Source organism: Seriola dumerili, unplaced genomic scaffold, assembly GCF_002260705.1.
Source record: "Seriola dumerili isolate Sdu_G_001 unplaced genomic scaffold, Sdu_1.0 BDQW01000110.1, whole genome shotgun sequence".
NCBI lineage: Eukaryota > Metazoa > Chordata > Actinopteri > Carangiformes > Carangidae > Seriola > Seriola dumerili.
The window spans coordinates 7,235,913-7,357,995 of NW_019174365.1; the positions used below are offsets into that span (position 1 = coordinate 7,235,913).

A 122,083-nucleotide genomic window follows, 5' to 3' on the forward strand; every position below is an offset into this window, starting at 1 on the left:
TAAAATCCACTAAATCTACATTTAGAAATGTAATTCTGGAGCGCAAAGCCTACAGCAAGACAGAGCTGCTTATTCAGCTCAGCACAAATTCCCCAAAAATTATTTACGCCAAGTAAGCAGAAATGATGGCATCAGCTGCTTTACACAACACGGCTGTTGGCTCATACACACACACACGCACGCACGCACGCACGCACGCACACACACACAGGGTAAAGATTTTAGTTAAAATGAGAAAAGTATTTAATCAAACATCAGCTGATACCAGACAATCAACAGTGAGTTAAATTATGATAAAGCTGGTAGTTGTGCAAAAGACTTCAACTAAAAGTAAAAGTCAGCTGTGTAAAAGTGGCAGTTTTCATGGTTTCTGTTTTCAGATGAAGGCAACAAAAATGAAAGCAAACTAGTAGCACTGTTATGAAATCAGCTTTTTACACGTCCCACCCTCCTAACTGACATATTTGACAGTTGAGCAGTGGGGGTTGTGTGTGTGTGGACACATATGCCTAAAAAACATTGAGTCTAGACAGTTTGCAGACAGTCTCCACTAACACCTTGGTGAAGCAAACTGGTGGCAGATGTGTAGAAGTTGTAACTGGACGGGAAATCTTCCAAATGGACCTTTTGGTATTACTACCATCAAGTGTTTTTCCACATGTATTTTAGTGTAACAACTGTATTCCTGCTCACTTTTGACTCACGTTTTTATACTGATCACTAGTGGTCCCCTTTTGAAACACAACTCAAATTTGCACCAAATACAAAAACAGTGCTGAGGTGTAGATATGCCAAACCCCAAACACAACAACTACACATGACACCACTGCAAAGCCAAGGCTCTACCCAGCAAAAAGATGAATGATTTGTCTCTTCATGCATAGGATTCTTGGAGTTGACAACTGTAACTGCTGAGATGAACAACAAAGCCCAGTAACTTGCAAGTGCAATCACACAACAATCAACAGCAAGAGAATTAACCAAAGGAGAGTGGCAGTTTGCCAGAGCTGGACTGTTTGGAGGAATGCAGCAAGAAGCGCTGAAACAAGCTCATGAAAGAGCCATTATTCTAACAGACAGGGTCAGCAGTGTTGATGAAACAAAGCCATGAGAGAGAGAGGGAAGGCTAAAACCATTACTGAATCCAGCAATCACTCAAAACTCAACTAATGGTGCTAACTGAAGGCAGGGCATGCGTGCTACTGAACCAGAACTCTATGAATATATAAATAGCATTCTTTAAAAAAAAAAAAAAAAAAGAAAAAAGAAAAAAAAAGTCCAGCCAGCACCTGTGGCAAAAAATACAGACTGCTGCAAGTGTAGCTGAGCAATACAAGTGCACCGTGTGCACGGTGGTAGTCATGGCCTAAAGGTGCCTGTGCCTAGTGAGCGGAGAAAGTGCAATGTTAACCTCAGTTCAGGCCGCTGTGAGCAAACTGCTGAATCCCTTCCAGCTCCCAACGTATAAGACCCTGACCTGACCCTCACCTTCACTGTCAACGCCATGTGAAAGAGGGAAACCAGAAAAAAATCATTTCTAACTGAAAGAAACCACAGAGATTCGATAATGTATTTGCAGAACCTCATCTGACCTCGAGCTAATGTTTCACCGAGCCGAATACTCAAATTCAGTAGTTTTTGTTCGCTTTGGTTATCCTGTCTTTTTTTTTACCTTTTTATGTTCTTCATTGTTTTACTGTTTTATTATTATGTGCGTTACACTGGCACCGGTTAATTTTTGTAGTCTTGCACTTTCCTTTTTTGGACACGATTCATCATTTAATCCATTTAACTGTAAAGCACTTTGTCATGAAAGTGTTTTACGGTAAATAAAATACGTTATAATGGTGATGATTCAGGCAAATCTCTACTAGTTTTATTCAAAACTCACAATATTTTAATTACAAGTTTTGTTGTATTATATTTACCATCAATGTAGATTTGGGGTTTATGTGTATTAGTATTTGTGAAGGGCAACAAAAATAAACCTGAACTGATTTAAATTTATACACTTTGCTTAATTTAACTCTCACAGATCCACAACATAAATACTTTTTTATTTATGCTATTTATGCTCCTATATTTAGTGATGTGAATATTGAAGTCCCTCTACATCCTATGCCCATCATGTGCTTTGAAAAATGGCAGATACAGTCTGACGACAACAGGCATCATCATTCACTTGCTGCTCACATCTTTCTTGGCTGACTCATTAGGCTGACAGAATAAACAGGTCTATTACTGCTACAAGCTATTTATAACCTGGGCATCGATGCAGAAGCTGGGGTGAACTTCAAAAGGCCAGATTACAGCCTGTGAGTTTCCTTGATGTTGCTGCTTACTGTTATTTTGGGACTTGTCTATTGGTTACATCAGAAGTAGAGAACATCGAGCACATCTTAGGAAACCGAACAAGAGATTCTGAAATGTTAAAAGTTGCAGTCAATGTGGAAATAATCTAAAAAGGCCTGAAACGATTATGGCAGACTGGCTGAGATAAAATTGTCATATGCTTTATTGCTTGCTTTTTATTTGACTGCAAAACCTCTGTGTTATTTGTCCACAAGACTAAAAGCCTTTTTAAAGCATCATGTCACCCTCATCTCCTGGGACTGATTAAGATCAAGAACGCTTTCACCTTGATTCACCTGGTGAGTCATTTTTTTTTTTTTTTAATGGAAAAATGAAGTTTGTCTTGTGTTCTTCACTGATTTGCCTATATAATCCCTCAGATATGTTTCTTACCCGCAGTCTGGGGCAGGACACCAGCGGCAGTCAGGTTCAGCCACCAGCCACCTCCTCAACATGAACTCCTCGTACTTCTCCATGAGGGCTCGGTCTCCCAGGATCATCCGGATGTCGTGGGGATTGAATCGCTCTGAACACTCAGGGCAGCTGATGTTGACACGAGACTCTGAGATCTCGATGCGCAGGTACTGTCGCAGGCAGTCTGCACATGAGCGGTGGTGACAGGTCATGATGTCTGGGAAGCGCTCACGTGCATGGCGCAGTAGGCACAAGGGGCACTCCAGCAGCTCTGATGAAGACCCTGACACTGATGAAGTTGATGCTACACCTGGTAAAGAATGGGCAGAAGTTTTATCATGGAAAGTCTCTGACTGCACAATTTCAGTGCTGACGACCCCGTCCACTCCAGCTCCGGACTGCAGAGTCCTGGACTTGCGCTTGGGGTCGCGGTCAGGCCGGCGCCGTCGACCAAAGAGTGAGTGGAGGGACAGACGGCGCTTCTTGGGGGTCTTTCTAACTGAAGGGAGGCTGACAGAGGAGGCGGCAGAGTGAAGATCTCGCTCTGAGCCTGTGCTGCCATGATGTTGCTGGTGCAGGCTGCTCATCACGCCAGGCGGGGTGCTGCTGGGGCTTCCACCAGAAATCACCACATCAGGAGAGGAGATAAGGGAAGGTGAGAGGGGGAGAAGATGGAGAAAGGGACTGGGGCTTAAGGGACAGGGTGGTCAGGGAAGGGAGCTGGACTGCTGTTAGCTAGGACATAGTGGCAGTGGCTTGAAGTTGGTATAGGAGGACTTGAAGTCAGTGGTGCGGTCTGTCCTGGGTTTAAATCACAGTGATGAAGGGTTTCTGTTGAGGCCGAGATGCAGCTGCTCAGATGTAGGACACTAACCTGAGAGAAACAGAAAAAAAGAAAAGAAAATAAGGTACTAAACCACAGCTGAATGCATTAACTTTTAATGTGCTGCTGCGAAAACAGACACATTTGGAAGCAAGGTGCAGTGATCTGTTCCTCAGGATGCAAAACAACCAATCAACTGGAGATATGACGTCAACAAAATCTATTCCTAGTGAGATGCTTCAATGGTCTGTGTTAAGGCAAGACCATCCTTTTGATAATTAGGCATTTTCTGGCAAACCGCAGACATTTCTTCAGGCGTGTCTTCTGTGTATGTGTGCCTGCATGTTAGTCTACTTACATAAACGACTGCAGGCCTTCCCTGGAGTGTGTATTAGTCAAGTGTAGGCAAAACAATGTGTTTTCCCACCCTAGAACTCAGATGTGGCCACAGCTGTATCAGTGTGCCTCTAGAGCAGCCGCACCTTGCCTCAAGTGCTTCCACATGTTCAGATTTCACACAATGTGAACAACTGAAGGATAACTCATCCTCTGTGAGGCCAGTGTGTAAGTGCACTTGTAGATTCTCACGATTCTGTCCTGGCGGCAGACATCAACACAAAAGACAGACTAGAGACCTTCAAGTAACGAGAAGCAAATTTCCTGCTAAAAAAAAAAACAAAACAACAACACAGTGGGTGTGGTACTGTGTGGGCTTCCACTGAGTTCACAGATCCCAACCCAGCCGATGAATTTGCATGTTTTGGATAAACAACTCTGCTCTGAGGTGATTCCTAAAGAGACCGACTGATGGGAGAAGCAGAATAAAATGACTGCTTATGTCACACTGTTTGCATTTCAGCGAGGGACGCAATGACAGGCGATGCTGTAGCTGCATATATTAAGTTAACCTGTCAGCAGGATAAAAAGCTAGTCTCAGTAACCAGTAGATCAACTGCACTGTGGAAAGGTTCTGTTTTTAAAATTTTTAAATTCTAACAGATGGTGGATAAAAACTGCATCATGCATTTAACATCAAAGCACAGAATCCAGTTGCAAAAAAACCCCCCAAAAAACCCAAAATCAAACAATAAGTTTAGCTGGTCATTATCCATCTTCTTAACTCTTTGCTATGTTTAAACCACAGGAATCTAAACAACTTTCCATATTTGTATGATTCCGTGAGATCTTGCCTTCACTTCCTCAGAACTATAGCTGCAGATTTATCTTTCAAAAACCCTTAAGCATAATACCAAATAAGCACTATGGAGGACCAAGTATGATTTCCCTCTGCTTCTGTGTGCTCCAAACTTGTGTTTGGGTAAGTGTGTTTGTCATTAGGGACTAATTTCAGGAAAATTCCATTGGGAGCCAAAAGGTGACTAATTAATAAGCCCGCTGCAAATCTCAACTGGAGCAGCAATCCCACAAAGCACAAATGTTCAGTCTCATAACCTACAAACCTTAGTCTGACTGACTGCGGTTCTTTCTCCCTTCAGGATGACACGCAGGCAGCAGTTAACTTTTACTACGGCTGCTTCAGTGTTAGAGGAGAATTTAAAAAAAAAAAAAAAAAGAGCTTTTAGCTGCACAGCCAGAGGCCAGATTCAGTCTGGTGCCTAGACTCCATGTGTTTAGATGGTGACTATTATTCCTCTTCTATATCAACCAAATACTATGTTGAATTAATGCTGCATTAATAACTACCACTGAAATGCATTGTGGTTGATTTGATCACAAACTCACAAAAAAAATTTTGTCTGAGATGTGTCCAGCCTCCAACCTGTGCTGTGTAGTGTGAATATATTCATACTCATAGCTCCTAGCTTGTTGACTTGCCCATACCAAACAACTCAGACAAGGTTTCACAGCTGAGCTACCAAAGTGCCACTTCAATCCAACTGTAAGTACAAGCGTAAAAGTTTTTTTTTTCTGTTTAGCAGTGGTCAGTTTCCCCAGAATCCCCTTATCACAAGTGGTCACTTGATGTGCATTTCAGAGGCCTTCTGACGCCAGGTGTAAATTGCAATCCATCTAAACTTGCTCTTGACACATTTGAGATACAAGGTCTAAACATGGCCTGAAGCCTGTAAGGAAGGTCGCTCTATCTGCTATCCCACAGCTGCATAAAAGGTCCTACAGCTAGAAGCTAAATATCCTGTAACACAAATGTGAATATGAGATGAAAGACGTGTGAGACCTGCTGTGTCAAACAGCCACGGTAAGCCAGAAATTATCCCACTTATAACACTATGGCTCCTGTGTATATTTGAGCATGCACACATACAAAATGACAACTCGACAATAGACACAAAGCTGTAGCAGAAAACAACCCCTAGAGCCTGATGATGAGCTCATTGTAAAGGCCTGATCCTTTGAATAAACCCTTATGAACTGGTTGCATACAGTAAAAGTCTGACAACAAAAATATATGTAAAAGGCTGAATTGGACAAATCTGTTACTGACACAGGATCAAGCAATTAATCATTAGATTGACAGCATGACAACAATGACTAAGCGTAAATTGGGGAGAATATACTGCAGACAACACTAGTGGGTGTTTACTTCATTGATGACGGTGTTTGTTTGTTATGTCGTTATGTCATGATTGTTTCCCTTGACCTACTAAAAATTTCTGTTTTCTCTTTTCAGTGCACCTGAAGTTTGGGTACGAATGCACGTTTTTCTCCTCAAGTGTTACCTTTAGGTTTATCTTCTTCACCTTGATCACAACACAATAACAAGAGTGCTATACAATACAGGCATTGTAAAAAATATAGTCTTATTACCTCTTTAAAGGTCACATTCATAGTACCAACAGTGACGACTGTGATATGAGGGTGATAGCAGGACTGTTGGGACGTGAAAACAACGTTTCAATTAGTCTAGTTGCCCGCTTTTCTCAGGCCGCAGTATTAGACAACAAAAACATAAATGCACTTTGACTGACAGGTGAGACATGCTCACAAGAAGACTTCTGAGATGCGGAGAAGGTAGAAGTAGCAGCTACTAACAGACATGAAAAAGTTATAACACTCACACTGTTTGTAGCAATACACATCGGCTTAAAGCAAATATCGTCACAACCAGGAAGACCAAAAAGCCCCTGACCTATCCTTATTCCTGTCAATGCAAAACTGGCAATGAATAAACTGACAGACCTGCGTCAGTAACTGTTGTCATCAGAAAAGACGTTGATGTAATACAAACAGATGACAGCATTTTAGATGAAAGACTTAAAGGATTATTTGTACTATCAGTCACCAACAATGATGACAGCCCTCACTGAGCTCTCCTGAGGGTGAGGTTAGTTACTCCCACGTACTCAGGTGACTGGGGCCAGGGTGGAAGATCTTTTTAATCACCTGACATGGCAACGTACTCCTTTGATTAAATACAGCTCAGGAAACATTATCATCTGCTGAATCTGACAGATCCTCATGTATCTCATCTTATAATGTAGTTTCTGGATGATAGTTAAAACAATATTCTCACTCATTATTTATAGGGCATTTCCCGAGTAAATCAGAATCTTTCAGTTCAGTTTCTTTAAGTTCTCCTTTTAGCAGCGGCGGTCATTAATTCAGAAGGTCAGCAAACCTCTGGTATAAATGGAAGACTAAGTAAAGTATCTGTGAGGTAATATATCAATTATCTAATAGGAATTATGCTGGAAATTTTGAAGCGTCACTCAAAATAGATTTTGATGAGAGAAAAAAATAGGGACTAGATGCTACCAAGCAGCCATATTTAGCTGACTGTACCATATAAGTATATCTAATGTTATTTTAACCTATATATTTAACCATGACCCCAAAGATAAATTAGATGAAGAAAAGGCTGTAAATCATAATTGCATCTCCTCAGGCAATTAGCACTGAAGCCAAGTTGTAAAGAATAATGTGTTTAAATTGGTGGCTCTGAAAGTTTAAAACTCACATTTGAAAACCAAAGCCAGAACATCTGAAATTTAAGCAACACAAATAGTGGGTAAAGCGACAAAAGATGATGTGAAATGATGCATCAGACAGTTTGGTGCTACTTCCTTGAGGTGTGTCATGGTGTAAGTGTCACGTAGGTCCACAATAGGCAAGTTTCCACTGCAGGGACTTTCCCTGGGGAGCAGGAACATTTTAAGAACTCACTTCCTCTACCTGTGTTTCCATCAGAGGAACCAGGGTCTAAATCAAGTCCTTGGGAAACCCAAAATAAATCCTTGCTTGGGGGGCAGTACTTTCTGAAGGTTCAGTTATTTCTGGGGTAGGGCTTACCGAACTAAATGTCAACTGATTAGTAACGTATGCAGTTTTCTCGCCACACTGTTACACACCCAATAATTTCAAAACCCATAACTGCTAACATGTTATTTGCTTGTAGTTTGTGGCCATCAATACTCAGGACGGAGCAGGCCAATGGGCCGACAAAGTCCAAGCTTTGTTGTCCATTATTGCACTGTTGAGCACCCAAATTATGTTAAGGCAACTGTTGTGCTTTTGATACATTAGCCAACTAATTTGCTTAATGTTCCCAGGGCTTTCGCCCTACTCTGGAAACACAAATCACCATGTGCAAGAGGAACTTTTACCCCTGGAAAAAATGATTGGACATTATTTCATGGGAAATTAAACTTCCTGGATCTTTTGGTGGGAAAGCATCTACTGATGTCCAAAGTGATGTCCTAACACAATAATTCCACATCAAAGCTTGATAATATACTGGGTCAACACACCAATCATGTCTCCAAGAGGAAATTTTAACAAGACAGAGGAGCAATTTCAAGCAACCCACAAGTCAATGTGAAATTACACTCCCAAGGCTTAATTAAACTGGAGAAGCCTGCCCCGGCACTATACCAAGAGTGAGTGGGACTTTCCATGTGACTGCGGTCAGTGTGTGTTTGTGTGTGTGTGTGCAGACACATGCATGTATTCAAGTTCTATGGCTCAGGGGCAATCACATGCAACCACAGCTCACACACTGGGATGGTGTCCCAGTTCCTGAGACAACCCCAGGGCAGGAAGCCTACTGCGGCAGAATAAATGGTTTCAACCTTCCATCAACTCTTATATGAAAGAGTTTACATCAGCTGATGCTATATCATGATTACCATTGTAACATGATTTAAATCAGTGGTTTTCTACTCAAGGGATAGGTCAATGCAAGGTCAGTGATTTTTGTTGTCGTTGGTAAGACACACTATAATCTATCAAGATGGAAAGGGAAAAAATAGTAACAAAATGTGTCACTTGGGCCTTCAGCAGTAATGGTTTTACCAAGCATAGCCCTTCAGACCGCAGAGCAATAACATGTTGGCTCCTGCACTGCAATAAACAAAATAAATCCAGGTTTCCATTGCCTGTAATTTTGCAAAGACACAATTAGGTGCATAACCAAATTGCAATGGAACAGTTTATGTTACAGGTCTGCGACTCCACACTGGCATGTCAAACACAGTTTCACAAGTGCCATTTGTAATTTTTTGGTCTATTAATAAGCTATAAACCGAACATGGCCCTCTCCCAAAGAAACATCTTTCCCCAAATATTCACATTAACGTTGTTGTATAGTACTTGTTCTATTGCCAAAGTAAACAGAAGAGCTGTAGCCCAAATAAAACAAGGCAGCAATAAAGATGTCCCCTCTGCAGATGCTATTCCTTTTGCAGAACTACTCAGTAACAAATACATGACCTTAAGCTGACCTGAAAATGTGCCATCTTCTTGAACCATCAGCACACACCAGTGAGATGTGTCCAGAGTCTTGTCAAAATGACATCAGTGGCTTTTACAGTCAAACACAGCAATAGGTTTAATTTCCAAGTAAAATGAAAGTTAAAGTCTGTGTTTGCAACTGTTCAGTTACTCATGTTGTGAAGCTTTAGATTACTTGCGTAACCCTGGTTCTTTATGTTGTGTTGCTTATAAAAAAAAGGGAAGCGTCAATGAGTTGTTTAAAATGAGTTTGTCTCTAGCACTGACTCAATGTGAGCACAATTTACGTCCTTTTGATTACAGCCCGATTGATACTGGATTTTTGAGGCCAATATATATATTAATTATATATTTGAGAGTTACTCAAATTTGATAATGAAATTCTGGTCAATATGAAGTGATAACAAACTATAACATACACAAAAATTTCCCTTAAAATCTTGTTAAACTTTTCAGTTTCTAAATGACCTCAAACATATCTCTGGTAGTTTTGTGCAACAATTTCATGTTATTTATCAGCTGACATGTAAGCTGATCAATGTCTTAGTGATAAGCTAATAACAACCAATGTACTGGTCTGGTCAATTTTTTGGTCAAACTCTATTTTGAAAGTTGGATTAACAGCTGTGCATTAAATTTAACATCTACTCTGACATTTTACTGTAAATATTTAAAATACCAAAATCCTCATTTGTTTTTTCAGTCCCTTTGCAGTAGGAAACGTATACAGACAGATGCCAACTGCACTCTTGTGTGGCAGCGTTAAGTGCAGTATATCAAGACACCAACTGATCGTATCTGAAGTTGATGACACACTGCACAATGGAAAGCAGTCGTGATGACTTAATTTGACATTGTACAGGAATGTAGTTTGAACTCTCTGACTTCCCAACTAAGTGTCACACCTATTACACTGTATAATAATTACTAACTAGTAGCTATATCAAAACACATTTGTTTCACGCCTTTGGAATCTAGGCAAAGGTCAACACAGTCCTGTAATTTAAACAGATGTAATTGTCACCCTGAATCTGGGATTTCTTTCTATGATGACTTGGACTTTGGCTGTAGTTGAGCCACCTCCAGTGTATCACATTCATGACACTGCAACAGTTTCTGGAGGTCCACAACATCCGACCACCATCCCAATCCCACTGTTAACTTTAATTCTTGATTGACAATGTTGATTCAGAATGGTGTGTATTTGAGTCTAGATGAGTTTTAGGTAATCGGAAGTATATTAAGAATGAACCCCTGCCCTGCTGTTTCTAAATACTTAAGTCCAAATCTAGGTAAAGAGGTGATTTTGCAAGTTTGATACAAATGCTTGCCTTCAAAGAAATCATACATACAATGACCAGCTTCCTTGTCTGGAAACGAATAGCTCAAAGTGTTCTTCTGCAAAGTGTTCATCACGTACACTAATATCCGGTGACATTCCAGCTGAAGGACAAACTTCCTGATTATGACAATGCATTCAGTTATTACAACTTTGGACAGAGGAAAGCTCCAGAGACTGGACAACAAACTATAAGAGAGCTTTTTTTTTCCTCTTACGTAATTTTGTTTAGCTAGCACATTGACATTAAATATTTGTGTTTTTTTAAACTTTTATTGTCTCCAGCACCATCCCACTGAAGCACATTCATATTGGAAAAAAGTTATAGTTAGACTGCTCATCAGGTGTAAGCCAAATTTCTGTCAGCTGGGCATCGAAATAACCCAGTAGCTTAATGAATCTCCATTTAGTCTATTATCTGCCAGCCAAAGTATAATAATAATGTCTGACGTTCAACAGAGAGTGGGGACAGGAGGTACTGGAATGAATGCCTCTGAGGCTACTTTCAGCACTATTTACTAAACAGTCTGCCAAGAGGGGAAGGTACTTTTCCATTGTATCTGGTATATTATGATGAGGCAACAGTTTTATTCAAATGTCAGGGTCAGTAAAAGTAAGGATGCAACTGAGAATGCAATGATCAGGTAGCTAAATTTTCTACAATACTAAAAAAAGAGTATATCATGTCAAATAGCAATTTGAACATGAGGTTTAATTCATCTGTATTTTCTCTATTGACACCATGGAGACAGTAAATAAAGAAATAAGCCCTTCTGACTTGTGTTTGAACAAGGGAGAGCAAAAGGAGATACCAGTTCCCTGCTACATAGAGGGATCTATACTGCACAGTGAGGTTCTGACAAGGACGATAAAGGAGATGAACCACATCATGGATTAACTCTATGAATCTAAATGTTGCTGCCTATTCATCTCAAATCAGCTTGATTTCTTAACAAAGAGTTAATCCCACTTCTGCATGCCATTCCTATTTTCAGGACCCCAGCAGCAAGCAGTAATGTATTTGCAATTTATATTTGACCTTATGGTTCAAATAATTATTTTCAAATAGTAATTTTTTGATGTTGCTGTTTCTTTCACAATAGCTGTATATGGCAAAGTATTTCTGGGTCACGTAAACTCAAATCTCGACTGTGGCCACTACACCAGAACTGCCTCATAGTCCACACAGTGGGCTCGAGCTGCAATAGGAGCCACATGTTCAGCTACGGGCCATTACCACCCCTGAGTTCATGTTTTCTCTAGAGAGCAGCTTTAATGAGATGAAAATTTTCCTGGCCAAACCCAGAGGCACCCTCTATGATGGCTTGAGCATCTTAGGCAATGACCACTCTGACTCCTTCTCAACTGCACCTTGTGATGAATGACCTGACAAAAGAGGTGAGGCTGGCCTGGAGAGTTGCTCAGAGGACTTAGTCTCACATTCAAGCATTTAAGTGGTCCACCCTCAATGCAGAGTCAGAGTTGGGCTAACTCTAACGCCTAAACCCTGCAGGTTAACCGTTAAGTCATGGGGAATAATGTCTGCTTTGTGCAAACCTAGCAAGCCAAACTCCTACACAAAAAAAAATTGCCTGAGGCTTGTGCAATGCTTTTTTGTGAAGAGAATTACCTAGAATGAAAATGGTTTAGAGTATTTTTTGTCATCACTTACAACTGCCACTGGTTCCAACCAAATGTTGGATAAAATGCAGTTTCACATAGGGACAGAATGAGTGGTATTGGGTGAATCCACTCCATCAACCCTCTTCATCATGCATGCCCCAATCACTACATACCATGACAGTCTCCTCACTGTCTATCTTCTCTGCTAAAGGCTTTTCACCCCAAACAGCGGGGGAGCAGGAAGCAGATCGGTGGTGTGTGGGAGACAGCCCTGTTCCATTCTGTTCTACAATGAAGGAGGAAAGAGACACCAACAGCTATTCATAATTCGCCAGCAGTGCTGGGGTTCACAGTTTAAGCTAAAGCCAAAGATGCACTGATTTGACTGCCTTTTAATTAATTTAGCTAGAAAATTTGAAGAGATGTATGATCTCAGATGTGGTACTTCCATCACTCACTCACTCAAATTCGGGGATGTAGTGTTAGACCATGGTTGGTCCAGCTAAAAATTTCAAATAACCACAATCTGTGATGAAACTTTTTTGTGTGTCCCACACAGTACAAACATGCAAATTTGAAAGACTAATTGTATTTAGAAAATTCAGCCCTTCTTGAAATCAAAAATTATGTTAAGGTGTTGGCTATCTCTCCCTGGTGCACAAATGTTTGCCAATTCATTCATCAAGCCAAAGTCTGGATAAGTGCCCATGTTTGTAGATAGGAGACAATTTTTAAAAAAAAAAGAAAAAAAGAAGCAAATGTTTGCTTTGATTCACAGCTCATGGGTCTTGTGTGTTTGCGTCACAGACAGCTGTCTGACTGTCAGTCAATGTCACAGTCACATCAATGACACAGGGGTGATGGACGCAGGATTATACAAATACAGCTTAAAATAAAAGGTTTAGATTGGTTACAATACAAAGAACATCTCCATCCACAAAGATGAACATCACAGAGTATGTCTGCTGGTATATGCTTAGACAGGGGGCTCATTCATAGACACAACATGCATAAGACATACATTTCTCCCATTTGGATACTGAATTTCTTTTCTCAAAAGAATAATCAGAACTGTCACCTGACGGATCTAAGACACTGTGGATGGTTATATGAAAAATATTTTTCAAAATACAGTATGGGCACAACATCTGCACAACTGGTCACCAAATTTAGGTCAGTTAACCTTCAACTAGTTCAGACTGGGGGAAGTTTTGACCTAAATTTTAAGTAAATTAGGGGATGGTCTTTGGGTGATGGTGGAGCATCCTTTATAACCTGAAAATTGCATGTGCAAAAGCATTTTTTGTGTGTGTAAAATGAAAAAATCTTGGGTTTAAAAAAAAAAACTATCTTGGGCTAAAATTAAATACAGAAATTGAAAATGCTTAAAAATTACCATATATGTTACTATTTCCATATAACACTGGTAATGATTCATTGTTTGAAAATGTACTGTCTGCCACTAAAATCAAAAAGATTTGGCAAGGTGCTAAGAAATTCCATTGACAAAGCACTGAATTATTGCACTTCAATTACATATGAGCCCCAAAATTTCACCAAACTTGTGAGCATGAAGTTTCATTATAGTTACATTCAGCAAGTGTAAGGCTGAGATTGGTGAAGACAGTAACCAGTCATTAGGAGAAAACAAAGCACTGTGACTCATCAACAGAATTCCACAGTGAGAGTGGCTCAGATTAATTTAGCATGCATGCTATGAAAGTCACACAGTAAATACGGAAGGACTGTGCCCCACAACTGACATGTTATCTATTCAGTAAAACATTATCATGTTGACTATGCTATAATATTAGGATAGAAAACATTGAAGGTGAGTATTTCCATTCACTGAACCACATACGTTTAGTAACAGGACAAATCACAATCAAATGAACTTCAACGTTACATGAAGATCACTTACTTTGAAAATGTGAACCAGCAATAATTAAATGCCAAAAACATGATATCAAATTACCAATACATTGACTGTCCTAGTATATGGTCACTTTTGAATGCTTTAAACATCTTAAAAAGGTGCTACTATAATTCTTGCTTTGTGAAGCACAAAACAGTCACAGAAAACAAAACAGACCAACCTTTGCTCTAATGTTACACTAATCAGTACAAATTGCCTAAATTATTAAATTGAGTACGACATAAAGGGGCTACAATTTACCTAATTTCATAGTCCTCCTTTAAAGCATTTATAACCAACATTTCATATATGGCCTATATCACACTGTAAGGTAGTTGTAAAGCAGCTATAAGGACATTTTAAATGTTAATACAGTATTCGTTAAAAATTATAACTTCTCCTATGAAGATATTATAATTTTTCTATATTGCCATGTCACCAGTAACCAGGCATTTTCCCACACAAGGACTTATAATGGTTGCATTAATAGCCACTTATATCTACATCATAGTATGTCATAAAGCATTTTTCAAAAGTTTGTATACTACTTATAAATGCTAAACTGCGGGAGTAAAGTGTTACCCATAAAGGTAGACAAGAATTTAGTTGCATGGACCTGTTCCAGTGTTTTACAGGGAGTGAGTGAATATGTTCTGCTATTTTAGATATAATAAACTAGTGAACACTTTTTGAGCCCTAAACTGTGAGTGCAAATAAACTAAAGAAATTAGGATACTATGGATAACACTGTATCTCAGCCAAAAACCCTACCATCCCACGGAGGTCTATAAGAAATGGCTTGTTTCACGAGTAACGACAGTAGTAAAATAATTCACAAGAAGACGGAAATCAGACCCCATACTTCATTCGAAGTTCGGCACAGCATAAACCTCATTTTGTTTACACTTTCCACCTGGCTAACCAGTGTTAGCCTGTTAGCTAACGAAATCAGATTTGGCTAGCATGAAGCTAGTGACCAACTTTAATCGCTCTAAGAGTTGCTCACTGGCTGAGCTATGGCGTTTGCTCGCTCACAGGACAGTTAAATCGACAATATGGTCTATCTCAGTTGACCTGAACGGCCATAAAACTTTATTTGGTGTCTTATGTGGAGGATTTCTGTCGTCCCGGAGTTAACGAGGAGAATTTACAAGCTAACAAAGCTAAAAACTGCTAGCCTCTCGTCAGCCCCGTACAGGAAGAAGTTCTGATCTGTGTGATATTTACCACACGTTGACTGCTTCGGGCTATAAAGATCACTGTTATAGTCACTTACCGTTAGATTTCCACTGGTTACTCCTTTTACTTCACAACAGCCGTGTACACCTCAGTCTCCATTTCTCAGTGAACCGTAGTTGGAAATGTGTGGCAGGAAACTTCGCAGGACAGTCAGGCTGCATTCCCCGACTGAGTCTGACTGTTGTTGTCAAGTCAGAGAACAATAATACCAAAACATCCGGACTCCGGTACCAAGTGCTCGCTTTTCACAATAAAACACACATCCATAAGGTTTCTATAGCTACACAGAACGTAGCCAGTGATGGAGGAAGTATTCTTTACCCATGTAAAAATTGCAAAAACACTATAAAGAAAAAATAAAGAAAAAAACATGAATAAAAAACAGAATAATGAATAAAAACCGTCACTTGTTTAGGTATAACCTATGGGTATAACTACTTTATTAAAACCGAGGGAAATTGAGGAGTACCAAGTACAAAAAAGTAGAAGTAGGCCTACCCTTCTTGCAGAAAGGCCTTTTCAGAACAACATATATTATATGGTGTTATGGGAATTATTGATGCATTCATATGTAGATAACTTTAGTATTGTGAATGGCAATAATAAATTAATAGATAAATAAGTTAAGAAAGTAAATATTTTAAAAAATTATTTTTAACTTTACATACTATTATATATACTAATATTATCTTGTGAATTTCCCCCCCTGGATAAATAAAACTATATTCTAAGCTTCATACTAGGAATCAGTATTTATTTGTTAATTGTATTTTGTGTTTTGTATTACTTATCTGCAAAGTAACTTGTCAAGTAAATGTAGTGGAGTAAAAAATACAATATTTCCCTGTGAAATGTAGAGGAGTTGAAATGCAGTGGAAAATATAAGTGCTCAAGTAAAGTATCTCAAAAACTGTACTGTTTAGTACAGCACTTATGTAAATGTATATATAAGCGTATTTACTTTCCACCTCTGCAGCAAAAGTCAAAAGACACAGGCCCCTTTAATGTATTATTTTACTGTACATATTATAATATTTGCTTTAATTTCACAAACAATGTTGGGTCGTTTATTTAGTAACATTGAATATATGATGTTTTACCACCACTACCAATTTCTATTTTAGAGTTAGTTGGCTCAAACCACCTTTCATGGAAAAGATCTCACTCCAAATACTTTACTGCCAAAATGTAAACCATAAAACACATCAATCTGCGTATATATTTATTTTCCCATGGTGAGAAGTTCTCTGCTGTGCATCCACAAGCTCCAGTAATTTTTGTGTATTTATTTGTTAGTCAAATAGTTCAACCGGAACATCTCTTCCTGATAGCAGCCGTTGACTTGACACGTCGGCAGCTCAAGTGTTTAACTGGTAGGGGAAATGCTGCCGCCCTGTGGTCATTGAAGAGTAGTTTCCCTATACGCCCATCATGAAGGCATATTATGATAAACACACACACACACACACACACACACACACACACACACACACACACACACACACACACACACACATATAGGGTATTCCATTTTGAGAAAAGACACTGGACAAAGCAAAACGTCATGCTGTAATGTATGATGTTTGTGTGTTTTTAATGCATGTCAGATCTCCTCAATGTAACTTGATATTTGTCAGTAAGAGAACTTTCCATTTATCTGTGTTTTTCTATCATGTGTAGACGATCAGTGCTCACAACAGGATTTAAATGACAATGTCAAACTAAAGCCCAACTTCCCCTTAAATCCCCCCTTTATTTCAAAGTTGAATAAAGCTGTTTTCCAGACGGTTTGACTTGCATCACTTCTATGTATTTCAGCACCTGTCTTAATGATTATCTGTGATAATCATCACATTACTGTAGGTGTCTTTATGGCTCAGACATGTTCAGACCTGTTCACAATTCAACCAAACAAACAATCTCATGAGGCTTTTCTTCATTTCTGTTTCTTAGTAACCTGGCTAAAAAAGGGAAGTAAATGGAAGAACTATAAAAAAACCAGTCAATTGAACCATTAGCTGAGGTATTAAAGACAAATCTGTCATAGGTGAAAAGGGAAACATGCAAGAGCTCTGTCACGTTAAAAATGATACTGTTGACCTGTTTGCTGTAATCAGTGTCATGAGAGTCAGATTACTAAAGTGTTCTCTGCTCAGTACACTGAGAATCACATTTCTAAGCCTCATGGTGTTGTTTAACAAAGGATATACTACATGAAATGACCCAGATAGTGTTATTGTTGAGTGTTTTTTTCTGTCATTAATATAGAAAGTTGTTAAAACCCTGATGAATTTAGAAATGAATTGTTCCTGTAATAGCTATTATCAAATACATCATAAATGTATGATGCCAGTGATGCTGTAGTTTAATTCAGTTATTCTATTAAATGAATAATCTGGAACTGTGTCAAGGCTGCAACATTGGCCTCTTTGAGAACTATATTAAAAGGTACACACATTGTTTTAAATTGGTTTCAGAATTATTGTTAAAAATATTGCAACAGTCAGTGGATTAATGGAACTACAGTGATTGTTGATAAAGCACGTTATTATGTTTTGTAAACAAAAATATTCCAAATCCATGGGGTGTAGATTCTCAAATGTGAATGTTTTTTCTAGTTCTCTATGATATTTAAATCAAAACCCTTGGTTTTGAACAGTTGGCCAGACAAAAGCTTAAGCTTTGCAAAATTGTGACTGGCATTTTTTTTTAAAATTATTATTATTTTATGATAAATTTTTGAACAAAATGTTTATGAAATAAAAATGATAATTTGATTTAATTTAATTGAAATCATTTATGATTAAAATCTGAACGACTAGGTCTAGGTACCAAGATGTGAAATGAAACATAGCAAATACTGAAAAAATCTATTAATGCACAATAATTCTCTCCAAATGAATTACTCATTCATGAAACGGTGTAAAATAGATATATTGGTAATATAATGAAATGTGTGTAGTGGATTATTACATTATAAACATTTATTCTCAAAATGGGTGCTTTACATGGACTGATCTCGGTTGCTCACTGAAAATCTTTGCTGCGTTTGGTTTGACAGCTCCTGAAGGGACCTCTGTTGGCGCATGCGCCCACATCACCTCCTCGGATTGTCAACTGCAGTAGAGAGATAACGAACAAACAATTAGCCAGAGGTCGCTAGCGCAGGGAAGTGGTAACTCTTTGACTAAAAGTCTCTCTTGGCTGAATAAAGTAATGAGGTAGATAGTCAGACAGCTAATTATACTAAACCTGGTTTGGAACAGACTGGCATTGCCACACTGAAAATGGACAAGGAGTTTGAAGACATAGACTCAGAGGGCCGGTGGCAAAAACTGTACTTAGTAAGTCTGTTAGCATAGCTAGCATGAAGCTAATACAGATAGTACTTGAAGCGCGCATTCAATTTAGCAAGCTAACAGCTCGGTCATCTCATTAAGTGTCCGATATCTAGCCAATTACTCATCGCTACGTGTCTTTGCTTTTTGTTTTATGTCCATTTTATATATTTTTAAGTTTGTCAATGGACACTGCAATACTTTTTGAAATGACTGCGTAAACGCTACCGTAAGCTTAGTCAGTGTCATAAGCTTGTGCATGTGGTTGAAGCTCTCTGATCAGCTACATTATTTAGCTATTCACTTCTTTGACTTTTATACTCCATTGTACATGTTTATTCTCCACAGTAGGATCTTAACGTGAGAGTTTGTGTAATGTTCAGAGCTGAGGTAACTGCTAACACACTGTGATTGTGGACTGGCACATTTTAGATAGGATGTGACCGGTTTCCTGCCTCATTGAGCCCCTGTCAGCGTGTGGCATAAAATCTGGCGAATTCTTGTTTCTAAACAACCTTTCTTTTCTCTTCAGGAAATCAGGAATCAGTCCCACGAGTGCGCCTATAAGGTGGCAAAGTATCCAGAGAATCGCAACCGAAACAGATACAGAGATGTCAGTCCATGTGAGTAAACATTTATGGAAAATTCAAACTGTTTACACATTTGAGATTTCCCCAAGCCTCTTTCTGTATCTGAATTAACTCTGACCCTCACGCTGCCTGTAGTTGATCACAGTCGGGTGAAGCTGGAGAACACAGAAAATGACTACATCAATGCAAGTCTGGTGGTGATGGATGAAGCCCAGAGAAGTTACATATTGTCCCAGGCAAGTCCAAAACTTTTTATTCCGGTAATAACAATCATGCATGCAGGTCTGTTATCTGGGGATTAAACAGTTAATTGGTATCAAAATAGTTGGAAGATTCATTTTCAACTGACTAATCACCCACTAATCATTTTGGCTCTAAAACTGGTCCCTTTAAAATTAACAAAAACTACATAAAAGTTCTTTATGATGTGACTGTAATATAATGTATGAACAGCACACCATGAATTCTCTAACAGAAGTCAATTAGTGAGTGTTATCAGAAAAGTGGTGGCTGACTGATATGCCAGAAAAGCAAATCAGCATGTGTGCTGTCAGAGCAGTTCAGACTTCTGTTCAGACTTAATATTGAATTATGCGTGTATATGTTGTGTCACTCAGCGTGATGGATGATAAAGAATGCTTGTTTGGTTAAGGTAAACCGTTTAGAGATGAGTAAAGTCTGCAGTGTTGTATAGTGTTGACTGTAGGAGTGTGTGTGGTTTGACACATGTTGTCATGTTGTGTAAAGAAGAGTTAGTGAATGTGTGGTAGTTCTGATCTTATATATTCAAAATATTTAGTTATAAGTGAGTAGTAGTAGACGATTACGTTTCAGAACTCAAAGAAATTATCTTTCTTAATATTCTATTTATTCAGAACGATTGTTGAATTTTTTTTTTCACATAATAAATATGTAGAAATGTAAAATAAGCACAGAAAATAATGAAATTATTGTTTTGAGTTCTTTATTTAATAGAAATATTTATGTTGAGGTGAAACTGTATTTTGCACCTATGCTGTTTCATTTTTATAATTACTTACAACTTTAAACTACATACAGTTTTATACACTTTTGAAATTGTAAAGTTGTTACAGTGTGTCAGAGGTCACTAAATTGACGTCTAATGGCAAAAGAAATAAACCTCCAGGGAAGATTCAGTCTCAGGACCACCCTTATTGGATACTTTTTCCATTCAGCTGTTTACCTCATGACCAGAGAGAACCAGGTTGCAGGCTGATCCCAGTCAGCTGCTTGATGATAATGTTGGCTTGTGGGATCATGATTTTTTTGCAGGTGCCTGCCATTTTTTCTAAAAGATAACTGCTATCTAAAAATCGGTTTGCACACACAATACCACCAGTCACATTGGCAATTGAGCTGAAAACTTTTACTTGATTGTAGGTTTGTATGGTGATTGCATTTTTCAGTCTTAACTGGATACTGCTGAAATCAGACATACCACTTGCTTACTGGTTTTATCTAATGGTAATTACACTGACATAGAAACAAGTTGAAATGTAAGGATCACCACAGAAGTTTTGTAGTTTTTTCAAATCTGAATAGAAGATACTTGCTTAACTGTTAAAATAGAAGTTCTACAAATTCCGGACAGCGCTTCATTTATCTGAGGTGACACAATTTTATTTTTTAGCTTCAGTAAAAAATTGGTTTCTTTGTAGAATTAGACTGTGACATAATTTGACTGAGACTTCTCTGAGACATGTAACGTTGACTCATAAGTGTTGTGTTAGGGCAGACCAAGCATCACTTTATTGTAATTTTCTCCGCTTATTACTTCTAGTACTGATATTTTCACGGCTTATCACATACATACATCAGGCTGAAATATTGTGATTAAGAATCAAGAGCCAACATTACAAATGTTATGGTGATAATATGTGACTTGTTTCTTTGAGGTAATTTATAATGCCAAAGTCATCAACATTGGTTTGTAAACAGAAGTCAGTGGTGTTTTCACCCCAATCAAATTTGAATATTCTCACTTCTTCAGCAAATGAAAGGACAAATAACCACTTAACTTTTTCATGTGATTATTTTTTTCTTGCTTGCGTGACCATAGATAACTGAGTGTGGGCTGATAAAAAAGATTCTTGTTCACCAAATGATGTTGCATACCACGCACTGAATACTGTCTCAGTAATTTGAAGCCACAGAAAGATTGCTCAGTTCAACATGATAAGACTTAAGATATCAAATTTCTTACTGGAATTGTGGATTGTAGACATGATGCAGACATGTTTAGGATGTTATCAAGCAAAAATATGTCAACCTTTTGTGAAATAAGCTAGATGATACCATTCATCTGTGGGTTGTTAAGGCATGAAAATGTCTGGTAAACACAGATTACAGACCATCTGAAAATGAATTATCTATCATGGGTCTTGTTCCATGATGAAAAATATAGGAATATAATGCTTTTAAAGCTAAGAAAATTAGATAATGCTTGCTTCTGTCCAATGAATTGTGGGTATCCTTAAATAGTTGAACCATGCACATTTTTTGTGTTTTTATTTCACAGTTCTTTAGTTATTTGCATCCTGATCTGTGTGACATCAAACAGTGTGTTGCTGTATATAATGGTATTTCTTTTAATCCTATTACTGACATATTTTTTTGTATTTACACATGAAACACAAAAACACGACACAAAAAAAGAAAGCAAAGCAAAGATAGCTAAGATAATGTTAACATTATTTTAGCATTGTCTATGCCTTTGTGTGTATGTACTCTCGATTTCTATATTATTTGTCTGGAGGACATTTGACATTTAACATCTACAAACTGTAGGTTTCTCAACTTAACCACATCATAACCTTTAGCATTTTCATTGACCTTTAGGTACTTTCTTATCACTTTGCAAATCTCTGTTGCACATTAATAAATACCAGCCTCTGCTTTTTGCTCAGCTAATGAAGTTATTGCTCGTGCTTGAAAGATCACACACATTTCCTTTTCCATCATACTGGACTTTTTTACTGCCATCATGTAACTGATCAAATGATGTTTGTACATGTGTGTTTGTGTCATCCACAGGGCCCCCTCAGAAACACCTGTGGCCATTTTTGGCTCATGATCTGGGAGCAGAAGACTAAGGCGGTAATCATGCTCAACAGGGTCATAGAGAAAGGCTCAGTAAGTACATGATAAAACACAAACATCTTTTTGTCTGGTTTGACATCTGTCATTTGTCTGGTGTGTACGCACCCACATACAGAGACTGCAGACATTCTAAATATACCACAGATATACAAGTCATGCACTGACCACTTTATCTGCAGTAAAAGACACACTTTGATAAAGTTTGCAGCTTGCTGACAGTGTGAAATCATTTATGTAGCTTTATTAATCCTGCTTGATTTTTGTTTGAATGGTCCATTGTGATGCCTCCCTGTCCTGTCAGCAGGATAACTGGAATTCAGTGTTTTGACTGCAAGCTCTCAGATTTAAGGAACTGTGCTGATCAAACATACACACACACACACTCACTCTGTCAAGTAGAACAGCTGTGATCCCTCTCTCTCTTTCTCAGTAAAGCAGCTGGAGTGGATCTCGCTGAATAACGAGATTCACTGACTGTTTTCTTGGAAATAAAAGCTACAAAACACCTAGTCCACATATTATTAACCACACAAGGATCTTTTATGTAGGTCAGACAGCTCTCAAATCCTGCAGAGGGAAGGTTACATAATAGACTTACCATCAACAGTTCTGGTCATTGTCTGTTTACAAAGAAAACACTGAATGATGAGATGTTGGTTGTAGGCATAACTTCAGAGTATTTGGCCACCCTACTAACAGATGACTTGCTGTTCCCTGAAAACTGTGAAGATTACAGTGCTTTAAGTGTAATACAGGATCAGGAACGGTTTTGGAATTTAGTTTGGCTTCTCATCTTAAAGGGATAGTTCGGGTTATTTGACGCGGGGTTGTATGTGGTAGTCATGCATAGTCAATGAGTTACCTGCAGTAGATTCAGATCAGCGCGCTGCTGGTGTGGAGAGGCAGCAGGAAACATTGGCACACTAGCAGAGAGATGTGCTGCTGTGCAAGGTTTTAGACACTTTGAAAAACACCCACCAAAACAATCCAACATCCGTTTAAATGTCCCCTTTAATTTGTCTGTGCTGGATAGCTAGCAAAAAAAAAACTTTGTAATATTAAAATAACACGTCAAAAGAGGAAGGAAGTAAACAATAAAGTTAGAAAAATTATAGACCTTCATGTTTTGAACCTGTTATTTTGTTCCAAATTTATAAAAATTTTATGTGTTATGTAGTTGTGCAACAAAATACATTCAAAGAGTCTGTGTGTGTATGAAATGGTGTTATGTTCTTAGCTCAATTTAATTTCTCTTACAGTTTTCCTTTCAGTTCAGAGAAACAAACTATCATCGAGTTAGTCATCAGCTGCTTTATCTCATGGTCATCCTGACCTCTCAGCTCACATCTGCTTTTCATCAGCTGTATTTCCTTGCCAGATGTCTCATTTTCTTTGGTGTCTAAGATTTTTTCACTTTTCTTCTTCTGTCACAGGAAAAGTGTGCCCAGTACTGGCCCACATCTGAGGAGAGGGAGATGGCCTTTAGAGACACGCGTTTCTTGGTCAAGCTGTTATCAGAAGACACCAAGTCTTACTACACCACCAGAGTATTGGAGCTGCAGAATATTAATGTAGGCCAGAGGATTATATAGTATAAGGGGAATTTCCAGTGAAAGGAGGCAAAGGAGAACTGAAATGGTTCAAGGGTGTCACAACAAGATGTATCATATGAATCTGTATTGTCCGAAGCTTTTTAAAACTGAAAACATCCTTGTTCATACTTCACCTCACCATCCCACACATCCAAAATTGTGGAGGTGGGGAGAACATGCAAATGAGGGGTAGGCTATGCCGCAGAGCAGTTCAAGTATTTTAAATAGACATGCTTAGGCTACATTGTGTCTGCTGCAAATTGCATTTTTGAAATATAAATTTTTGTGGTCCATCTTTAACTTGTTTGTAAAATTCAAAAGGAACACTTCTTTTTTAAGTAAAATGAAAAATATTAACTGAAAAAAACAAGAATGAGAAATAAGTTCACACATTTGCTGTGTTGGTGTGACAGGTTTTCAGAGCCTTGTTTATTGCATGAATTGAAACTGAAACTGTTGTGAATGTTTGATAAGTTCAACTGTTCAACACTTGTGAAATAACTTCCAGTCACTTCAGCCAGTACTGATAAAAAAACAGGACAGACTGGCTCACTGCCAATAAGTGAAAGTTTTATTTGTTTCTAGCTGCTAACGAGGCCTCTGTTTGTTTATTTTCACAGACAGGGGAGAAGAGAGAGATCTACCACTTTCATTACACCACATGGCCTGATTTTGGTGTCCCAGAGTCCCCAGCGTCCTTCCTTAACTTCCTTTTCAAGGTGCGGGAGTCGAGAGCGTTGGGTGTTGACCATGGGCCGGCTGTGGTCCACTGCAGTGCTGGAATTGGACGCTCAGGGACGTTTTCATTAGTCGACACATGTCTGGTCCTGGTAAGCCGTGCCTCTTTGTTCCATATGAGGTCTGATTTAATGCTTTTACTGAAGTTTCACAGTGAAACTCCAGTGTAATTACATTTTTAGGTTGTGTAGACTAATCAGGACAGGAGACACACAATGTCACTTTCCTTGACTGAACATGAAATGTAGGTCAAACTGAAACAAATGAATAATTAAACAGTAAGCGTGTGGTAAAGAAGGTGGAGAGTTCCCAATCTAACATGGCTGCAGATAGAGTGAGCTGCACTCTATCCAAAAATATCTGTACAGAAAATAGATGTTCGACTGGTTTATACCTATATGTGTATTTTTAGAAGGGAAAATCAAAAGTAATTTTTGGTCAGTGTTGACAGCACAATTTAAAATGTAGTTAAAAGAGAAAAATACTGAAGAAAAAACACCTTAAACTACTAAACATAAATTAACTTTTATGTGGTTATGTAGAACCCACAGCTGAAGTGCAAACTCCTTTTCCTGGCTTGCCCCACCATGCTGGAAAACACATGAAAACATAATGATGTCGAGGTAGATAAGCCAGATCAAAGAAAAGTAGCGCACTGAAATTGTCAGTTACAGCATTTCATCCCAAAACTATACTGACCCTCACAAACTGGGGATGCGTGACAGTGTAATGCCTGAGTTTTTCTTCTGAACAACAAATTAGTCACCAGATATTTAGAGAAATGAGAGTTCATCCTGGTTAGCTGAGCTGAATTATACTGCTGACCCCTGCAGATGGACAAGAGGAAAGACCCTTCCTCAGTGGACATCAAAAACATCCTTTTGGACATGAGGAAATACCGCATGGGCCTGATCCAGACCCCTGACCAGCTACGCTTCTCCTACATGGCTGTCCTCGAAGGAGCCAAGTACATTATGGGAGACTCCTCTGTCCAGGTACCTGCACCACACACAACATAACCAATTCTATAAGTACTTTTCCTGTCTATTTTATTTCTGTAGTACTTGTTCACAATAGATGAAGAAAATATAGTTTGGGCATCATAGAGCTTAAGGGCTGTCTGTGCCAAGAACCTTTTAAAAGTCCAAATACAGCAGAAAGCCGCAAGGACAAGAAAGATCCTCCCACCTCTACAATTTTGGAAGCAAAAATATAACAGTTTTTCATTCCATTTTTTATATGATTCAAACACAGAAAGTTCAAACACAGTGTACACACCAGACAGTTTCTCAAAGGTAATTTATGCTTCTGTACAACTGGGAATTTGGCTGCAGAGAAAACCACAAAATTTGAATTTACCTCACCTCCATTCTGTTTCACCCACTTGTCCTTGTAAAGCATAGTAATTTAGCAATTTAATTTTAATCTTTCAAATATTGAGCTCCCTATTTTTAACACCTCCTAATCACACCAAAGCCAGTGTTATCACCAGTGAGGCTAAGAATGAAAGTTTGATTATGTCATATTCTTTCTCTTCCCCGAAAGAAGAGAGCTAGAGAAAAAGAGACTGTTTTTTCTCAGCTTATCAACCTATGTTGAGAATGTCAGAAGTCAATAACCACGTATCAAATTCCAGTATTTTGTTCAAGTCGATGTCCTGAATACTTGACAGTGCAGTGACTTCTGTGCATCAAGGTGCAGTGTTATTATGGAGTTTAATAGCATATTAAGGCTTGTTGGTAACTACATTTGTATCACATACAGGAAATTTTAGACAAAAGTCTTTAATGTATCCCTCTCAAATTCTGGTCTATTTATGAATTTCATCAGTATAAAACCAATTTTCCTCCACTAATCTCTTCCCTGTTTACTGTCCTACACCCCATGTAGAACCGGTGGCGGGAGTTGTCCAGGGAAGATCAGGAGCCAACATCGGAGTCTCGCCCCTCAACTCAGCCTCAGGCCAGGTTAGCGACAGAGCGATACAACGGCAGCCAACGGGGAGGTCAGCTGGAGGAAGGAAGCGACTACAGACAGGACGGCAAAGTACCTGCACAGTCTCCCTGCAAGGAACAGGAGCTGGACGGCAGCACAACACAGTCAGTACACTCTGTCTGATGCTCTGATTATATTGAGCCAAAGCTAGTTTGTGGCAGAACATTAGTGTGAATCTCATTTGAAAGAGACGGTTAGTTTTTTGAAATTTTGATTAGAATTTTGCCTATGATCAAAAATTAGAACTAGTTTGCATTTTACACAGATAGTAGAGCCTGTGCAGGTAGAAATAAATAGCTTAATGTGTGGCAGTAGATTGATACACAAGTTATCATATTTATATTAACATGTAATTATGGAAGATTTTTAAAGACTCTTGAAGGCAATTCAGATTTTTAAAATCTTAATAGCTTAAATTTGAGAGTTTCTAGGCAAAAAACATTTACAGAGAATGTAATGAAAAGTCGCATGTAAATGTAAATTTTTAATTGCTGAGAAAAAATCTTTTTAGTGGCCAGAGAGAAAGTTTCTTGGTGGGGTGGGGTTATGTTGGGACAGTTTTTTTCAAATCGTGACTACAGTGTTGACTGTTTAAAAACCACAAGTTGTAATCAGTCACAGAAAACATGATCAATACATAATTTTTTGTTAAGATCTTGCAATGCTTAATTTAAAAGAATGGCTCACAACACAATAATTCACAATGTTGTTGATGTTTTTATTCTTTCTGCCCTGATGAAGACCTTGTGAGGTCAAAAGTGGTTGGCATTTGGGTTTTTAACATCTATCCTTCCCTTGCCTTAAGGTGGCTGAAGGGCGTGTTATTTTCTGTTAAGAGCATAATGTTCCTGGAGAGAGATGCTTTACCCATTATCCTTTTTTTCAGCAAGCGACGCAGAGAAGACAGTATCTCCAAATCAGGCACAGCCAAGACACCCCAAAGCAAGCCCAGGACAAATGACTCAGAGAAGAAGAGAAAAAGGTAATTATATCTTTTAGCTGAACTAGCCTATTATTATTTTTCATACACCAAGCATCATGTTATTATTGCATTCCAGGACATCATGCACTATCACACTATTTCTTTTGTATTCAGTACTCGCTGTAATTTATTCTGATGGGCGCCTTCTACAACTCTTTCGATGTAAAAGAAAAGATATGAGTCAGTTTTTAGCTCAATTTCTTTGAAACCGTACAGAGGAAAGCCAGGCTTTCCCACAGCATGACTCAACATCCTAATACTACAACTGAGGCTTAATTTTCTTTCTATCTCGTATTTTCTCTCTCCCTCTCTCTCTCAACAATTCTCAGTCACTTAGTGAGAAACCACTAGTCTAGCAAGCTGACATTTACATCATGTTCTCATAAAGGCGGGGCAGTTAGACCTGAGGAAGCATTTATTTCTGATGACTGTGCGCCGCCAAAAACAGCTCACTAAGTCATTTCTGAGAAGCCATCCCTTTGTTGTGTGACATGTCAGTGTTGTTCCAGTAATACGGTCAAAAGTGCACCAGTCCTGACACGGTCTTATTCTGCTGTTGTGGTTCTTCTCGGACAGTTTGGGCTGCATTTGCTGCACATGACAAGAGCTGGCCTGTTCAGTGGGGGGCAGTGTATCTTTACCCCCCTCTGAGACAGCAACAACAACCATGAAGAGCACATTTAGGAGGAGGTTTACCCACAGCTTTTAAAAAGAACGCCCACTCTTGTACATTGAGGTGTGTGTGTGTGTGTGTGTGTGTTTGTTTGTTTGTTTGTGTGTGTGTGAGTGTGTGTGTGTGTGTGTGCCCGTGTGTGCTCGGTGTCTGTTGTGTTTTTGTTTCTCTTGGGGTTTTGTTCTTTCCTTCGTGATTGGCTTGGCTCCTGCGGTTTGGAGGTGTGTTCATTTTGGCTGCATTCTAGCATGATGATGTGTGAGAGTGTGTGTGTGTGTGTGTGTGTGTGTGTGTGTGTGTGTGTGTGTGTGTTTATACTTGTGGCTAATGGTTGTTGAAGCTCTGAAATGTCAGGTTGACTTGGAATATTGCAAAGTGCTAAATTATACTGCATCATATATTCAGATTTGGTGGCAGCTGTCTAATTTATCTGTTCAATCCTGTAAAATGTTAGTGAGTAAGCCAGCACAAAACACAGTTACATATAATCAAGAACCACTGCTTTGCACATAAAGCTAGTATTATTTTGTTGGCAAGTGAAGTGGCTAGGACAGAATTACAGATGGTCCCTTGACAGTGATACAAAGTAAGTCTAAGTTAAGAGTAAAATTCTTGTCCTGGTTGAAGCTGTCAGTCCATCACACCAAATGAATTGGGGTGCGTTAAGGTTTGTTGCATGTTCCTATGTTTTTTACTGGTACTTCTAACTTTCAGAGTTTTGTTGTGAGGTCCTCATGTTTCTTCAGAACCTTAGCATGGTGATGTTCCTAATTGTCTTGTGGGTAATAAACTGCATCAGTTGTGTTTTGGCCTTTTTAAAGTTTGAATGGAAGTTTGGGTGTTTCATTACCATTAGGAGATTTATGGTCACGTCTAGAAGGGACTGTTTTTATTGAAATAGGCTGAATGACTTGTTGAATAATCAAAACCTTTTGTGACTTGTAGTGTATCAAACTAGATATTTAGGGCCACAACTAACAATTATTTTCATTATCGATTTACCTGCAGTTTTTTCCAATCAGTTTGGTTTATAAAGTGTCTGGAATTCATGAAAATGCCTGCTACAATGTCCTACCGCCAAAGGTGATGTTCAGCCAATAGTACACTATTTAAAAATAATCAGTTTAATATCACATAAGACACAGAAAAGCAGCAAATCCTCAAATCGTTTAATTCTGACAATCAACTAATTACCTGACCAATTATTTCACCTCCATGAAGATTCATGCTGTAAAAATTATGTTCTTTTTTCAAGTTACATATAATATTTATGCTTGATGTGAGCAGGTTTTTGACAGTAAAAGGCACAGGACAGTATAAAGACCACAACTAAAGCGGAACAGCTGGGCGGCATCAGCTATCCAGGATTTCAATGTCTATGTAACCTTTTCCTGGCTGTTTTAAACATGACAGTACAAGAGGCCATGGTGGTCATGTCAAGTTCCCAGAGCCGGTGGTTGCATTTTCAAGTCTTTTTCTGTTGGACCAGAGATATTTAATTTACATTGATAACAAACAAAAGAAAAACAGCAAATGAACCTGAGAATATCTGACATTTTTGCTTGCTATTTTACCTAAACCAATAGTTGCTGATAGTTTCTTGTTTTATCAACTAACAGATTAATTGACTATTTCAGTTCTACTCTTATGTTTAAATGCCTTCCACATTATCTGTAGTCTTAGATTAGTTACAGATAACCAAATCTAATTCTCTGCACTAACCAGACGGAAATTTTTCTTGAAGATTTTACATTTACAGCTGAGAACATCTGAACAGAGTGTGACATGTTGCTTATTAAACATGATGGCTGCTTTTGCTGCATTGATAATTGATCTAATGTTGATTTGATCAAAGTGATCCAAGACGCTATTTGATTTTGTGGCACAAGTTCCTTTGATCACTCTTGCGCTTCACTGACTCTGGTAGAAAATAGTCTTTAGTTCAACCTCTTGAAATATTTTGTGTCTTGTGACAGGATGAAACCCAGTGACTGCTAACCACCTCCACCCATGGCCACATGACTACAGCTCTGGCAGCAAAGCCAACATCGGCAGGGAACTCCAGCTCTCTCCTCTGAAGGGGCTCTGTCCTCCTCCTCTTCCTCAACTCCAAACCACTCTTCCTCACCTCCACCTCAACAGCCAGCTCTCCTCCTCCTTTTGTCATGTTTTTTTGTGTGTGTGTGTGTCCCAGCCCAACAGCATTAGTCAACCACCGCACATATCCCTCTTCTTAGCCGTGTTGGCAACATGTCACTCCCACATCCTCTTCAGTCCCCCACATTACAGCTTTTCCATATCTCCTCTTCCTTTTTAAACTGTTTACAGCAGATACTTTGACATTCTTTGAAGAGCGCACATTTAAAAAGACAAACACACCAGCGCTTTACCCCCTCCCCCCCGCAGCCACACCTCAACCACCACCTGCGCTGCTTCTGGAGTCAGAAAATCTGTTTTTTGCTCTAATATTATTATTTACAGCTTTGTCTTTCTGTCATGCTTCTTAGCATTTATGAAATTAAAACTGAAAATAGGGGCTATGCATTGCCAATTTGTAATGGTGTTCATATGTGTATTTTTAGAAAACCTTTTTTCAGAGACAAAAATGAAAATGTTCTATTTTTTATAAGAGATTACTTGAAGTTTTTCACAGTGATGGGGGGTTGGTTAAATGAAAAGCTCTGCCTCCTCCCACATGAGAAATTCAGTGGCATGTGATGTTTTCATGATGTACATAGTGTTCTTTTTAAAAGATGTGTGTAAAAAGACATATTTTTTTTGCTTGTAAAAAAGAAAAAAAAAGAAGACACACAATATTACAGATTTGAATACAGTAGAAAGCTGATTTGATGACTTGTTCTCCTTTTGAAATGAATTTGTCTTAAATTCTTCTCTCTTAAGAGTGTAATCCTCAAATAAAACTGGTATCATCTAGTTTACTTAACAACATGTGTTTGTACTTTTCTGGTTACTTTACCACAACTCTGCATCTTGAATTGTCATAAGTAGCATCTCAGAATGTTACTACAAACAAAGAAATTTAACTTAAAGCAATAATTTGAGATTTGGGGAAACATACTTTCTGTTTTAAAGTTGAATCAGAAGACTAATACCGTGTGTGTGCGTGTGTTTTAGTTAAACGAGGACAGAATAAACAACGGGACAGCAGCCAGTTAGCTTGGTTAGCCTAGCACAAAGACTGGACACCTGGGAGGAAGTTTCTGCTTTCAGCTAAAGAATTCTGGCGCATAACCCCTCTTTGGTGGTTACTTGCATTAGCCTCATCATGCTGCTTAGCAACGTAGCGGCAACCATAGGAGGGTATAGAGAGTTACTCTTCTTAGAGATAAGGTTAGACTCCCATAAAATCGCTACTTTTCGTTATACCCGTTTTTGTACAAATTAACAAACAAAATATAACGTGTTAATTAGTGAGTATTACAGTGAGGCAGATTTTTGTTACCATTCGACAGAGTGAGGTTAGTCGTTTTCCCGTTTCTATGCTATGCAAAGAGTCTGATGGTAAAGTAGACTAATGACGTTACCTAGCAGCCGGAATTCTGAGTCCCAGGAACTAAGGTTTTATTTTACATTAATAATAGAAAAGTTAGGCTAAAATTAGTCATAAGTAAATGAAAGAATTAGAAAAGAACAGAATCCGTTCAAGTATAGGAGCTTTATTGATCTTCTCATGTTAATTTCTAGCTGCTTTTAGAAAATATTCTCAGAATCTTTTTTAACTGTTTTAAAGATTTATTAATGACTTAATTATCATTAGTAATATCTTGCATATTTTTTTTAGGGTTTTAGTGTTTAATTTATATTACACTTATATTAAATACTCCTTTTCAGAGCCAAACTTTCAGTCTATGATTCCTCTTAAAAGTGCTGTCAGGACATTCCTTTCCCACTGCCAGTCTACAGAGAAACCACCCAGAAACAATCGTTTACATAGAAGGAAAACCACCAACTTGTCTCTACAAAGTCAAAGTATGAATCAGACTGCTGTCTTGTTGTCACCACTTTGGAAGATGTAGTAACAAGTTGTAGAGAGGAATCAAATTACTAGGGTGGGTGGGACTACCAGGAATACAATATGGCACCTGGCCAACCACTTTCAGTTAAATAGGCAGAGGCGAAGTCCAGTGGGAGCAACACAAACAAAGTCTTTGTTGTTTTAGATAAATTTACACTGAATTCTTTGAACAATCTTTTATTGGAAAAAACATTCAAATTCTGCAATACCAGGAAACAGCAATGAAGTGCACGTTTGGGTCAAGCCCATAATGTAATATTTGTCCATCTGAAAATGATCAAAACAAAGAAAACTGCTCTAAATTTCCAAGAGTAGGAAGGTTCTTATGGGATTGCCAAGTTATTGGTCCAGACCAGGTAAACTCAATATAATTCACTGTTTTACATCAGACAGTGTCCAGTATCTAACACAAAAACTCCTCACTAAGCAGATGTGACCCCAGCCAATAATTCACCAAGGTCTGAAAAATGCATTGGTGTCATGTTAATTATAAGCTAAAAATAGCAAAAACTAAATATATGTGTTTCAGAATAGTGCAGGAGGGATGCCACTGCCAAAAAGAAGACTCCAGGAGGTTGGGATCTTCCATTTGTTGGGCTCTTGGCTCTGAAACAGGAGTAAGACAAACTGTTGATTAGATATTTGTAATCTTAAAGTTGTAGATTGTAGAGATTTTTGCTATGCAGAGTAGCTTTTCTTAATCAAATTTAAGTCACTGCAAGTAGGTTTTCATATCGTACTGAGAACTATTGGAACAACAACAACAAAACTGCAATGTTAGACATCTTGTTTGCTCCAGTTGTCACTTACAGGGTTGTCCAGCAGATGGAGCCAGTCGTTGAGGTGATTGACAAGGGTGAAGGCGTCTGGGATGTTGTCCCCTTCTGAACAGAAGAGCAGCAGCACAGCCAGAGGAAGATCCTCCGAACAACTAAACACAACATCCAGCACACATGGTCAGACAAACATACATAACAAGCTGTCATCACAATGTAATTATTAGGTGTTTACAGTGTTATTTAAGTATGCTGAATTAAAAACACATTTTAGCAGGAAAGTTGTTTTTCGTCACCATTTAATGGAAGATACAGCTCCAGCTAGATTTTAAATATATAGCCATTTCAAATATACCCAACCAAAGTTTGAGAGGTGACAAGATACTCACAAATCTGTGTAGCATGGCGTTCAAGTAAAAATAAATTATTCAAATTGTGTGACACTTCACCATTAGCTTCTTGAATTTATGGCTCCCATATCTCATAACTATAAACTATATAGCATTTTGTAATTATGACTAAAGAGATAATTCAGTGATTTTTATTTCACAAATATGATTTAAAGATTGAGAAAAAGTAAACATGGTTTACATGTCACATGCTGCTTGCTACACACACACACACAACTGGTGCACTGTTACGACTGCATTTAATGAATGAATTACACCACAATGCTACATAACCAACTCAATGTGCGTCGTTAGCTGCTGTAATTTGGTAATTATATAGGACTATGACTCATGTTGCATAGATAAACAGGAGTTACAACTCTATTTTTTTACTTGTTAACACTAAAAGCTTCTAAAAGTAGCTTCACCTTTTACATACAAATAGTCATATTCAAATTTTTCTCTGTTCTTTCAGATTAATCATGATTTGAGGTCTTTATGAAGCTGCCAGCAGGCTGATGCAGCTTTCTATCTCTACCTGTCTGTGTAGAGTCCTTTGGTGATGCCCCCTCCAGGTATGCAGAGGCGTGGTTCTGTGTTGGCATCTGTCAGTCCTGGGAAAGCTGACACGAGCTCCATCTCCTTCCAGCCCAGCTCCTTCAAAGCATCTGCACTCACCTTCAGCAGGGAGGGAGTGACCAGGTACCTCAAAGAAGTGCTACAATACACACATACACATTTGTTGATTAGAGTTGAATAGAAAGAAATGTACTGATGATGTGAAGGACTTTGTTATTACCCTTCCAGCTGTCGGTCATCTCTCTGGTAGGCATGACTACTGGACAGAATTACAGTCCTGGAGAACCCGCTGGATTTGATCCAAGACACGACCAACTGACGAAACTTTTTGGATTTTGTCTGCAATTAAAACAAAGGTTAGAGCAACAAATATAATAATGTCAATTCCAGTCTGGGTTCAAGGGAAAACAAACTACACCATCACAGAAGGTAAAAATGTACTTTACACCCTCTTAAATCAAAACCCAGCAAAAAGAGATAGATAGATAGATTATAAAATTAAAAAGGTAGTCCTCAAACTAAAAAAACACTTGGTTTGCATTGTTGTTGAATGAAAGTATAGCAGTATTGTTCATGTCCCCTTCTGTCATGTCGAGTTCAAATTCATTCAAAATAAAACAGGATTCACAGAATCAGCTCGTGCTGATGCAACAGTCTGGTTTTACCTGAATAATTGGCGCTCTGATCTGAAGAACTGCCAACTTCAGTTCTGGTGCTGTATAAACTGTGGGTGAAAGACGGTTGACAGACTGAGGATTAGACTTTGGGATTGCGTTGGATTTCTTTTCACTTCACACTGCTGATGACCTATCTCAGATCACACTTTATTCAAAGTGTGCCAACAGCCACTGAGACTCTGGTCTGGTCTACTTGGTAAAGAAACATCATCCAATCTTCATTTTAGTCCTTGACAACAAATGACTGAGGAAATGTAGTGTAATCGTAAAGAAAAGTACAACAAAGTTTACCTTAAAACTTTAAGTACTGCAAATAACTAACAATATTTTCGCAGAAAAATAAAGTTACTATCAGTTATAGTAGAATTTAAAAATTTACAAAATGCCACAAAAAGCTCCTCAGTGCTAGTTAATAAAGAACACGCTTCACAGGTGAAATTTGCGGATTTACGCATCTACAGCTGTCAAATAATCAAGACCCAAACATGGTACCTTCTGCAGGGGTGTGCAGCTCCTCAGCATCTTCTTTGCAGGTGGCGTATGGGTTGTTCCCAGCCATCGGGATGAGACAGTCTGTGTGTATGTAGCCCACTCGATTCATGTTGAGAGTGGACACGATGAGGTCCACTGCCAGCTGACCCACATTACCGACAGCCACGGCTGGCTGGAGGGAGAATCAACAACAGCTTATTAATAGTCTGAGTCTTTCTTTAATGTAAATATGCAAAACATGTCATGGTTCCAGCGTCTCATACGTGATGACTTGGTGCTTTTCCTTGTCTTAAATTACAGTAAACTAGATCATTTTTAGGTCTAGACTATAAGCCGTTTGTCAGCATTCAAGTTATACAAACCAAACAATTAATAGATTAACTGAGAAAATGATCAGCACATTAATCCATAACGAAAATAAATTATGTAAAATAGTTGAAGATCAGAGTTCAGATGCTTCTGACAATTTACTGCATGAGGGATAGTACAGTTATTATATGATGCCTCCTGATGTGTCACTCACCATGACGAGGGTGAAATCTTTGAAACAGGGCGGCGAGTTATCTGAGGAGATAAACATGGTGCTGTTCAGGTAGCTGACACACGGAGCCAAACGGGTAAAGATTTTTAAAACTTTTATAATAACCAAAACTATATTCTCCAGTCAGGTTTCACTTCTATTTTCATGCCTGGTGTTGAGGACCTTTTGGACCCCCACTCGCCGTCGATGACTGATGATAAACCGGCTTTAGTAGCCGCTGTAAATGCCTGAATCAAATATATCCCTGAAGTTTTATTTTGAAAAAAAAAAAAGAAATAGTAAAGACATTTACAGCTTGTGACTATCTGTGTTTATCGATCTATATACTTCCTAAGGCTATATATTTGAAATAGTGTTTTAGGAGTTACTATTATAATCAGGGATATCAACGGTCAAACTGCAGCTCCGCAAAGATTTACTGTGTAGTAGAGATTAGGAACTCACAATTCCCCCCGACCCCCAAACAGCACAATCTTAAAAACTCAAAATTAAAAAAATCAAAATTAGCAAGACAAAAAATACATAAAAAATAAAATCTAATAATTATAAATATATTATATTATATTATATATAATTTAAATTTAAAATATATATAGTTTTGTAATGTTTTAATTCAACAACAAAAACAAGACTTTGAATGCAATTTTGAATCCTTTATCCAATCTTCACAAAAATTGGTACAGATTATCTTCAGACAAAGCCTTACAGAAGTTATCACATGGATTTTTGATTATCGAAAGTGTTAGTTTGTCACAGCTAATCAAAAAATACAACAAAGCCACCAAACCAGGATGTGAGGTCATATCTCTGCAAGGTTTTATGAAACCTAAAGTTCATAGGACCTCAAAAGGAGGTACACTTGCTGAAAATTAAAAATGTGAGGTAGTTTTATTTTGTCATAAACTGTGCATTTTAATGTAAAAGTCATTTAATCAAAAAAAGGTTTTATGGCTACACTAAAACATTAAAAATCATCATGTCAGTTTCTATCCAACACTTGTTCACAGAAGAGTGATTTGAATTGATACATTAGTTGTCAGGGTGATTGTGATAGATCATTAGACAGAACAAAGTACAATCAAACTCATTTATGAGCAAGTAAAAGCACTTAGTCTATTTCTTAGTAGAGACACTAATGCCATTAATTAAACATTACTAAATTCAGACAGATAATTTACTATCATTTAAGTCAGTTTGGCATGACTTCATTGGGAATAGGTAGGCCTTTCACTGCAGCCACAGCATTTTCTACCATCCTCTGCACCATCCTTCTGGTTGTTGTGTAAGTGTTGGTGCCAACATGGGGGGTGATCAGCACATTAGAAAGACCAAGTAGAGGATGATCCCTGCACAGGATGAAGAAGAGAAGTTGTTAGAAGCCAGCAAGGAGTTGTTTTTGTTTGTTTGTTTGTTTGCTTGTTTGCTTGCTTGCTTGTTTGTTTGAATATCAAATGCAGTCTAGAGGTTGGAAAACCTCTAGGTTCTTGGTCTCTAGACAACAAAAACAATGAGCTAAAAGAGGCTAAAAGTCTTTGCTGTAAAGCTGCAGGGAATTATTCTCTTTGTGTTCATAAATATAAGTGACTCCTTTCATGTAAAGCATAATCTTTTGATCCACTATTAATGAAAAATATCAATTTGTGCAGCTTCAAACAAATAATAAGAATAAGTACAACTTGGTCCTGACCCCAAGGTGAGAACTGTTTCTCATTGTAAATGAATGAATAGCACAGACTTTATTATTTCTATTCAAATGCTGTGTGTAATGTGCTGAGGTCCCTGGATATCTTGTATGTGAGTGCATACCATGTTTCAGCACAAATGGTAAAACATTCATTTTGCACAGTTAATGTGAAAGTATAGTGATTCTGGTTGAAGAGTGTGGCAGCTTTCAGACAGATGAGACCTTGGTAAAGGTTCAGGGTGAGTCACGTCTAATGCAGCTGCTCGAATTGTTCCGCACCGCAGAGCTTTAACTAAAGCATCCTGGTCCACAACCAGACCTGAGACACAAAAAGAACAAAATCAGACTAAAAGACCACAGTTTCAGAATAACCTTAACAGTTGCTTTGGTTTCTGGACTTTATCCTCACCTCTGCTGATATTGATCAGTGTTGCTGTGGGTTTCATGAGAGACAGCTCTCTGTGGCTGATCAGACCGGTGGTATCAGGGGTCAGGTTGACCGCCAGCATCACAAAGTCAGACTCTTTCAGCAGGTCATCCATGTTCTGGCAGAAACTCGCTCCCACTGCCTGCTCATCCTCAACACTCCTGAACAGCACAGAGGAAAGATGAGGGTGATCACTGACATTGTCTCCTTAATTCATTGATTTAATATATTTCTTTCAGATATCTGGTTTTAGGCTTTATTAGTAATATATATATACACGCTTTATTTTCTGACTACACAGCAGGTATAGTTTCAGGATGTTTTTTGCTTGTGTTTAATATAAATTAGTCTGCAAATTAAATGCAATGATGAATAGCTTATAGACACATTTGTTTTTTACCATTTCTAAATTAACCAATTATCTATTTTTTCAGTTCGCTTTCACCTTCTGTTCCTGTTGTGATACAGGATCTTCATGTCAAATCCTTTGCCTCTCTGAGCGATTTTGTATCCGATGTGTCCCATTCCAATGATCCCAAGAGTCGACCCTGTGACTTCAACTCCCATCAGGCATTGTGGTATGTGGGTGGTCTTGGGGTCAACAGCTATTTGGTGACCTATAAAGAGAAGAACCAAAACACTTTAATCGCTAAATCATATGCAGGATGTAGTGTGCTGTAATAAACTCATCTGACTACCTCTCCAGATGAGGCCTTCTGCTAAAAACCTTTTATAAATACATCATGTTCAGTTTTTTGATTTTGGAATTGAACTAAAGCTGTGTCGCATCAGGTCAGGATTGAGTCGACCTTTGACCTCACCCTCAACAATCTTCCGTGCTGATGCCAGAAGCAAACCCATGGCAATATCTGCAGTGGCATCGCTCACCACACCGGGCGTGTTGGTCACCTTCACCCCGAGACTGGTGATGTACGGCACATCAAGGTGGTCGATGCCCACTCCTCCATTGGCAACCACCTTCAGCGATGGAAGTGAACTGAGCAGTGAGGGCTTGGCTGCAGGACAGGCGTTCCACACGAACATGGCCTTGATTTTAGGACCGTGCAGCGCAGAGTTTTGTAGAAAGTCTCTGTAGCAGATGATTTGGAAGTGTTGTTTCATTATATCAGTGACTTTCTCGAGGTAACCCTGCTCGCCCACCTCTGAGATCAGAGCCCATGGTTTTTCCTCCTCCATAACCTGTAGCAAGCAAGTAAGTAAACTTTATTTATTAAGACAGAAGTTACAAAGTGCTTTACAGGCAAAGGAAAGAAAAAGATAAAAGAGACACAGGAGACAATATACTGTATGAAACAAGGAGAAATAATTGTATACTCCACAAAATAAAACATTTGATATTAACTGTATTAATGTGTGATTAATTGAGTTACTTACTATTATTAATCTATAATACAATGATTGTGAGATTGGAGAAGTTGATGTGGGCGTCAGTACTACATTTTTGCCCCCTAGTGGATTAATCCGGCTCTGGACGTACAGAAGCTGCCATCTACAATATGTTGTTAAGATATTTTAATCTGTGTGTGCAGCGGGTGAGGGGTGGGTGTGGGGGGGGTGTGGGGCATGTTCAGTGCTTGAAATCAAAATATTGCCTTACTGATATACACTAGTGTCAAAATCAGGACCTGTTATACTAGTTTCCAAGATGGATGCCTTAGTTACTCAAATCACTTCTCATTGATTACACACACACACAATAACTATGATGAATGATACCAGTGACACATGTAAAGGCCAAGTATAAATATTGAAAAATCAGCTGCAGCATTAAAAACTTGCAGAAATCAGGAATGGACCGGACTGCACTCACAAGTATTCCCTCTGCTCTTGACCCAGGAAGAACTAGTTAGGGAAGTTGGAGGATTTCAAAATAAGAGCTTTCTTAACAGTAGTACCAGAACTAACAACAAAAATTATTTTCTACTACTACTATTACCAGTGATAATAATAATAATAATAATAATAATAATAATAATAATAATAATAACAACGACAATAACAACAATAATAATAATAATAATAATAATAATAATAATTAAATAAATTGTGATTTATCTATAGTACTGTGCAAAACATATTTTGAGCCTTATCGATCATGCAATACCATCAGGGATGCATTTAGTTGGTCAGTCTGCAGCAGGACAATGAACCCATACATACAGCCAGAATCATAAAAAACAAGGAGTCCTGCATCATGGAGTCAGTCTGGGATTACATGCTGAGACAGGGGACACTGAAACACCCTTAATCCATTTCATGATCCATCAATAACTTTTTTTGTAACTTTCATCGATAGTTATCATTACCATGTTCTTACATCACCTGTTTCAAAAGATCAGAATATACTGCTTATGATATTTCAAATATTTCAACTGTATAAAGATTTGCAGATACCATTGTTGTCATGTAAAACATGAGGTAAGGATGGACAAAATGAATATAGTAACAGAGCTTAATTAAAAGGGTATTAGTACCAGTATTTGTACATTAAAAGGAATCTAATACCAAAACTGTGACTTGCGAATTCCACAATACCTTTTTATGTTGCAGCTGACATACAGATCTGTGCAGTTTTGTCGCTTTAAGAAGCCGGGATGCTTGTGCTGAACCCCACAGTCTCCTCACACATCGGGCATAGCAGAGACTTGTCATTCTGGCTGACAAGTTATTAATTGTAAATTAAGAGTTTTTTTTTAGTGTTACACAACAAGCAAAAGCCCAGCAGAAATGATTGTCTGTAAAGCTTGGTGGAAAAGCGAGAGGTAATCAACACTAACAGCTGATTTGATGTGCAAAAAATCCATAAGAGACTGAACATAAAACGCAAAGGAAAGCAATACAAAACTATATAACCATATGCTTAATATATGTGAAAAAGAATGTGCATGCAGTGAGTACACAGGTCAAATTGCTATGAATAAATGATTAACATGACATTCGTAGGTCAACTTAACAATCCCGGGCAAACCTATGGGTGCTCAGTGAAAAAGATTCAACAAATGACCCAAAAGTATTTGATTTATGTAGCAGTGAAATACTTTAAATGGCGGCAATTTTATTTATTTTTTTGTCTGTTTGTCAGAGTGAAGTTCTCACCTTTTCAGCAGGAGATGATTTTCCTCAACCCTGGTGCTTCCTTATTCTGGAGTAGAAATTGAGGGTTACGAGGGAGGAGGCAGAGGAAGACATTTGATCAAGTCCTGTCCTCCCATTAGCTTTGGATGAAGATTAAACAGAGTAACCCAAGCAGAACAAAGGGCAATCTACACTCTGTGACATGGAGAGGAGCAGTGAACCGGGTAGGCAGAAGCTCCAGGGTAGTGATTGGTGCACAAAACTAAGCGCTATAGGACTGTGATCAAGGGTCAGTAACTACCCCACTGCCCAAAAATAATGTCTAGTTCGCTTACCTGTTCCAGTCTGCTTGTTTTAAGCTCCACTGTATATGTAATTTGAGATTTGCTTACATGAAAATGATTATCCCCAAGGGGTAGTTAAAAAAAAGTGTAGCAGCAAATAATAATTAGAAGAGAAAAATAATTCAAAGGTCAAAATTTTTGCATGCAAAATGGCAGTTCACCAACAAAATGTATGACCATGGATATGCAAAATATATGGATTTTAGCATCAACACAATAAGGTATAAACCCTAACGTGAGATTTGCATATTGTGAAAGCGTGGAGTAAAATGAAAAACAAAAACATATGAATGACCAAATAATGACAATAAGAAAACTGAGTGTATGAGAAATGACAGTAACATACAGATGAACAAAATGTGCAGGTGTGTGAGAGCAGCGTCTATAGAGCATAGAGCCGGTGTGCAAACTGGTCACCCGCAGGTTTCTGCTGGATGAGTTTTTGATAAGGTATCCCCACAATTTCAAGACATTAATGTCACCAAATCAAGGGCCACAGATGTCATTTGAACATATAACCACAAGGTGTCACTAACACATTGACACATTGAAAATAGCCATAATGCAAAATTGAATTAGTAAGCTACATTTTGGCCGCACTGACTCCACTCCACCTCTCAATATTTAATCAAAGCCATCACAATTCTTTTATTTCCTTTTTTCATTGTTCTTGCATCTCATTTATCATTCTGACCTAACATACTGTACATTTACACTGTGAAATTTAAAATCCATTGTAAACAAGGATTCAACTGTCTTTTTTATGTTGATGTTGTATGTATTGCTGAAACAGTCTGTAGGAATTTAGAAGTCTATGAATTTGTAGCTTTCCAGGCATCCTTTATATTTTGAATATAGCCTCTTTCACTTTAATTGGAGATGGACTGAGTTCTTTCCTGAACTTTCCTGCACCTTTAAGATTCTCTTTTACTAAATGCTCTTTAGTAGATTTTTTTTTAAAAAAAAGAAAAAGACAAGCTTCATTTCAACTGTAACATTTGTTGAGCATGAATGCAACTTTTCATTCAGTTGCATGCTTTCACACTGGAAACTTGTCATTACCACTTTTCTGCTGCTATTTCTCAGTAAGTGCCAGATGAGAGATTGTGGACAGTCACAAGGTCATCTCTTTAACCTATAAAATGCAACTTCCCTCATAGGTTTCGTGCAAGTTGGTGATAAGGAGGTGTGTGTGTGTGTGTGTGTGTGTGTGTGTGTGTGTGTGTGTGTGTGTGTGTGTGTGTCTGCAATGAGCCAAACCATCAGGGACGGTCATGTGTGCAAGGCAGCTGCAGATCAGCAGCTTACTTGCTTTTGACTGTTGCATAATCTCACCAACTTAAGACAGGTTGCTGCTCTTCCTCTCCTCCCTCTGACTTTTGACTCCTCCTCTGCACCTGTGTCTCTCATCCTCACCTTCTCCAATCTTCCTCTCTCCCACCTGGACACTCCTGTGCTACACTTTTTCTCCCCCACCTCTCTTGTCTTTCCCTTTCGTCCTCTACTCTTTCCAGATCTTCAGAAGCTCCGCCCCTCCAGATATACATCTTCCTGGTGTCTATGAGGCTGCAACCTTCTCTCTCCCTCTCTCTCTCCCTCTCCCTCTCTCTCTCTCTCTCTCTCTCTCTCTCTCTCTCTATGCTGGCCAGGGGTCATTTAAGCTTCCATTAAGTCAGTTCAGATTCCCAGCCAAGCTTCAGCTCCATCTGCTTCCACGTCTGACAGCATGTGGCCTCTTAACAAAGTGCTGACCCTCGTGCTACACCCAGCAATTATACCAGTGCTTCATTACACAGCATTTTGTATCTTGTTGTCAGTGCTCTTCCCTTACCACTCAAGTCCCATTTTTGTATTCATTCCTGCTAATTAACACTTAACATCATGGCTCGATAGGACTCAAGCTGTTGTGCTGCATGTCACAGTCTCATGTTTGCAGACAGGTGAGGACTTATACCTGACCTGTGGTGTCATCATTATCACGGTTCAGCACAGAGGAGTCACTAAGTGAAAAAGTCCTTAAGTAAACTCTGGCTCTGACTTTAATAGATTAATGTGTGACGTGAGTCCACAGATCCTTCCTGACTCAGCTTATCGGCGCCACAGAGCTCTCTGAAGTCAAGGTGTAGCTGATTTTAACGCTGTTTCCTCTGAACAGATAAAAATAAAACTCCAAAACAATGCAGATGACTTTGCTGTAGCATTTATAAATGGTGTTAGTGCTGTGGTGTCACATCTGCTTTCTTGTATTTTCTGGGCAGCAGAAAACTGCAGTGAGAGAAAAATCTAGTTACTCTCGATTCACATCCAGAGACAAACCAATACACATAATGTAACATCATGTGTAAGGACTCAGAAATAATACAGGTAGTTACCACAGCTGCCACATCCATGAACGAACTGAAAGATTCATGACCCTGAGTTAGTGTTGGAAGATATATTTATCATTTACTTAATTAAAAATAGACAATCGCACTATAAAAATACTCCATTACAAATAAAGGCTCTGATTTCGACATTTTACCTGAGTAAAAGTACAGAAGTATTATCAACAAAAAAGTACTTAAAGTATTAAGTAGTAAGTAAAGATTCTCATTAGGCAGAATGGCCCCTGACTGTGTTATTGTATTGTTGGATCATTATAAATAACCCTTATTAACCAAACGTTAACCACTTGTATATTATAATCAACTGTTCTATTTATTGTCTGGCAGTTTAAGCTTTACCAATGCATCATTCTTTATATGATCATATATTTTGTGTGCAAAACCCAAATCTGTGAAGTAACTTGTAACTGTAGTGGTAAGATAAATGTAGCATAGTATGAAGTCCAATATTTTCCTCTGAAATGTGGTGAAGGTATAATGTATGACAAAAATGGAAATGCTCAAGCAAAGTACCACAAAACTGAACTGAAGTACAGTACTTGAGTAAATGTATTTTAACATTGGGGAAGGCTGTTGACATCCAACATTTTAGAGTTTCTTTAATCTTCTTTTCTATTAAAACACTGTTTTACATTGATGGTGAAATACTCATCTTAACACTGCAGTACTGTAAAACCTATCTATGTTCTTACATTGTGTCTCTCATTAAAACTGGCAATATTAACTGGCAGTCCCCTGAGCACAGAACATGTCAAGATCCTGTATCAAAATATAATGGAATATGAAAAATGTTGTTTCCGTTACTGAGTGTTACTGATTGTGCACTCTGGTGAATAAAAGTGCTTACATTTTCATCTTTGTGCTATCATCTCCCGTGCCACTCTTTGGGCCACGTGGAGACTCATCCTGCTGAACTTGTTAGAGGACACCTGCGAGACAGTGTTCTGGTTCTGACTGATAAAATGATAGATTATGTGATAAGTACAACTCGTGTCCTTTGTGACTCAGGCTTCCCCAACAGCTTTTACTCATGCGCTGTTCCCTGGGCAACTTCACAGGATTTCCCCTCCTGCATGTGCTGTTGTCTTGCAGAAATACAAAACAGAAAAACAGAGACCACACACACACACACACACACACACACACACACACACACACACACACACATGCGTACACACAGTTGACACCTGTGTCTCTCCAATGGTTCTGAAGAAGCTCAACACGCAACTCTCAGCATGTTCTGGTTGGGAATAAATTCACCTGCTGGGTAATCCAGTCAGCCTGAGCATTAGTCGGCTGCTCATGACGCACGGCCCTGTGCAATTAAGTCACAGGTCGACTCAGTAGAGCTGGACTTTTTCCTCTGACTGCTGGAGGATCACCTGCTCCTCTCTGGTGTCCAATGACCTCTGCTTTTTCTATTGATACAGAGAACACCCTCAGCATAAAGTAGACATCTATAACCACTGGTGCACAGGATTATGATATCATATATTGATATTAAGTGGTTTGGCTGAGAGTCAGAAGAGAAAACTTATATTAGAAAAAATAGAAAAGTTGTTGAGCAGGGAAAAGAAACATTATGATGCATTCTTACAGGTGAATCTCACACATTGTGGGTGATATGCACCGCCCTCTGTGTAACATTCAAATGTCTTTTCTCAATAAGATCACAATCCTCAGCCAGAGAGCTTAGCTCACCTCAAAACTTTTGGCCACACTCCTCAGCAGGTTCAGAGCAGCACAAGGTTAGCCCTGCCTGATTAGGTAACAGATAATCAGCAAGAAGAGGTTGTTGGTCCTGTATGGTGCAGCTCTGTGGCCTCTCCATCCAGCACCAGCTACTTAGCATCGTCCCTAAAGCCGCTGTTACCTAATGACAGAGCCCGTGTAGAGCCATGGGCCGGCTGATTTAGAAGGTGGCTCTCCAGTTCAAAGCCTCTTGGCATTTGAGCTGTGGCAGACCAGGCCTCACTGGTGTGTTTGTGTGTGTGTGTGTGTGTGTGTGTATGGGTGTGTGTGTGTGTGTGTGTATGGGTGCGGAGTTGGCGATGGCTCTTCAGTGGACAGCCAGTCAGATCAATGTTATGCAAACCTATTAGTCAGAGGTTGCAGTGCTAGCTCCACACAGCCTACTCAGGGACTCTCCCTCAGGGTCAAACTCACTGATGAGCTCTCACTTCTATCAAGAGTGAATAACAACATTGTCTGCTGGGTAAAGGCCAATGACAGAGAACCACAGCTTTACATTGTCCAACAACATGACACTGAATTACTCATCCTGACACTGCATTGGAACAGGTGCCATTGCATTTTGTCAGCATTGGAAGCATCAGTGTTTCCTGTTGTTACCCTCAGTTTCAACATAGCATGCATGCTCAACAAATTTTTATCCAAATTTTTTCTAATTTCAGTGCATGCATGCATCATTGCTGTTGTATTTAGACTTTCTGCTCATCATGCAGACATTTCTCCATTTCACAATCCTCAGTTTAATGCAGTGTCCACACTTAGGCCTATAATATTATTTACCATCAAATGCAACTTTGCCAAGACACAGCTTCAATTTAAACCCCATTTATAGCTATTTTAACACTCTGAGCCATTAATTTGGCCATTCGCAATATTGCAAAAACAAGTGCAACATGAAATTTTATCTCACAAAATAAAACATATCTTTTATATTTGCTTTTTGAATGTGATAAATCAAAGGACATTCTATCCGTCAGTGTGGCCAGGATTTTGCTGACTCAACAATATGGAGGGCTTTTAAGTGTACTTTATAAGGCCATTAAGAAAATGCTCCCTGAATAAGCCCTGTGGCTTTGACTTCCACTAATCATCTTAGGCAAAGCATGGCTCCCAATGTGCCTGCATGAGAACACCTGTACTGGGCCACAGCAAATACATGGTGGTTATCATCATCATAATCTTTCTCATCATCTTCATACAATACTCAGAAGTGAGTAAACTTATTTACATTGTCACCCCAGTAGAACAAATCAACTGGACACAATGCAAAGGAGCGCAAAGCAAGTTGTGATTTTTTCAAAGTAAAGGATTTAAAATTAAGTCTTCATCAGTTCATCTGTTCATCATTTGAATCCCTTCAAAATGGCGAGGCCTTCTAATACACCTCATTAGGGAAAAAAACAGCAAGACAGATGAAACACATAATATATATAAAACATATGGTTAGAAAATGCATTTGCATGAAAATACATTTGCATTAAATTGCATTACTTAAGACATGAATGCAGGCAGGTATAAGCTAAGGACACATGCACCGCAGGGCTGCACGAACAGCTAATTAATATGTTTTTACTCTGCTTTTGAAACGTTTGAAATGCTGCTTTAAGGGCTTTTATTTGTTTTGCTTTGTTGTTCTTATCAGCACCACATGTTACAACCTCTACCTGATATATTCTTATTATCAAAAATAGGCTACAGAAATAAAATCCATGTTCTGATGAAGACTGTGAGATAATCTTAGCTCAAAGTGGACTTGATGCTCCAAGTCGAGCTAATATTGTCAAATATAAAATACTATGCAGATAACACTTTACACACAGTATAACAACAGAAGGATAACGACAGAGCAAAGGAAAGGAAGAAATTAGATGTACACCATTACAGCTATTAGCACATAGAAAATACGTACAGAAAAGTATACAGTGAATAGAGCAAAAAATTATACAATAACTGAAATAAGGAAAGCTATATACAATGTTCTTTATTTATTATTATGAGTAGTGGTATTATCATTATTATTAGTAGTGGTATTATTAGTAGCAGTAGCTGTTGCAGCACTAGTAGTAGAATTATTTCTGGTATTTCTATTGCAAATTAAAAACAGGCTATACTGCAAAAAAAAAAAGAAAAAAGAAAGGGAAAGTCTTCTGTAGGTTTCAGTTTGAATTGTCAGTTTTTACATGAATAGATTTCCCATACATTATTTTTCTTCTCTCTTTCTTTAACAGTGTTCTGAATATATTGTACATAAATATCAGTATTCATACAGTGTTTTGGTAATATCTGAATATTATCAGGCCAATAAAGCTTTTATAGTATAGAATAAAGTATTTCAGACTCAGTACACTTACTACACTGCCACTATTCACTACCACATACCTCCTAGTACTCATTTTCATGTTAAGTCCATGGTTCTGTGACTTTATTTGTCAGAAAACTAACTTCTGTGTTCATTTTTACACACTAATCGCCATTCAGGCACCGATTCTTGTTGCCAGGACAACACGGCATCCCATTGGTCGCCGCCCTATCACGTGACGAGCAGCCTTGACGTCACGGTGAGAGGCTGCAGGGCTAAGCAGAGTGTGTGCAGCTGCTCGGGAAAAAGCCTGCTGGAGTTTGAACTGAGAGCAGCCGGCAAACTCCTGCTCTTGTGAGGCTCCTGCAACCTGTTGCCCCGTCTCTGAAACTTTTTACCGTTCGCCCGGGTGACGCGAGGTAATGGACTATTAAAGAGACTTTTAACAGGCCTTCCACAGCAACTTAAAAGCGAGGTAAGTTGTCGCTAATGTGCCTGTTCCCTCCTTTTGCAGTTTGTCCGCTTCCTGTTACTTTTTTTTCTTGCATGTCGCTCAGGTGAGTTGAGTTTACAGGTTGAAGCTGTTTGAACAATTGCCGCCACTCGTATCGGCCTGGGTTAAATACCAGAAACAACTGTATTTACACATTTTCCTCCACAACTTTGCAGTGTAGCAACATTACAAGATGCTAGCAGCGGATAAAGCTTTACCCACATTTCTAATCGGATGAAGCTGCTTCTTCTTGTCCCGAATGAACCCTCAGAGGAGCCGGAGAGGAGCTTGTTGTCTTCACTCTCTCCATATTTAATTGTAGCATGAGTGGGAACAGGAAGTGAAAAAGGAATCCTGAGGCAGGGTATCTCATTTCAGCAAATACACATCAGTCAGTAAGTGGATTCAAGCAGGAGAGAGGAGGTGGACTGGTGGGGTTTTATCCTGACAAATCAGTGGAAATGTTTGTTTTTCTGTAAATGAATGTCTTTTGTATGTTCGGTCACATTGTCTAGATTGTGCACAGTAACAGTACACAGTTGTGTTTTCATTATAATGAGCTTTAGTGCGTTTACATGTTCATGGATAGTTCTTAAACATTTAGAAACAAAGGACTTGGGAGTAAAGTGACAGTAGGAGTGAGAACATCGGATCGTTTCTTGTTTGTATAGCTGCAACTACTTTATATTTTCATTATCAGCTGTCAGTTTCCTTTTCTTTTTTTCTTTTTTTTTTCTACAGTGACTTCTTTGTAAAATACTCCAATTGCTTGTGCAACAACAAGTTACATGAGTTAAAGGATGTATTTGATGAAACATTTGACATTTCAAACATGTTTTTACCTAGAGCAACAAATAATAATTAACTTTGTTATTTGCAGTCACTCTGACATTATCTCGTCTATATTAATTGATAGTTTAAGTCTATTAAATGTTATTTAAAAAATTCCCACAGCCCAAGATGAGGTATTCAGAATTGCTTGACTCCAAAGATATTCAGTTTACTTACAATATTTAACAAGTAGTTCTGAAATGATTAGTCAATTCATCAGCTAGTCCATGAACAAAAAAAAGAACTATTTCAGTAGTTGACAGATAGTTCTTTAGTCATTGACAATGCAAAAGTACTCACTTTTTCAGCCTCTCAAATAGAATATAGATGTATATTGTGGCATATACAGTAGACTAAATTATCAACTAGATGAATCAGTGAGGAAAATTGTTGTTTTGCAACCCTACATTAAATTGCTTTATCAGTGGACCGTGTTGGTTTCGGATTTCCACCAGACAAGCAGCTAAAGTAGGACTGAGGATTAAACAGACCGAAGACATGATTGCTGCTTCTTAAAGTGGCTTGTAGAATTAAGAGACCTCAATTGTCCCTGTGCAAATTTACTTTTTCGGCTGGTGGCTTGTGGTAATTGAATGTCGTTGGTGTGGTTTGATGTGGGATGTAAACAGGAACCTGTCATGGTGGAATTTCTTCTGGTGGTCGCAGTGAAGTGTTGAAGTGGTGATGAGAGAGGGTGATGGTGTGAAAAAACATGAGTGGACACAGAAGAAGAGAAATAAATGTTGGAGAAGCTGGGCCCAGATGAAAAATTTAGATCTAGGAAAGGAGAGGAAAGAGGTTCACTGACACAGAGGAAACCGAAAACTACTAATGACACACAGACTCTGAAATAACATCGTGTTTTGCTGCCTTTGAATCTCTGTGGCTTCCAAATGTTTGATAGGTTTTTTAGGAAATTGCCGTCCAGCTCCTCCTCTCACATCAGGCAGCCTGAACAACATGGCAAGAAAAATCAAAAGACCTGTGGAGGTGCTGACACAAGGGTGGAGTCAAGATAATAGCCCCCTTGGTGTCAAAACCATCCCACCAAACATTTCAAGATGCTGAATGCTTACAAATGTTCGCTAAATTTGAACAGATGATCTATTTCTGTTGGTGTGGGTGTCTTGTGGGTTTGTTCTGGGCCAGTCTGACCACACTGGCAGCATCCTCTGTAGTTAGGCTTGTCTGGGCAGCAGTCGGTGCTCTTTTGAATAGAATTAGACCCTTTCAAGAGGAAGCAGACGGGAAAAGTGATTGGGAGAAAGCAAGAGTGAGTGGAAGATTCAACTAAAGGAGGAAAGAGCAAGAGGGAGCTTCAAAGACAGAAGAAAAAACTGATACCAGTCTCTTGCACATAATATTTTTGATAGAAAGCAGCATTTCTTGCATGCTGTGCAGCAGATATGTATCACTGACAGAGACGGGTGGGAGTTGTTTAGTCATCAGACAGATTGACATTTCCATCTCTGCAGGCTTTGTCTTTATAACAGGCTGTTTTAGTAAGAGGCACATTTAGATGGTCAGTGCAAAGCAAACAGCACTCTCCTCATGCAATCAGTGACAATTTGCTGCGAGTGTTTGTCCAATCCTGACTCCGTTTTGCAGCTCTGCCTGCCTTCTTGCAGTTGTTGTCAGTGACACTTTTTTTTATCTTGTTCTCATTCGTTCCCTCATAATGGCCTCTCTGTCATGATTGTGGTTTTCTGCAGCGCCTTGACGCACAAAGCTCTCCGGCTGACAATGGGAGCTCATGTGTGCTGCATTATGATGAAGTTGCTGCCTCAGCTCTCTCAAAGACAGGATGGATGGGATAACATTTAGAGAAAGGAAGAAATGGTCTAAGAAATACTCAGGCAAAGAAATCATTTTCAAAATGTGTTTTAAGCCCACCATTCATGTAAATCACATTTGTAGACTGCTTGAAAATGAACAAAAAAACCAATATCTGAGTTGAATTGTCAGTTGAGTTGGAGCATTTACAAATATTCAGGTTTTATTGATGACTACCGAAATGACGGATATACACAGTAATAAAGGTACTATTGGAATAAAAACAAATATTAGGATGTGTAAGAGGAAGTTGTGGCTATTTTTAGAACCGTTGCTATGAAAGTTTGTTTTAAGACTGGCATGGCTTTCGGCCTCAGTTTGATCTGAAACTGTCTTCAGTCTACAGAGGAAATGGTAAAAGTGGATTAGGGCTGCAACCAATGATTATTTTAATAACAGTTTAACCTGCTGATTATTTTCTGAACTAATTGTTTAGTCTATGAAATGTAAAATACTATAAGTGTTCAAGGTGAGATGTTCAAATAATCCAAACCCTAAAGATAATCAGTTTATTATCAAATATGACAAAGAAAAGCAGTAAATTCTCTAATTTGAGAGGCTTGAACCAGAGACAGTTTGACATTTTTGCCTTGGAAAATGACTGAAATGATCAACTGATTGTCAAAATAGTTGATAATCAATGATTTTTTGCAGATGAACTCGACTAGTGGACTAAATGTTACAGCTCTAAACTGGATGATGTTTATGTCCTGAGACTGTCGGCATCAAACACAGTCTTTGTGCTTCTGTGTTATTTAACAAGCAGAGAATTATCAGTGTCTGTGATGTGACCCTCGTCGGTTGAACTAGAAAAGGTGTTAAAAATAAAACTTGGTTCATTGCTGCTTAACTCATAACATTTCTCATTTATTATGTTGTAATTAGATGTAATTTTAGTTTGATTTACAAATCAGCAATGTTACTTCCACTTTTAGGTGTTTCACAATCTCCTTTTTACTTTTATCTCACTTTAGGAAACTTATTCTCCAAGAGATTTTGCTTACTTACTTACTTAGTTGTAAATTGCCCTTAAACCTTCTTTTAGTGACTGCCCAGTAATGGTGTTTGCCTGACAGCAACAGAACAAAACTTGCTGCTGAAGATGTTAGTTTCCTCAGCCTCTCGTACTGGTTGGACCAACAGTGGACCGGTCCTGACCTTACACAAAATGACACAGTTGAGATAGAGTTGCAGCGAGATATTCAAGGAGCTGCTTAAGCACGCTACACTGAACAGTGCTGGTCGCGATACATGTAATGTGAGCACGGGTGCTCCCAAAGCTATGCCGTGCTGCAACAGCGTTCAATGGTGGCGATCACATGTCTGCCAATCAGACATGTGATTGCAAATGGGCTGTAGCCAGAAGACGACTACAGGAGGGAACAGAAGTATGTGGGGTGACGAGATGATGAGGAGAGCTGCAGGTCATCAGTTTTAGAATTCGTAAACTATCAGCCAAAACAGCACAGGTGAGAAACCGACGAGTGTCACTTTGCAGTTCATACAGGTCAGATTTAATGCAAGTCGTTTCTGTTTCTCTTTTTGGCAACTGTTGCGTGTTTTAACATATGGTTTGTAGCACACATTGTACGAGCTTTCTGTGCTCAGTTGCCAAAGACACTAAAGAGTAGTTTCAGTTGGTTGAAGATGTAACTGCTCTGACGTGACTTTGATGTGCTGATGTTCAACATGACTAGATGCTGTTTTCAGTTGCTCACATGCAGCAGTAGATGAACTCTAAGTGTGAGGTAAAAAGAGCGGTCGTGAGCCGAGAGTCTTCAATAATCTGTGGGATCTCACGTTTGTAGAGAGCTTAGCACCCCGTCTTTTCTTCTACTGGCACTGTACTTTTATACACTTGAATGACACTGATATTGATCTTTTGAATAAAAGGTTAAAGATTATCTTTGTAGGGTTTCAAGGCTGCGCTGCTTTGGTTTGATGATTCATCTTCATGCACCAAATGTCAGTCCACTTCGTCATCTACAACAGAATAAAGTGACAGTGAGTACAGAATTAGTAAAAGACAGGAAATGATTTTGCGGGCCTCCCAGCTGCTTGAAACTGGTCCAGTGTTTCCGTCTCTTTTTGCTATGAGCTGCTCTGTCCCTCTGACATTCACAAGATGTGGTCAGAAAGTGCGTCACAAAACCTAAAATAGGTCTATTCAAAATATACCACTCATTACTCAGTGTTGTTTATAGCTGAAATTCATAACTTTCAGCACATTCTTGACAAGAGGTTCTTGAAAAGATGTCTGAATTACAGAAAAAACTTGTCAAGAGTCATGCCTTTTACGTCATCTTACGCACTTGTTTTGTGTCAGCGGCTCTCTTGCTGAATGAAGATGTCCTCAACCTGCCAAGTAACATCTGTGAAGATTTATTTGGTAAAGTCAGAAAATTAACACTCCCAAGAAGCATGGAATGACATGGGTTTTGCAATATTGTTTACACACAAATATATTTCTGTCACGTTTTGTGTGGTGACTGTGATTTTAACAAACTTTATTGGCATTGACAGATTGAATAGAGTGAGAGAGAGTGGAAATAGAACTATGTTCAACTATGATAAACATGTCAATGACAAAAAATTCTGGTTTAATGACGATCTCAGATTATGTATTAGAGAATGTAGAAGTGGCATTCATCTTACAGACCCTAGAACAGCATGTAAAACAGTTTGAATCAAACATATATTAACAGATGTTGAAAGCTGTTGGACTGTGGTAATGAAACACAACTCTGACTTCTTGCAAACACGGATGAAGCGACGCAATAAATGACTCGCTTAGATAGTCGAGAAGAAAGAGAGATGTTGTGAGAGGTTGTGATGTTGTAATCCTCAGCATCATGTGTCTGCGTGTGGTGAAGCCTGAAATCAAAATCACATTCAAATTTGAGCTGCAGCCTCTTCGTTTGTTGAGAATTGTCCTGTCAAATCCAAGCTGGGTAAAGTTGTCGTTTTTAATGTCTTACCGCAGCTGAAGTGAAACATGATTATTTCATTTTGTCCTGCAGGTGAATATCAGATTGCAGATCCTGCAGGCCTCATAAGTGTTTGCCTGTTATGTTGAGAATAACTGCCCTCAGCTCTGCAACCTGGTCACAGATGGATCATATTGCATTATGAATGTATCATTCATAAGCTCACGGTATGTGATTGAGGCTCTTTTCAGCCTTTGTGGCTCTCTGTCGGCCTCCAGTCAGCCCCCTCTCCCTGGTCTTGGATTATCCGTGGGGCTCCTGGGTTAAGATTTACCTGCAGGATATAAATGGAGACTTCTGCCTGTTATGTAAGTGGGCAACAAGATGTTCTGGGATGGAAGTCGTGTGGAGGGCCTTTAATTCAAGTAGTTCAAGAATGGGTCAACTGTGACACTGAAGAGTCCACAAATAATGTGGGATTTTGTCTTCTTCACTTGTTTCATCTCAATAGTAGTAAACTAGTAAATATATATTTTAATATCACACTCAAACAACTGATTTTCAGTGAAACCAGTGAATCTTTTAACCATTTTGCTCACTTATTCATAAAATTTCCAAGTAATTTTGTGCCAGTCAACTAATAGTCTCAACTTTATTTCACTTCATTATTTTCCAACTGATATATTTTAGTGAGTAGTTGAAGGCTTACGTATATTGAGTAGAATATTCACCCAAGCTATGATGTTGAAAATGTTGTTATTGAGTATCGTATTGGCACTGATGTGAACACTTCCAAACATTACCCAGCTTGCTTTTCTGCATTTGTCTTAATGGGTGGCATTTGTGTTTAATTGTCATAAAAATAAGATGTTTTTTTTTTTTCATATGTTGCTGTCAGTAGTTTTTGGATAAGAAGATATTTGCCCCTGTGAGCTTCTCTCTGTTTGATCCTTCAGTTGGTGCCACTGAACATCATGATTTTGTGTTTAGCTGTTTACCAATGTGTTGCAGCAGCAATTGTTGTCGTTTGTCTGGGGATTTTAGGAGTTAAATCTGTCTAGCAGGTTGATCCCGTCCTCCTCTAAAGGCCTCAAACACTGAACACTACAAGTGCATGATGATTATGCGTGTCCTGTCTGTGTCATTAGAAACTGAAAGTGACAGTCTGTTCTTTGCTGGTTAAAACCTGACCAGGCTGAGGTCACCGTCTCTATCTCAGGCCCGCTCTCCTCTCAGACACGCTCAGGAGTCTAAACCAGCGTTCACTCACTTGTCATGACCTTATGAGATGGTTGAAGTAGAAACCTGTCTCAACCACGTGACCTGTCCATTTGTCAAAGCCTTGGTTATGTAATGGGGCAGTCACAGGTCTGCCAGCAGCAGCAGGTAAGAGTCTTAGTGGTTAATTGTAGGCAGTGATCTCAGGAGAGCCAGAAATAGCAGAGTTCTTAAGATGACTGGTTGAGGGGATGTTCAGTGGAGGTCTGAGCTCTCATCCCATCACTTCTTCTTTTAAAATACACACAGACCTTCAGCCAGGAGGGAGAGGAATTGGGTCTAGAGTTAGGCATTAGAAAACAAATTAAATCAAGTTAATTTTTCAGACACTTTTGTCCAAAACTGTACACGTGGAGCACAGGAGGAGCTGGGGATTGAACCAGCATCCTTACAATCAATAAACAACCTGCTTCTAAAGTGAGCTTTAGTCTTCAGTTAAAACATATAGAGGCAGAACAAACAGGTAACACTTTAAAGGGATAGCTCAGGGTATTTAACATGGGGTTGTGTGAAGTAGTCAGTGCATTACCTGCTGTAGTTTTGGATCGGTGTGTTCCCAGTTTAGAGAAGTAGATACGAGTACTGGCAGAAGCCGAGCGATGTACTGTTCTGGATGAACAGTACATCGCAGAAAACATGTTTTAGCCACTTAAAAAAGCCACTTTAATATAACCACCTGTATTCAGCATTCATCAGCAGTTTATACATAAACATCTAATAAATGCTTTATAACACTATAATGTGGTTTTTAAGCAGGTATAAATGTTATTGATGTTTTTCAACAACTATAGCTTTTGCTGTGTGCACATGATAATGAAGATCTGATGTATACATATAAGATTTATATTAAACAGTTGTAATGATAAAGAAATGTCTTCATAGGAGAAGTTATAATTATATCTGCTTAAAACAGCCTTATAGTGTGTTTAAACCATCTATCTGTGTACACCCTGCTTATAAATGTTAAACGAGGGGACTTAAAGTGAAGTATTGTCCATTTATCAACACAAATGCCAAACATTATCTAATTCCAGCTGCTATTCCAGCTGTGACTGTGATTTGCTGCTTTTCTGTTTAAACAATTGGACAGGAAAGAGGAAGCAATTTTAAGATGTCACCTTGTCCTTTTGAAAATTGTGATGGTGATTTTTTTTTTTCTATTTTCTGACATTTTATAGACAAAACAATTGGGGGAAAAAACCATCATCAGATCGATTATAAAATAATATTTACCCCCAGCTCTTGTTAAAAAGTGTTTCAAATGTCAAATGTCTGACTCAATTCATCCTGTAGCTCATGTGGTGTTGTTGATGTAAAGCTATCGAGACCAACTCTAATTAATTGCTCCCCTTCTTTTAGAGTAATGGAGGGAGAGAAACATTTCAGTCGGCTCTGTTCCTCCACATTAATGTGTAAACTGTTTGGATAGAAGGAGTCTGTGATTAGGACCGCAGCTAAAAGCAAACAATTTAACAAGCCAACAATCTTTGCAGAAAGTGTTTTTAAATGCTGTTGGGGCTCAAAGGCGCTATGTAAATTAATATGTTTTCTTGCCCACAAGTTGCCAAAAAACAAGAGCAAGTATGGTCAGTCGTCATGACAACGTGGCCTCAGTAATCATAGAAACACTCCACAATCCATTAAGCACTTAAAGTGCAGATTGCAGAGTATGTGATGGACTGGTCACCGCAACAGACAAAGAGTGAGTTTATGAATGAAATGAATGGAGGTAGCCAGGATGACGTTGACTGGCTGGTTAGGTGTGTGTGTGTGTGTGTGTGTGTGTGTGTGTGTGTGTGTGTAATAATGCACACACAGTGGGTGGAAAAATGAATTGTTGTTTGATATACTATCTCTTACACCGTCCTGATGAGAGCAAGATAGCTGAAAACGTGTGGTAGATAAAGCGTGGCATACTGCAGAAAAGTTGTTAGAATAAACTCTAATTCTACAGTGAATTTCAAAGGTTAAAGGTGCTTCAGAATCTCACAGAAAATACAAGAGTTTGAGTTTGGACCGTGGAGCTAAAAAAAAGCTTTGGTTCTTGGACGTGAGGGGTCTCTGTAAGATCTGAAACATAACGCAGGGCCAGACCATGTATCGATAATATGCAAATGAACCAAAACTGAAGAGGAAAATAAATGACAAATTATATGATGAGTCTCTCTCAAGTACATGACCTTTGTTTCGTGTATTTATGTTCTTGTAGAAGTTAAATACGGGAGAAAACAAATTTAACTTTCCATGTCTATTCTTAAAAAATTGTTTCAAACAATTTTGCCTGTGTGCTGCTACATAACAGGATCTACTGTGCTCATATAGCAAATCTAATTGAACAAGTATTGGATTCAGCTGACAAGTTGCCAGCTTTTTATTTTAGGATCAGTAATACTTGAATTAAGTGTAAGAACTAATAATTTAATTAACTAACCTTGAAGTTTTAATTTTTAAGTGATGCCATCCAATCTTTCCCAGGTAAAGACATATTTCCAAAGTTGTTCAGACCCTGTGCACATACACAGGTGGTAAAGACATTTTGACATGAAAAAAACTCAGGTGTTATTAATAACATTGCTAACGACCGCCTCAACAGAGCCACACAATTAGTATTATTTGTTACAGCTGAGCTTTGTCGGCTCAGTCAAAAGGTCTGCTGTGAAAAAAGGCCCAAAGGTGCAAATGTGATGAGTCTCATGTTTCAGTGGTACATGAACAGTGTCCCTGCATTAAATTCATATGTAAAGCTGTAATAGCTTCATGATCAGATCCTTTCAGATTTCAGCTTTTTAAACAGGTATCTACCAAAATCAGGTCCAGACCGTTTGCCTCTGTCTACTTTAAAGCCAGACTCACATCTAGTCCGTTCACACTGGATGCCCGCTGTGTAGCTCCTGATGTGTTTTGTTCTAGGAGCGACGAGTGTGTAAAACAGGTGTTAAGCTCCTCTCCACGCCGCTCCTCGCATTCACACTGGCATTAAAGTGAACTATATGTAACGGCAGGGAACTCATTAGAGGCGGCTGCCACATTGCTAGAGCTCATTGTTTACTCTGAGTTAATTAAAGGATTATAGCTGGCCGTTTATGGAACAAGTGCGTGTGTGAGCGGAATACAGGCCGTCGAGGATGGAGTCCAGGCAGATAGCAGTTCACAAAACTAATGAAAATGCAGGCAATTTAATTAAAACCGGACCCACTTCCTTACAAATATTTGTGCACAGTTTCACTTAAAATGCCAAAGTTGCCAGATAAATTGGTGTGTAATAGTCTTGTTTCTATTACCCTCTGCTTGTACATTGCTTGCATGGTTTTTGACTTTTTTGTTAAAGTGTTTCCTGTTATGTTTGCCACTATAGCAGCACTTTTCATTAATGCTAAATTCATTTTTATTGGCAAGGAGAGCATATTTCCACTGACGCACCCAGTTTCCAGGGAAGTAAACATGATGGCTCTTTTCTCAGTTGGCCTTGGATCAGTCGATGGATCATTTGCATGTAGTGTTGTTATTTAAAAAGAAAAGTAAATATGTACCTCAGCTCAGACTAAGTTTAGCCAATAGTTCTCGTCAGGCAGTAACATATTTGTTGTCCTGTTTGTTTCATTACATTTTATGAACTACGCTTTTTTTACATTTTAGCTTTGGAGTCTTTAAACAAAGTAAGAGAAACTGCAAACGTTGACTGGAAACACAGAGGTGACAGATCATTACGTCCCTTCCTGGAACAAGCTACCTGTACTGTAATTTGCTTTAGCCTGACCTGACATTGCTGATTTTATCTGTCATTATCCTCGGCTAAGCTTAGAACAGCTTCCCTCTTGTCTTTAGCCTGGACAGCTCAGCAGCAACTAGCGGTCTGACAGGGGAAAAGTGCAAAGTACATTAGCTGCAGGGTTAGATGATGAAGTGCATCCTCTGTTGAGTGTTCAGACTCCGTGTTCGCTTTCGTTACAGAGGAATGTGATTCTTGTCAGACACAGCTTGGTGGCTTCATTTAAGTCAAATTGGACTCAGGATTTACTATGATACAGTCTCTCTGTTTCTGCAGATTTAGTTTTTAAATGCGTCATCAAAAGCCATAAGAGGTCAATAAACTATCTCAACTATTAATACAGAGGATGTGGATGTGTGTATCGAAGCATCAGAGTTCCTGCAGGAAATGGAAGGTGCATCTGCACAGATGCATGCACAGCTGAACTGGCATGCATTGGGGTTATCAACAGTGTGTGTGCGCCACTGTAAGTGTGGGTGTGGTTGTGCATCTGTGGTAGTTTTGCACCTTGACAGGATTTGGTGGTCTCATGCTGCATGTGCATGGGAGAACCAGCTTGGCTCTGCATCTGCACAAAACTACATTACTAACTTTTTTCTCCCTGCTTTTCCTTTATCTGGTGTACAGGCATTGCTTTCGTGATAACATTTATTTGCATTTGTCGTGAAACAGAAACAAACAAAATGAAAAAGATAAGACCAGGCGTGATTACAATAAAGACTGGAGCCTAAGTCCTTTTACTGTCCAGTAAATTGTCCAGAAAATAAAGGCAAAAGTGAACAACATGGCAGCAAAAAATATAAATTTAAAACTGGCAATTAACTTATCCACATGCTTTAAATACATAAAATAAAATTAAAAAAACTGAAACAAAGATTAAAAAAATAAAAAAAATTCTGCCAATTTCAGATGCTCAGGACATCTCAGGACTTGGTAACACTTCTACCAAAGTTTCGATGCCATCTCTATGTGAGAACAATATATAATTTTAGGACACTTCCATCCCATAATTCCCTACAGGGTTTCTCACAGGTCATTTTAAAGCAGAGGAGGTCAGCCAAGCAGATCCTGAATCTTTTTGTCTCATGTAAAAAGAAATAATACTCATTAGATATATTATATTTACTATGTGAAATAACACTCCTTTTATCGTATAAAGATTTGTTTTTTGTATTTTTTGCCGTTGGCTTACACAGTCTTGTGGGAAACCTTTCCCCAGTTTCTGTCAACAAAGTTGTATTGGTGGTGTTTCATGAGCAGAAAACAAAAGTTGTTTATATGAACAACAGAAGCTGGTACCTCTTCAACAGAGGTTAATCCAGCTATTTTATGTTTAATGTGTGTCTGTACCTTTTCTTTCCATTGTTACATCACCGTCCTTCCTCCCCATCTTTCCTCCCCAGTCTGTATCAAAAAGGCTCAAGGTCATTTTGGATGATTTCTAACAACCTCTTTCTGTCTCTCATTTTCTTCCTCAGCAGTCTAAAGCACCGCCGCCCTCACATCAGCCACAGCCTCAACAGAAGCAGCGACCATGGGCAAACAGAACAGCAAGCTCCGTCCCGACGTCATGCAGGACCTGGTGGACAACACGGATTTCACCGAGCATGAGATCACCGAGTGGTACAAGGGCTTCTTGCGGGACTGCCCCAGCGGTGCGCTCTCCATGGAGGAGTTCAAGAAGATCTACGCCAACTTCTTCCCTTATGGAGACGCCTCCAAGTTCGCCGAACATGTCTTCCGCACCTTTGACGCCAATGGAGACGGAACTATAGACTTCAGGGAGTTCATCATTGCCCTGAGTGTGACCTCACGTGGTCGACTGGACCAGAAGCTGAAGTGGGCATTCAGTATGTACGACCTGGATGGGAACGGATACATTAGCAAGGCAGAGATGCTGGAGATTGTAACGGTGGGTCTGATGTGGTGATCTTTGTTTTAGTTTTTAGTTTTCTTCCATCTTTTTTTCCCCTTTATCCTTTATTCTATTCTATTTATTCATCTATTCACACTGTCTGCCTCTTCAGCTTTGTATAGCCCTCAGTCTGTCAGTGGTTGTTGCATGCCATCATGGTAACATCATCCTGCCCAGTACTTAAACTACTCCTGTTTTGAAGCAACATTTTGCTCAGCCATCCACACCAGCTGCTACATCATATATCCATCTGCTTCTGTGTTGTGCACCATTTGACTGCCCACAGCAGGGAAACCAGCTGCTGTGTAATTTTAGAAACCAGCAGTTCCTCTCAGGTCCTGAAACGCACCTAAATAAGACTTGGCAGTGGTATATTTCTAGAAGGGAGCGGTCCTCTTCTGATCCTCAGACTTCTGTCAGAGCGACAGATACAAACACACCACCCAGCAGTTCCTCACACATGTTGTTATATCACACATCACGGTGCCAAAGAATGTGTAATCCCATTCTGCAAATCAGTGTTCTTTATTTAAAATATGTGTGTACAGTGAGACTGTGTGTTTATGTTTATGCTCTGATACATTCGCAAAATATCCATTGGTCCCTTATAGAGCAGCATCTAATGATTATTTTTTATTATAGATTACTTTTTAGATCAATTTATTAATTTTGAGGTCTACAAAAAATAGAAAATATAATAATTTTCATAAATACCCAGAATCCAACTGTAATCCCAGAATGTTTCACATTTTTGCTGATAAAATGCAATTTACTCAACTAATTGTTTCAGCTCCAGTATTATTTATTGTTGACTTAACATTTCTGTGACCTTTTTTTTATCATATGTGTGTATATATATATATATATATATTTAGAACTAGTCTCAAATAAGCAACGAAATAACAATAGCACCACCTTAAGATAAGCGTAACTGTATATGTCATTAATTTGCTCTTCCGTCACAAAAGCTAAGGGTTGCTCGATCATCTATCACTATATGTAATTAAATACTTTAGACTTTGTGGCTGCGGCTCAGTCTTGATTGATCATCTAATTTAAAAAAAAATCAATATAATAACTAACTTGCTGATAATGAACGTAATTAATACCTGCAGCCTTGATCACTCTTGTAGGTGGTGTTTGTGTCTGTGTGATGGATGCAGCTGTATCCAGCTGTTCTGGTGCACAGTCGCTGTATTGAAAGTGAAGATAAAGTGTGAAAACTGTCATTACGGGAAATTCTGCACCAGTTCTGTGGTGAGTGTTTGTCAGGAAGATCCTGGGAATGGAGGGAGAGGAGTGGAGGCAGTGAAGAATGATAGTACAGGAGTAACAGGGTAGAAAATGAAAAACAAGTTTGCCATTAGTGCAGCCCTTTCACTAACTGTGTTTTTTCCCCAGCCAGACAAGAGGTTGAAATATTGTTCCCAGCAGCAGCATCTATTCCTATCATATTTGATGTTTTCTTAAGATTGAAAGTAGATGTTTTTTTGCAATACATATGCATGTGTTTTGAGTTTTGTTTTGAATTATTGTTCAATTCTTTTAATTTGACCAAATACATTTTTCAGTGAACAAGATTTCAGATCCAGTGACATAGACCGGGAATATTATCAAATACTAACTGCTGCTGTTTTAAATGTTATGTCAGACAACCTAAACAGTGAGGCAAACACGGTTCTCTTTTCTTGATCCACTGTCCAATTTAAAAAAAAAAAATTAAAAAAAAATAAATAAATAAAAAAGTACCTCCTTTTAAAAATGAATACATCCTGTTTGTTTCTGTGAAGTCAAATCAGGCAGCAGAGCTAAACATAAATGAAAGTAATCCTTTATCTCGCTTCCTCCCAGAGGAGATAAGTTGATGGATAGATGGTACATATATTTCACTAAGATATTTTTTTTCCTGCACTGTGCAACAGCCCAGCTAAATCAGCAGTTATGCTTCTGCCCGGAATAACTGCTATAAATAATGAAAAATACACACAGTGACAAAACACTGATAGTAATCTTAGGGTCCTTTTGTTTCTGATTTCTCTGTCTCTGTTCCGTCTGTCTTCAGGCCATTTACAAGATGGTTTCCTCTGTGATGAAGATGCCTGAGGATGAGTCCACACCTGAGAAACGCACAGACAAGATCTTCAGGCAGATGGACACAAATCGAGATGGTGAGACTTCCTCACGGCCTTTAACTCTGCTGCAGTGATTCGTGTTGAAAAAGTAGTGTCTTTAAAGCCGGGAACCAAATGTAATTTAAAGAATGTGGACTTTGGAAACAAGAGCCATCAGATAATGCTCAGCTGCAGTGTTCAGTCACTAGAGTTGAATTAGCTGGAACACAGTGCCACCACAAGACTCACTGTAGGAGTCTGAAGATGCATATAAACTCAGACAGAACGTCGGTCAGCATCTGTGAATGAATGAATGAATCCAAAAAAAAATCATTGCTATAAATAACATTTAAAAGACTTGTTAAAACAACTTTGTTAGTAAAGTGTCGCATCACTTCCTGGAAGATATCTACCCTTTTTTTTTATTTAAACTGTTTTTGATCAGCTGCAGCAAATAAACAAGATAATTATCCAAACTCTAATCTCTGTCTCCCTCTCCCTCTTCCAGGTAAACTGTCTCTTGAGGAGTTTGTTGAGGGAGCGAAGAACGACCCCTCCATTGTCCGACTGCTTCAGTGTGATCCCAGCAGTGCTGGGCAGTAGAAACCTGGACTTTTCCCATTGCATTTTGATTAATTTAACACATTTTCAAAATCTCTCCCAGTTGACCCACCTGAGATTATTGACATTTGAGCTATAGAGGCACATGTGTGCGTGTGCCACGCGCACACACACACACACACACACACACACACACACACACACACACACACACGCACGCAGATGACATGCAACTCTACATACTACAAATACCAAAGCCTGATGCATATATAATCTTTCACACACTCACATGCACATACTTTACATGCGCCTCTATGTCTAGTCAAAAGCTACAGACAACATGGGTCTCATATATGGTACAATTATAACTCCAGGGACTGAAATCCCATCAAGGACTTGTTAAACACTGAATCATTGCTGTGCTATCTCTGTCTGAGAGGACAGCCAGCGAGGATAATCCAACAGATTCGTGAGGTACGTTGAGCCGAATCCAAGTTCGCTGTTTCTTTTTATTTCTTTTATTTGTTATTTTTGAAAGCATTATTCCTGATTTAAAGGAATCATGCTCATTTTGTTCTATCTAACTGATTTGGGTTGTTGTGTGACAACGGACAGATCTTTACAAAGTATTACAATCTAACTCCATGTTGACACTGGATGAAATGAAGTATGTGAGTCTGGGACTACAAGTGTTCACAGCTTACAGAATGGCTATGTAGACAGGAGATCTGGGAAATGTTGATTTTAATCATAGAAGAATTTTAGAAGGGATGAAAGACTTGTTTTTAATGTATATTTTGGAGGAATGTTACATCAAACCAAAACTGACTCAGATTTCTAAATGAAGGGGAATATTCTGACTACAGATTACGCCATCTGTTCTTTGAAAGTGACTTTTTATGCCAAGTTTTGTGTCCACAAACACACACAAATACACACACTTCACGCACATTTTCACACATTCACTTCACTGATGAATACATGAACTTGACATATACATTTGAAACCGAGCTGTGATTCTCTCTCTTCAACTATGGTTCAACAAATGTATAAGCAAAAACAAAAATGTTAGATGTTTTATGAATATATAGTATGTACTTATATATTCTTTTACTCTGTGATAACATTGTGGTGATTTGCTGCAGTGGAAGAGATTCACTTTAAACATTTTGACGTATAAATTATTGGAATGTGATGATTAACATTTTATTTTCTTTTACTTGACAAATATATGAAAGAAAGTTGTACAGTATATTCACTCATATTTATGCTAGAGATGTTAAAAAAAAGGAGAGGACCACAGATATTGCTATGCATCCAGCTTTGAACATTATCTGCTACATGTAGTTTATGTAGCTTCTTTTCCCCTTCTGACAAAGAAAATAGCTTCAGATTTCACAGTTTGATCCCAAACTCCCCAATGTGGACTTCATATATCCCAGGAAGCCTGCAAACATTGGCAGTCATGAAGTTTTTCATATACTGTGCGTTAACAGTTTGTAAAATCTCACATCATATACTTAAAGTGCAACGGTAATGTCTGAAAATATCATGTTTTTGTGCAAATGTGACATCCATGTTCTGAATGTGCACTTTTTTCCTCATCAGCACAACATTTCAAAAATAGCACAATTGTAACTGTAAGACCAATTTGGTGCCACTGTGATGATGGAGATGACAGATATTTTTAGGACTACGACACACAGTAACAGCAACTTAACTGGCAGAACAAAGCTCTGATGTTGGTAGTGAGTAATGGCCACATCCACCAAACTTCACTGTCCATTTCCAGGATTTACTGATTGCTCCTAACTATTTCCATCCTGTGTGATTTACACCTGTCTGTCCCTGCTGCTCTGAAAACAACATGAGATTCAGTGATTTTTCACGGGTGGATGAACAAGGACATTGGGGGTGAAAAAAGAGTTGTAGTAAATTCTGTGGACTTTTCAAGTAGGTGATCTGGTACTTCAGCCCCACATTTCACTTCAGTAGCATCTTGTGGTCAAGTGCCAAATATAGGTGAATGAATAAAAGAAAAAACACAGTATTGTATCCATTTATACTGTACAGTTGATACCTGTCGAACAAAAAAACTTTGTCACTGTATCATTTTGTAGATTTTGTATTGTTAACTTGCAATATGTGTTCTGTGTAGGATGTCCATTTTGTTATTCAAATAAAGGCAAAATGGGGAAATGGTTGATTGTCTGTCTTTTCTCTAGGTGTAATGTAACTTCTGATTGACATATTTATATAATTCTAACTCAGGACATTTCTAGCTTGTTGGTGAGTTAGCGCAACTTTGGTCTTTGAACTGAAATATGTTAAAGGGAGTTTTGCCATGAAATTTTGGACAAATATTCATGGTCCCCAGAAGATGAAATCTAATGTCTCTTGACCTTTCCTCTGGTGCCCCCATGACCTTCACATCACATTTGTGGAGTCATTTTTGAGGGAAATGGCAGCAACTAGTTGAATTTGCTTCACACATTCATGTTCTCCAAAACTTTCATTGCATCATTGTGGGATTTTCATTTTGTTCAAGATTTGGTTTCTGACCAAATATTTGCTGCAAAAATAAAGACATTTGCATCAGCTGCAGCTCTAGTTTAGTGTTAATTATGAAATGTTAGCGTGCAAACATGCTTATTAAGGCATTTTTGGTGAAATTTGAGAACAGAATCTTTGACATTTCTTTTACAATATAAAAACAAACCATAGAAATGTAGAATTTGACTTTATGTAAAAAGAACCACGGCAAAATAAATCTAAAACCAAACCACAACCAACTAGACGGCTAAAACAAGAGAGCTACAGCTATGTTAACTGAAAGCTAGCTGAGTAGAGCTCTCTCACTAATGTGTTATTTGATAAATAGACATCTTGGTGTTTCAGTTTGATAGACAACATGACTAATGGAACAGTAGCTACATTTCTATCTAATTTCTCTGTCTAAAAAGCAGCTAAACAAGTTTGGCTAATACATAACTAACCTAGCTTAGAAGAATATAGCAGTCACTAACTGCCATGTTAGCTTTTGACCCTACAGTAGAATTTGTGTGATTTGGTGAAGTTAAGTTGCCTTAAAATGCACAAAATGAAGGCATTACAAACTTTCTACTTGCTACAGTTTGTTGGTTATCCTGAAAACTTAAAAAATCTTTTTTTCTTATGTTAATCATTTCTGTAGTCTTTGCTGTTGTAGGGCAGTATATCTGCTGAACATCATTATGTTAGCATTTAGCTCCAAGAAACGGTACAACCTCACACAACTGCCGCTTGCAGTAGACTCATGGTCTAGTTTTACCAAAGCATGACATGTATGTTTATATCTTTATTCATTTTTCAACACAGCCACATGAGACACACAACAACCAAGTGCCATTTGTCACCCCTCAGAAGTTGTATACAGTGTTTGTTTTTTTTTAGTCATTATCATGTCATTTAAAGTCCTACAAATAAAAACTTTGGCCATTTGTTGAAATGTAAATATTACAACAGGCTGAAAAATAGGGATATGCCATTAAAAAACTCCTTGAGTAAAGAGGGTGGCTACGAGGAAAGTCACTGAAATGTAAAGTACTTGAAATTCTTGGAAAAACTTGAAGCCAGAAAGAAAGAAATGCAAAAAAAAAAATCAATTATAGTATTAATAAATAATAATACACTTAACAAACGCAAAGGCTGGCATGCAAAGAAGCTGCTAAGTTACTTAAGACCAACTAATTCAAGCTGTGGCTACATACATTACATCAGGCGTTTCGAGGCTACTCCTGATGTGTTATTTGGCAAAAAGACAAAAACACACTGTACAGAATGAGAATAAACATAAAAATTCTTTTATACAATAAAAATATTCAGAAAAAGTGGAGGGCATGGATCTGTGCGGCATCATTTCACCTTACAACACAGAGGATGTTATAGCGAGTTCATGAGAAAATTTATAATATCCTCTTTCTATTATATCATTGTCCTCCTGCACAGACAATACGACTTGCTTCATTGTGTAACAGTGTCAGGGTGATCAGAGGTGGTCTCACAGCAACACCACCAATGGACTGTCTCTAGTGTCAGTCAGCTTATCAGCCAGTCAATAGCAGCCTTGTAGATTTCAGCCAACCAGCAGTCACAGCATCTCTTTTGTCTTATCCCGCAGTCTTTCACGAGCTGTCAGATCTCTGTCAGCGTGACCTTGTAGCCGTCTGCGTGGCTCTCGATGTTGAGGATGAAGGTGTCTTCGTTGGAGTAATGCTCGATGATGTTATCGTCCATGTTCACCAAGATCCTGACATAAAACACAAAGGAAACTTGAAGTTTAACGTGCACACGTGAAAGCTCCTAAAACTCTAATCTGCTTGCATTAAAAACAGGGAAATGACAGTCATGTATTGATTTCTTTACTCCACTCACCCTTTTTTACTTTTCTTGTACACTTTGGCTATTCTCTCTGTGGGCACGCCGTACTTCTCGGATATCTACGAATGAGAAATGAAAACAGTCTGTCAAGAGCACAATTTGTTTGCTCAGCTGCAAACAAAATGCGCTCACTCTCACATGAAAATGGAAAAGCATCACTCACAGCATCCATTAGGCCTCTGAGCGTGGGAGACTTCAGCATCAGAGCGTCAAACACCTCTTCAGTCTCCTTTCTTACGTACAACAAAACTGCAGAGAAAGAGAGGAATGAAAAAAAGGCCTTTTATGTTAGCTGTAATATTAGTTTCTATTATTCATACACATGTTTGAAGCACAAACTGTATTGTGCAACTTTAAAGAGAGACATGAATATTAGATCCTGGTGATCTGATGGTCATTATTGAGTAATATTTAGATTTCTTTTTCTTTTAATTGATTATTCAGCAAACTATATGGCCAGAAGTAATGACAATCTAATCACAAATGACCCAAAGTGATGTCTTATTCTCATCAGAATCAGTCAATTAATAAATACAAAGATCTGAAGAAAACTTTTTTTTGTCATGAAGCAAAATTGCCAAACATTCACAGTTTCCTGCATCTCAAATGTGATGATTTATAAATTGTAAATTGAGTTTTTGACCTTGGGTTGTGTACAATTGCAACTTGCATTTTTCACAGTTTCTTACATTTTATGCACTAAAAAAGTTATTGATTAATCAGAGACATAATCCACAATTCTATGACAAACAGGCAAACTGCATCTGCTACAGAAGATGGTGTGAGTCAATCAGAGGCTGCAAACAGTTGCTTAACGTACATCGTGGGGGAGACTGTTTTGTCAACTGATAAAAAATTGGTCGATAAGGAAAATAATAGTTCTAGGACTAATTTATCACCAGAATTTGTCTGTTGATCTTGATCTGATTTGTTATAAATACTGTTATAAATAAAGTTATAAATCATGAGAAATGTCTGGTTTGCATTCTCTCATTTCAAATCAGACTGAGGCAGATATTTCCCAGCTCTCAGTTCAGCTCTTCTTGGACTGGATCATTTCTTGAAGCTTAGTGAAAAAGATGAAAGAGAATTTTTTTTTTTTAAATTGACATGCAGAGGGAAGAGGAAGCGGCCATGTTGTACCTCTCTTGTGCGTTTCCTCTTTGATCTGTTTGTGAGGCGAAGGACACAGATCTTCATCTGACGGCCTGAACATCCTCTTCACCAGCACACTCCTGAAAACACACAAAAACAAACATGTCATATGAACTCTCTTTGCATATGTGGGGTTTTTGTACGAGCTTGGCATCTGTACCTGCGTTCATTTGCATAAGTTATATTTGTCTGACCTGATGTAAATGAAAATGTATATTTCCTGGTGATGCACACTTACCCTTCTCTCTCAATATCTTCTGTGTTGAAGGTAAACACCTGGAAATAAATCAAACAGAACACAAATGAACAAATGAAAATATTGCAACAATATTTAATACATAATGACAAATTCTTCAAAGGCTGCGGTTCATATTGTTGGTCATGTTTCCGGAGGAAAGCAAGAATCGGCACTAACGAATGTTTTCTAAAACCAGAAAAACGTGTTGAATGTTTTGATCTGGAGCGGAAATGCAGCCATCAGGTCTTTCTGATGAGTGAATTGTGGCTCCAATTTCAGGAGATAAAAACTGGTTCTTTCACTTTTGTTTACAGATACGATGATGTGATGTTTGTGGAGGTGACGCACCTGTCCAGCCCTCTGCAGGTTGCCAAAGTGAACGTCAGGGATGAAGAGGACAGGCTGAGCCTCCAGGTCGCTCATGGTCTTGAAATAGGTGGTATCTGACTTTTTGGGAACGGTTATCACGCCTACACCTCCGTCCTTCCCTGGAGATGAATAAAAAAAGAGGATTTAGAAAAGAACAGATCAGAGCTTTTTCTACCCCTCCAGACCTTTACTTTCCTCTGATTTTGACACAATACAAAATTCTCGTGAAGCTCAAACCTTTCGACTTCTTGCGGAACAGTTTTCTCTCCTCGTCCCTTATTTTCCTCTCTGCTCCCTGAGAAGAAAAACAGAAAAAAAATACTGGACCCATCAGTTTGTGGAAATGGTATGAGGCTCCTTTAAACACACTGACAAAATAACTCTCTCACTTTAAAGTCTGTTTTGAATGAATAAAAATGACCTGCACACAGTATACACAGTGGTTGGCGTGTACTGCATATGTTCACTGTGCAGGTGAGACCACTAGAGGGAGGACTAATGTCATTATTTAACTCCCTCACTCCACCTCCTGGCCTGCAAACGCCGCAGTCAAACACTTTCTGTAACACACTTATAATACAAACCTGAGCATTTATATGAGTAATTTTACAGCAAAGATCCCAAAAGATCACATCAGCTTAGAGACATTACACATTCACATTAGTGTCATATGGACTGAGACGAAACAGTTAAATATCTGTGACAGCAGCAAATCAACATTCAAATCTATGACATTAGTAAAATGTGAGGCTTTGAGCTGCTTCCCTGGCTGACAGTGAACTGCACACAACTGCTACTTCTGGTAAAGCCTCTCAGAAGAGTCATTTATTTACAAAAAGACAAATCACCATGAACACAGCTGTAGTTTACCTCTTATGTCACATCTAAACTACATTTTTACATCAGACAGGACGAGGAGGTCAAAACATTTCAAACTATATATTTCTGATGATTTAGCCTGTCTGGCTGGTTAATTGCTTAGTGGTTCAACAGAAAATTAATTGTTAACAGTTTGGGTAATCGTTAATTGTTTCATGTTTAAGACTGTATTTGACACTTTTTGGTCACATATGTTAGTGAACTGAATTTCTCGGGTTTTTCAGACTGTTGGTTCAATAAAATAAGCAATAAGCAATTTTAAAACATCACCTTTGGCTCTGGGAAAATGTAATGGGCATTTCTAACTGTTTTCTGACATTTAATAGACCCAACAATGAATCGAGAGAATAATCATCATCAGAACAATTGATAATAAAATTAATAATATCAAATATATGATATACTTATATACATATAAATCAGAGCTAGAGCTGAAGCAATCAGTCAGATTAGTCGACAGAAACATAATCTGTAGCTGATAATCTGCAACTGATAATCAAACAATTGTTTTAGTCATTTGTCAAGCAAATACGAAAGACATTCACAGGTTCCAGCCTCTCGACTGTGAGGAATTGCTGCTTTTCTTGTTAGTAAACTGAATATCATTTGACCTTGATGGTCAAATAAAACATTTCAATACACCACCTTGAGCTGTGGGGAAATTATAACAAGCATTTTATTTTTGGTTTCTTTTCTGCTTTTCTGTTTTCTGGCATTTTATAAATTAAACTATTAATCGGTTTATCGAGGAAATAATTAGGAGGATCAATCGATAATGAAAACAGTCTTTAATTGCAGACCTAGTCACAACTCAGCACTATTCCTCCTTTAAGATGGCACGTTTTTGAAACAGCTTAAAATACTGTTTCATAATGACAACAGGGAGCAACAACTCTCTATTTGCAAATGATGATAAGTGATGAACCTTTTCTTCTTATAACTGATGTAGAGGAAGTGATTTCTCACCTTGTCACAGAAGACCTTGATCTGAGAGTACGCCCTGTGCAGCGGCTTGTTGCTGCGGTTGTTGTAGCTGTATGTGTCGATCTGGATCATGAGAGGAAGACCCTTCACCCCTTTCTGAGAGGAGAAGTCTGTACTCAGACAGTTGACTGTGATGAAAATCTGCCAGGGACACAGAGATGGCAGGGGAAGGAGGAGGAGGTTTATACAGTCAGATTTAAACTGTAAATAGTATTTAGGGGTTGGTTTTAATATGCAATATTTTCATTCTTTAGCTCATAATTTAACCCAGAAAAATCTCAACACCAACTCAAAATACTGACGAGTGCAAACAGAAGCTGGTCCTTGAACAACGTGGATGTTTTTCACTTTATAGGGAACGGTTCACCACAGTACTTAATGACGACTTTCACAGAGGTTTGTGATTTACTCCACATTACACAAACAACCTTTCACCTTTGTTCCAGTTGGCTGGTGACGAATTTTAGATGTCTAAAAATCCCGAGTCTACAGAAATCAAAACTACGTGTAACTGCATGGTCACACAGCTCTAGCGTTTCAAGAGAATATGTTTTCTTGTGATTTGTGTGGACTGATCCTTTGATAAACTGGCAACCTAACTAAGTTGACCAGAGCCCTGTAACTCATGTCCACAACATGTGGGAAGATGATCTGGGCACAAAAATCATTGGTTATGAATAGAAATGTGTGATTAACTTAGTGCTCCTCTTCTACTCCAATGCAACACTCCCTTTAGAGTCTATTATACCAAAGAAAAATTTGCTAAAATATTTCCAAAAAAAAAAAAAATATCACTCACATTCGTCTCACATGAGTTTTGGCGTTCTCTAGGAAGGTAACCTCTCCCTCTCTCTGGTTTATGTGTACGCTTTTGTGAGAGTTACGAGTTTAAAAAGAAGATGCAGTTTTTATCTCCCTGTCTTTATGTGTCACCTCTTTAACTGTCCACTATGAAATAAAGGCAAAAGCAAGTGGCAAACCTGTTCCATCAGCTTCCTCCTCAAAATAAACATGAATCATAGAATAGAGATAGAGATAGTTGTCTTGACCTTATTATGAGCAATTTCTGAAAAATAAAAAAGTTTAATCTATCATCTGTAACTTATCCCACAAGTTTATATTAGTTATAAAAAAAACACGGCATTCTCCTAAAACAAACTTGAACTATCTCTTTCAGGTATCCTTTTTATTTTTACACTTTGCCAACTTGTAGTTTTCAAGTTTTAGAAATTTAAGAAGACATTTTAACTAATTCTTTCACTTCTCTTTTAGACCTCCAACAGGAGTAGTATGACCACTAAACTACCTGGTTGTTACACCTGTTCCTGCAGTGCATCAGGTGTATTCAAGCTCAATAGTCACACAGATTAAGAGACAGAGAGAGAAAGAGTCAATATTGGCCCAGAGAAGTGTGCTTGGATTTCCTCCAGCAACGTCTTTGTCCCCGGGCTGCTATTACAATGAAAGAGCCACATTACACACACAGACTGACTCACACACACACACACACACACACACACACACACACACACACACACAGAGTCACTCGCATTCACACAGAAATGAGGGCAAAACAAACAGCAGAGGGTGGGGACCGGGCTTGGTGTGTGTTGGCCCTTGGGGGCCTCTGGAGTTCAAACAGTGACGGGGCTCCATTTAAGGAGTGGCCACAAAGGAGTGGGCTACACAAAGACAAAGAAGGCAAACAGAGCGAGTACACAACACTCCCCATCAGTTTGATGACGGGCAGTCAAAAACATGAGATTTAAAGTGAAGGAAGTGATTTCAGCTTTCAGTTCTTCTATCATAGCAACATTTTGAAGATTTAATGCGCCGTTCTTTAAGTGAGCTCTCCAGTGTTCACGATGTCTACATGTCAGGAGCTTGCATCACAGTCAAAAGCCAGTTTAATTTGTCGAGTGAGTGCATTTGTTTGCCAACATCTGAATCAGCACAAAAACCTGTCCCACTGCTTTTTTTTCACATCTACAACACACCTTCAGAGAGAGCAAACCGGTTTGTGGAGAAAGTTACAATGACATTTATTTCTTACAAAAAAAACAAAAAAAAAAAACGGAATAATATTTGTGTAATTGTTCTTTGAGGGTTTCTGTACCTTGGCCTCTTCATTCACATCCCAGGTGAAGGAGATGGCATTGTAGGCAATTTCTTCAATGTTGCCAATTGTGTTGAAGCTCTCCTTGTAATCAGCTGTGAGGACAAACACATGGTTCATTTCTGCAATCACAACAACTTCTGAAACATAACTTTTTTCAACAGAAACATTCTCAAAAAGTATCTGAAAATAGATGTATTATGTTATATTCTGCAATTTTGGCAGATATCTGCAAAAAAAAAGAAAGAAAATTAAATAAAAAATTATAAAAGTAAACATCCCTGTATATACAGCAGAAATTGGTCAATGAATGACACAAATTAGGTAGCTATTGTTTGTTGAGATAAGCAATCAAATGGCACGCTTCAATTTTATAAGATAAAATCTTATCTGCTTGAGCAAACAAACTCTCTTCAAAGGCTTCAAAGGCAACAGGAGGAAACACAAGAGGTGATTTGGCTCAGAGGTATTAAAAGTCAGTCGGACGAGTGCACTGGCTGAGTATTGTTGACCTGTGTGACTGCAAACTGGAGGGCCTCTAAAATAAGGGGTGAAGTGCACCGGTGTGGTGTGGAAAAAAACTCTATGTGCATTGGGATTTTATTTAAATGAAAAGAAATCCAGTGGAAAGAACAGTGACTGCAACCATAACCAAGAGTCTAAAGACTTTTAAGCTGATTTAAAGAATAACTGGTGATGTTTTATGTTTTTCCCGTAATTACTAGAGTTCTAAATGTGTATTAATCTTTTTACTTTACAGTGCCCAGCTATTTTAGGAAATCACTTAGTCTTCTTTTTACAAATTAAACCATATACATGGGACCCATTTTAATAAATGTATGCCTTTGGTAGAAGGAGGCTTGTGACTGAGTTCCACGGCATAAAGGTAGGAAAGCGTTGTCTGCTCTAGTCTTTCCTGGTATTTGTTAATAAGAGAAATGAAATTTGAAACCAGCTGTATCCTTCAACTGATGACTGCAGGTGAAGTGATTCATTAAATCACCCACTTTTCCGTTGTTTTCATTTGGAATAAAAATCTATATAAGTAAGTCTGCATGAGAAACACTGATAGGATGAGACACAGACATGATCGGGGCAGAAGCAACAGTTCTGCTCGTCACATCTCAGAGCATCTTCCACTGACAGCCCTGACCTCCTCCATCATCCTAACCGCTGTTTGCAGTGACACTTCCTGGATCTTTAGCAGGTGCACAAAGCAGCAGGACAGGCAGCAACATGCCTATCTGCCAGTATCCCCCATTAAATAACCCCATTCAAATGATCCATTCATGACCCCACCACCCCCCAACCGGCCAGATAAACCCTCCACCGCTATTCAAATCAGCTCTCTGGATGGCTTCAGGTTACAGGCTGCATCCAGCTACAGGCCAATCTGGCTCTGAGGAGCAGGACGGAGGGCGGTCTGTCATTTGACCTACAGAGCTGCTTGAATGGACATCCCCCCTCCTTATACTACACACACACACACACACACACACACACACACACACACACACACACACACCACACACAATTAGAGCTGAAACAATTGTTACAACCAATTTCTGGTTCTAGATTCTTAAATATTTGCTTTGTTTTCTTTATTTTAACCTTGTACTTTGGGGTTTTGGACTGTCAGCTTGGGCTTTGAGATATGGTGATGGGCATTTTTCAAAACCCATTATTCGAATATTTGAGGACACAATTAACGGATCAATCAATAACAACATAATCGTGAGATGCAGCCCTAATGATGAATACATAAACATGGAAACAAAGCTGTCAAGACGACATATGTGACTTTTCCATCCCCTTCTTAAACGGTTTCTCAGCATCCCTGTTTGTACTTCACCTTGGACCATGTTTGTACATGCAGAACGTGCGCGCATATCTGAGCGCAGATAGATATCTCTGTGTGCTCGTGCACGAGGGGGAAATTTTTCAGCCCTCGGGTCAAGCTGTACATACACACAAACAGACAAACACACACCTGCACAACACAGACTCATTACACTGGCAAATGCCAAACTGGAAAACTGACCACGCTGAAAAACTTCCTCTCAACAGGAAGGACTGGCAGTTATATGAACAGTTATCGAGACAATATGTTTCATCTTCAAATCACAGATGCCGACAGCAAGAGATCAGCTTATTGCAGTGACCAGAAAACCTTAAGTACTTTGATTTTAAAATGTGCCATATACTTACAGTATGTTTGCATTTTCTAGGTGAGTGGTTACCGACATTTTTTTGGCTCGTGACGCTTTTAAAAAAAATAAAACAGTATTTTGTTTTTTCTGCCACAGTAACTCTCTCACAATCTTAAATTAATTTCTTTTGATGCCCAGCTTGGTAACAAATGTTCTATCAGATATAAAGATGTTATTAATTGTGGGCTGATAAGGATTCGTCTTGGTTCATGTAATATAGATATTAAGATGGAAATCTAAATTGGGCAAGAATCACTTTCAACAGACCAAGACCAGCCAAGGAAACAGTGTGGCTAGCATTCCTCTCCCTGTCCCAACAAGCTGTGTATAGGTGTGTGTGTGTGTCTCCCATCCACCCTGAGTCTCCCACATACCTCTGCCATCTCTGCCTCTGTTAGCAGGCCCAAGCATGTCAAACGCAAACCGCCTACAAGCTTCTCACACACACTTATTCCAAAAGCCGTAGAAAAGATCGGTTCACATTCAAATCCATCAACCGAAAAACACCCTCAGACAAAAGGTCAAAAGTGTTAAGATACAATTATGAGGCTGCAGATCGACACACGTACACCCGTGGGAAACGTTGTGAGGGAGAAAGTTTGACATGTTGGTTTGGATTATCGAGTTTTTTTTTCACAAATCAGTGTTTTGCTCAATCTTCCAGGCGATGTAGGAGAGATTAGAGGATTTATGTTGTGTGTTTCAGCAACACCTAGACATTAAGAGACTCAGGTGTGTTGAATTGTGTGTGTGTGTGTGTGTGTGTGTGTGTGTGTGTGTGTGTGTGTGTAGGACAGCCCAGCCGCCTGTCTGATGGTGCAGGATGGTGGGCATCTGAACAGCCCCAAGCAGACAGTTGGGTGGGGGCTTATTTGCTCTCAGTTTTGGTCATGCCTTGTTTATTAGCTCAGCGCATTCCTGCATTTACAATAACATAAATCTGTCTCTGTCTTTTGGCTCATGTGTTGCCATTCATCAATTCAACTGTTCAAAACTTTGCTGCTGTTAACATGGACGCTTTGGGCAATAAAAGTCTTACCGATGTCTAGGACTCTCTGTTTGGCTGTGTGCTGCCGTGAGTGCCAGTACTTCCAGTATTTGAGCTGCTCGTCGCGGTTCTTATCCTCGCTGAACACCACCATGATGACACTCTGAAAACAGATACAAGACAAGAACAAAGTGAAAATGAATCTAAACTAAATGATGATCAAGTTTTAGGTCAAGATGCTGCAGCTGAGTCACTGCTTGTGTTTGGGAATCCCGACAGATTCTTGTCTCCTGTGTCTTTCTTACAGTTCAAGTTTATGCCCATACGTCTAGTTACCATTCCTATTAGTAATAATAACAACAACATTAAACTTTTGAAGTTGATTGCTTAAGTCTGGGAATCCAGTGCTATTGCTAAATAGAAGTCTGATTAGGCAAGAAACATGAGAAGTCAGACCATTACGTTTTTAACCATCCACAGTCAGACTTACCTGGAAATGAAAGCAAAGAATTACCCATTTGCAGACCAACTTTAACCATATTTTAATTAGTTGTGTGAATAAAGAAAATAAGACTATTACAACTTATCTACTATAAATTATCTTTTAGTTAGTCGTCAGCCAGGTTTACAGTCTTCATTAAGAAGATAAAGACATTGCAGACTTTTTTGGCCCAAAAATCAAGTTCAAAAACAAGATATAAACAAGATGCTACCACTTTATAAAGCGGATATAGCAGAACTGTCAGCTAACAGTTGCTTATTGACAGATTCAGCAGATACAGAGAAACATTATCATTCATTTGGAGTTGTGTTTGTCTCCACCTGATGAATGTACGTTCAATATTCACTCTCTTTTAGCTCTGTGTTTGGTCATCACCGTCTCTTGAGTGAAATACCTTCCTCTTTAGCTGCTAAACGCTCTGCTATGTTCACCAGCTATTCACTAACTTTTTTGTGTCTGCTGTTTGGTGCTGAGCAGGTGGTGTACACTGGGTTTATCTGACTTTTTTTCCCCCAACTTTTCAAGTTACCCACTACCTGTGGAAACTAGGCTGACAAAAGCCTTGACAGTGAAGTTGTGGTTTGTAAAACCACACGAAACAATGAGGGGGAAGATGCTAAAATGCTCCATAGAGATGGGTGGAGGCTAAAAGAGCTCTTTCACATACATTTAGTCATCTAATCCATTGTTATTATAAAAATACAGATTACAGCAGGTTTTATAAACATGCAGTCTCAAGGTTTGGTTATAGTTAGACTTAAATTACATACAAAAGAACTTATTTGTGTGTAATATATAAACTACAGCTAAATCTGTGACTGACTATAGGCATGAATAAACAATAAAATAATAAATCTCATAGCGTTAAGGCCAAATGGAAAATAAAATGAGGGAAAAAGAAGCGAGACTGAAATGACTCGCTCACCCGGACTTTGCTGATGGGGTGACGGAGGCGGTTGTTGGCGCTGAGCTCGTTGAGCGTCACAGCGTAGAACTGGCCTTTGTTCAGGTAGGTCATCGGCCCCTCACCCTGCTTCTGACGCAGCGAGCGTGTGGCGTCCAGTGTGTACCGGAAGCTGTCACTGTACACGTGCACACATAGAGAATGATATGTGATTAGAAATAACAAGGGATGATGGGGGTACAACACACAATTTGGCGTTCCTTTCTGGATCACTCCCAGTCAGTATTTTGATTTCAAAATGGCACCTATCTGAATATTTCCACCATGACATACATTGATGTTTGTGCTGTAATAACAAGAAGGCTAAGTCATTGTATTCTGAGTGACTTACACTCTCTCCTGATGAAATAAGAAGTCATCTGTAGCCAGAGAGGAAGGTGTGTGGTACTTCTGTGGAGAATACCGAAAAGAAAAAGAAAAAGAAAAAAAAAAAAAAAACACAGAAAGAGGAATTTATTTTGGCACAATGAAAAGTTAGTTTAGCCTGAGAGGAACTGGTTAAACAATGCTGGAAATGATGGAAAAAAAAAACCACACCAGCATATTCAGCAGTAGTATTCTCATAAATACAGATCAGAGAGACAAAGGAGTTCTCAAGCTAACGGAAAACAAACTCAAACAAACACTTGTAGATTCTTGTTCAGGTAATGAACCTTTGGACTCTGTGAATCATATTTAAACATCTATCTGTCTTCACGTACCATGAAACAACAACTCCACCCAGCACATACTGTTACAGCTCATCAGCGTGGGACATTCAGTCTTGTGGCGCTGTAATTTCCTTGTTTTGGTGTCCATCAACCTGCCTTCTTTGATTGTTTTCCCACGGTGCCTTTTAACGCTCGCTATACATTCAACTGTGGTTTGTACGTGTAGATGGAGAAGATAATACTAATAGAATCACAACAGCAAAAAGCTAGTTCTTCCAGCTGAAAAAAAAAGTGAAAGCTGAGCCCTTTTCTCAAAGTAAAACATATCTTGACTTGTGACTGCATTACATTTTGGTCTACTGAGGATTTTTGTTGAACTGCTTATGATGGATTCCTCTCTTTTTTATTGATTTGTACAAAATGAGTCTCTCACACCAAAACTGATTAACACTAAGCTTTTCCTTTGTGATGTTATAGTCTGTCTATTTTGGCATGTATCTGCTGCAGTAGAATAAAATAAAACACTGACAAATTGGACTTAGAAACGCAAAGAACAATAGCTATTTTCAACAGTAACCAAACTGTTGGGCTTGTTTCCCTTTCAGACAATGTGTGACTTCCTTTCATATTTTTAACATGTCTATTACTCATAACCAGTTAAGAAAAAAGTGATTTCCCTTCTTAAATTACTTCATTTTCATAACTTTTATATGCTTGAGAGGGTAAAACTATCCAGTATTCAGCTGGCGTCTCTTCTCACCCCGTCTCTGTCCTCTTCGTACGGGCTGTCAGGCGGACTCTGCTGGTCTTCTTTAACGTACGAGCTGTGACTGACGGTGGTCACCTCATACGGACTCTGTTCGTAGACCACTCTCGCTGACTCGTCTCCTTCCACCCTGTAGTGAAGCCCCGGTCCCGTCGTGAAGACGGACGTGTACACCTCGGCCTTCACCACGGCCCCTGACCCTGCACCGGTCCCCGTCGAGCTGCTGAACTGCTCCCGTTTGGCCTCCTGGTGCTCCGTGTTCAGTGACAGGTTGACGGGGACGGATTTGAGGACCTGAACCCGATTGTCCACCGTCTCTACCTCGTTTTGGCTGATGGGGTTGCTAGGCAATGTCACCCTGAACAAACAAAAGGATTAAAAAGGATGGGTTTCTGCAATTTGTGTTTTTTAATTTCTTTTTTCCTTTACTGCATGGGTGTGCTGCTGTTTGGGTTATTGGATAAATATCAAGGAAGTGTTGTGCTGTCCAGTGAACATGTCTGAAATTCTAAACCTTCAAATCTTACACCTGCTTTACAACATCTGTTGTATCTGTTTCAGCACTGACTAACAAGGATGAAAAATGTTGGCTACAGGTTAAAGAAATGTGTTGATGCATCTTTACTTCTTCTTTTCAGACAAACAGAGAGCTGGATTTCTCCCATTTCAAGAGGTTTTCACTGGCCTCAGTCCATCCTGTGCTGTAGTATCAGTGATTCAAGTGAATCAAAACCCACTCATCTATGACATTATATATATATATATATGCATATCCATAAACAAACTCAAAGTACCAGTCTTATATCACTATTATCTTCAGCACATAGTTCTTTATCAAAGAAATTCATGTTTAGTTCTTAAAAAAACTGAAAGCTTTTCACATTAAATTGTTTTATATGTAATCCTATCAACCACAAGTGTTAAATGCTGCAGTGACTGAGCCCAAGGATTTAACTCCACACACTGCTGGAAAGGCTTTTTTTCTTTCTCTGTCTTTCTGTCTGGACGTGTGCAACCTTGACTGAGAGACCCAGATTCACTGACCTCTTCTCCTGTTCCTCTGTAATTTCAACGACTTTGGGAACTGGCAGGAGCCTCTTTTCTTTAGGCACCTGAAATGGAAAAAACGGAGGTCGTCATATGTTGGTTGACATCATTCAAAACTAAACGTGGAAAAGTAAAAGGTCTTCCAGCTTTCATTCATCATTTTCTCTTTATTTGTGACATGGTTTCAGAAAGTCAGAACGTTTTTTCTCGCATCACAAAAGACGATTCGACCATGTCTCCGAACCTTGTAGTAGTCGTAGAGGAGGCCCAGGGCGTTGGCGCTGTCCTCGTCCCCGTTGATGCTCATCATGGCTTTGGTGGCGGCTGTCAGTGGGTTCTCCAGGTACGACCTCCATGCCTCGTCCTCACTGGTGTATGCCCGCCGCACCGCGGGGAAGGAGCTCTCGTTGGGGACCACCACCACCAGACGCTTACTGACAGACACACACAAAAACATGTGAATTCAAAAGTGTAAATAGATTTAATTATTCAATCTAAAAGCTCATTAAAAGCGTTCAAAATTGGATTCCTATCCACTGTTTCCTCCAATATAAAATGTGTAGGTTTTGGCCTGCTGGATAAAAAAGTACAGAACTTTTAAGATCTCGCCATTCGTCTTTATTTTGAACCTTTTCTACATTAAATAAGCCATTGAAAAATACTGATAATAAAAAGTTGCAGCTGTAGTGTGCTTAATGTCTGTCTTGAGAGTGTGCACGGGCCTTTCTCTTTACTCTGTAGGCCCACTTAAGTCGAGATCACAGACCAGTTAAACGCACAGTGTTGCCACAACATCTCTTTGAGCTGAGCCTTTCACAGCAGAGGCTCTGAATGTGGCAACTTGCTGTACAATGAACGATATCAGTATAAATATATATATTTATATATAAGAAGTCAGTGATTATGTTGTAGCCTCATCCAAGTTCATTTTCCTTTGGTGTTTATTTGTTTGTGGTTACAACAACACGCGTGAAACAAACTGACATTGTTTAATTATTCATCAGGAGAATTTTCAAGCTGTGAAATCTACTCTACGCCTCGTAAATTAACATAATTAGAACAAGAAATAACTCATTTGTATTACTAGTGTGGTTTCTCTAATTGACATAAACTGCTGCCTGCCAGGTCTACCTGCCAAATAAAACTCATTTGTCCCGCCCCCAATCTCTGATATCATACTGATGCAAACCTTTATAGAAAAGGATGTAATAGTAGAAAAGAGGCACTGACAGACGGCACCTACGATGAATCTGTTCCACCATGTCTGCCTTACATCATCACATCTTTAGATGCATCATACATTTAGGTCTACGTTTTTTTTTAAAATCCCTCATCCCTTTCACTAGCTGCAAATCAAACTGTATTTCTTTTACACTGATCTTGCATTTGTCCCAAATTGTTGTCAGCTTCTCTGTGGCAGCCACACCAGAAGCTAGTGAGCCGACATGCAGGTATAAAAAGGCCACAGGCAAATAAGACATGGAGGTGGTGATATTTGTTTTGAACAACTCTACTCTGTTGGATTTGACTGAATTTTACCACTGTGTGTCATAATAGTGGAAGACACCTGTTGTTTCCACTACAGTAACAGTGCAGTCACTGAGAAATAAGCTGCATGCATTTACCCAGTAAAGATATTTACTTGTTTTATATTGTTTTACTGATGTCACAACCATTGCTACTACTACTATACTCATAATAATAATAATGATAATAATAACAATAATGAAAATAACCACTTCCCTATTTCAATACTAACCTAGTTACAGCAATCATTAATTTAACTTATTATTATACAGTTATGTATAACTGTATTAAGATACTCAAGTATTTTTTCTCAATCATTAAACTATTGCTGGGATTTGGTAAAACTAAAACACATCAGATCCTCTGTAACATTTAGAGATTTTGATCAGTCAATGCAAACGCTGCTATTTCTGATATTTACTAAGATTCATAACGAAAAATGTATTAATTGTTGTTGAATGATGATTGTCTCAGTTGCTGTAACTGTCTACAAAGGCTATAAATAAAGCAGTTTTCTAGTGTTATAAAACAGCGCAGTATATAGGCCACCAGGCTGCAAAAACTCTCCTGTATACAAGATCCATCGCTCACTGCACAGGCCTAAAATATGAAAAATGCAATGCAATGCAAAAAGTAGGGCTAAAGATATTTTAATACAAAGAAATTAAAGTGTTAAAAAAAAATCCAATCGTTGCATTTTGAAGGCTCTTCCATCAGTCAAAAATGGCGAATTCAGCTCTAACAAAATCCACGGCGCCAACTTTTGCTTGTCAACTTTTCCTCCAGGCCTGTGGAAGTTTAATATTTCTAAATTATCCAAAAGTGATACAACCAGAGAGTGAGCCCTCTTTTTCCTCCTCAAAATAAAGTCAGTCCGATTTAAAAGCAGCTTTTCCTGTGATTAAAGACGCTAATGAAAACAGTTGAAAAAAGTTATTTTTTTCCCCCCTTCAAGTTGAAATCATCAAAGATCCTCTCCGCTGCCTCGATCACTTACTTGTCTGTCTCCTGTGACATATTTCGCTTCCTCTACGATCCTTCCTTGTGAAACTGGACTTTCAAGTCGGAGCAGGTAGTAGAGTGAGTGAGTTGCCAGAAGTTGGGCTACAGGTAAGTCGACTTTTCTCGCCCCGCTTCTTTTCTCCCAGCCCCTCTCCTCTCCCTGACTGACTCTCCTCCGCTCCACCTGGCAGGTAAACCGCTTTTGTCCCCCGGCAGTCAGTCAGTCAGACACTTTGCTTGTCTTGTGTTCAGTTTGTACAAATATATTATGACAAATATCAACATATCCGGCTGCCGTGCATTAAATTATTTGCCTTATTTTAATGGCAGCGGGTCAACTTTGCGCTGAAATTCTTTCACTGTGAAAGAACTGTGGAAGGCGAGGGCGAGTCTGGCGCTGATTGGCTGCTGCGGAGCGGAGCTGGGCTCTGATTGGCTGTTGGGTCAGCGAGGGCAGGTAGAGGCCCACCTCACCTGCAAGCGAACGAAAAGACGGCGTTGAAGGCACCACAGTGACACAGAAAGAAGAAACAGGAAAACAGAAAGAAAGGGTTTACGTTCAGAAAAATGAACTCCTGAAACTTTAGTTCGGATTTTATTCGATAAAAGTAGAGTTTTATTAAAACAATGAGGGTTAAAAGTTGTTGGAAAAGTTGGAAAAGGCCATCTGTGAGGCATGACTGGTCAACCTTATAAATGGCCTCAGACTGACACACTCATACACAGCCACTGATTTAACCTTTTCCCCGCTTAATTTCAATAATGTGTGTGTGTGTGTGTGTGTGTGTGTGTGTGTGTGTGTGTGTGTGTGTGTGTGTGTGTGTGTGTGTGTGTGTGAGTGTGAGTGTGTGTGTGCGCGTGTATCAAGTAATCTCAGAGCAGACAGAAGGCAGGGAGGAGCCCTGTCATTAGCTGACACAATGCTATTGTCCTCTTAATGAAGCCATTGTATGAGGAGATCCCAGTGTTTGGGATTACCCTGCCAGAGCAGACAATGTATGTGTGTGTGTGTGTGTGTGTGTGTGTGTGTGTGTGTGTGTGTGTGTGGAGCCCCCCCCCCATTGTTTTTATTTATCAATTGACTGTCAGAGATTAAACTATTGGTTTCCAGACTTTTTGGCTTGTGTCAGAATTAAAATTGGTTAAAATTGTTAAAATTGGTGTCTAGTTTTAGCCCCTTGACCTTTGCCCCAATTCCCTGTCTAAATGTCTCAGATAGTTTGATTTTTAAATAAAATGTTTGAGGCCCAAAGAGATAAAATCATCCAATACTTTGCAAAAAAGCAAAAGCAAAATAAAGAATTTTTTTCTCACGAGCCCTCAGATTAATCTTGTTACCCACTGGACTAAAATACAGGTAAACTAGTTACGCCTCAACCAGCTACAACAATAAATTGGTACTTATGCATAGTTACATTAGTATTAACAATCTACTAATGTAATTTATGATGATTATATCAGGGTCTATTTTTTTTCAGGGTACTTTTACTTTTGACACATTAAGTAAGTTTTGCTGATTATAGTTTTGTTTTGTTTTTTACATATTGGTGTTTTTATTTAAGGAAAAGATCTTAGTACCTCTTCCACCACAGCTACATTTCAGAGGTACATTCACTCAGTGCCAAGTGATAAGATAAACTTCCTCCAAGTTGGATTTTGTCTGGATTTTGACAAACGGTTGGTCTCCAAACTGGTTTGCTGTCTTGTGAAAGTGTTTGCATGACAAAATGCAGGCCTTTTGCTTAAGAATGCCTTCAGGCGCCCCTGTATGGAAATCTAAAAATTACGTTTCAGATTCAGTTTAACCGTCAGTGGTGCTGTGTGTGTGTTTGTGACAAGCATGCATTTGTTTGCATTCCCTGTGGATGATCACTACCATCCTCCCTTGTCTAATTTGTTTTACAGAGCACCTGGGCCTTTGCTGAGCTCTTTCTATGTCTGAGTGTGTTCAAATGGAACTGCTAGATAAATACAGGTGGGGTCCTTTTCTTCTAACAGCACACAGAGATGAGTAAGAGAGACAAAAGACAGGGAAATAGAAGACTTGATTCAAGGTAGGAGAGAAACAAATGCAGAAAAAAATGAATGAATGATGAATAGTTAATGAATTTCAAGCATTCTTCTAATCAACTTTATTACTACTTTTTCAATGAACATAGCTGGATTACTGAATTTACCTTTATTGCTGTGCCCAGAGCCTTTAAAATTATCATATAAAGGTTAGTCAGCAAAGAAATACAAAACGACCACAAAGAGACAGAAAACTACCACAAAGAGACACAAAACTACCACAAAGAGACACAAAACTACCACAAAGAGATGCAAAATGACTAAAAAGAGACGCAAAACTACTACAGAGATGCAAAACTACCACAATTTGAAACAAACTAGCACAAAGAGACAAAAAACTACCAACAACATTTTGTGTCTCTGTCAGTGTAGGTGTCTTGTACCTGTGTAGGAGGGAGGGGGAGGGCTTATACTGTATGTGCCCGGGGGCCTGTTGCCTCATGATCTGTCCATGCTCATATATAATGTACTCCACTCAAAAAACAAAGTGAGAAATATGTTTTGCTTGCCTTAATGAAAATAATGTGTCAGCTTTTTCTCTTGTCTGTAGCTCTCCCTGTATGACTTCTGCCTGCTGGAATGTCTGCCATGCGACGGTTTGACAGCTGAAATAATGTGAGGGCTACTGTACAAGCTGCCACAAACAGGCATGGACAAGACTGGAAATTCAGGGGCCGAGAGCCACAGAATACCTTCGTCTGTGTGTGTGTGTGTGTGTGTGTGTGTGTGTGTGTGTGTGTGATAGAGAGTGTGTATGTGTCCCACTCTTGTGAGAGAGGTGAAAGGTGTATCCTACATACCAGGAGTTTTTTCGCAGGGAGAAGCAGCTTGTCTGGACTTGGCCAGGATTAGGTGTCTCTAGCTGAGTACAGGTCCCTTTCATTTACCTTTAACTTGTCATCCCTCTGTGTGCATTAAAATTAACTGATACAATCAAGTACTTTTTAAGCAGTTGCTAGCAAACTGTGGTTCTCCTATTCAAATGATCTGCTCACGACCATTGAGGGTCCACGAATAGACGTGAGGGTCCACAAGGTTAAAATGTTGAAAGCCACAAAGCCACTTATATACCAGTCGTATACAAGCATCATTTCTAGAAGACAGGGTTGACTTACTGTTAGCATTGTGTATTCGAATTCATTTTAGCTTTAGTAAAACAATAAATATTAATGTATATGTTTCAGTGTTAATACTAAATCTTTCAGCCTTCTTGACCTTGGAAAAAAAGATCTTAAACCTGTGTCCATTTGCTATTTGTTTTCTGGAGCTTTCAGCCATAACTTGTGGTCATCATCAGTCGATAGAGTTAGCAGAGATGGATCAGTGGTTAGAAAAAAGTTGCAGCAAAAGCAACATGGAGAGCTACGTGGACTTTGAATGAAAAGTTTTAGGGTATGCATTTTTTTTATCTGGATAAGTATTCATATTATTGCTAGTTTTGAAAAGGTTTATACTAACTTTTTAAATGCTGCAAAAATGACACACACTCATTGTTTAATATTATCATTTTTTCATATTAAATTCCCCATATGCATTAGTTTGCAATTGTTTTACTCTTTATGTTTTTTGCACTAACCTGTATAAAAGTTGCTACAAAATTTAAGTTTGAATGGTTTATGGTAGGGTATCATACAAACTGCCATGAAAATATTTTGTACTTGAAGCACTCTCTTGGGAGCTATAGCACAAATAAATAACTGACATTTGAGCCAATGTTATTGACTCCATTCACTTACAGTTGCATTTGGCCCAAATATCAGAGAGCTGCTGCTGTTAGCGAGGTTAGTGAACGCTGTCGCCACCTTCACAATCAGCCTCTGTCTGACCAGCTTATGTCTGCCCGACCCCAGACCTCACCTCTCCTTCAGTTGCACTCTGTGTGTATAAGTGTGTAAGTGTGTGTGTGTGTGTGTGTGTGTGTGTGTGTGTGTGTGTCTGTGTCAAGGAAAGAAACGTATTTGCCTGAAGGCATGGTTTGCCCTCTTGATGTGATTTCTCGGGGCTTCCCAGGGTCACTTTTAATGAAACAATGAACAATTGCATTTGCATCATTGCACAACAGCAAAAAAAAAAAACAAAACAAAAAACAGTCTGTACTATTAAGTTTGCTTTTAACTTTTTCTCCCTCTGATGAGAGTTCAAGTGCTGATTAATTTTTAATTTTGTTTCTTTTATCTTTCCCCAAATACATAGTAACAACACCACCATTATATGCCTCAACAAACCCTGTGTGTGTGTGTGTGTGTGTGTGTGTGTGTGTGTGTGTGTGTGTGTGTGTGTGTGTGTGCTCTAAATATGTTAATGAAGTCACATGGCCTCGGTGGTGAAAGTTATCACCAGTATGTGGATGTGTTGTGACTGTGTCGTGGCTTGTGTACAGCCCGACTGGTCCGGCAACATTGTGGCATGTCACGGTGGTGCAGCAGCAGCAGCAGCAGCAGCAGCAGCAGCAGCAGCAGCAGCAGCAGCAGCAGCAGCAGCAGTGGACTATGGCAAAACCTGTTGGTTTGGAAAAAAAAAAAAAAAAAAAGGGAAAGGTTAAGGAGGGGTAGCTGAGAGAGGAAGTGGCCAATGGGGAAGATGAAATCCAACTTCCTCTTCCCTCAACAGCTTCCACAGAAAGAGGGAGGTCACACTAACCCCTGACAGCCGCTATTTCTCCCTCTTTGTTTTGTTGCCATACAAGTTTTCCAGAGGTAGGCAAGGTGGAACAACTGTCTTCACCCTGGAATGCATCTTCAGAAATTTTTCTTGACCTTGGCTTAACCTCTTGAAAAGTCATCAGTTTTTGGTGAGAAAATATAAACCAGAAACTGCAGTATGAGAGCTGAAAGGTAAAAGAAGAAAAAAAGAACTGGGCTGAGCCGAACGTGAACCTGAAAGCCCTTGTGGCGGGAGGAAAAGACCCAAATGGAAAAAAATCTCAGGCTGTCTGTGGCAAACCCCTGCTTATTCATACGCACAATGGACAACCAGATAATATTCTCCTCTCCTATTGAGGAGCTGACACCTGGAAGATTTGCTTTCACACAGGCCCCTAAGGCTGGACAACCCCACCCCAAACCTAAGCTAGCAAGTCGCTGCACAACAACCTCCAGGGTGGGGGAACTTGAGCAATGTGTGGCTTTTGTCATTTTTTTTAAACCCCCCTTCTTTCTTTTACTTTTTGCCCCCTTTCTGAAAGCATAATCACATCCTTCTCTCTTGAGAGATATTCCCCCCTTTCACAAAAGACTGAAAGGATTGTCTCTCTTTTCTTATGATGAGAAAAAAAACAGCAGGAAGGTGGAGAGGCAGGTGGGTGGGGTGGGTTGGGGGTGATACAATAGCTGGCTGGAGACTTTTCTCACAATGATAAGATTTCTCCCAAGAAAGCCATGACACCTAAGGTATCTCACAACTGGACAAATAAAAACTTTGATTTCATTATTTTCTCTATATATGCCGATTGATATTTTAGACACCTTTCTGATAACATGTGGGCCTGTGTTTCCATCATGTGAGAGCTGGAGCTGCAGTGCATTTACATATTAGCTGAATTTAGTCAAATACTGAGCAGAGGTGAACAGCTCCACTGTTCCTGCCTGACGGCTAAACCACAGTCACAGATAGAAAAGATAAATATCTAACATAGTCCACATTATGGTCTGCACGGGTCATGCTGCTGCAGTGTTTGTATAACTGTGATTAAAAAAAATGTTAGTAAATGCTTAACAGTATTAAGTGTATATCAGTATTTGGTTGTGCCTGTGTGTTGCAGGTCTCATGGTCACACTGTGAAGCTTGACAGTAGACATGTTGTGGATGCTTGCGGCACTGAGACATTCACAGCATGATTTAACAGGCAAGTGTACAGTAAGCTTCCTCTATGCCTGCCCCCCAGTGTCAGCTCTGAGGGAACATGTCTTTTATCATTTACCTCTCAATGATGATGTGTGATGCAAAGAGTTTTGGTCCTGTGCAATGCATACCTTACCCATAGCTTGAAGGTGTTCAGGTAGTAACAGGTGAGGTGCAAAGGGTTAGACAAATAGCAAATCATCTGACAAACAGCACAAATTAAAAGGTTAATGAGGATATTTATTCAGGAATTCACAGTTTTAACACTTTAAATTAAACAATTAAATCCTGTTCCTCACCTTTTTTTTCCTGCAATATACTAGATATGTAGATGTGTAGATAATTGAAAGCAGCTCCACACATTTTGCATGGCAGTGTCTACAGCTGTAAGAAGAAAAAGTGAGAACTGTAAATGCTCTTTTTAAAGAAACATAATCATGACCAGATTTAGCATTTCTTCAAAGCTAAAATAAATGTGTTAATACTTACAATACAGACAATCACATGGGATCATGTAATCATTATTCCAAATTATAAATAAAATATCAGCATCCCTGTGTCTGCAAATATCATGCACTGTGACACACAGCTGTATCCTACTGTTCAGTGGACTGGTAAATAAAACTGAGATAAACAGACTTGGTACTTAACTTATAATTGGTACAAATTTGTCAGCTATTTGTGTTTCTGTTATTTTGTGTGGGCATGCACTAACCAAATCCCGCCGCTTGGAGGCAACATTGTCAATGTCATGTATCTTTGGCCTGGTGGCTTTAATCAGCCCTTCCGGTGCATTCATGGACTTCTCCTATTAACGTATAAAACATGATTATATCAGTTATATTAATAGGTAACCTGTATTATCCTGTCACTCACTAAAATCATAGTTCAGCTGCTCCTAACATGTGTAACTTTTATTTTTCTTTGAAGATGGTTAAGTCAGAAAAAATATGAAAGTTTAGTTTTTTTGAACTCATGAAAATGTATATGAAGTATCGAAAGCGTATCTTGCGAGTGTCACTGAACACAGCATTAGCCTTCGGTTGTCTGTGAACTGAGCAGCTGTCACACCTGTGTGTGGGCACCCAGCTAACAACACGTACTCTTACTTTAAGAGGTAAGACTTGCTGTCCTTTTGAAAAAATATTAAAAATTTTGATGAGCTTGGCATATCGTCGGTGAACCACAAGCTGAAGGATATATTCTTTAGGTTAGTTAGCCGGCTAGCTAACTAGATAGCCGGAGGGAGGTGAGGTTAGCATGTAGGCTAACCCACGTTACAGCTGATTGACACTTGCAGTTCAGCTTCGAATAACAGCTGGATTAATGCAGGACAAATCAAACGGGTGTCACCTCGATGACAGTGAGTCAGATGTGCTGTGGTTTTGTCAGAAGGTGCCCAACATAAAGACTTGTCTGAACTGTAAACGAAGAGGTCGAGAGGATATGACATCTGAGACAAAAACAGTGACTGCTAACGTGCTAACTCGTCTGTATTTTCTCTGTCCCTACTTCTGAAGAGTTATATCACCAAAATTACTATATTACATTGAATGCCTCAAGCACCTAGGACTACTGCACCCAGTTTTTAAACCAGTTTGATAACATATGGTGTTGACTGAGGTAAATAGACTGAGTGTACAAGCGTACCAGATTTCGCATAAGATAATCAACACTAGTTAACACTAACATCCATTGCTTGCTAACAGCTGCCTATTTATAGAACTTGCTAGTAAGCAAGGCTGGATTACCAACAGGGAAAAGTGGGCAACTGCCTCAAGTCCCTAGACCTACAGGGGCTTGAATGCCTCAGGTTCAATCAGAGTGTAATAACTTGATTAACTGGAATTTGTTAGGATTTAAAAAGTTAGGATAAACCTTTTCAAAACTAGCAATAATATGAATACTTATCCAGATTAAAAAAAATGCATACCTTAAAACTTTTCATAGGGACTATGCACCACTTAAGCTCAATTTAACTAAAATGATAAGGGCCTTAAAGTGGATTCTGCATTACTATTTAATATTGGTACTCTGTGTCAAATTCAAGGGACCATGGTTCATTTTAACCCAGCCATACCAATAAGCTTGCATTTTTATGGTTTCCTTTTGTAGTTGTAGTTGGAGCCTGAGGTCCTAACCACATACCCAAACCTTCACCTGTATCCACATGAACCTTTTATCAAGGAAGGATCTTATTGAAAATGGCATCCTTGGAGTTTGCCCTGGATGGGAGAAACTAGTTTTTCAGTAGGAATCTGTGTTTAAATTCCTGTTAAGAATAAGAGAGAACTTGTTTCTCTGATACTACCCTCCTGAAAGTGCAAATTGCCAATAAATCTGTAGCACAACCTGCCAAACCTGGACCTGTTCCAAGAAACAAGTTTATCCATGCTGATAAAACCTGGAACCTTTAAAGTGGTTTCAGGGTTATTCAGCAGAATAAATACAAATAAGTTACTTCTTGGAATAGGCCCATGTCCAACCACTATGCTAAGCTTTTCTAATGTTGTTTAGGTTCCCTTTTCCTGAATATCTTTCAGGAATTGCACAATCCCTACATTCATGCTGGTCAAGGTTTTATGAGCCAGCGTGTTGACTGTTTTTCACCTGAAACACCTGTATTTCAGTTGAGGTCAGATGGGAGTTTTATCTTGTTTAATTTGCCTGACCCTGGCTGACGGGCAGTTGCTGGCTCTTTGCTTTTTTTGTCGTGTCTTTGTATCCATTAAACTTTTAGCTGCCTATAAGAACGGCTTTGCATTAGCCCTGTAAAATACTGATGTCACACACAGTAAGTTGCGTATCATATACATCATAATTTATAATAGTCTATCACCCATATTTTACCTTTGCTATGTATTATACAACAACATTTCTGTTTATCAGTACCATTAATTAAGAACTTTGTCCTTGTATCCTCCTCTCTAGGCTTTGCCATCATGGCACGTGGGCATCAGAAGATTCAGTCTCAGCAGAAAAATGCCAAGAAACAGGCAGAAATGAAGAAAGCCAAGGGTCATGATCAAAAGACGGCAGCCAAGGCGGCGTTAGTGTTCACCTGCTCTGTGTGCAGGGTGAGTATGAAGCCTGATCTCTGACACATTGCTGCCATTTGCTTCCTTTTTTGATTTGTATAAACTTCTTCTATCTTTGAGAAGTCATATTCAACCAAATGCAAGTCTTGTACCATCTCCCTAAATTATAACACAGTTTTTGTTGGATGTATCGTTCTCTTCTGTAGTCCCAGATGCCCGACCCAAAAACCTTCAAGCAACACTTTGAGAGCAAGCATCCGAAATCTCCTCTGCCCCCTGAGTTAGAGGGAGTGGAGGCATAAGCAGCCACCGTGGACACCAAACTGAGTTCTTCAAGGCCCTGCACCTACTCTGCACTTGTCTGACAGCAATGGATGATTTAATGTAAACAACATGAAGCAGTTATCTTCGTTTAGACTTTAACAGGCCAGGTTGCCTTTGATGCAATCCTTCCTCCCATCCAGTCCTGTTTTTGCTTGTGTTCAAATATATGAGGGGTTAAACCCAAATATTGGTTTTGATTTCTGGGTCACTGATGACTTTTATGATCCAAGTGGTGAATGAAAATTTCTTGCTTCATTCTCACAGTTTCTCAGAACAAACTCCTCACTGCCCACGAAGTGTTGTTCACATAGGGATATTTCTTGCTGCTAGCTCTTGTACCTCTTTATCTGAAGCTTTACAGGATTGAGTGTCTGATTTAAACCTTTACAGCCAGCATGCCACATGAGGTAAACACACAGTTTGCTTGCAAAGCACGGATTTGGATTGGATGGGATGTAGACAAAATGTTTTAATTCAAATTTCTAGTTTGTCGCAAATGTGACCTCATCTGTTTTATTAGTTATTCCGTTTAATTTGGCTTTGAATGTTTAGTAATGAATAAAATGGAGGCAGTGAGATTTTCCCTATTATCTGTTCCTCCACAGCGCTGTCTGCCCTGTTGTACTGCAGTCTTTCATCTAGTTAATCATGATTTTATGTGGGGTCATAAAAATATGAAATTTTGCCAGCTATTTCCAAGCTGCTAAATGAATTGCAAGTTAATAAAATTTTACGGGAGCTTGTCAACAACATTTGTATGCTTGGAAAATGAATTTATGCTCCAATGATGTATTATAGCATTTTATTAAATTTTACTTTGTTGTATATCTGCGTTTTTCTGTCATTATATTTTGTAGTCTGTCTGCTGAAGGAGACAAATTGCACACAGACATTGTCTCTTTCAGTAGATGGTATTATTTGAAAGAATTCTCTCTACCTGGCGGGATGGAAGTTTTCTGTCACACATACTGTATGCGTGGCTCTGGCTTAATGGACTAAAACACCCTATCTACTGTAGTTTTTGAGGTTTTGTTAGCTTCATAGTTATACAATATTTTACATCCAAATTGACTGCTCACATAAGTAAATGATGACAAATGATGAACAAAAATCGAAGCAGCTTGCAAACATCAAGGTTCTGAATCAGAATTGTGAGTATGTTTTTGTTTTGAGAGTTTTTCATAAATCCCTCCGGGAAACTGAAAAGGAAAACAAGTTACATTTGGAAAATATAACTTGAAGCAAACAACCAAAAATACCAGTGCCAAAACTGAAACTGATATTCAAATGATCATGAAACATATATATCAGTGATATGATGTTGAACCTGATACCAACTGTCAAAAAAGGCTCACATCCACAACAGGAAATGAGTCAAACGTCAGCACTGTGCTTCTAATTAACAAAAACAATGAATCCTGTCTGAGCCCATTGACCAGCAGCAAAAGAGCTTTTTCATCAGAAAAAGCATCAACTCCCACTGTTCGCTTTTCTCCAGCTATGACAGTTGCATTCGGTTAAGCTCAGAGTCAGTAACTGATAAGATGTGTGGACATACAGACATGAAATAACCACGTCATTGCATGATATGTATTAGAAGCTTGCTTATATTCACTCAGTCTTCAAGAGCCACAAAATGTATCTTCTTTATAGTGTTTAAATAATTTCAGGAGAAATAATGCTAAATGCTGAATACTCATTCTGTGTATTCAGAAAACAAAAGCTAGTGGTGTGCTGCCGTGTTTTTTATTAATGGTATATGCAGCTCGGCTGAATGAGTCATTGCCCACATTGTTTCTCCATGTCCTCCTACATAATCCACCTCCTTCCTTCCCATCTGTAACCTTGTGAATGAAAAAATACAAGACATGTTCATTCATACAAACAGACACACACATCTGTGAGATGTCCTCTGTGTTATGGCCTGTTTGTTTGAATCCAGGCCCAGTACTAACAGGAAAAAGCAGAGCACTTGCACAAAATGAAATTAGTTGTCTTAATTAGGTGAAGGAATTAATTATATTCCCACTGGCTATAGATCATCTATTTCCAGGCACATGTCAGTTTGAAGAGATGAAAACAGCTGCAAACCATGATCTGCTCTCATTGTACTGGTGATAATGAAACTCTGAAACACTGTGTTTTTGGCTTTATGTCATTTAAACAATCTAAGGTTAATTCAGAATTGTGGACAATTGTTTATAGGCATTTTAAATCCTTACTGATCAGTGCCCACCATGGCAATAGCACTGTTGTATTATTAGTACCTCTGGGCCCAAAAAAAGCTTGTGTTTCAAAATTAATATAAAGGGCCATTGCCATCTACTGGCCTACTTCAAAATAACTCAAAACCTAATTCAAAAGCAAAGACACACCCTGGTTAAAAAGCTTCTGTAACATATTATTGCTGGAATAGTTTATTACGCCTCTTGTAATATCTTGTCATTTTATTTCCTGAAGAGATTTTCAAGGTAGACACTAGGTGGAGCTTCCAGAGCTTGGGCCATTTTTCCCATTAGGAATATTTTGGAGAGGCCTTTTTATTCAAGTATAATTTATGTGTAGACATCTCTTCTACCTCTGCTGTTTGTTGTAATAAATGTGTCAGGAATTTTAGAAACGTTTGAAATTATTTCTATATAATAATGAGAAACACTGTTTGTCCAGTTATCATCACTGTTTATCTAGTTTCTCTAGTCCTACTCACCACTGATTAGTACCCTCTCTGGAATCAGAAACTTTTCCACACATGATTCCCTTGAAAAAAGGCTGTCAGGCCTTATGTCAGTGTCATAGGTCCAACTCACCAGCTGCTAAGAGGGTGCCCACCTGATGACTCTAGACTTGCCTGAACTCTTACACTCACACAGAACTTCATACTGAAAACATTTTTCTATTTTCTTTTGTAAGACAAGTCAACGGACATGATTCATGTGTGATACCAAAGGGCCAAATAAGTGGCTATTTGTAAACTAGTGGAACTAGATAAACAGGCCATGGCATCTGCAGAAACTATCTATGAAACCAGCGGGGTGCTAAATGCACTTTGGCTTAAGCAGATACATGTTGACTCACTGTGAAACCTGGTTAAGCAGCCAAGTATCATGTCTTTGCCAGGGTGAGGGTAGGATTCAAAGACAGTTTTAACAACCTACTTAAGGTCAGGGTTAGAAATGATGTCACCTCTCAGGGGGCTCAGTAGATCTATGCCACTGAGGGATTAGTGATAGGTCAAAACATCATTACTTCCACAGGAATGCTTGTTAAAGAATTTTGATGTTTTGTGTAATATTATGCACATTTTATATGTCACTGTGTGCAGGAAAAAAGCTGGCCTGTGAAATATAGTTCTCTTCAGAGGTGTAATACTGTATAGTCCCACTAGTGCAATTAAATTATCAGAATTTCAATACTAAATCTGCACATATAGCAGACACACACATAAATATATATATATTTATGTGTGTGTATATATATATATATATATATATATAGCCTATATGAACACGGAGCCCGTTAAGAAACACTTCCGGGTTAATTTCTGTGCCCATTTTCTTCTTACATGATCCTTTCTGAATCGCTGAACCAGATTACTGTTTTTTTTCCCCCTATTTTAAAAACATCTACTGAACTCCTTGAAATTCACCAACTACATCTTCCACGAGCCTTTGCGGGCGTTGCTGAGCAAACGCTCACGGGATGTGCACTTTTCTGTATTCGCACAGTAAATTAAGTGAGTAACTGTCCAATTTGTATGTGCTTTTACAGTTAGAAGAATTCAGAAACAAAAGGTGTGGCCTGTACGTATTGTTTACTTAGGTTTAAATAATAAATATATATATATATATTAATATATATATATATATATATATATATATATATAATATTTATTTAATATATAATAATATATAAATAATATAATATTCATTCTAAAATATATTTCGGAAACTTGAAAAATCTTTAAAATTGTCCACTGACTGAGTTTACATGGCTTTTAAAATTTTCTGCCCGTAAATTTGGTTGCCCCAGCAACACGATTCTGACGTCATCCGTCCCGGTGCGACCCTGCCGCTGTGTCTTTGATTGGAGGGAAACCCCGTGGATGAGCGGGAGAGATCATCAGCTGTGCGGCCGGGAATCAGGAACAACATCGTCTAACGACACTCACAGGTTAGTTCACGGTTATTTACTGCTGGTGATCGGTGGTATGTTCGACGGTAAATCGTTACATTTGCTCTGTGTGCTTTAGGAGAAGCTTTTAATCCAGCATGAATCGCTGCTACTGACTGTAAGTGGAAGCCAGTGATGCTCCGCAGCTCAGTCATTGTTCGGCGCTTGCTGAATGGGAAGCGCCACTGCACTTTAACCCATCTATTGTTTTTTACTCACCGTGCTAGAGGACAGCTTTCTGATTATACCACATTAGCTTTTCTGAATGAAGCCACCTAAAAATAATGCTTAATGCTCGCCAGACCAATAGCCATGGTTTGTTTTCCGGGAAGCGAAAAAGGGCGTTCACTGTGGACTGAACTAAGCGAGGTTCCTTTCATTCCAGTTTAACCGATTCGTAGACACTGTTACTGGGTCTTGTCTACGATTCTGCGGCGTTATCAGGCATTTTTCACATTAAACAGTGGAAATATTTAGGACAGATCTTACAGGAAGACTATCTGTAGGTTTTTAAATCCTTGTCCACAGTTGGAGCTCTTTGGGCAGGTGTGTGTGTGTGTGTGTGTGTGTGTGTGTGTGTGTGTGTGTGTGTGTGTGTGTGTGTGTGTGAGAAACTGGGTGGCCGACATTCCTCAGAAGGGTGCAGGTGTCTGGGTTCCTGGCAAATCTGACTCACTGACTGTGTGATTTTTGAAAGGCTGGTCTCAAATAGGTTTGTGCAAAGTAGCTTGTATGCAAATTAATCGTATTTTATTATAGATTTTGTAAATCCACTACAACAGTCCTGCAATTATACTGAGGAAACAAGGAAATTATAAAATCTCCCAGCTAGGAAGTAGCCTAACAGCCAGTGAGCTGGGTATCAGCAGGCTCTAATCAGAACAAGATCAGTATTGACCATACTTGTTGTTTTGCCTCAGTTGTATTATTCTTAATTCTTAATTACATAAGCCTCTCTTTTCTGCCTTTAACCTGGTGTAGAGCCAATAATTCATTTTTTAAAAACTATTTAACACACAGCTGAAATGATAAGGCGATTCATTGAGTAAGACAGAAAATTAATCTAAAAGTATTTTGTCAGGCCATTAATAATTTGCACCATTTATTGAGCAAAAACATTCCCTTGTTTCATCTTAGAAAATTTGCAGATTTGTCATATATGTTTATATATTTAATTAATTCAGAGTTGAAACAACTAGTCCATAAAAAATTGATCTGCAAATATTTTAACTGATAAATACTTTTATGCAAAAATGTTAGACATCCAGAGGTCTCGGCTGCTTCAATGTGAGGATTTTCTGGTTTTCTGTCATAAATAATAGTTGACTGAATATTTAGTGGTTTTATACTATTAGTCAGGAAAAAAACATGTGATTTTTTGCCATGTCATCTTATGTTCAGAGAAACTGTGATGGACATTTTTCACTATTTTCTGACATTTTGTAGACCAAAATGACAGATGGATTCATAGAGAAAATAATTTGCAGGTTAATTGGAGATGAAAAGGTTTATATGAGGTCAAACAGGTCACCTCACCCTCTGGAAAATTGTGATCTCCATTATTCTGTATTTCACAGCATTGTAAATTGCATATCACATTTCATGGCCCAAATGGCTAATCTGGAAAAAAATGTAACTGAAATAATAGGATGTATGATAGAAAGGATCATTCGTTGCATCTGTATCCCTGTTCATCCTTGTTACAATGAATCTTTGTAGAGAGACAGTTTCTGAAGTAAAAACTCTGGTACACATATAACCACTTTCTCTTGTATTTTTAATTACTTAGATGCCAATTGACTGTAGTCACCAATATAAATCAAGTATATGCCAGACTAAGTGCAAATGAGTCAAGCTGGTTGAAATCCAAAAAAACACTTAAAAAATGGCTGGTGTGTACATACCCAAGAGATACGTTTGCAAATAATAAGTGATTCTGACCAATGTACCAGTGTACATGTTTCATATGACCTGGACTTTTTGTCAATATAATATTCTCCAACTATATTAAAGAGTATCATAATATATGCCCATTTATTCCCATTTAACCAATTGTCATTTTTGTATCATCAAATTAATATTAATATAATGTTGCTCAATATGTCTATGTTTAAATGCATACCTGAGAAATCATTTTACGCAGGAAGAAAAACATGTTAATGCACTGTAGTCCTCCTTCATTAAATTCAAATGATCAAATCCCTCCCCCCTTCCCCATCATGTTGCTCCTCTCTTTCTCTCCTTGTTCCTGCCCTCCCCCAACTCTCTCTCCTCTGTCTTCCTAATCCGTCTCCTGTCCCCTTTGTTTTGTCCCTCCCGAACTCCCTCTCCTCTGTCCTTCCTTCCTCAGCCCACGACAGGAGCCATGGCAGACAAGGAGGAGCAGGTACAGAAAGCCAAACTGGCCGAGCAGGCTGAGCGCTATGATGACATGGCTGCAGCCATGAAGGGTGTTACAGAGGAGGGCTCAGAGCTCAGCAACGAGGAGCGCAACCTGCTCTCTGTTGCTTACAAGAATGTGGTGGGGGCAAGGAGGTCCTCTTGGCGGGTGGTGTCCAGCATGGAGCAGAAGTCTGATGACAGCGGGAAGACCGCACTGGCCAAGGAGTACAGAGAGAAGATCGAGAAGGAGCTGAACGACATCTGCAAGGAAGTCCTGGTAAGAAGCAGAGGCGGTGAAGAGGGGCGGTGGGGGTGGATAGGTGGAAGGTAGCGAAGAGACAAATTGCTTGAATCGAGGTGGAGGGATGAGAAGACAATGAGGGGTGCAAGTAAAAACTGGAGTAGAGGAGAGAGGAGATGGCTGTTTGCTTGTGAGGACTGAAAGAATCAAACCTGAAATAATTTCTTAATGCGAGAGGAACAGAGGGCAAGAAGAAAAGGAAGTACTCCACTTAGTTATTAAAATGTCATATTTTTCTATGTGGAAATCCAAATAGAAATGTATAGTTACAGGGCCAGATATATATAACTCTATAGTAGAACCAAGAAATGATTCCAGTTTGAAAAGACTTCCAAGCAGAAATCTGTGTTCAGTCCCTAGCTGGGGCATGGATGTATTACAGTCCAACTTAAATTAAAATTGCATTTTTTTATTTTATTTTTTTTACATACTGTATCTGCTCTGTAAACATGTCCTGCATTCTAGTTTAAGAAAAAATAGTAAACCAAAAGGGAAAAATGTATATAAATGTTTTGGTTTCATGATGGTGCCCCCTGGTTTTGCATTAATTTGGCGGAATAGTGTTTCAGTATCTGGCTACGTAGATGGAGACCTAATTTCGCTACAGCCAATCAAATCTTGCATAAAGCAGTGACATCAGTGTTGCATCATAAGCAGGCTAGATGGTTAATTGGCTGCTCAGCCGCAGCATAAACAACATGCAAACATCTTCTTCGGTCCGGTTGGATGTTGGTGTGGTCCTTTACTCTTCAGTACAACTAACAACAAACTGTCTGCCCGTGACATGTAGACTACAGGGGAAGTTTCTTTACATTGTCTCTTGTTCCCTGTGTTGTAACACCATCTTTTTTCTTCTTTTGATTTTGAAAAACTATGAAAAATGCATTTCAAAAACACAGTGATGCTATGTTTTACTTCAAAAATGAATGTGAATGTGGCAGGGGTCTAAGGGGGTAAGGAGCACAGTGTAAACCTTCAGCTAACAGGGGGAACTAACAGAGGCAAGAGTAGTATACGAGGTACTGGACATCTCAAGTTTGAAAAAAAAATGTAGAAAGAATTTACTTAGTGTTACATGGATGTTCTGTATCATAAAACAGCTTGTCTGGTTTAATGTTGGTTTGCCTGCATCACACTTAATCTCTGACTATCCAATATCTTGTGTTTTACATGCATAGATACATATATAGTATGGTGGTTGTGATAGTGTTGTGTCTTGGTGTGCTAGTGAATTCACAATATGTCTGTGAGAGTAGCTAAAGCTTCGCGTTTGAAATCATGCTTTAAGCAAATGAAGGTTCTCTGAACCAACAGATGTTTGAATATCCTGCAGATGGACTTTAGTATTTGGATAATTTGGACATGTGGTATTCACACATTCGCTGTCCACCGCTCTGCGGACAAGTGAATTTAAAAGGAGAATTCCTTAGTGGTTTATGTAGTTTATCCATCCCTTTCAAACATGCTCTACCACCACCTCACTCATACAGTCCGATCTAATTCTAGGACAGCTTGTGCATTTTGAACAAGAGGCTGTGTACGTTTCAAAATTGTATCAGTGAAAGTACAATGTGATAGTTTTTTTTTCCTTTTCTAAAGAGGTTCTTTTGACTTATTTATATATTGTACACAATAGACAGGAAGAGGAGTCAACTTTATGTTTTTTTTTTTTTCACATAAAGCTTCATCATCCTGTGTTCTTAAGCTTAACATTTTTAGAGAATTGAAAAGTAGGAGGTGTATATGTGTGAAGAAAGACTTAGAAAATGACTGACAGTGACTTTATGGGTGAAGGAATGCAGGAGATAAGCAGAGGATGGGGTGCTTTTAAAGCAAATATAGTGACTATTTCATCTCAAGGTTTCGGTTGTACACTTAACATAACTGTCCAAATACTGTTGTCAACACGTGAGCTGATGAGCGCTTCAACACTAATGGTGCACATTTTCACTTGCAGGACCTGCTTGACAAACATCTGATCCCCAATGCTACGCCTGCTGACAGCAAAGTCTTCTACCTGAAGATGAAGGGAGACTACTACCGCTACCTGGCTGAGGTGGCCACTGGAGAGGACAAGGAGGGTAAGTAAAGCAGATTTCCTGGTGTCCTGCAACAGCTGGAGTCATTTTTGTCATTGTATACTGCGAGTAGTCTCTTCCTCTGATTCTTATGCCATCACTTGAGGAAACGTGACAGCAGTACTAAGGGGGTTTTTATGTGTAGGGTTCATGAGCAGTGTGCAAGACACGTCAAACACACAAAAAATTAAATGGTGCCACCTACTGCTAAAAACACATGCTGCTGTGTCATGGGGCCTTTGTTTCTATGGTAATGGTCTGTTACACATCTGTTGGAGGGTGGATGCTGATTAACATTCCTTAAAAAAAACATCCCTCTTTAAGATGAAGAGACCAGTCTTGCTTCAGGTGTTGTTGGTGGCCAGAACACTGACAACCCTCCCCGTCCTTGACCTACAACTGTCAGCCGAAATGCAGGCGAGGGCTGCTGCTGGGTTGCCATGGCAACAGGGGCAGCACCAGGGTGTTGGCTGCTACTGATTGCCGGGAGGCTTTTTTAGAGTTTCTTTGGTGGCTGTGGCAAGCCAGACTGCCTGGGTGATGTTTGCTTTTTTTTTCCTCCTTAATTTCGGGTTGTCATGTGAGTCATATTGTTTTCTTCAGCACCATATTTGCAAAGAGTGTCCTATATAATTTAGAGGATTGTTAGATCTCCATGTAAAATCCATAATAATCCCTCTGGGTTTTGTGTCACCTTTGCTTCTTCAGTCTTGGATCTGTAATTCTCCAGTCTGGCATTTGGCTGTTAATAGTTAGCACAGAAGAAAATGTATGGTGCAGGTTATCCATATGGAGACACTTGTAAAGTGTATTGTCTTTCTCAGAGGGTTTATCCTAACTACTGCACTTGTAATGCCTGATATTTCTTTGGCTTTGAGGAGAACTTTGGTCATCTTAATCCGGTCCTTTTTTAAAGCATTTATTCCAACTCATTAATTACAGGCCGTTTTGGCTGTTGTTCAGGCTGCTGAAGTGAGTTTTTCTTACTGTAAACTACTGGCTTTGGGCCTATGTGAGTCTTGGCAAACAACTGTTTTGGACTAACTGTACTAGACAGTAGAGCTGAAATAAAGAATTGATTAGCTGATCTACAGAAAATTTATTAGCAACTTTTTAAGGTATTTTTCTAGTAAATTCTGAACATTCATGGGTTCCAGCTTCTCAGTTGTGCAGATTTGCTTCTTTCTCTTATGTGACAGTAAAGTGAATGTGGTTAGGCTTCAACTGTTGGTTATAATCTTGGTCTTTAGGGAAATTGTGATGCAGTTGTTCTCTTTTTTTCTAATATTTTATTGATCAAATGATCAATCAAGAAAATATTGATAGATCATCAAAATAATCATTAACTGCAGCCGTACCAGACAGTTGGACACAGGCACGGCCTAACTGTCGTTGAAAAGGCAGCAGGCTGTGAAATTTGTTTTTGCATCCTTAATATGTGTGTAAATATTGGCTCGAGTGGTTGTCATTGCCAGAAATGAATCTGGAAAGCAGTAACATGCACCATTATGCTCACACAGATGGTGCACAGTGAAGGGTAGTCTCATTAGGGCAGCTACACAGTAATGTGAACAAACCCCAAGAAATCTTGTTTTTTCCCATTGAGCAGTGAATATCAGCTTCTTGACTGGTCTGTCTTCCTATTTGTAGCCATCATCAATAACTCGCAAGAAGCCTACCAGAAGGCCTTGGACATCAGCTACAAAGAAATGCAGCCTACACATCCCATCCGCCTAGGCCTCGCTCTTAACTTCTCTGTTTTCTACTACGAGATCGTCAACTCACCTGACAAGGCCTGCCAACTGGCTAAAACGGTAAGAACTAATATTTTATTTCTCACTGACTTTGCTTCATTTTTGTATGCTTTGTGTCCTTTTTAAAAGAATTGTCCTGAAAGTGGCGAAAAGTATAATATGTGGTTTGAGTGGGTGTGGTGGTCTAATAGTCTGGTGGTCTGTAACAAATGACTATACTTAAAATGGAGGTGTTCATCCAGATTTTTACAACTGAGAGCCTTCCTGCTCCTGACACTGTTCAAATTCAGTCAGGGACTTGATACAAGGAGAATGCAAACACAGTGAATGCTGAACAGTGGCCGGACTGTAAGTGAATACAAAGTAAACTTTACTGTGGTGATCAGTAGTATTAATATTCTATCATCTACATAGTAATTTTTAAGTAGTTATTTCCCTATTTGGGAAATGGGTTTATTTGCTTTTTTTTAGCTGAGCTTTTGATGAGAAGGTCGAAAACCACTCTCTCTGTGTACAGTACATGTGAGGCTTTAGAGGTGCTGGTAGGTAGCCTTCATATTTAAAGGACAGTTATGAAGGTGGCATTGGTTATCTGATATAACTGGTAATAAGGTGAATAAGAGTTTTGAAAAATGTCAACCTTTTCCTTTTAATTACACCTGGAGATACCATACTGTGAATATGTCTTGGAAACAAATAGTTTTTAATGTGATTCTGTAAGTTTTATTTATTTATTTTTTTGTTTTGTTTTTTTGGGCAAGTTCTCAGACCCTAACAGGACTTTGAATTTCTGTATTATTAAGGGCAGGTGCATTGCAAAAGTTAACTAGTTAAAAATGGAACTATAGGGCTGTACAATCAAGGTGCTATTATAATCATTAGCAGCCATCTTGGTGTTTCAATTTAATATTTCTGTTACTGTGCTTTTAAAAAAAAAAAACACACATTCTGTGCTGGCATATTTACTTCATGAGTTACTGAGCAAAAATACATTATGTTGTCTGCTACATTTGACTAATTCTATAGTTTTTATTCAAATTGTTGTCTTTTTATTATTGCCCAGAGAGTATTTATTGAAATATGTCATGTTGGTAAAAATTAAAATTGCTTTTGGGAATCTCTATATTGTTTTTGGAAGTACTGATGGCTGTCTCTTTCTCCTTCAGGCCTTTGATGAGGCCATCGCCATGCTGGACTCCCTCAACAGTGACTCCTACAAAGACAGCACCTTGATCATGCAGCTGCTCCGTGACAATCTGACAGTGAGTGTCTTGACTTTGAGTCCCCCGCATATCTGCAGTGTCTTACATTCTCACTTTCTACTGTCAGTCATCTCTGTACTGGTTTGGTTTGACGTTGACCTTACTTGTCAAACTCAGCTTAATATCTGAGATGCAAAGGTTATCTGAGCTTGCACCAATCCCAATATCCTTTGCTTTTATTGCAGCTGTGGATGTCAGACGCCCAGGGTGAGGGAGAGGGTGAGGGAGAAGAGACGGAGCAGGCAGCTGAGAAGAACTGAACTTCAGAGAAATTAAAAAAAAACAAAAAAAAACAAAAAACAAAAACACACATTTTTTACCTCTCACCAGCCTAAGTTGTGTGTGTGGTTGTGTGTGCACATACATGCACAGATATGTATGTTTACACTCCACTCACAATGTGTAAAGTACAGTATGTGTGTGCAGATACATTAGTGTGTGTGTGTGTGTGTGTGTGTGTGTGTGTGTGTGTGTGTGTTTGAGGATTGGAAATGAGCACCTCCACAGAGAAAAGAATGGAATAGACCTGTTATGTTTGTTTGTTTGTTTGTATTTTTTGGACATTACTCATTATGTGAAGCAGTGGATGTTGATTTTTTGGGTTTTTTTGTCCGTGGTTTTGTCCAGATGGAATCCCTCCTCCCTAGATCTAAATCAGCCCCATTCTCTTTAACCTTATTCTCTGTAGCAAACTGCTGCTGTTGCAGGAAAACACAAACAAAAAAACCTCTAACTGTAATTTTGATAAATTGTATGTTTTTACTTGAACTGAACATTTTCAATCTTTGTGACACTTGGGTCTACAAAATGAAACGTGCCAACTGTAAAAGTGGTCACAGCGATCTGAATTCACTAAACTTTAGGTCTCATCTGATACTAGCAGTGATTGTATAGATGGCAGGATATATCTTGGTAACAATCTATTACCATATTGCTTGTATTCATCCCGCCCTGTCGGTGTCCAGTGTAGCAGGTAGTGATTTTATGGATGGTACATGTGTCATGGCTCAGTGGGTTCTATGTACATTCGGGTGTAGGAAAGGTTTTCTGTATGAATGGCCACTTGCGAAAACTAGTTAAACCTTGGTTGATAGTTTTGTTGAGAGGATTACATTCCATTTTACTGACATCTTTTCACTCTCAGTGAAAGTGTGTAGACTATAATTTCCCGCATTTTTCCATACCACATGACAAGGTAGAGACAGCCTAAGATAAAGTGAACAACTTGATAAAATGGCTCGATACTGTAACTTTTGATATTTTATCTTTTCAGCAGTGCAGAAGATACTTTTGCCATGTGCTTTTATGTGGCTTTCTACTCTTTTCTATTCAGGTGTTTTTGTATTTTCTTTTTGTGTATTTTATTCCCTTTTGACTCTTGATTTGACTCCTGGAATGTATGTGGTTCTCAGTAGTATGGTGTGAGGGTTAGGCGTGCTTTGAAACTGGCAGTTTTTGCTTAGGATTTAGCTTGAACCAGGTGGTTTACAGTAACATATACCTTCCTTGAAAGTACATTGTGAAAAGACAAACTAAAACGATTCTAAATATAAAATGATTATAAAATGTAACTTGGTAGAAAGCTGCATTATGGCCATTCAGTAGTCACAAAGTAGTGCCAGTTTCTTCTAATTACAGTATCTTGGTTTTAAAAAGATGGGATGCAGGAATCAGAATTTGCAAGTTACACTCTGAGTACGTTATTTGGTTATGTGCTTTCATGTAAGTGGAATTAAAACATTAAAATCAAATGTGCTGTGCTCAGTGTGTTTATTTTCTCTCTACATGTGGAATGACATTTTTACAATATTACTGCATATGAGAATCTGCGTTGGGCCACTGTCAGTTCATCAGACCAATCTGCCACTATTAACCGTGCCAGCTTGGAGATGTTTCAGCTGCTCATATTAGGAAATCCTCAGTGATGTGAGAATGTACTCAAGTAATAAGGACTGTCACATTAACAGCCAGTGAAGTGGCTGCTCATGAATGTCATCAGTCACACAGCCGGAAATTCATTCCTTCATGAACCACAACAGTGATTAATTTAAAGCTACAAATGTAGTCTAATATATATATATATATAGTACAATATCTCTAAGTTTAGACTGATATATGAGATGCAACATTTTTTTTTTATATCAGGAATGGAAATACAAAAGGATCTGCAAAAAGTCATGACACCCTGATGACTTGTTAACCAGAATCAAAAACTCAATCTTAAAGCACAATCTCTAAAGCTTTAACATTTCAAATGTTCCATATGTTGTGGCAAATGCACTTATCATTCTTAACATTATGGGTCTACACACAAATTTCTTGCTTGTGTGAGACTGCTGTGCTGGTGATTTAGCAGCGAGGTGATAAAATACTGTAGCTTTATAAAAATCAGTAATTTGACTTCCTTCCTTAGTTCTGGTGGGTTAAAAATTCTAGTTAAAGATGGATGATTTAAATAGTCAGTAGAATGGCAGCTTGACAAGGGCTGCAGAGTTGCAGTTTTTTTTTTTTTCACTGACAACACTGCCCTCTGCAGATGGTGATTTTAAAGGCCATGTTGTGTTGCATGTAGATATACTGCTGCAATTTCCCATTAGGATTAATACAGCACTCAATCTATCTATGATTAGACTTTTTGAAGGCAGTCTGAATAAGGATCAGTCATTTCAGGCTTTATTAGCTTGTATAAAATGGAGAAAAAACACATTAGATGTCATCTGTCTTGCTGCAGTACCTAACTGAATCAATACAGATTACTTGTCATATGTTCATCTAAAGTTGGACAGACCAAAATCTCTACACAACCATAGATGTGATTTGTTGAACCCTGCTGAGGCAAAATCTGACTCAAAACCAAGTCTAAATCACATGAGCGATGACAAGGCACTAAGTTTCTTGATTTAATTTTTGCATTTAAATGTCATACTCTAATCTATTCCTCTTTTCACAGACATGTGGATCACGAGCACACTGCTGTTATCCACATATTTATGAGTAATAGTAAGCCTATAACAATATACAACATCAAAGGGCCAGTCTTCAAACAGTACAGCCATTACAGTGACATATGTGAGCAATTTATGTTTGATAAATGGCATTTAAAGACGAAAACAAATATAGTGGATTAAATAAAGAGGCTCTGTCCTCCATTCTCACTCTGACTGCAGCTGATAAGGCTCCTACAGCACATATGAAGGCTGAATACCACACCTCTGAAAAAAAAAGGTAAATTTAAAGTGCAGGCTTTCTGTATATGTTATGCAATCCTCAGGAATGTCACGCGTGGTGTTGCAGTAAAATGTCATAACTAAGGCATGACCAGCCCATGACATCTCCAGTACTGTAGGCTGTTTAGCAGTTGGGATGGTGTGTGTGTGTGATTGCGGGCATTGTTCATTGCTCCTGCGATCCAGGATGAATTCAAGTCATCCCCTTACAGCACCGCTGAATAACTGGGCATTGTTGTCGATACAATAAGTCAGTTTCAGCCTTTAACAATACGTTTTTACATGATTTCATCATCATGCGTACAGTGGAGGTTAACGCCCCTTTGTTGACTTTTTTTCAGCTATACTGGAAGATGATTGGTCCATCTCGGTGACGCGCCGTCTAGTATATATTAGACAACTTCCTCGTGGTTTCCTCCCCCTCAACCCCGGCTGTTAGTGCTGTGTGAGTGCGTGTGTGCTCCTGAGCTCGCTCGGCACACATTCTATAAAAAAATAAAAATACAAAAAAAATTCAAAATATAAAAAAGCCAAAAAATCATTTTTTTTTTCTTTTTGTAACAAGTCGGTGAAGCTGGAGTAGACATTCGCGGACTGGACGGTAACGTACAAGAAGGGGCTGCCTAACGTTAACTCGAACGACAAATTTTCAGTCGACGTGTTACTGGTTCAGAAGAGAGGCCAAGTAACGTTAGATTTGCTTATAATCGTTGTGTGTCAGATTTGAATGACAGTTTTAACCCCATTAGAAGTTGACATTGTGTCATTTTAAAATATTCATCTTTGAAATTTTACCCGAAAACACAGCAACTGACAAGCCAACGGTTGCTAACGTTTACCATCAGCATTCTGCCCCGAACTGACGTGACGTTAGTGAACGTTTGGAAACTGTCGCTGAAAACTTTTTCCGTTAAGCAAATCCAGCTTCGTCCGAGTATTTTGCTAGTCTCCACATCCAACGAAAATGAACCCCAGTGCTCCCAGTTACCCCATGGCCTCCCTGTACGTTGGGGATCTGCATCAAGATGTGACCGAGGCCATGCTGTACGAGAAATTCAGCCCTGCCGGAGCTATCCTGTCAATCCGGGTCTGTAGGGACATGATCACCCGGCGTTCCCTTGGATACGCCTATGTCAACTTCCAACAGCCAGCGGACGGTAAGTAGTTTTATTAAAATATCGAAATGTGTAAAAATGAATGTGTGTTTCAAATGTCAATCGGTGACAAGTGAGAGCTAGCCTCTCTTCACTACACGTGACTGCGGCCGACATGTTGTTGGTAGGGTCTCCTCATGTGAACCACCCAGCAGTGGCGTAGCAGAAAAGCAGCACGTCCAGCCCAGCCCAGCCCACCCCACCCCAGTAATGTAGCATAGGACTGCTAGCTGCCAACTGAATACTCAGTGCCTTTTTTTTTTTTATCTCTGTTATGTCAGGACAACACCCCAACTGTCCAGCCTAAAGTGCTGACACAGTTTGATTAAATCTTCCTGCATACTTGTCATATTTGTCATATTTGTTGTGGAGTGAATGTTTATCTTTTATCAACTGAAAAAGTAATACATTGTTGCCTAAAAATGTTAAAATATGTTAGTCCTGAGTACCCTAGTATCCTTATAACTACCATCCACAAAACATTGTCTGCAGTCCATTGATAAGAGCACAGATCTGCATTTGCCCTGTGGTGTGGTGTTCTTGGGTGTGTTCCTGTGTTGTTACTGTGATATATATTTTGTTGAGCTTTTTGCACTAGTAACCTGTTAATATGCCAACCATCAGGGGTGTGTCATATAGATAAAATATAATAATACTATTCAGTCATTACCATTAGGTAAACTTTCTAAAATTTCTACTGGTCTGAGTTGGCAAGCTACCAGAGATTGCTAATGCAGTTGCGCTGACATACTTGTGAGCAGGAGGGCTCAGTTTGAAACTGTAGACCACGGGAAGTACATTAATGCAGCAACTCCTATTGCCCAGCTGCGCTTGAGCAAGGGACTAAAAGAAAGTTGACACCTTGAATACTATCAGATGCAAATATGTATAACAACCATGACAGCACAGACTGTGGACCATCTTTTTATTTTGCAATGACCAGGGGAGAAACTTGTAGTTCCAGTTTTCTGATATTATTCACTTTCCCAGCAGCCCTTAAGCTCAAGTCTATCAACCCCACCTTTAACATATGCTGTAATATTCAGCACCTGAAAATGTATATGCACTAAATAACTGTAACCCCTGTCCCTGTGTTCCTCCTCACAGCCGAGCGAGCATTGGACACAATGAACTTTGACGTGATCAAGGGGCGGCCTGTACGCATCATGTGGTCGCAGCGTGATCCATCACTGAGAAAGAGCGGCGTGGGAAACATCTTCATCAAGAATCTTGACAAGTCCATTGACAACAAGGCTCTATATGACACCTTCTCTGCTTTTGGCAACATCCTGTCATGCAAGGTAAAAGACCTGTGGGCATCTCTGCCTTGCTCTATCTAACCTGAAGCAGGGGGATTGTCAACTGTCATTGCAGCAGTTTAGCATTGTGTTGGCATAATTTGCATGTGTTTACTTTGTAAATTCCCTTGTGTCGTTTGCAGTATAGAGGCTTGAAAGACCTGCTCACCAAGGCGTTTCAGTCGCCCAGCAGGTGATACCGGAATACTCGGTTTTCACCCTAGATGTAATCAATAATGGATTATAGTTTGGTTCTGTAGATGCAGACATAGACTGTAGATGGTGTAAGCATGTTGGAATGCACAAAGAAGTAAAGTGAGTAAAGGTTATGGGGAGTGCGGTCTGTACTACATATGAGGAATGTGTTTTGCCCATAACCAAACTATGAATTTGTAGACTAACATAAAGTTCACTAACCTTACACTGAGTCTCTCAGAGTGACTCTGCAAAAGAAATATATTCCTGAGCAGAAATTGGAGCCAGGTTTTTTAGAGAGCACAGTCCCATTACAAGATATGAAAAAGTCACAGGAAGCCAGTTTCACTTTGTAAAATGGTCAGAGATATTTCAGGTGTGACTCAACAAACATTTCAGGTTTAATATACTATTGCTGCATGTGTGTGTGGCTTAAAAGCAGCATGTGTCTTCTTTCTCTAAGGTGGTTTGTGACGAGAATGGCTCTAAAGGCTACGGCTTTGTGCATTTTGAGACTCAGGAGGCAGCCGAACGAGCCATTGAGAAAATGAATGGCATGCTGCTCAATGACCGTAAAGTGTAAGTGAATGTTTTAACTCATTTTAAATTAGTTTGGTTTATACTAATGTCTGAAAGTACTCTTTGTTGAATTAATATTCTGCCTGATCTGATTGACATTTGTAGGTTTCATAATGATGCTTGAACACTTTGAGTAATTTCTTTGAAAAGATGCCTGAATAAATAGATTTGTGCATAACCCATTTATTCTGAGTGCTGTAATGTAACTATTCGCAATTGGATTTAAAGCTGTGATGAACATAACATTTATAATTCCTATAATTTGGGTTTTAATGTGTATTTAAATTCATCTAAACCTCTGTTTCAATGCAGATTCGTGGGTCGCTTCAAATCTCGCAAAGAACGCGAGGCTGAGCTGGGTGCCCGAGCCAAGGAGTTTACAAATGTCTACATAAAAAACTTTGGTGAAGACATGGATGATGAGAAGCTGAGGGAACTCTTTAGCAAATATGGTCAGTCAGGTGTTTCATATTATTATTATTATTATTATTATTATTATTATTATTATTATTATTATTATTATTATTATTATTATTATTATTATAACAGCTTTTTCAAATGACTTGATCTACTCCTTTAATTGCAGTAAAACATAATGGGGCAAAATATAATTATTAAGGTTATATAGATCTCTCTTGCCTAGGAAATGCCATGAGTATCCGAGTCATGACAGATGACAACGGAAAGTCTCGAGGCTTTGGGTTCGTCAGCTTTGAGAGGCACGAGGATGCCCAGAAAGTAAGAGATGAACCAGCAATTTTCTGACCACCTGGAAATGTCTGCCATTTCTGGCCACAAAGTTGACTTGGTTTTCTTGGTTTCTACAGGCGGTGGATGAGATGAATGGGAAGGAGTTGAATGGCAAGCTGATCTACGTTGGCCGCGCCCAGAAGAAGGTGGAGCGACAGACAGAGCTTAAGCGCAAGTTTGAGCAAATGAAACAAGATCGTATGACTCGCTACCAGGTACATAGTACATAGTGAAATAGTGAAATACTACTTGATCTTGACTGTTTTACAATCTTGTGCTAGTCTTCAGATGTAAAACGTTTTTACAGTAAATTGTTAATTTATGAAATGATCATTAAGCAATTTTCTCTGAAGTTTTCACATTTTACTGCCAATTATAGTTTGAAGATCCTTGTAGTGAAATATTTGTAGTTTGGCCATCCTCTCCATACAATTCCTAATCACCCTCATAGTCTTGTGTATCGTCTGGTCAAGCACTTTAAAAAACTGCAGCTTTGTCAAATTCAGTGCTTCCTCTTTAGTAGGATGCACTGGCCAAAATGGCTGCAACAGTGACTCTGTAGTTCATGGGCCCCACATTTCTTCACCATAGACTCTGGGGATAAATATGTACTACAGACAAAAATACTTATTAAACTATAAAGTGGCATTATTCTCGGTTAATATGGAGTATTTTCTAAAAAAGGACTGTCTTTTTATTTTCAGGGTGTCAACTTGTACGTGAAGAACCTTGATGATGGAATTGATGATGAACGTCTCCGAAAGGAGTTCTCACCATTTGGCACCATAACTAGTGCCAAGGTAAGACCTCAGCTGTTTACTTATTTAATCAATAAGGGAATGCTTTAAGTTACCATCACTGAAACTCTTTAGCTGTATAGTTACTGTTTAGTATAGTGCAAACTAGTAGAAATACTTCATGTAGAATTAATTTCATTGGACTCTCCTCTCAGGTCATGATGGAAGGTGGGCGCAGCAAAGGCTTTGGCTTCGTTTGCTTTTCGTCCCCAGAGGAGGCCACCAAAGCTGTGACTGAAATGAATGGACGCATTGTAGCCACCAAGCCATTGTACGTGGCCCTGGCCCAGCGCAAAGAGGAGCGTCAAGCCCACTTGACCAACCAGTACATGCAGCGCATGGCCAGTGTGCGTGCAGTGCCAAACCCAGTCATCAATCCCTACCAGCCAGCTCCACCCTCGGGTTACTTCATGGCAGCCATTCCTCAGGCCCAGAACCGTGCTGCTTACTACCCAGCTGCTGGCCAGATGGCCCAGCTGCGGCCCAGCCCACGCTGGACCACCCAGGGTGTCCGGCCACAACGTGAGTATTCCTCTATCACTGTGTAGATTACATTTGCTATAATTTTAAAAGCAGTTTAAGACACAGTGTAACAAAAACAGTTGGTCATTTGCTTGTACTTGTACATGATGCTTGTATGTTTTTGTGTGTTCATAGACTTCCAGAACATGCCAGGTGCCATGCGTCCCTCAGCACCACGCCCTCAGACCTTCAGTACCATGCGGCCTGCCTCCCAGGTGCCTCGCATGATGTCCACCCAGCGTGTCGGTCAGTTACGTTTGCTCAGTCTACAGTCTGTCTAATTACACTGCAAATACAGTTCAACTATATGGCTGCTGCTTGTATATTTTGTGGTGATGTTTCTGTCCGCCTGTTGGCACTTCTTGCAGCAGCACAGAGCATGGGGCCCCGACCAGCCAACGCAGCTGCTGCAGCAGCCACTCCAGTGCGTGGAGTCCCTCAGTACAAGTATGCTGCAGGAGTCCGCAATCCCCAGCAGCACATGACTGCTCAGCCACAAGTCACCATGCAGCAGGTAGAAATCTGCGTTTCTTTGTTAATCATACATCCTCACCTATTCTGCCCTCATCAAAAAAAGTCAGTTTAGATTGGATTCTTTGTCTGACTTTTAATTCCCTGCGTCCTCAGCCTGCAGTCCATGTTCAGGGACAGGAGCCTCTGACTGCATCCATGCTGGCCGCAGCTCCACCACAGGAACAGAAGCAGATGCTGGGTAAGATTCAGCAATAGCTCTACATGAGCGCATACCATGTTAGCTTGACATAGCATCTCTTAAGTCAGAACATGCTACTTCTATCCCCAACTAAGAAACCATGCCCCCTCTATAACTTGTATATTGTATATAACATATGTATGTACACAGTATTGTCTCACTAACATGGGACAGGTGGCACTTGATTTATCCACCAAAGACTACATTTTAGCATTTGGCACTTGGCAAGTGTTAATTACATCCTGTCTTAAATCCTCTGTATCTGTCACTTCTGTAGGTGAGCGTCTGTTTCCACTGATCCAGAACATGCATCCCAGCCTGGCAGGGAAGATCACTGGCATGCTGCTTGAGATCGACAACTCAGAGCTGCTCCACATGCTGGAGTCTCCAGAGTCTCTCCGCTCAAAGGTCAGTACTTAAATGTTGACATCTTCCCTCAGTTGATTCTTGGTAGAGTTCACCAGGACTTAATAATAATAATAGAACAGGGAATTTGGAGACTTTCTGGGCTTTATATAAATGTCAACCAGCAACACTGGAAGAGTCTTGGGAAATCTTGTGAATACAAAGCATATGAAGTTTGGTGAAAGTATCTTATAGCTAACTTGATGTTTGTAGGTGGATGAGGCGGTGGCTGTGCTTCAGGCCCACCAGGCCAAGGAGGCCGCTCAGAAGACTGTGACCAATTCAGCTGGTGTCCCAAGTGTCTGAACCCAAGGTACGACGAGAGCTGCTTTAACAATGAGAGGACAGTGTTGTCAAGAGGTTATGGCTCCTCATGATGACATTGCCACATACTTGTTGTGTATTTAACACTGAGTTGTAAACTGATACTGTGGTAATTCATATCATATCTTTGTTTTGGTTTTCACAGGAATGGGGAACCTTGAGACTAGCTTCACCGATGAGGGGGAAAAAAAAAATTTAACAGTGAAAAAGTTAAAAATACACAAAACAGAGTAAAAAGAAGTCAAATAATATATTAAAAAAAACAATGGAAACGAGTCTCCAGCCAGGCTTATAATGAACAGGAACACCAGGCCTGGTTTGCTGAGTTAAAAAGAAAATACACAAAAAAAGAGAAAAAGTTAAGTTAAAATAAAAAATGATCGATGAGGGGTTTTAGAGGAGAATTCTGTGACAAAATAAGATTGAAAGCATTCCTTTCTGCCATTTTATCCCTTTTAAATGTTTGAGTGTTTGGGCTGTAGAAGCCTGTTATTGTGAAATTTCCCTTGACCTTTGCTTGCTTGAATAAAAATGATAAAATAATCAGTTTGTGTCTGGTTGACTGTTAGAGAAATTACTGATTCATCACTTAAGTGTGAGCCTGTTCCAATTTCCTCATACTATTTTGATTGTGGTAAGAGTGATAAACCCAAATGTTCTTCAATTTTGTGCTGGTCAAATCAAAATAATTCAGACTCACTCCAAATGATAAAAAGATTAAAACTTACCCATCACATACACACACAGATGAAATTAGATCAATACCATTAAATTGTGTTTCAAGTTTTTATTTGTGCTTTGGGACAGAGATAATAAATACCAATGTTAACAAGCAATGAAACACAATTTAGGCTGCTGTACCCAGGCCTGCACTTTCAGGCCAGCCATAAATGGAATTAGCTCCATTAACTCAGTCCACAACAGAGAAGATGGTGGTGTGGTGGCACATTTGCATCTTTTGGATATTGGTTTAGTTGGCAATGGGCTGGGTGTTCTCTGTCATCCTCTGGATAAGGGCCTCCATCTGCTTCTGGAAGTTATCGACCATGGGCTGGATCTGGGCCTGCATGTTGACAGCCAGGGGTTTGATCTGCTCCTCCACGCTGGCAGCAGCGGTCCTCAACTGATCCTGGAGCTGAGAGGCCAGGGGCTCAAGCTGGGTCTTCTTGTCCTCCAGGAAGGTCCTGTGGAGTAATACATGGTTTACCACAATATACAAAAATCAGAAGTGCACCTGTTGGACCTGCATTTTACAGTGCAGTCTGTTCGTATCAAGGGGCTCTGTGCCTCAAGGAATAGCCCCGAATGCTGAGATGAATTTCAGTGCTTCTTTTGCTTTTTCACATTTCTTAACAATAGTTTAAAAAAAAAAAAAAAAAAACTAAACTTAAAGCATTCACTATCAGTTCAGTGCAAAATACTGCAATAATTGAATTTCTTTTTACTGTATTGATTTTAATTTGGGTGTGGAGAAGTCAGAAATCGTGACTCACATGATTATTTTGAGGCATTTGCCAGTGGTACAAGAAGTATTCAAATAATTTACCAAAGTAATACAAGATTATAACAATACTCAATTACAAGAAAAAGTCCTGAATTCATGTATTTACCTGCAGTAAAAAGTAAAAGCAGAGAAAAGTAATTACTCATTATGGAGAATGGCATCTGTCAGTGTCATAATAATATGTTCAGAGAATGATTTATTTGTTAATTTAATCTATGATAATGAATTATATGTTGAGAAATATTAAGTTGCACAAAATAGAAACTCAACTAAAGTACAAATACATCAAATATTACTAGAGTAAAAGTACTTTCTGCCACTGGCATTTAACAATGGACAAGGTCCAGTGTGATGAGCAGCAAGAAGATTGAATCATGCTGACTGTGGGTCATGACCATGACCTTGAAGTGTGAAGGTTGTGGTATCAAGGGTTCACAGTACTCACTGAGCCTGGTTTGTCAGGTCCTGGTTGCGGATAATCTCAGTCAGCTCCAAAGTCATCTTGTTCTTCAGCTCCTCCAAGTACTGACCGAGCTTTTCAAGATCGCCAACTTCTTGGGCAAAGCTTCCTGTGGGTTTCCAAAGGCAAACATGTCGGTGAGTATGAGGCCTTTAATAAACAAAACACTTGTATTTGGAGAACTTAAAGTAACTGTGTGATGGTCGTACCCTGTGCCAGGGCAAGCAGGACAACGGCTGCAATGAGAGAGAATTTCATGGCTGCTGACTGGAGAAGACCTACAGACACAAACATTTTTCAGTTATTGCTCTGCATGGTCAAGGATGATATAACCTGATGTTAACATGCTGATGTTACTGTCCTGTCTTCATTTGTGATTGACTGCAGTGTAACCATATGTGTGTTGACTGAAAGAACCATTATTTTTTTTCCATTAAGTTTGAGTTCATCTTATATTTTTGGGACAACGGTGTAGGGCTGAATTCATAATTAAATTTCCCTATTATTTCCTTTTTCAAAACCAAAACAACAATCTCTGGATCTGGTTTAAAACATGTGTAATATGGTTGTTTTTCAGTAACTGGTTTTGAGATGGCCTCCTGTTGCGCAATCAGATGACTCACTGATAAAAGCTGTCACGTTTTCTAGGAATCACAGCCGTTCTTTTTGGTCATATGGAAATAAGATAAATATTATTTTGTTACTGTTTGTCCTAACCCCACTCATTAACTTGTAAACCTTATCTAGTTTATCACAGTAATCCTGTCAGCAGCTCCATATGAGTGTGAGCTAAGTGAACCTTGAGTTTGAAAGAATTTATCACGGATAAGGTCAAGAATGAACCTCTGTATGTCTGAAAGACGGGGAATACAAACATAAATATAGAGAAATACAAATAATAACAACTTTAGTAAACAATTCAGTCCTAAACTTTCAATCATTGAGATTGAAGGGGATTACAGAATGAAATTAAAAAGGTAAATACTTTATTATTAATCTAAGGTCACATTAAATGGAAAAATGTGTCCTAAGTTGCCACAAAATGTTAAAATAAAACATAAAAGTCCTTCAACATACTTTGGAATAGTAATGTAAACTACAGTGCACTACGACTACATCTGTATTGCTGTTTTTGAGCCTCATAAGAGCCTCTGAGGCAGAGATGATGAGACACAACTAAGAAAAACAAATTGTTGTTCTCAGATTTTAAGTAAAGACATTACACTCAAATGATATGGTTAAAACTGGATTTGCGATAATTATGCTATAACTTTATGTTAAAGACTTTAAATGTATTAAAATATCTCAATAAATCTCAAACTGACAAAGGGAAGCATTTCGCTTTCAAACAGTGACATTTCAGTATTAAGTTTTGTAAATCCTGGAAGTTTTACAGAGGAAGACGAATTTGCGATTTGTGTCTCAATGTGTCATATGCAGTTTAAGAAAAGGAAGCAGAAGAAGACTCACCTGTACTGCAGGAGAATTGGGACCGGATGGTGCTTTCCTGTGGGACTCTCACTCCTCTTATAGTTCAGCTGTGTGACGCAGCCCTGTCATAATGTGAATCTGATTGGACAAGATGATAAAACGGGACATTATTGGATGTTTGTGCTAGTTAGGGAATCACAGTCATGACCCTTGCTGCTCACTCTGCCAGCTGGGCAAACAAAAACCAAAGTCCAACAGTTCCTCTGCTGACTGTCCAACATCCAACATGAGAGTGAATCTTATCATATTGATTAAATAAAACACTTAATCACCAGTAACAGCGTCACCGTTATGACAGTGAGCCACGTATGTTTGATATTGCTACATCAGTTTCAACTGATACAGTAACAGATAAGATAACTGACAGTGTCTTGTTTTATTTTCTATTTTGTTGTTGTACTAGGTCTGTTTGGCCATCTATTTTGACGTTATATCATAAAGTATTTAATTAATTAATTTTGTTTTTTCAGTTGAAAAGCATGTCATCATTTTGTTTTCAGTATCCCTGATGTTGCTGGTGCTTTTATGATGTATAGCACGTTGTAATTTTTGTTTAGAAAAGTGCTAGGTTTATTATAGAATCTTAATATAGGTCATGTTGTTCTTCTGTTTTCAGTCATTTACCTTTTAAAGAAGTGATGAGTCATGCTTTCCATTTTTGTAGTTTTTATGGTATTTTTTATATCACTGATCAGATCTGATTGTTGGATTCCATTAAATAAAAATAAAAAAAATTATGTTTTATGTGATCTATGATCGCCACTCACTGATCATCATTACGACTTAACAGCATGAAAACATGAAAAAAATCATTATGTTCTCAGAAAAAATATTATTATTATTATTATTATTATTGTTGTTGTTGTTGTTGTTATTATTATTATTATTATTATTATTATTATTATTATTATTATTATTATTATTATTATTAATATTGTTAATAAATATGTCATAAGACTTAGACTAGATTTTTGTTTCATTATGAATATCCATCTCAGCCCTAACACATAAGTACATAAAGAACAGAGATTAAAGTTTAGAGTAAATAAAAAAGCTTCTCTTTTGAGTTGTAACGTTTCGATGTCTTAAATTAATGGACAGCCGTTGGCACAGAAATAACAGGATTACAGAACAAAAAATCTAAACATTAAAATCTGAATAAAAAAATCAAGTTGAATAAATTGATTTTAAAAAATGACTCATTAAGCTGTCCTTTGGGGAACAGTCTCATGAATCAGCCATGGCCATTCAGCCATGTGGATGTAAACCTTCTACCTTTGGTTTACATCCAACAGGGTGTTATTGCTACGAGTCTATCTTTATGGTTGTCGTAAAGGAATTAATTTTCAACCGCACTCAGCCCCAGTCACTAATAAACAATTTGATACAGAGGAAAAAACCATCTTTGGATAAGAATATGTGAGCAGAGAACATAAACAACACACACCGTTTAATGAAATGTGAATGACAATCCTATGAGTCTCTGTTCATCTAGTGGGAAAGCCCTGCACTGGAGTTTTAAAAGTCAGATTTTGACTGTAAAGCTTTGATTAAAACCAGATGTGGGATTGTTTTCAACCAGAGATTATTCCCTCAGTCCGCAGTCTGTTTGCCACTAGCCTGGTGGAAACGACTTAGGTTGTTTACATCCCTCAAAGCCATCCTCTTAAACTGAGGGAAAAAAAAATATTCTAGACATCTTTGCTGTGGTATGCAAGGCGTGTATGGGTGACATAGACCTTAATACTACACAAAAGTGTTGAAGTAGGTACAAAGGCAAACTGTGCAAGATCAGAGAAATGTAAACTAGGAGATGTATGTAGTTTACTCTAAAAAGGATAAAGAAAAATAAGCCCTGACTCTGTCTCGTTTCAAAGGTTTTACACGTCTACTTCTTTGACCTTCTGATACTCAGACAGTAAAGATTTATTAGGCTCAGTTCAGTGTTGGCTCAGTCATAGCACAGTAAATTCAAGACTCATTACCAGTATCGTAATAGCCCAGTGTTCTGCTCAGATACTTTACTAAAGTAAAAGCAGCAAGCAACACACTGTAAAAACACTCAGTTGGAGATAAAAATCTTGAAATCAATATTTTACTTCAGCAACATGTAAAAACTGATCATATGTTTTAATCAATAAAGTAACATCTGTCAAACAGAAGTAGTAGAATAAAAGTACTGAAAATATTAGTGGACTTACATCTTTTAGTAAAGTGAAAAAGTAAAGTGCCAATACCAAAATATATGCTGCACTTCAAGTAAAAGTCCTGTATTTAAACTCCCACTTAAAGAAAAGAACAGAAGTATCATCAGCAAAATGTATATAATTAGATTCTGAATACAAATACAGCAATGTGTAAGGAGCATGTTACTGGTGTAGCTGTTTGAGGTGGATCAAGTTTAACCTTATACATGTACCATTGGGTAGTTTAGTCCAGTGGTTCCTGACACAGAGACCAGGACCCTTCACAAGATAAATCTGAGGGGTTACAAGTTCAAGTACAAATTTGTATTTATCTTTGTACTTTTCTCTCTTTGTTGTTTTGTATATATTTGATAATTACATTTCTTTTGGCCTCAAACAGTTTTGTACATGTTGCTCTTTAGTTGCTCTTCTAACACATGATCTGAAACATATCACAGGGCCCCGCCATGTATTGCATTTTATAAGCTTATTATGTAAATTAATAAATGTAATACAGTGAGAAGTGCAGTTTTGGAGTGAAATATAAAGTAGCATTAAATTAAAATGATTAAGTATAGTACGTCACAGTTTTTTTTAAAAAGTATTAAATATACTTATTTGTATCATTGTGTTTTGCCAAAATCAGATGTTTTACAGGTCTGCTTAAAATTATAAAGCAATACTAACAAGTTCAAGACGGCTGATGGTTACAATAGGCTAATAATAATTTGATAAACAATGAGGGGAAGTAAATATGACAAGAAGTGGAAAAAAAAAAAATTCAGTCCATTGGTGTTTAGAGGTCAGATGATTCCTTATTGCGACAACAAACCCACAGGAGCTTAGACAAACGAAGCATTAGACGACTGGAGGACAACATCATGGTCCGTATGTCAGAGGAAATGAACATGGGCCAGTAAAGCTGCATAGCTGAGGTTATTATAAACTGATGTAATGAAATGAGAGTGTGCCCTCCAGTGAGCCAAACACTCATTACAATTGTGATATATGAATGTTGATTCTTCTTCCTGTTTTGTGTGCACTCTCTGGTAAACAATGTCAACAGGCCACAGCTTCACATTGTTACATTTTAAGACACTCTTTTGATTTCTGTGAGGTCGCAGTCTCGCACTCTGCTGTAATTTGCTTAAAATTTGTTTTTTAGTGGAACCAGACGCGCAGTGACTGAATCTAACGCAGAATCAGCTTAAAAAAGACTTTAATCAAATGCTCCCTACAGTTCTTCCTCTGAGCTTCTCTGGCCTCATCCCAGACCACTGAAAGAATGAAAAATTACACAAGGCCCCTACAGTCATAAAAAACACTTAGGAAGCGCAAGAGGAGGTCCCATTTCCTCTTCCAAGTATTTGTTTTGTACAAAGTTGGTGGTCTACTGATTAACAGTTAAACCCAGTAACTACTTACTTTCTTTATCTGTTTGCTTGCTTCAAAGAAGTAGCATCATTTTTTTGCTGTCTTATTGACTAAACTTAGTTATTCTGCTTCCAAGTTTTAATCACATGGTTCAGGCTGCAGAGCTGGAGCTGTAAGCCCTCACTGTAGTTGTTCCCTGTTGGTGCCAGAGGAGAACAGAAGAGGCTCAGATTTCTTGGCTTGATATTTCTCTGACTTTCCACTGCTGCCTTCAGGCCCTACATAAAAAGTCGGAAACATGACAATGACATGCACATAACTCAACAACATACCATACAGTAAAGGTGCATCTTTCTGATGCTGACATTGCAGAAATGTGACATTTTAGCATCTGTTAGTTTCAAAAACAACAACAAGCGTTATAACTACAGCAT

The 122,083-nt window shown here is 38.8% G+C and overlaps 10 protein-coding genes across 18 annotated transcripts in view; 5 read left to right on the forward strand and 5 right to left on the reverse strand.

Annotated features, from left to right (window-relative positions):
- Positions 1-15,595, reverse strand: part of LOC111223178 (E3 ubiquitin-protein ligase RNF19A-like) — a 23,947-nt gene extending 8,352 nt beyond the window's left edge. For both annotated transcript variants that reach the window (XR_002665161.1, XM_022747221.1), the window contains exons 1-2: positions 15,452-15,595; positions 2,746-3,640 (exon numbers count right to left, since the gene is read on the reverse strand). Coding sequence is in view for 1 of the 2 variants with exons in the window: in XM_022747221.1 (XP_022602942.1) it covers positions 2,746-3,353 (608 nt within the window). In the remaining variant the exon portion in view is untranslated. The remainder of the gene's footprint in view (positions 1-2,745; positions 3,641-15,451) is intronic.
- Positions 15,596-18,552: 2,957 nt separating this feature from the next.
- On the forward strand, positions 18,553-31,388 carry LOC111223475 (tyrosine-protein phosphatase non-receptor type 2-like). Its single transcript, XM_022747639.1, has 10 exons — positions 18,553-18,758; positions 19,285-19,375; positions 19,478-19,578; positions 22,397-22,495; positions 23,896-24,033; positions 24,675-24,884; positions 25,626-25,787; positions 26,683-26,891; positions 27,674-27,769; positions 30,419-31,388. Exons 1-10 carry the CDS (start codon positions 18,702-18,704, stop codon positions 30,438-30,440), a joined length of 1,185 nt encoding a protein of 394 aa, XP_022603360.1. The 5' UTR covers positions 18,553-18,701; the 3' UTR covers positions 30,441-31,388.
- Positions 31,389-32,639: 1,251 nt separating this feature from the next.
- psmg2 (proteasome assembly chaperone 2) lies at positions 32,640-36,109 on the reverse strand. Its single transcript, XM_022747373.1, has 7 exons — positions 35,915-36,109; positions 35,392-35,563; positions 34,888-34,946; positions 34,443-34,561; positions 34,182-34,361; positions 33,289-33,409; positions 32,640-33,084 (listed from the first exon to the last, which is right to left on the reverse strand). Exons 1-7 carry the CDS (start codon positions 35,969-35,971, stop codon positions 33,004-33,006), a joined length of 789 nt encoding a protein of 262 aa, XP_022603094.1. The 5' UTR covers positions 35,972-36,109; the 3' UTR covers positions 32,640-33,003.
- A 492-nt stretch (positions 36,110-36,601) lies between these two features.
- Positions 36,602-41,261, reverse strand: LOC111223297 (probable 2-ketogluconate reductase). 5 transcript variants are annotated; one of them, XM_022747390.1, is made up of 7 exons: positions 41,161-41,261; positions 40,600-40,717; positions 38,865-39,243; positions 38,489-38,660; positions 38,026-38,204; positions 37,839-37,935; positions 36,602-37,278 (listed from the first exon to the last, which is right to left on the reverse strand). In XM_022747390.1, exons 2-7 carry the CDS (start codon positions 40,714-40,716, stop codon positions 37,122-37,124), a joined length of 1,101 nt encoding a protein of 366 aa, XP_022603111.1. In that variant the 5' UTR covers position 40,717; positions 41,161-41,261; the 3' UTR covers positions 36,602-37,121. The 5 variants fall into 5 exon arrangements, with proteins under 5 accessions (XP_022603111.1, XP_022603110.1, XP_022603113.1 ...); XM_022747389.1 differs by having other exon boundaries at positions 40,600-40,721; XM_022747392.1 differs by lacking the exon at positions 40,600-40,717.
- Positions 41,262-48,224: 6,963 nt separating this feature from the next.
- Positions 48,225-65,819, forward strand: LOC111223422 (neurocalcin-delta B). Of its 2 annotated transcripts, XM_022747561.1 has the most exons (4): positions 48,225-48,393; positions 60,528-60,961; positions 63,027-63,132; positions 63,584-63,678. In XM_022747561.1, exons 2-4 carry the CDS (start codon positions 60,584-60,586, stop codon positions 63,676-63,678), a joined length of 579 nt encoding a protein of 192 aa, XP_022603282.1. In that variant the 5' UTR covers positions 48,225-48,393; positions 60,528-60,583. The 2 variants fall into 2 exon arrangements, with proteins under 2 accessions (XP_022603282.1, XP_022603283.1); XM_022747562.1 differs by lacking the exon at positions 48,225-48,393 and having other exon boundaries at positions 60,584-60,961; positions 63,584-65,819.
- A 1,177-nt stretch (positions 65,820-66,996) lies between these two features.
- LOC111223170 (grainyhead-like protein 2 homolog) lies at positions 66,997-83,467 on the reverse strand. The gene is made up of 16 exons (XM_022747209.1): positions 83,448-83,467; positions 81,168-81,357; positions 80,921-80,988; positions 79,871-80,234; positions 78,792-78,850; positions 78,422-78,578; positions 77,046-77,157; positions 73,797-73,891; positions 71,663-71,821; positions 70,055-70,112; positions 69,797-69,936; positions 69,449-69,486; positions 69,199-69,290; positions 68,219-68,304; positions 68,050-68,114; positions 66,997-67,924 (listed from the first exon to the last, which is right to left on the reverse strand). Exons 1-16 carry the CDS (start codon positions 83,465-83,467, stop codon positions 67,810-67,812), a joined length of 1,818 nt encoding a protein of 605 aa, XP_022602930.1. The 3' UTR covers positions 66,997-67,809.
- Positions 83,468-90,373: 6,906 nt separating this feature from the next.
- On the forward strand, positions 90,374-93,549 carry LOC111223253 (zinc finger protein 706-like). The gene is made up of 3 exons (XM_022747327.1): positions 90,374-90,479; positions 92,294-92,439; positions 92,607-93,549. Exons 2-3 carry the CDS (start codon positions 92,305-92,307, stop codon positions 92,700-92,702), a joined length of 231 nt encoding a protein of 76 aa, XP_022603048.1. The 5' UTR covers positions 90,374-90,479; positions 92,294-92,304; the 3' UTR covers positions 92,703-93,549.
- Positions 93,550-96,793: 3,244 nt separating this feature from the next.
- On the forward strand, positions 96,794-106,422 carry LOC111223037 (14-3-3 protein beta/alpha-B-like). Its single transcript, XM_022747005.1, has 6 exons — positions 96,794-96,894; positions 99,245-99,553; positions 101,535-101,658; positions 103,306-103,469; positions 104,576-104,671; positions 104,857-106,422. The coding sequence occupies exons 2-6, from the start codon at positions 99,260-99,262 to the stop codon at positions 104,929-104,931; spliced, it is 753 nt and encodes a 250-aa protein (XP_022602726.1). The 5' UTR covers positions 96,794-96,894; positions 99,245-99,259; the 3' UTR covers positions 104,932-106,422.
- Positions 106,423-108,331: 1,909 nt separating this feature from the next.
- LOC111223194 (polyadenylate-binding protein 1) lies at positions 108,332-115,180 on the forward strand. 3 transcript variants are annotated; one of them, XM_022747245.1, is made up of 14 exons: positions 108,332-109,055; positions 110,160-110,353; positions 111,009-111,124; positions 111,437-111,576; positions 111,753-111,862; positions 111,952-112,089; positions 112,579-112,674; positions 112,827-113,193; positions 113,329-113,439; positions 113,562-113,707; positions 113,821-113,905; positions 114,183-114,313; positions 114,524-114,623; positions 114,780-115,180. In XM_022747245.1, the coding sequence occupies exons 1-13, from the start codon at positions 108,863-108,865 to the stop codon at positions 114,614-114,616; spliced, it is 1,920 nt and encodes a 639-aa protein (XP_022602966.1). In that variant the 5' UTR covers positions 108,332-108,862; the 3' UTR covers positions 114,617-114,623; positions 114,780-115,180. The 3 variants fall into 3 exon arrangements, with proteins under 3 accessions (XP_022602966.1, XP_022602967.1, XP_022602968.1); XM_022747246.1 differs by having other exon boundaries at positions 113,565-113,707; XM_022747247.1 differs by having other exon boundaries at positions 108,863-109,055; positions 111,768-111,862.
- Positions 115,181-115,401: 221 nt separating this feature from the next.
- On the reverse strand, positions 115,402-118,110 carry LOC111223274 (type-4 ice-structuring protein LS-12-like). The gene is made up of 4 exons (XM_022747362.1): positions 118,069-118,110; positions 116,808-116,876; positions 116,584-116,707; positions 115,402-115,818 (listed from the first exon to the last, which is right to left on the reverse strand). The coding sequence occupies exons 2-4, from the start codon at positions 116,854-116,856 to the stop codon at positions 115,605-115,607; spliced, it is 387 nt and encodes a 128-aa protein (XP_022603083.1). The 5' UTR covers positions 116,857-116,876; positions 118,069-118,110; the 3' UTR covers positions 115,402-115,604.
- Positions 118,111-122,083: the final 3,973 nt, after the last annotated feature.

Coding starts and splice junctions, on each gene's coding strand:
- LOC111223475 (XM_022747639.1), top strand. CDS start 18,702: ATGGACAAGGAGTTTGAAGACATAGACTCAGAGGGCCGGTGGCAAAAA. Junction 19,376..19,477: donor ATACAGAGATGTCAGTCCAT/GTGAGTAAACAT, acceptor CGCTGCCTGTAG/TTGATCACAGTCGGGTGAAG. Junction 22,496..23,895: donor GGGTCATAGAGAAAGGCTCA/GTAAGTACATGA, acceptor CTTCTGTCACAG/GAAAAGTGTGCCCAGTACTG.
- psmg2 (XM_022747373.1), bottom strand. CDS start 35,971: ATGTTTATCTCCTCAGATAACTCGCCGCCCTGTTTCAAAGATTTCACC. Junction 34,947..35,391: donor GCTGCACACCCCTGCAGAAG/GTACCATGTTTG, acceptor TTTCACCCACAG/TTTATACAGCACCAGAACTG. Junction 33,410..34,181: donor AAAGGACTCTACACAGACAG/GTAGAGATAGAA, acceptor TGTTGTGTTTAG/TTGTTCGGAGGATCTTCCTC.
- LOC111223297 (XM_022747390.1), bottom strand. CDS start 40,716: ATGACAAGTCTCTGCTATGCCCGATGTGTGAGGAGACTGTGGGGTTCA. Junction 38,205..38,488: donor TATCACAACAGGAACAGAAG/GTGAAAGCGAAC, acceptor TGTGCTGTTCAG/GAGTGTTGAGGATGAGCAGG. Junction 37,279..37,838: donor CACCCTGAACCTTTACCAAG/GTCTCATCTGTC, acceptor CATCCTGTGCAG/GGATCATCCTCTACTTGGTC.
- LOC111223422 (XM_022747561.1), top strand. CDS start 60,584: ATGGGCAAACAGAACAGCAAGCTCCGTCCCGACGTCATGCAGGACCTG. Junction 60,962..63,026: donor AGATGCTGGAGATTGTAACG/GTGGGTCTGATG, acceptor GTCTGTCTTCAG/GCCATTTACAAGATGGTTTC. Junction 63,133..63,583: donor GATGGACACAAATCGAGATG/GTGAGACTTCCT, acceptor TCCCTCTTCCAG/GTAAACTGTCTCTTGAGGAG.
- LOC111223170 (XM_022747209.1), bottom strand. CDS start 83,467: ATGTCACAGGAGACAGACAA. Junction 70,113..71,662: donor TCAAGGTCTTCTGTGACAAG/GTGAGAAATCAC, acceptor TTTTCTTCTCAG/GGAGCAGAGAGGAAAATAAG. Junction 68,305..69,198: donor AGAGGAAACGCACAAGAGAG/GTACAACATGGC, acceptor CTTTCTCTGCAG/TTTTGTTGTACGTAAGAAAG.
- LOC111223253 (XM_022747327.1), top strand. CDS start 92,305: ATGGCACGTGGGCATCAGAAGATTCAGTCTCAGCAGAAAAATGCCAAG. Junction 92,440..92,606: donor TCACCTGCTCTGTGTGCAGG/GTGAGTATGAAG, acceptor TCTCTTCTGTAG/TCCCAGATGCCCGACCCAAA.
- LOC111223037 (XM_022747005.1), top strand. CDS start 99,260: ATGGCAGACAAGGAGGAGCAGGTACAGAAAGCCAAACTGGCCGAGCAG. Junction 103,470..104,575: donor CCTGCCAACTGGCTAAAACG/GTAAGAACTAAT, acceptor TTTCTCCTTCAG/GCCTTTGATGAGGCCATCGC. Junction 104,672..104,856: donor TGCTCCGTGACAATCTGACA/GTGAGTGTCTTG, acceptor CTTTTATTGCAG/CTGTGGATGTCAGACGCCCA.
- LOC111223194 (XM_022747245.1), top strand. CDS start 108,863: ATGAACCCCAGTGCTCCCAGTTACCCCATGGCCTCCCTGTACGTTGGG. Junction 110,354..111,008: donor GCAACATCCTGTCATGCAAG/GTAAAAGACCTG, acceptor TCTTTCTCTAAG/GTGGTTTGTGACGAGAATGG. Junction 111,577..111,752: donor GGAACTCTTTAGCAAATATG/GTCAGTCAGGTG, acceptor AAGGTTATATAG/ATCTCTCTTGCCTAGGAAAT.
- LOC111223274 (XM_022747362.1), bottom strand. CDS start 116,856: ATGAAATTCTCTCTCATTGCAGCCGTTGTCCTGCTTGCCCTGGCACAG. Junction 116,708..116,807: donor CCTGCTTGCCCTGGCACAGG/GTACGACCATCA, acceptor GGAAACCCACAG/GAAGCTTTGCCCAAGAAGTT. Junction 115,819..116,583: donor GACCTGACAAACCAGGCTCA/GTGAGTACTGTG, acceptor ATTACTCCACAG/GACCTTCCTGGAGGACAAGA.